Source organism: Pseudophryne corroboree, chromosome 4, assembly GCF_028390025.1.
Source record: "Pseudophryne corroboree isolate aPseCor3 chromosome 4, aPseCor3.hap2, whole genome shotgun sequence".
NCBI lineage: Eukaryota > Metazoa > Chordata > Amphibia > Anura > Myobatrachidae > Pseudophryne > Pseudophryne corroboree.
In genome coordinates this window covers 188,705,335-188,849,513 of record NC_086447.1, presented here as the reverse complement: position 1 = coordinate 188,849,513, position 144,179 = coordinate 188,705,335, and the positions used below count along the sequence as shown (strand labels likewise).

The 144,179-nt window shown below is 46.8% G+C and overlaps 1 protein-coding gene and 1 pseudogene across 2 annotated transcripts; one reads left to right on the top strand and one right to left on the bottom strand.

Moving 5' to 3' along the window:
* The first annotated feature begins 1,227 nt into the window (after positions 1 to 1,227).
* On the top strand, positions 1,228 to 1,346 carry LOC134913034 (5S ribosomal RNA; annotated as a pseudogene).
* A 36,738-nt stretch (positions 1,347 to 38,084) lies between these two features.
* On the bottom strand, positions 38,085 to 137,110 carry LOC134909153 (calcium-binding protein 39). Of its 2 annotated transcripts, XM_063915659.1 has the most exons (10): positions 136,693 to 137,109; positions 95,804 to 95,882; positions 84,900 to 85,051; positions 66,168 to 66,332; positions 65,846 to 65,964; positions 48,194 to 48,362; positions 47,995 to 48,054; positions 47,669 to 47,734; positions 46,406 to 46,549; positions 38,085 to 40,296 (listed from the first exon to the last, which is right to left on the bottom strand). In XM_063915659.1, exons 3-10 carry the CDS (start codon positions 85,011 to 85,013, stop codon positions 40,108 to 40,110), a joined length of 1,026 nt encoding a protein of 341 aa, XP_063771729.1. In that variant the 5' UTR covers positions 85,014 to 85,051; positions 95,804 to 95,882; positions 136,693 to 137,109; the 3' UTR covers positions 38,085 to 40,107. The 2 variants fall into 2 exon arrangements, with proteins under 2 accessions (XP_063771729.1, XP_063771730.1); XM_063915660.1 differs by lacking the exon at positions 95,804 to 95,882 and having other exon boundaries at positions 136,693 to 137,110.
* Positions 137,111 to 144,179: the final 7,069 nt, after the last annotated feature.

Genomic DNA, 144,179 nt, shown 5'->3' with positions numbered 1-144,179 from the left:
ACTTTCTTTACGGCTGCCTGAAGCATCCCTGTCCTCGGCCTTACACACTCATCAATGCCTGACGTCTCTCCAGCCCAGCAACATTTCATTCTCCGAACGAATCATCAACTGCACTACGGGACGCCTGCGCCCGCCCGTGTCTAGAGACTGCACAGCTTTGGTTCCAGACGCCCGCATCAGCCCGCCGGCCTGTGCACATTCACCGGACGGTGCTATACTGCTTTGTGGCCTATCAACTGTATCCCACTCTTGGACTTACTGCCTCTGGAATTTGGACTTCTCTCACCGGCTAACAACTACCACAAGCTGATCGCAACGGGAGATGTCCACACCCGCCTGTGTCCTGTACTTCTCAAGCACGACCGCCTGATCTACTTCTTACTCCGATGGTGACTCTATGTAACAGGACTCAGGATATTTCTTCTGTCAATCACCACTGGTAATATCCGTATTTCCTACCATCCTTTTTCCCACATTCTTCACTGTGACAGGATTTTCTTGTATTTCATCATTATCTGTGCAGCTTTTTTTTTTCAGCTCATGCAATATTATTACTCTCTTTTATATGCCTATGTACCTATCACCGTCTAATTATTAAGAGAAATATGTGCTGTGTGCAGCTATCTGTTCAATTAATTTTTGATCATATTCACCTATTCAGACAATTGTTTATATTGTCCTTATGCAATCTCAGCCTCTTAGTGGCATTCTGTGTATTTGCTACAATGTTCATTACTATCAGCTACATGCTACATAAGTATCATTATTGTTGAAACCTCCTAGCACAGAATACCATAGGCGTAAAGTCGGCTTTATTTAATTGCTACACTGTTATCATTTTTTCCAAATTTGGGCATATATTACTGTTTTTCACGTGCTGGACTTCTGTATCTGGTTTCAGAACCAACTGCCCCAGATAATATCAGATATCACTTTATCCAGCTCATCTAAGAATGTCATTATATTTTGCTTGATTATAGCGGCAGATAAATTGATATTGTCTAATCAGATCTGATATAGTTTCTCTATTTAGCATTATAGAGCATATTCTTCTTTCACTTTTTTCAGTCTTTTCTATCTTTCATGGACTCTCACCACTGATTCAGGGTTCGCCCCTGTCTAACATTGGCAGCAGATCCATCTTATCTCTGATACTTCTTGGATACTATGTAATTCGTGAACTCTCATCAGTGATTCCAGAAGCTTTGGATCATCATTCATTGTCGTCTCTACTATCATACCACACTGGTAACGCCCAAAACCGTTCGATCTTGGAAGCTAATCTGTGTAGGGCTGGGTCAGTACTCAAGTGGGCGACCCTTGAGGAATACTCAGTTTAGTAGAGAAAAGACTGGCCTAATATGCTCAGAGTCTAACACTGACAGCAGAATCACTCTGCCATCTCACTCCTTACTTTTCCCTTTCTTTCTCTATGATAGCTGGGTACATTACGCCATTAGGCATCTTAACCATACTAGTATTGGGCTAGTGCATTTAAGTGTCTTATCTGTCACTTAAATTGGTTGGGTTAATCCCCCATAAAGACTTTGGACACCGGCAGCCGGAATTTATTATGCTAGAATTAGCATCCAATTATCATTGATTATATTATAGTACTGCACTATCCTATTTAGTATCAGCAAACTTACTGCTACTAAGTTCACTTGTTTGATTACCATTTTGATGCCATTGACCACTGAACACATTTTATTGTTGTAATACTAATAAAAGTTAATTTTTAGATCAATTTTCCTATTTTTCATATGTTAATTCAAGTTAAGAGTGCGCCCACAAAAGAGTCTCTTTTTTCTCCTTCTGTTGTTTCAAGTTGCCATTGACTCAGGGTGCACCACCAAATCAAAAATAAGAAAACAGGGTTTTCTTTATATCTTTCTATTTTGGTTATTACATTGATTTGTGATATCTATTACACACCGGTGCTGTATTCCCCCAAAAATACTGAAGTGGACCCCAGGATCCTCTACGGACTAGGAGAAAATGATTTACCGGTAGGTATTAAAATCCTGTTTTTTCTTGTAAAAGGAAACTGTGACTGAGCAGGAAATAACCAAATGACGCTCCATCTCGAGGCCTACATAATGCTTCCCCCATATGTTAAAATAAGTAATAGTATACTATCAAAGGCATAAGCAGATTATGGTGATCATATAATCAGAAAACAAAATGTTAAATGATTTCCTTGTGGCGCACAGACCAATGGCTGGACAGCTATGTGTGTCCTAAATAGGGGATGAGGTTGCACCAGCCACGTAACCCCAACCCCTAAATAGATTGTCTTTACAGGACACTTGCAGCCTTTGGTCAGAGTTGTCACTCAGCAACTGGTGTAAAGAATATTTAAAACAAAAAAATTAGCAATTCTACAAAAAAAAAAAACAACACTATCGGATGGCATTCTGCAAATAACCTGTCTCTTTACAATGAAAGGGCACGAGGTCATGTTGGAGCAGGGTGGGTGTATTTTAATTTTCCTTTATGTGCTCTCACAGGAATTACACCTGGTATTTTTTCCATTGCTACTTAATAAAAACTTTCTGAAAATAGAATATGCTGGAAATCATTGTTTTTGCATCTCCCCTGCAGAATGCCACAATTTGGACAAAATTATACAGTATTTTAAAAGATATACAAATAGTGTTTAAAAATAAAATAAAAATCTGATAGGAAAAATAGGATTTTAATACCTACCGGTAAATTATTTTCTCGTAGTCCATAAAGGATATTGGGGACACATTAGTACGATGGGTATAGACGGGGTCCAAAGGAGCCAGTGCACTTTAAATTTCTTCCACTGGGTATGCTGGCTCCTCCCCTCTATGCCCTCTCCCACAAGCAGTTATAGGTAAAACAGTGCCCGAGGAAGAAATGACATACATGAGAGAAGTAACATAACAACAATAAGTGTGGTGAGATTTACACACCAGCACACCATAACATAACCGGGCCAGCAACGGCTGGCAACATAACAGCTGAACAGGTAACACAGAACAGAAAACCTGCAGAAAGTCACCGCACAGAGGCGGGCACCCAATATCCCTTATGGACTACGACAAAAGGATTTACCGGTAGGTATTAAAATCCTATTTTCTCTAGCATCAATAAGGGATATAGGGGACACATTAGTATGATGGGGATGTCCCAAAGCTTCCAGAATGGGCGGGAATGTGTGGAGACATCTGTAGCACAGCCTGCCCAAACTGGGTATCCTCTTTGGCCAGGGTATCAATTTTGTAGAACTTCACAAAGGTGTTCTTCCCTGACCAGGTAGCGGCTCGGCATAGTTGCAGGGCCGAGACTCCACAGGCAGCTGCCCAGGAAGAGCTCACCGACCTTGTAGAGTGGGCCATCAGAGACTTAGGAACAGATAAGACTGCCGACACATAGGCCTGTTGGATAGTAAGTCGAATCCAACGAGCAATGGACTGCTTTGAAGTAGGGCAATCCTTCTTCTGCGCCTCATAGAGCACGAACAAGGAATCTGTCTTTCTGATCTGAGCCGCCCTCTTGTCATAGATTTTCAAGGCTCGCACTGCATCCAATGCCTCCAGAAGGGCAGAAGTGCCAGAACTGGACGGAATCACAATAGGTTGATTCAAGTGAAATGCAGAGACCACCTTCGGCAGGAACTGCTGTCTAGTCCTGAGCTCCGCTCTGTCCTCATAAAAGACCAAGTATGGACTTTTACACTGTTATGTTTAAATACAGAAAGGAGGATCACAAATGATATGTGATCTAAGGTGTGGTGATTACCTGCAGGAATAATCACCAATAATGTTTTCAAGTGACTGTACATATATAAGGGGTAATTCCAAGTTGATCGCAGCAGAATTTTTGTTAGCAATTGGCCAAAATCATGTGCACTGCAGGGGAGGCAGATATAACATGTGCAGAGAGAGTTAGATTTGGGTGTGGTGTGTTCAATCTGCAATCTAATTTGCAGTGTAAAAATAAAGCAGCCAGTACTTACCTTGCACAGAAATAAAATAACCCACCCAAATCTAACTCTTTCTGCACATGTTATATCTGCCTCCCCTGCAGTGCACATGGTTTTGCCCAATTGCTATCAAAAATCCTGCTGCAATCAACTTGGAATTACCCCCCATAATTTTGTATTCTTTCAGCTTAGATGTGACAAAATGGCTGACAGGCAATGTCCTGCATTTAACCTCCATACATCCAGGCTGGGGAAGATCTGCAGACCATAAAGTTTGAGATGACATGTGAAATGACCAGACCAGAGGTTATAAATACTGATAAGAGGGAGATGGCCGGATCAATTACCTGATGGAAAGTAAAAGAAGTCCACATGTTTAGATAACTAAGCCAAAACGTCCTGGCTAGTCATAAAGCTGTCCAGAGGTGACACTCAAGGCCTGTGTGGCTCACGCCTACCTGTTGCAGTGTGTGTGTGACAGGTACAGCTAAAGACGCCTGCAACGTCCGTAATACGTTGAAAAGTCTTTGCTGGTGGCAGCTGAAGGTATTTAAGTAATACCGTGTGTCAAAAGTAACCCCGCGCGTCACATGTGGCAATTCTCAAATTGGCATATTTGTGGAATTGGCCGGCAGCGTCGTGACATACACGATAAGGCCCCCAATTCCGAGACACGTCTAGTAGAAGCCAGGGCCAGTAACATCACCATCTTCCACATGAGGTACTTGTCTTCCACTATCATCAGAGGTTCAAACCAGGAGGACTGCAGAAAACATAACACCACATTCAAATCCCAAGGTGCCGTAGGCGGCACAAACAGAGGTTGTATATGAAGCACCCCTTGCAAGAAGGTCTGAACTTCTTCTGGAAGAAGATGGAGAGAGCTGAAATCTGGACCTTAATGGATCCCAGACGTTAGCCTTTATCCACTCCAGTTTGCAGCAAATTAAGGAATCTTCTCAAGTGGAAGTCTGCAGATGGATATGTGCGTTCTTTGCACCAGGAGACATATCTCCGCCAGATATGATGATAGTGTTTTGACGTCACAGGTTTTCGGGCTTGCATCATAGTGGCAATGACCTTTTTGGAAAGCCCTTTGTGAGCTAGGATGTTCCGCTCAACCTCCATGCCGTCAAATGAAGTAATTGTAAGTCCGGGTAGACGAATGATCCTTGCTGAAGAAGATCCCTTCTTAGTGGCAGAGGCCAAGGGTCTTCTATGGACATGTCCAGGAGAGCCGCGTACCATGCTCTTTAGGGACAATCCGGGACAATCAAGATTGCTTGCACTCTTTGATGCCTGTTCCTCTTGAGCACCTTTGGGATCAACGGAATCAGGGAATAGGTAGACCAGCTGGTAAGGCCAAGGCAATGTCAGCGCATCCACTGTGCACACATGAGGGTCTCTGGTCTGAGCGCAATAGCAGCGAAGCTTCTTGTTGAGGCGAGACGCCATCATGCCGATCTGTGGGCAACCCGACCGGTTGATGATCCATTAAAACACCTGAGGGTGGAGTCCCTACTCCCCCAGGTGGAGATCATGGCGACTCAGGAAGTCCGCTTCCCAGATGTCCACTCCCAGAGTGAAGATTGCAGACAGTGCTCTTGCATTTTTTTCCGCCCAGAGGAGTATCCTTGACACTTCTCGCATGCAGGCCCTGCTTTTTGTCCCTCCTTGTCGATTGATGTATGCCACGGCCGTGGCGTTGTCCGACTGAACCTGGATTGCCAGATTCCGAAGCAGAGGGGAGGCATGAATCAGAGCATTGTAGATAGCACGAAGTTCCAGGATGTTGATCGGAAGTAGGGCCTCTTGGGCAGACCACCTGCCCTGGAACTGTGCCCCTTGGGTGACAGCACCCATCCCCTTAGACTCGCATCCATCGTGAGGAGGACCCAATCCTGAATCCCGAAGTGTCGACCTTCCATCAGATTGGAAGACTGTAGCCACCACAGGAGAGAAATCCTGGCCTGGGGTGACAGCTGAATCATCCGGTGCATCTGGTGATGGGAACTGGACCATTTGTTCAGGATGTCCAACTGGAAGGGTCTGGTATGGAACCTTCCATACTGTATCGCCTCGTACGAGGCCACCATCTTTCCCAACAATTTTAAGCAAAGATGAATGGATATTTGAGCAGGTCGGAGAATCATGCGAACCATTTCCTGGAGCGTTCACGCTTTGTCCTCTGGAACACTCATTGTACTACAGTATCCAGTAGCATACCCAGTCACTGGAGCCGCTGAGATGGTTCCAAGTGAGACGTTCTGAGATTTAGTGTAAAAAAGGATGACTCTGCACAATGAGGCTATGTAGATGAAACTGTCCAGGGCGTGCTGCTCGTTCTGGTGGGTGTCCCAACCCACCTGTATATTAAATTGAACAAGTATGTGGATAAACCACGAGTGAACTGCGCTCAGCCCCTAATGTGTGAAATGTATTAATATTGAGTGGGTAAAGATATGCACCACGGGGAGCAGGGGGCAAAAGAGGACAGACCAGTCCGGAGATCCGTTTTATCCTACTTATGCGATCACCGTTAGCTCAGGGCAGCGTGAAGACCAAAGAGGAAGTACTATCATCCACCCCCACTTTTTGCTTAATTTAAGAATAAAGGCACACGACGAGCAGATGTGTGGGATGCCGCAATCTGCATTACAGACTGTATGAACTTTTGAAGAGACTGTTCTTCCATTCTGCATCATCATTCATCTTATTTTAGCACCAATAGTACTGAAATAAACCACAGTGGTACAATAAGTACCCATTTGTACCAATTGTCAGTTTTATTTTTCTAACACATTTCTCCCCTTACATACTGGGTCTCCACATATCTACATCAATTGTGCCATCTATCTGTCATTTTTTACGACAAGCAGTGCACTTTAACTGCATATCTTTACTCTACCCACTCAATATTAATACATTACACACATTAGGGGCTGAGCGCAGTTCACTCGTGGTTTATCCACATACTTGTTCAGTCTGGAGATTTAGGATACACCCGTGGTGAGACAGAAGTTGTATCATGCGATCTATATGGAGCAAGAGAAGCTCCCGGGAATTCGCTTTTATCAGGAGATCATCCAGGTAAGGGACAACGTTGACCCCTGGACTCTGAGTTGAAACATCATTTCCGCCATCACCTTCGTGAACACCCTCGGAGCAGTAGACAGGACGAAGCATAACGCCTGGAACTGGCAGTGATTGTTCAGCAGGGCGAACCCCAGATATGCCTGATGAGGAGGCCAAATCGGGATATGGAGGTAGACGTCCTTGATATCCAGGGATAACAGGAATTCCTGTGGTTCTAGGCCTGTGATCACCGCTCTTAAAGATTCCATCTTGAATTTGAAAACCTTCAGTAAGGATTCAAGGACTTTAGATTAAAAATGGGTCTCACAGACCCGTCTGGTTTTGGTACTACGAATAGGCTGGAGTAGTAACCTTGTCTCTGTTGATGCAGGGGCACTGGAACAATGACCTGGGACTGGACCAACTTTGTGATGGCCAGTAGCAGCGTACCACGCATATTTTCCAAAGCTGGTAAGCTTGATTTGAAAAATCGTTGGGGAGGAGCACCGTCGAACTCCAGCTTGTAACCCTGAGAGATGAGGTCTCTTACCCAGACATCCTGGCAGGAACCTTCCCAAATGTGGCTGAAGTGATGTAACCGAGCCCCCACCACGAGATCCTCTCGGGGTAGGCGGGCACAGTCATGCTGAAGCTTTTGCAGAAGCTGAACTGGTGCTCTGTTCCGGAGAGCCGGCGACAGCTGGTTTCTTAGGCTTACCTCTGGTGCCTCTAGCTGCGTTGGAGGCACCCCTGGTCCTAGATCGAAATCTGGTGGACCGAAAGGACTGGATCGACAGTCCCGGGTAGGAACGTCTAGCAGGGGGAGCCCCAGAGGGAAGAAACGTGGCTTTATCAGCAGTAGCCTTGGAAATCCATGCGTCCAATTCACCTCCAAAGAGCTATTCACCTGTAAAGGGAAGAGATTCCACATTGCGTTTGGAGTCAGCGTCTGCAATCCACTGATGCAACCATATGGCTCTGCATGCAGATACAGCCATAGCAGTGGTCCTATCATTAATATTGTCAATCTCTTTTAGGGAGTCACAGAGGACTCTAGCAGTGTCCTGAATGTGTTTGAGGAAAGTAACTGTAGTAACCAAGGTCATATCCCCCGAGAGACCCTCCTGAATTTGAGTAGCCCAGGAATGAATTGCATGTGTCATCCAGCAACCTGCAATGACTGGTTTTTGAGATACACCCACAGCAGTGTAGACACATTTCAGTGTGGCCTCAATTTTCCTATCCCCTGGGTCCTTTACTTTAGAGGATCCTGGGGCAGGGAGTACCACCTTTTTGGAAAGGCGAGAGACAGAGACATCTGCAGCTGGAGATTCTTCCCAGAACTTTCTGCCTTCGGGGGCAAAGGGGAAGAAATGCAAATATCGTTTTGACACCTGATATTTTTTATCAGGAGTTTTTAAACAAATCATCTAATTCCTTGGAACCAGGAAAAGTGACTATCAGTTTGTCTTGTGGGAGGAAAAAATAGGATTTTGGTACTTACCAGATAAATCCTTTTCTTTGAATCAACAGGGGGCACTGCAGTACTCTTGGTGATATGGACGGGGCGTTAGCAGGGATAGGCACATTTAAATATTTAAATTAGTAACTCTCCACCCCCTCCATACTCCCAAAGGTACCTCAGTGTTTTTTACTGAGCCGAAAAGGAGCGATAGAGAGGATGAACAATAGAGAATTACATATAACATTACAACCTAACGGACAACAATAAGTTGACACATAATGTAACGGACAACTAAACAGTTGGCACAATAATAGATATCACCTTAACATTTGAACAAGTCAGTGAGAATGTGTTACCACAAGATCCACTGAACTTACCACCAGACAGGTAAAAACTGCTTTGGGCGGGCATCCAGTTCCCCCTATGGATTCAAAGAAAAGGATTTATCTGGTAAGTACCAAAATCCTATTTTCTTTTTCATCCACTAGGGGTCACTGGAGCACTCTTGGGACGTACCAAAGTTTCCCCCTTGGGCGGGAGAGCTGTTTGGCACCTGTAACACTAGACAGCCAAAGCTAGATGCTGATGCCGCAAACTTGTAAAAGCGCACAGAAGTGTGCACTGATGACCATGTAGACGCACGGCAAAGTTGCATCATGGAAGCTCCACGACCTGCTACCCATGAAGTTCCTACAGAACGTTTGGAATGAGCTGAAACTGATGTAGGCAATTGTAGCCTAGCATGAAGGTAAGCCTGACATATGGTCAGCTTAATCCATTTCGATAAGGTCTGCTTGGAAGCTGGCCAACCCATCTTGACTGCATCATACAGAACAAACAATGTATCCGTTTTACGTACTGTTGATGTTTCGGGTCACATAAACGCGGAGCACACGTACCACATCCAAAGTAGCTGGAGTTCCTGAACCTTCTGATAACACAGGAACTACGATTGGTTGATTGATCTGAAAAGAAGATACCACCTTTGATAGGAAAGCGGGATTCGTCCAAAGTTCCGCTCTATCACCATGAAACACCAAATACGGTGGCTTGCATGACAAGTCACCCAATTCTGAAACATGCCTTGCTGAAGCTAAGGCAAGAAGAAAAACTGTTTTCCAAGTTAGAAACTTAACATCCACTTGTTTTAAGGGTTCAAATATAGAAGACTGTAAAAAAATCTAAAACCAGATTCAAGTCCCATGGCGCTGTCGGTGATATAAATGGAGGTTGTACTCTGAGGACACCTTGCAGGAAAGTGTGCACTATTGGCAAAAGGGCCAATTGCCTTTGAAAGTAAATTTACAAGGCAGAAACCTGCACCTTTAGTGTAGATAACCGTAATCCTCCATCTAACCCAGTCTGTAAAAATAGCAAAGGACAGGATAACTTGAAAGAAGATGTCGGAAACTTTGGAGCTACACACCACCCTATATAAGCACGCCAAATCCTGTGATAATGAGCTGCTGTAACTGGTTTCCTAGCACATAATATGGTTGGTATAACCGATTCTGGAATGCCCTCTCGTCTGAAGAGGGCAGTTTCAACAGCCACCCCGTCAAATGCAGCCGCGCTAAATCGGGGTAAAGAAACGGACTCTGTTGCAGCAGGTCCGGACGTAGTGGCCACGGATCGGCTGCAATAGACCACAGAGATCCGAAAACCACGCTCTCAGAGGCCAATGAGGCGCCACTAGTATGACTCTCGTGGACTCTCTTTTGATCCGCTTTAGCAACCGAGGTAGCAGCGGAAATGGTGGAAACGGATACACGGGTCTGTACGTCCACGCGATTGTAAGAGAATCCACCACCCCTGCCTTTAGATCTCTTGTTCTGGACACATACTGGGGTGTCTGATGATTTTGGCCAGATGCCATTGGATCCACCTGTGGGTAACTACACCGCTGGACCAACATCTGGAACATTTCTGGATTCAATGCCCATTCTCCTGGATGAAAATCTTGACGGCTGAGATAATCCCCCTCCCAGTTTTCCACTGCTGGAATAAACACTGCCGACAATACCACTTGGTGATGCTTGGCCCAATTCAGTATTCGAGCAACTTCCCGCGTGGCCATGCGACTTTGAGTTCCTATTTGTTTGTTGATGTGACTGCCGTTGCGTTGTCTGACTGGACTTGGACAGTCTGAGACTGGAGAATGTGCACTGCCTGTCACAGCGCATTGTAAATTGCCCTGAGTTCTAGGACATTTATTGACAGTAATCTATCTCGGTCTTACCAGAGACCCTGAAGCTGACAATATTGGACCACTGCTCCCCAACCTCTGAGACTTGCGTCCGTTGTCAGAATTATCCAATTCCAGACTCCAAACTTTTTCCTGCGGCGATATTGTGAACTTGGAGCCACCAGAGTAGTGATACTCTGGCCCTTGGAGACAACCGCACCATCTGATGAATTTGGAAATGAAAGCCTCACCACTGTGCTAGAATATCTAGATGAAAAGGACGTGAGTCAAATCTTCCAAACTGGAGAGCTTCGAAAGGCGCCATCATCTTTCCTAACAGTCGAATGCACAAATGCACTGAGACTGTCCGTGGTCTGAGTACGTAACTGTACAAGATGATGAATACGTCATGCTTTCTGTTCTGGCAGGTAAATTCGTAGATCCGCCGTATTCAGAATCATTCCTAGAAATTGAATTCTTTGACATGGGACCAGGCTTGATATGTTGAAGTTGACAAACCAACCGTGCTGAACCAGTACACTGTACATGAGTAAGGCATGTTGAAGGAGTATTTGTGGAAACAGCGCCTTGATGAGAAGGTCATTTAATTACAGTACCATTATGACTCCCAGGGATCTGAGATGAGCTATCATCACATCACCTTTGTGAATAACAGGCGCTGATAAGAAGCCATGAAATTGATAATGGTTTTGTTGTACTGCAAACCTTAAGTATGCCTGATAGAGTGGCCAAATGTCTAAGTACGCATCCTTGAGATCCAACGAAATCATGAATTTATGTGGTTGTAAACCTGAAATCACTGACTGCTGGGATTCCATCTTGAACCCGTAATAAGTGACGTACTGATTTAGCCCTTTGAGGTTCAATGTAAGTCTGACCGAGCTGTCCGGCTTTGGTCTTACAAAAAAATTGGAATAAGAACCTTGACCCTGTTAGTGAATGAAAATTGCTGAATCCACGAGAGACTGAATCGTGGACTGCAGAACCACCTTTTTGTCTCCTGAGGCAGGCCTGTCTTGAAAACCCGCATTGATGGTAGACAATCGAACCCAATTGTGTAACCTTTGTCTACAAAATTATCGAACCACCCATCCGGGGGAAGTCTGAGACCACGCTAAGTGAAATGTGTGAAAGCGCGCTCTCACCACTTGAAAGGGTGAGATGGCTGCAAGTCCATTATACCACTTTTTTTTTTTTTTTTGTAAGTTGGTTAGTGGTTTTTGAAAACCACGTCCTCTACCACATGTACTGTATACGGTTGTTCCTTGTGCACAGCCACAAAAGACGTGAGGTCTAAAAGATCTGAACGCTGGTACAGAATACTATTCTACTTGCCCAACTAGTGACCAAAGTGTCCTATAGTCGCACTAATGGATTCTCAAATCCGATAACGGACTTGTTTAACAATCATAGATGGCGTAGCCAAATACTCAGCCGAATCACAAATGTGATCGGTAAAAAGTATAAGCTAGTCTGAGAAAAATAACTTTTTTTTTTACAGGCCTAAGCTGAGCGGTTTAGGCCAGGCTTCTACAGTATTGTTACCCAAACTCCAAATAAAGTAGGTCTAAGCAACACCCCTGCTGCTGTATAAATGGACTTTAGCATGGACTCTAGCTTATGCTCAGACGGATGTGTAAACGTTGTTGCAGCATGAACTGGAATGGTCATGTTAGCAAACTGAACACTTTAAAATGACTCTGTGTTTACTGGCCCCAGTCTCACTGTCTCTGTGAAATGTAGCACCTGGCGTATCGGCCGGCTGAGGCTATCAGTAACCTCACTAATGGACTCCAAGCCCACTTGACCTGTCACCTTCTCTTATTGAGATGCCAGGTCTGGCATGAAATCATCTGCTGTACGATGAAACAAAAGAGGACTACGGTTAGAATTATAACTGGCCCTCATTCCGAGTCGTTCGCTCGGTATTTTTCATCGCATCGCAATGAAAATCCGCTTAGTACGCATGCGCAATATTCGCACTGCGACTGCGCCAAGTAATTTAACAATGAAGATAGTATTTTTACTCACGGCTTTTTCATCGCTCCGGCGATCGTAATGTGATTGACAGGAAATGGGTGTTACTGGGCGGAAACACGGCGTTTTATGGGCGTGTGGATGAAAACGCTACCGTTTCCGGAAAAAACGCAGGAGTGGCTGGAGAAACGGGGGAGTGTCTGAGCGAACGCTGGGTGTGTTTGTGACGTCAAACCAGGAACGACAAGCACTGAACTGATCGCACAGGCAGAGTAAGGTTGAAGTTACTCAGAAACTGCAAAGTAGTTTGTAATCGCAATATTGCGATTACATCGGTCGCAATTTTAAGAAGCTAAGATACACTCCCAGTAGGCGTAGGCTTAGCGTGTGTAACTCTGCTAAATTCGCCTTGCGACCGATCAACTCGGAATGAGGGCCACTATACATAGACTTTGGAAGACCTGCAAGGTTCTTGAAATTTCCTGAGCCTAGAGGCTGCTCAGACAGCATTGAACACGGATCAGATCTTGCTGATTGACGGTCATTTCATGCCGCGGACAATTTTGTTGCGCTAATAGTTATCATGCACACCGTCAGACAGTAATACACACAGTAAGACAGTGAAACATCTGCAAGATTCAGTAAACAATATCTATTATGTATGTGATTTACTGAAGAAAAACCCACTAATACCCCTGCCCCCTTCAGTGGCAGTGAGTTGTAGGACAGACACTCAAATTCCTGTAGAAACAGGAAGTTAGTATAAAATGGTGTCCACCATGTGCTGTGTTTTGTAACATATATTGTACACTACCTATGTAAAACAGAAACACATTTCATATTATTGGCTTAATAGTCTGTTGTGTAATAGAGAAACAATTCACAGCATAGCTTAATAGTTATAACTATTGCTGAGTGAAATATATGTAATATATTGAAATATATATAATACATAAACACAGGTCTAAGTATAAGCTGAATAGCTTGCTTTTCTTTAAGCACTGCTGTTTGAACTATGGCCCTCATTCCGAGTTGTTCGCTCGCTAGCTGCTTTTAGCAGCATTGCAAACGCTAGGCCACCGCCCTCTGGGTGTGTATTTTAGCAGAATAGCGAACGAAAGATTAACAGAACTGCTACTAAATAATTCCTTGCAGTTTCTGAGTAGCTCCAGACCTACTCCTAGATTGCGATCACCTCGGTCCGTTTAGTTCCTGGTTTGACGTCACAAACACGCCCTGCGTTCGGCCAGCCACTCCCGTTTTTTCAGCCACTCCTGCGTTTTTACCTGGCACGCCTGCGTTTTTTAGCACACTCCCTGAAAACGCCAAGTTGCCGCCCAGAAACACCCACTTCCTGTCAACCACACTACGATCACTCGAGCGTTGGAAAAACGTTGCTCGAGCTTGTGTAAATATCCAAAGTTTTGGGTTAAATTACTTAGCGCATGCACGCTTCGTACCATGCACGTGCACATTTTCAACCTAATCGCTCCATTGCGAAAAACGGCAACGAGCGAACAACTCGGAATGACCACCTAATGTAATATATAGACACAGATCAAAGGAGAGGCTTAATAGGTTGCTGAGTAAAAAGAAAACCAGGGCACAGTAGAGGCTGAATAGTCTATTTACATCCCCTTCTAATCATTACTTGTGATTAAATGCTGGCTAGGGAGTGCCATTACCTTTTGTCAGGCTCAATAGCCTACAGACTGCCCAATATGTATTAGCCCTCCCCTGTCTGTAAACTCTCCCACTGCCTTCCTCCCGAGCCGCGGAGCTGTTGTATGCCTCCGTACAGAGAACAGAGCTGGCGGTCCGCGGCAGCAGCTCTCCCACTGCCTGAGAGCTGTCCACGGCCACTGAGATAGCAGTGAGGACCGAGCCGCGACAGCATGGACGCTGTGCGTGGCCGAATGCAGGGAAGAGTGTACAGCTAGCGGTTAGCGTAAGTTAACCGCGTAAGGTGTACGGGGAGCAGCGGTCACCCAGCGGCGGCAGCATGGGTGACCGCGGCTGGGCTGGGGGCTTTCACAGTGCTACAAGCCGTGTTGCTGCTGTCCTCCACCCCCGCCATGACTATAAGCAATCTCCCCCTTAGCAATGCAGGGATCAGAGCTGGCAGGCCGTGACAGCAGGATGAGGGGGCCAGTGGCGGCTGCTAGGTAGTCCGCTGCTGGCTGTGCAGCGTGCTGGGAAACGGGCGACTGGCGGTAATGGTAGGCAGCAGAACATGTAATTTACAATAAACTTTACAGACCCCACATGGCGGGCAGCCAACCCCCCCACCCCCAGCAATACACAGCAAGCAGCGGCAGTGTGAGCTGCCTGACCACTCATTACCTGGATACAGTGGAGGCTATGACGGGGTTTCTCATCACAAGCTCTGTCCAGCTCTATGGCGGTGCTCCTCTCTTGAGTGCCGACAAGCCAATAGCTGCATGTAGCAGCACCAACAATCCCAGACCCAAGCTTCTTTATAAGCTGGGAAGGGATTGTGTGTAAAAATGAAAAATAAAAAATAGAAATAAAGTGGAGAATTCTCCACGTGTGTCTATCCCGACTGAGCACAGAAAAAACACTGAGGTACCTTTGGGAGTATGGAGGGGGTGGAGAATTACTAATTTAAATATTTAAATGTGCCTATCCCTGCTAACGCCCCGTCCATATCCCCAAGAGTACTCCAGTGGCCCCTAGTGGATGAAAAAGAAATGACTGATTTGTAGCATCCTCCAGGGGGTGCTTTAGCACCTCCCTTACAGCCAAAATGAGGGGTTCAATAGCCTGTGCAGGGGTGGAATCCCCACTTATTGGATCCACATCATCCTGTATATCATCATTATCTGATAGGAGCACAGGTAAAGCACATTTATGTGCACCTGAAGTAAACAGTGGGGGATTAGCCCTGGCATCTACACTTGCTACTGCTTGTTGCAATTCTAGTGTTTTATTGGCATTAGCAGTTAATTGAGATGACATATCAGACATCATATTTTTGATAGCACCCCGCCAGGAAGGCTAGTGACTCAACCCCCCAGTCAGCATTTTGTGATGACGAACTACACTGCTCACATGATAAGGAGCCAGATGAGGGAAGATCTGGCATCACATACACTACATAATTTTTGTTTCACCATTATGGCATAACAACAACACATACAACACAGACGGAGTTACAAACAAGCCTACCCTATTGCATGTGAGAGGAGAAAAATAGGAAGAGGACACCAGCACACCAATGCTGCAGAGTCTCAATGAGGCTGTCAGCATTTTTATATAGATATATCAGTTAAAATGTTTCTAACTAGGATTCCGCTAGAGGAATATTGTACACAAATAGTGGCTCTCCCCCTACTCAAACTCCCTGTACCAGTGATCCAGCGTGTGACAAACCGGAGGAGCGGTGTGAGGCTGCTGCTGCTTATGCAGAGGAAGGCGTCAAAATGCAGCTGAGCCCGCTCTGATATAGCCCCGCCCCCTGTAATAGCACCAGAGCAACTGTTACATATTTATACTGGCTATGTCTCCTAAATGCGCTCTACGATCACATAAACGTTAAGTCCAGCTAATGTCAGCCAGTGTCACGCAGGGGATACAGCGGGTCCCCCCAGGAGGGACCCGTATGCCTCACCATGAACAGGAGGACCTCCCTAGCAGTGCCACCGGTGTGTACTCACCACCAACGATCACCTTCAGGCAGCATTAAGGGTGTGCGGCATGCTGTGACTGCGACAGCCAAGATGCAGTGCCCCGCTGAACAAACAGCCCCTTAGGACGGTGGTCCTGCAGCGGAGAAGCAGCTCTGCACCTCACGAGGCCGGTGACCACGACGACCACCACCACCCCCCCCACCCCCCAACTCCCACGGCGCAGGTATGCTGTTGCCTAATCAGCATACCGAAAAAGAAGATTTATGGTAAACTTACCATTGTTAAATCTTTCTGCGAGGTACACTGGATTCCACAGGGAATAACATTGGGGTGTAGAGTTGGCTCTTGAGCCAAGGGACCAACAGGCTAAAGCTTCGACTGTTCCCAGGATGCACTGCACCACCTCCTCTATAACCCTGCCTCCAGGCCCTGGAGCTCAATTTTTTTAACCAGTCCAATGCAGCAGAAGGTAAGACAGACGGTAGATGTTAGTCACATAGAACCACGTTCTCACGCCGGGAGAAGGGACTAGCAGCTAATGCCATACAAACCCAAAGAAGCCAAGTGCATCAGGCTGGGCGCCCTGTGGAATCCAGTGTACTTCACCGATATTTAACAATGGTAAGTCTACCATAAATCTCCTTTTCTGCAGCGGGGTACACTGGCATTCCACAGGGAATAACATTGGGGATGTCCTAAAGCAGTTCCTCATGAGAGGGGACGCACTGCAGCGGGCACAAGAACCCGGTGTCCAAAAGAAGCATCCTGGGAGGCGGAAGTATCAAAGGCATAGAACCTGATGAACATGTTCACTAAGGACCATGTAGCAGTCTTGCACAATTGTTCTAGGGATGCACCACGGCGGACTGCCCAAGAAGATCCAACAGACCGAGTAGAATGGGCTTTGATAGCAGCAGGAGCTGGGAGCCCAGCCTGAGCATAGGCTTGTGCAATCACCATTTTAATCCATTTGGCCAAGGTTTGCTTATTTGCAGGCCAGCCCCATTTTTGGTTTTCACAAAGTACAAAAAGAGAATCTGACCTGATAGAGGCAGTCCTTTCCACATCAATACGGAGAGCCCGTACCACATCTAAAGACCTTTCTTAGGAGGACAAACCAGAAGAGATGAGGGCCGGAACCATAATCTCCTGGTTAAGGTGAAAAGATGATACCACTTTAGGCAAATATCCTGGGTGAGGTCAAAGAACGGCCCGGTCATGGTAAAAAAAATCAGAAAGGGTGGACGTCGGGACAAAGTGCCTAAATCAGACACCCCCCTAGAAGAGGCAATAGCCAATAGGAACACGACCTTAAGCGTAAGGCATTTAAGGTCCACAGACTCAAGAGGTTCAAATGGAGACTCTTGTAGGGCAGATCTACAGGAGGGACATAGGGAGGCTGAATCCGTAGAAAACCCTGAGTGAAAGTTATTTTTCTCTGAAACCACACCGACAAGGCAGAAATATGAACCTTGAGGGAGACCAGACGAAGGCCCAAGTCCAGGCCTTGTTGAGGAAAAGCCAAAAGTCTGGAAGTTTTGAACGTATATGCATCATAATTCTTAGCCGCACACTATGTGAAGTAAGAATTCCAGACCATGTAATAAATCCGAGCCGAAGCTGCTTAACGGGCTTTCAACATAGTTTGAATAACCGCCTCAGAGAATCCTTTTACTCTCAGGAGTGATGCTTCAAGAGCCACGCCGTCAAAGCCAGTCTGGCCAGGTCCAGGTAGACACAAGGGCCCTGAACGAGGAGGTCTGGGCATTGAGGAAGTAGAAGAGGACGCTCGATCGATAGACTCTGCAGGTCTGAAAACCAATGCCGTCTGGGCCACGCTAGAGCGACTAGAAGTAGTATTCCTCCTTCTTGCTTGAACTTCCATAGTACCCTGGGCAGGAGTGACACTGGAGGGAAAACGTACGGCAGCCGAAAGTTCCATGGAATTGCCAGTGCGTCCACGAACACTGCATGAGGATCCCTTGTCATTGCTCTGAAGACCGGAACCTTGTGATTGCGTCGAGATGCCATCAGGTCAACATCAGGTAGGCCCCACTTGTCGACTAGGAGTTGAAAGACTTCGGGATGAAGACTCCACTCTCCCACGTGCACGTCCTGACTGAGGAAGTCCGCTTCCCAGTTGAGGACTCCCGAAATGAACACTGCCGATATGGCTGGCAGATGGCGTTCCACCCATTGGAGGATTTTTGACACTTCCATCATTGCCATGTAGCTTCGAGTGCCGCCTTGATGATGTATGTACGCCACCGTGGTGGCGTTGTCTGCTTGTACTTGTACAGGCCTGTTCTGTACCAGAGGCAGGGCCAGTGTCAACGCATTGAACACTGCCCGCAATTCCAGAATGTTTATCAGGAGAAGAGCTTCCTCCCTGGTCCACCAACCCTAAAGAGAGTGTTGCTCCAACACCGCGCCCCAACCTCGCAGACTGGCATCCGTTGTCAGGATGACCCAGTTGGAGATCCAGAAGGGACGGCCCCTGCTCAAATGTTGGTTCTGTAGCACCCAGCTCAGTGACAGACGAACCTCTGGAGTCAAGGAGATCATTTGAGATCTGATCCGATGAGGCAGGCCGTCCCATTTGGAAAGGATTAACCTCTGCAGAGGGCAAGAATGAAATTAAGCGTACTCTACCATATCGAAAGCAGACAAAATGAGGCCTAGTACTTGCATTGCAGAGTGTATCGACACTCTCTGGCGAGTGAAGAAACATCTAATTGATCTTGCCCTGAAGTTTCATGACCTTCTCCGGAGACAGAAACAGTCTTTGGCTGTGTGTGTCCAACAGCGACCCCAGGTGCACCATGCTCCGAGCAGGGACCAGCGAGGACTTCTTGCTAATGATGAGCCACCCATGGTTTTGAAGAAATTTGACCAACATCTCCAGTTGACTGAGGAGGACATCTTGGGAGTTCACCAGAATCAGAAAGTCGTCCAGATATGGCAGGATTCTGGTTCCCTGATGACGGAGAAAAGCCGTCATCACGGCCATTACCTTGGTGAAAATCCGAGGTGCCAAGGCCAGTCCAAATGGCAGAGCCTGGAATTGAAAATGAAGGTTGCCAAAAGCAAATTGCAGATATTGCTGATGCGAAATGGTAATAGGTATGTGCAGATAAGCCTCCTGTATGTCCAGGAATACCATATAGTCCTTGGGTTCCATGGCCAGCACAATAGAGCGCAGAGATTCCATACGGAATTTGGACACACTCACAAACTTGTTCAATGATTTGAGGTTGAGGATAGGCCAGAAAGACCCATTCGGTTTCAGAACTAGAAACAGAGTCAAATAGTATCTCCTGCCTCTCTGTGACAGGCACTACCACTCCTGTTTCCAGGAGGGATTGTACAATCAGGTGTAGAGCTTGCGCTTTCAACGGATCCGAAGGGATAACCGTTGAACAGAACTGGTGAGGGGGCAGTCTCTTGAAAGAGATTGCGTACCCGTGAGAGACAACTTCCCGCACCCAGGTGTCTGAAGTGGTCTTTAACCAGGCCTGGGCGAACTGCAGAAGTCGGCCTCCCAGCCTGGGGACCCCCAGGGGGAGGCCCGCCCCATCATGCAGCAGGCTTGTCTTGTTTGGAAGCAGGCTGACTGGTGGCCCAGGATCGTTTCGATTTGGGCTCAGTGGTTTTGGAAGTACGAGCCTGTCTCAGGTACGCCTGACCTGTTGCTTTACTTGGAGGTCGAAAGGAACGAAAAATGGTACTCTTAGCCTTCTGAGCAGAAGGATTAGTACTTGGGAGAAACGCAGTCTTGGCCGTCACCAAGTCGGTCACAGTCTTATTCAGATCTTCCCAAAACAGGATGCCTCCCTTGAAAGGGAGTAACTCCAAGGTCTTTTTAGAGTCCAGGTCCACTTTCCTGGACCTTAACCACAGAATTCGGCGAGCCAGGATAGACGTAGTAGAAGCCTTGGCTGCCATGACCCCTGAATCAGAGGCCGCCTCCTGAATACAGTAAGAGGCTGTGGTAATATACTACAGTTATTGTCTGGCAGTGTAAAAAAATTCTGAGGTAGCTCCTCCTCTATTGCCTGAACCCATGCTTCAATTCCTTTTTCCGCCCAAGAGGCAGCCATAGTGGGTCTATGTACAGCAACGGTAAGAGTGTAAATAGACTTCAGGCATCCCTCCACACACTTATCTGTTGGTTTCTTCATTGAGGTGACAGGCAGAGTAGAGGACACCACAAGATGGGCGACATGAGAGTCCACCGGCGGTGGAGTTCCCCACTTGTTGCTCAACTCTGCAGGGATAGTATAACGAGCTAGCATCTTTTTAGACAGGGAAAACTTATTTCCTGGAGATGACCAGGATTCCTGATGTATGTCAATTAAGAGGTGAGAATGTGGTAAAACTACTTTAGCAACCTTCTGACGTTTAAACTTATCAGGTTTCTTAGATGCAACAGGAGGCTCAATGTCATCATCAATTTGGAGAATCAGCTTGATAGCGTCCACAAGGTCAGGAACATCAACCTGGGTTACAGATTCCTCATCAGCAGCAACTGTATCAGTGTCTGACGGATCAGACTATTCCCCATCTTCATCGGAAGTATTATCGGAAATATTAGTGGATTGTGAGGAAGAAATGGCCCGCTTAGATGACCCCTTGGCCCCAGAGGGACGTGGGGTGGACTTTTGTCTAACCAAAGTCTGATTTAATTGCTGTAACTGGGTAGACAAAGTCTCTGCCCAATTTCTCCTATGTCCACAGGTATCCACAGGATAACTTTGGGATATGCCGAAGCGACGGCGGAAATGGCACCAAATAGTCACAAGCTTTCTGGCCTCCCAGGATGCATCGGGTTCCTCCATATAATCCAGCCCACCGACTCAGTCAAATCAGTTGTTTTCACAGCAATTAGGCAGGAGCATCATGTAGTAGAACCCTTTACAGGCGATAAGAACACACATGCACTCCCTTCTACGCAAGAGGGAAGAGGTTTAGAGATTGTAAAGATCCTCAAATCAGGTGTGACAGGGTGGGATCCCTGTGGATACCTGTGGACATAAGAAAAATTCCGTTATCAACAGTAAGTTCTTACCATAACGGTATATTTCTCCGGCTAGGTCCACAGGATAACATTGGGATTCCCAAAGCCATTATTAGTGGTGGGGACGCTCCTGATTAGCCAGGAGAAGCTTTTGCCCGAATTCCACGTCAGAGGCAAAAGTATCCAAGGCATAATGTCTAATGAATGTGTTAATGGAAGACCATGTGGCTGCTTTACAAATCTGTTCTGCTGAAGCACCATGTTGTGCTGCCCATGAAGGACCTACCCAACGTGTAGAGTGCGCAGAGACATTAGCCGGAGCAGGGAGATCAGCACGAGAATATGCTTCTGAAATCGTCATTCGAAGCTATCTTGCTAGGGTCTGTTTTGTAGCAGGCCATCCTCTTTTGTGAAATCCGTAGAGAATGAAGAAAATCTGTCTTTCTGATGGCACTAGTACGAGCTACATAAATTCTTAATGCACGGACTACGTCCAGCGACGCTTCTCCCGCAGAAAGTCCCGATACCTGAAAAGCCGGGACTACAATTTCTTCGTTCAGGTGAAACTTTGAAACCACCTTCGGAAGATAACCAGATTTAGTGCCGACAACTACTTTATCTGGATAAAAGATCAGAAAAGGAGACTTACATGACAGTGCTCCTAAATCTGACGCCATTGCCAGTAGAAAGAAAACTTTAGCCGTCAACCATTTAAGATCTGCTCTCTTAAGTGGTTCAAACGGAGCCCCCTGAAGGATTTTAAGAACCAGATTTAAATCCCAGGGTAATGCAGGAGGAACAAACGGTAGTTGAATGTGCAACATTCCCTGAAAAAAAGTACGCACATCCTGTAGGTTAGCAATCTTTTTCTGAAACCATACAGTTAATGCTGATACTTGAACTCTCAAGGAAGCCACCTTTAAACTAGTGATGAGCGGATTCGGTTTTACTCGGTTCTCAAAACGGCATCTTATTGGCTATCCAAAACACGTGACATCCGTGAGCCAATAAGATGCCGTTTTGAGAACAGAGTAAAACCGAATCCACTCATCACTACTTTAAACCCTCATCCATTCCTGCTTGGAGGAAATCCAAAATCCTGGATACTTTAAAAGATCTTGGATCCATACCTCTTTCGCAACACCAATGAATATAGGCCTGCCATATTCGATGATAAAATAAGAATTTACTCACCGGTAATTCTGTTTCTCGTAGTCCGTAGTGGATGCTGGGAACTCCGTAAGGACCATGGGGAATAGCGGGCTCCGAAGGAGGCTGGGCACTCTAGAAAGATCTTAGACTACCTGGTGTGCACTGGCTCCTCCCACTATGACCCTCCTCCAAGCCTCAGTTAGGTACTGTGCCCGGACGAGCGTACACAATAAGGAAGGATTTTGAATCCCGGGTAAGACTCATACCAGCCACACCAATCACACCGTACAACTCGTGATATGAAACACAGTTAACAGTATGAAACAATAGAGCCTCTCAACAGATGGCTCAACAATAACCCGATTTAGTTAACAATAACTATGTACAAGTAATGCAGATAAACCGCACTTGGGATGGGCGCCCAGCATCCACTACGGACTACGAGAAACAGAATTACCGGTGAGTAAATTCTTATTTTCTCTAACGTCCTAGTGGATGCTGGGAACTCCGTAAGGACCATGGGGATTATACCAAAGCTCCCAAACGGGCGGGAGAGTGCGGATGACTCTGTAGCACCGAATGAGAGAACTCCAGGTCCTCCTCAGCCAGGGTATCAAATTTGTAGAATTTTGCAAACGTGTTTGCCCCCGACCAAGTAGCTGCTCGGCAAAGTTGTAAAGCCGAGACCCCTCGGGCAGCCGCCCAAGATGAGCCCACCTTCCTTGTGGAATGGGCATTGACAGATTTTGGCTGTGGCAGGCCTGCCACAGTATGTGCAAGCTGAATTGTACTACAAATCCAACGAGCAATAGTCTGCTTAGAAGCAGGAGCACCCAGCTTGTTGGGTGCATACAGGATAAACAGCGAGTCAGATTTTCTGACTCCAGCCGTCCTGGAAACATATATTTTCAGGGCCCTGACAACGTCTAGCAACTTGGAGTCCTCCAAATCCTTAGTAGCCGCAGGCACCACAATAGGCTGGTTCAGGTGAAACGCTGACACCACCTTAGGGAGAAACTGTGGACGAGTCCTCAATTCTGCCCTATCCATATGGAAAATCAGATAAGGGCTTTTACATGATAAAGCCGCCAACTCTGACACTCGCCTGGCTGAAGCCAAGGCCAATAACATGACCACTTTCCACGTGAGATATTTCAGATCCACGGTTTTTAGTGGCTCAAACCAATGTGATTTTAAGAAACTCAACATCACGTTGAGATCCCAAGGTGCCACAGGAGGCACAAATGGGGGCTGAATATGCAGCACTCCTTTCACAAATGTCTGAACTTCAGGTACTGAAGCTAGTTCTTTTTGAAAGAAAATCGACAGAGCCGAGATCTGTACCTTAATGGAGCCCAGTTTTAGGCCCATATTCACTCCTGCTTGCAGGAAATGCAGAAATCGACCTAGTTGAAATTCCTCTGTTGGGGCCTTTTTGGCCTCGCACCAAGCAACATATTTCCGCCATATGCGGTGATAATGCTTTGCCGTAACATCTTTCCTGGCTTTAATAAGCGTAGGAATGACTTCCTCCGGAATGCCCTTTTCCTTCAGGATCCGGCGTTCAACCGCCATGCCGTCAAACACAGCCGCGGTAAGTCTTAGAACAGACAGGGGCCCTGCTGCAGCAGGTCCTGTCTGAGCGGCAGAGACCACGGGTCCTCTGAGATCATCTCTTGAAGTTCCGGGTACCACGCTCTTCTCGGCCAATCCGGAACCACGAGAATTGTGTTAACTCCTCGCTTTCTTATTATTCTCAATACCTTTGGTATGAGAGGTAGAGGAGGGAACACATAAACTGACCAGTACACCCACGGTGTCACTAGAGCGTCCACAGCTATCGCCTGAGGGTCTCTTGACCTGGCGCAATACTTCTCTAGTTTTTTGTTTAGGCGGGACGCCATCATGTCCACCTGTGGACGACCCCATTGATTTACAATCATTTGGAAGACTTCTGGATGAAGTCCCCACTCTCCCGGGTGGAGGTCGTGCCTGCTGAGAAAGTCTGCTTCCCAGTTGTCCACTCCCGGGATGAACATTGCTGACAGTGCTAGTACATGATTCTCCGCCCATCGGAGAATTTTTGTGGCTTCTGCCATCGCCGTCCTGCTTCTTGTGCCGCCCTGTCGATTCACATGGGCGACTGCCGTGATGTTGTCTGACTGGATCAGCACCGGCTGGTGTAGGAGCAGGGATTTTGCTTGACTTAGGGCATTGTAAATGGCCCTTAGTTCCAGAATATTTATGTGAAGGGCAGTCTCCTGACTTGACCATAGTCCTTGGAAATTTCTTCCCTTTGTGACTGCCCCCCAGCCTCGTAGGCTGGCATCCGTGGTCACCAGGACCCAGTCCTGTATGCCGAATCTGCGGCCCTCCAGAAGATGAGCACTGTGCAGCCACCACAGAAGAGACACCCTGGTTCGTGGAGACAGGGTTATTAAACGATGCATCTGAAGATGCGATCCGGACCACTTGTCCAACAGGTCCCACTGAAAAATCCTGGCATGGAACCTGCCGAATGGAATTGCTTCGTAAGAAGCTACCATCTTTCCCAGGACCCGCGTGCAGTGATGCACCGATACCTGTTTTGGTTTTAGGAGGTCTCTGACTAGAGAAGACAACTCCCTGGCTTTCTCCTCCGGGAGAAACACTTTTTTCTGGGCCGTGTCCAGAATCATTCCCAGGAACATTAGACGTGTCGTGGGGACCAGCTGTGACTTTGGGATATTCAGAATCCAGCCGTGCTGGCTCAGCACTTCCTGAGATAGTGCTACTCCCACTAACAACTGTTCCTTGGATCGTGCCTTTATTAGGAGATCGTCCAAGTATGGGATAATTAAAACTCCCTTTTTTCGAAGGAGTATCATCATTTCCGCCATAACCTTGGTAAATACCCTTGGTGCCGTGGAGAGTCCAAACGGCAGCGTCTGGAATTGGTAATGGCAGTCCTGTACCACAAATCTGAGGTACTCCTGGTGAGAATTGTAAATGGGGACATGCAGGTAAGCATCCTTGATGTCCAGGGATACCATGTAATCCCCCTCGTCCAGGCTTGCAATAACCGCCCTGAGCGATTCCATCTTGAACTTGAATTTTTTTTTTATGTATGTGTTCAAGGATTTCAAATTTAAAATGGGTCTCACCGAACCGTCCGGTTTCGGCACCACAAATAGTGTGGAATAGTAACCCCGGCCTTGTTGAAGTAGGGGTACCTTGATTATCACCTGCTGGGAATACAGCTTGTGAATCGCTGCTAGCACTGCCTCCCTGTCTGAGGGAGCAATCGGCAAGGCGGATTTTAGGAAACGGCGGGGTGGAGTCGCCTCGAATTCCAGCCTGTATCCCTGAGATACTATTTGAAGGATCCAGGGATCCACCTGTGAGCGGGCCCACTGATCGCTGAAATTCCTGAGGCGGGCCCCCACCGTACCTGGCTCCGCCTGTGAAGCCCCACCGTCATGCGGCGGACTTGGAAGAGGAAGCGGGGGAGGACTTTTGTTCCTGGGAACCTGCTGTTTGCTGCAGCCTTTTTCCCCTGCCTCTGCCTCTTGACAGAAAAGACCCTCCTTTTCCCCGCTTGTTTTTCTGGGACCGAAAGGACTGAACCTGATAAAATGGCGCCTTCTTAGGCTGTGAGGGGACATGGGGTAAAAATGCTGACTTCCCAGACGTTGCTGTGGAAACTAGGTCGGAGAGACCATCCCCAAATAATTCCTCCCCCTTATAAGGCAAGACTTCCATGTGCCTTTTGGAATCTGCATCTCCAGTCCACTGGCGAGTCCATAAGCATCTCCTAGCAGAGATAGATAATGCACTTATTTTAGATGCCAGTCGGCAGATTTCCCTCTGTGCATCTCTCATGTATAAGACTGAGTCTTTTATATGGTCAATTGTTAGCAGGATCGTGTCTCTGTCTAACGTGTCAATATTTTCTGACAGTTTATCTGACCACGCAGCGGCAGCACTGCACATCCATGCTGACGCAATAGCTGGTCTGAGTATAATGCCTGAGTGTGTATATACAGACTTCAGGATCGCCTCCTGCTTTCTATCAGCAGGTTCCTTAAGGGCGGCCGTATCCTGGGACGGTAGTGCCACCTTTTTAGACAAACGTGTGAGCGCTTTATCCACCCTCGGGGGTGTTTCACAACGTAACCTATCCTCTGGCGGGAAAGGGAACGCCATTAGTAGCTTCTTAGGAATTACCAATTTCTTATCAGGGGAAGCCCACGCTTCTTCACACACTTCATTTAATTCATCTGACGGGGGAAAAACTACAGGTAGTTTTTTCTCCCCAAACATAATACCCTTTTTTGTGGTACCTGGATGTAAATCAGAAATATTTAACACCTCTTTCATTGCCTCAATCATGCAGTGAATGGCCTTAACGGGCATTAAATTTGACTCATCGTCATCGACACTGGTGTCAGTATCCGTGTCGACATCTACTTGTGCCACCTGAGATAACGGGCGTTTCAGAGCCCCTGATGACTTTTGAGACACCTGGACAGGCACGAGCTGAAGACTCGGCTGTCCCACAGTCGGCATGTCGTCAAATTTTTTATGTAAGGAGTCTATACGTGCACTCATTTCCTGCCATAATACCATCCACTCAGGTGTCTGACCCCCAGGGGGTGACATCCCTGCTAAAGGCATCTGCTCCCCCTCCACATCATTATCCTCCTCAAACATGTCGACACAGCCGTACCGACACACTCCACACACACAGGGAATGCTTAAACAGAGGACAGGACCCACAAAAGCCCTTTGGGGGGACAGAGTAAGAGTATGCCAGCACACACCAGAGCGCTATATATATATACAGGGACTAACTGAGTTATGTCCCTAATAGCTGCTTTTTATATAATATACTGTATACAGTGCCAATTTTAATGCCCCCCCCTCTCTTTTCCCTCTTACTGTACTGTAGAATTGCAGGGAAGAGCCAGGGAGCTTCCTTCCAGCCGAGCTGTGAGGGAAAAATGGCGCCAGTGTGCTGAGGAGATAGGCTCCGCCCCTTTTTCGCGGCCTATTCTCCCGCTTTTTATGGGATTCTGGCAGGGGTATTTACCTCATATATAGCCCCAGGGGCTATATATTGAGGTATTTTAGCCAGCCAAGGTGTTTTTATTGCTGCCTCAGGGCGCCCCCCCCAGCGCCCTGCACCCTCAGTGACCGGAGTGTGAAGTGTGTATGAGGAGCAATGGCGCACAGCTGCAGTGCTGTGCGCAACCTTGGTGAAGACAGGATGTCTTCATGCCGCCGATTTTCCGGACCATCTTCTTGCTTCTGGCTCTGTAAGGGGGACGGCGGCGCGGCTCCGGGACCGAACATCAAGGCTGGGCCTGCGGTCGATCCCTCTGGAGCTAATGGTGTCCAGTAGCCTAAGAAGCCCAATCCGGCTGCAAGCAGGCGAGTTCGCTTCTTCTCCCCTTAGTCCCTCGCTGCAGTGAGCCTGTTGCCAGCAGGTCTCACTGAAAATAACAAATTCTAAGACTATAACTTTCTAAGAGCTCAGGAGAGCCCCTAGTGTGCATCCAACCTCGGCCGGGCACGAAATCTAACTGAGGCTTGGAGGAGGGTCATAGTGGGAGGAGCCAGTGCACACCAGGTAGTCTAAGATCTTTCTAGAGTGCCCAGCCTCCTTCGGAGCCCGCTATTCCCCATGGTCCTTACGGAGTTTCCAGCATCCACTAGGACGTTAGAGAAATAGGAGCTGAAGAAGGCTTTCTTGCTCTAAGCATGGTTTGAATTACCTGTGAAAATCCTCTAGATTTTAGGATAGAGGTTTCAACAGCCACGCCGTCAAAGACAGCCGTTCCAGCTGGCTGCGATAACAAGGCCCCTGCATTAGTAGATCTGGACGTTGAGGAAGCAGAATTGGAGCTTCCACGGACATCCTTAGTAGATCTATGTACCAATGCCTTCTGGGCCAGGCTGGAGCTATTAGAATTATGGCTCCCCTTACTTGCTTTATTTTCCTCACCACCCTGGGTAACAGGGAGATTGGAGGAAACAGAGATGCCAGATGAAATTCCCATTTCACTGTGCGTCTACAAGGATCGCCCCGGAATCCTTTGTTCTTGATCCGTATGCCGGAACTTTGTTGTTCAAAAGGGACGCCATGAGATCTATCTCTGGCAGACCCCATCTGTTTACTAGAGTTTGAAATACTTTCGGGTGTAACGCCCATTCGGTCTCCTGAATGGTGTGTCGACTGAGAAAGTCTGCTTCCCAGTTCAGCACTCCTGGCACAAACACTGCGGACAATGCTGGAAGATGGAGTTCTGCCCATCTTAGTATGTGAGTTACTTCCTCCATCAATCTTTTGCTGTGAGTTCCTCCCTGATGGTTGAGGTACACTACTGCTGTTGCATTGTCTGAACGGATCTGGACCGGTCTTCCTTGCAGAAAGTCCTTTGCCTGAACCAGAGCCATATATATGGCCCTTATCTCCAACAGATTTATTGGCAGGCAACTTTCCCTTGTGGTCCATTTTCCCTGGAACCAGAAATTTTCGAACACTGCTCCCCAGCTTTGAAGACTGCCATCCGTTGTCAGTATTTGCCAATCTACTATCCAAAAGGGTCTCCCCTTATCTCAGGGATGGGGAACCTTCGGTCCTCCAGCTGTTGTTGAACTACACATACCAGCATGCCTTGCTACAGTTTTGCTATTTGGCCATGCTAAAACGGTTGCAAGGCATGCTGGGATGTGTAGTTCAACAGCAGCTGGAGGGCCGAAGGTTCCCCATCCCTGCCTTATCTAGATGGTCCGTCTGTAGCCACCAGGCTAATGACCTTTTTATGTTTACTGGAAGCTTTATCATCTGTCTTTTTATTGTCTGATGTTTTCCATTCCATCTGGTCAGAATGAGGTGTTGTAGAGGTCTGGAGTGGAATTGTGCATATTCCACCATGTCGAATGTTGACACCATCATACCCATCAATCGCATTGCTGCATCAACTGATATTGTCTGACTGTGTAACAACTTGCACCTTGGATATCTTTTTCCAAGGTAAAACTATTCTTTGTAGACTTGAATCCAATATGGCCCCCAAATGAACCATCCGTTGTGACTGATTCAGAGACGATTTTTCCCAATTTATGAGCCATCCATGTCCTTGTAGACAGACTATCGTCTGTTGGAGATGGCTTAAGAGTAATTCCTGGGCTTGTGCCAGGATTAAAAGATCGTCGAGGTATGGAAAAATTCTTATCCCCTGTTTACGGAGATAAGCTGCCATAACCACCATCATTTTGGTAAATACCCTGGGGTTGCCGCTAGCCCAAAGGGCAAAGCCTGGAACTGAAAATGTTGCTGGAGGATGGCAAACCTGAGGTAACATTGATGGGATCGTGCTATGGGCACATGTATGTAAGCATCCTGTATATCCAAAGATGATATGCAATCTGCTGGTTCCACAGCCAAAACTATGGAACGTAACGTTTCCATGTGGAACCATGGAACCCAAATGTATTTGTTTAGCATTTTGAGGTTGAGATTGAGAATTGGTCGGAATTACCTATTTGGCTTCTGAATCAAAAATAGATTGGAGTAAAAACCCTGTCCCCGTTGTGTGTGGGGAACTGGGATAATTACCCCAGACTGAAGCAATTTCTGAACTGCATCTTGCAGGGTGTTGGCCTTCGACTCTATACGAGACGGGCTGGTGCAAAAAAAATAAAATAAGATTTTACTCACCGGTAAATCTATTTCTCGTAGTCCGTAGTGGATGCTGGGGACTCCGTAAGGACCATGGGGAATAGCGGCTCCGCAGGAGACTGGGCACAGCTAAGAAAGAATTAGGACTACCTGGTGTGCACTGGCTCCTCCCACTATGACCCTCTTCCAGACTTCAGTAAGGATACTGTGCCCGGAAGAGCTGACACAATAAGGAAAGGATTTTGAATCCCGGGTAAGACTCATACCAGCCACACCGTATAACTCGTGATATTAAACCCAGTTAACAGTATGAACATAACTAAAAGGGCCATCTGTTGAGAGGCTCTGTTAACAATAACTATATACAAGTATTGCAGACAGTCCGCACTTGGGACTACGAGAAATAGATTTACCGCTGAGTAAAATCTTATTTTCTCTAACGTCCTAGTGGATGCTGGGGACTCCGTAAGGACCATGGGGATTATACCAAAGCTCCCAAACGGGCGGGAGAGTGCGGATGACTCTGCAGCACCGAATGAGAGAACTCAAGGTCCTCCTCAGCCAGGGTATCAAATTTTTAGAATTTTGCAAACGTGTTTTCCCCTGACCAAGTAGCAGCTCGGCAAAGTTGTAAAGCAGAGACCCCTCGGGCAGCCGCCCAAGAAGAGCCCACTTTCCTCGTGGAATGGGCTTTTACAGATTTAGGCTGCAGCAGGCCAGCCACAGAATGCGCAAGCTGAATTGTGCTACAAATCCAGCGAGCAATAGTCTGCTTTGAAGCAGGAGCACCCATCTTGTTTGGTGCATACAGGATAAATAGCGAGTCAGTCTTCCTGACTCCAGCCGTCCTGGAAACATAAATTTTCAAGGCCCTGACTACGTCCAGTAACTTGGAGTCCTCCAAGTCCCTAGTAGCCGCAGGCACCACGATAAGGTGGTATTAGCTTTTCACTTGAACCAACCTAGGAAGAAACTGGGGACTAGTCCTCAATTCTGCCCTATCCATATGGAAAATCAAATAGGGGCTTTTGCATGACAAAGCCGCCAATTCTGCCACCCGCCTTGCCGAAGCCAAGGCCAAAAGCATGACCACTTTCCACGTGAGATATTTTAAATCCACGGTTTTGAGTGGCTCAAACCAATGTGACTTTAGGAAACCCAACACCACGTTGAGGTCCCACGGTGCCACTGGGGGCACAAAAGGAGGCTGAATATGCAGAACTCCCTTGACAAATGTCTGAACTTCAGGCAGTGAAGCCAGTTCCATTTTGGAAGAAAATCGATAGAGCCGAAATCTGGACCTTAATGGAACCCAATTGTAGGCCCATAGTCACCTCTGACTGTAGGAAGTGCAGAAATCGACCTAGCTGAAATTTCTCCTTTGGGGCCTTCCTGGCCTCACAGTACGCAACATATTTCCGCCATATGCGGTGATAATGGTTAGCGTTCACTTCTTTCCTAGCTTTAAATAGCGTAGGGATAACTTCCTCCGGAATTCCCTTTTCCTTCAGGATCCAGCGTTCAACCGCCATGCCGTCAACGCAGCCGCGGTACGTTTTGAAACAGACAGGCCCCCTGCTGCAGCAGGTCCTGTCTGAGCGGCAGAGGCCATAGGTCCTCTGAGATCATTTCTTGGAGTTCTGGTTACCAAGCTATTCTTGGCCAACCCGGAACAATGAGTATAGTTCTTACTCCTCTCCTTCTTATTATTCTCATTACCCTGGGTAAGAGAGGCAGAGAAGGGAACACTTACACCGACTGGTACACCCACGGTGTTACCAGAGTGTCCACAGCTATCGCCTGAGGGTCCTTGACCTGGCGCAATATCTTTGTAACTTTTAGTTGAGGCGGGACGCCATCATGTCCACCTGTGGCCTTTCCCAACGGTGTACAATCATTTGGAAGACTTCTGGATGAAGTCCCCACTCTCCCGGGTGGAGGTCGCTCCGGGAATGAACACTGCTGACAGTGCTAACACATGATTTTCCGCCCATCGGAGAATCCTTGTGGCTTCTGCCATCGCCATCCTGCTTCTTGTGCCGCCCTGTCGTGTACATGAGCGACCGCCGTGATGTTGTCTGACTGGATCAGCACCGGCCGGTGTTGAAGCAGGGGTCTAGCCTGACTTAGGGCATTGTAAATGGCCCTTAGTTCCAGAATATTTATGTGTAGGGAAGTCTCCTGACTTTTCCATAGCCTTGGAAGTTTCTTCCCTGTGTGACTGCCCCCCAGCCTCGAAGGCTGGCATCCGTGGTCACCAGGACCCAGTCCTGTATGCCGAATCTGCGGCCCCCTAGAAGATGAGCACTCTGCAGCCACCACAACAACGACACCCTGGCCCTTGGAGACAGGGTTATCCGCCGATGCATCTGAAGATGCGACCCGGACCACATGTCCAACAGATCCCACTGGAAAATCCTTGAATGGGACCTGGCGAATGGAATTTCTTCGTAAGAAGCTACCATCCTTCCCAGGGCTCGCGTGCATTGATGCACAGACACCTGTATACGTATTAGGAGGTCTCTGTCTAGAGACGACAACTCCTTGGACTTCTCCTCCGGGAGAAACCCTTTTTATCCTGTTCTGTGTCCAGAACCATACTCAGGAACAGTAGACGCGTCGTAGGAACCAGCTGCGACTTTGGAATATTCAGAATTCAGCCGTGCTGTTGTAGCACTTCCCGAGTTAGTGCTACTCCGCCGAACTGCTCCCTGGACCTCGCCTTTATAAGGAGATCGTCCAAGTACGGGATAATTATTTCGGCCATTACCTTGGTAAATACCTCGGTGCCGGGGACAGACCAACGGCAACGTCTGGAATTGGTAATGACAATCCTGTACCACAATTATGAGGTACTCCTGGTGAAAAGGGTAAATAGGGACATGCAGGTAAGCATCCTTGATGTCCAGTGATACCATCCAGGCTTGCAATAATCGCCCTGAGCGATTCCATTTCGAACTTGAACCTTCGTATATAAGTGTTCAAGGCTTTTAATTTTAGAATGGGTCTCACCGAACCGTCTGGTTTCGGTACCACAACATTTTGGAATAGAAACCCCGGCCTTGTTGAAGGAGGGGTACCTAGATTTCACCTGCTGGAAGTGCAGCTTGTGAATTGCCGCCAGTACTACCTTTCTCCGAGGGCAGCAGGCAAGGCTGAGGTGAGGTAACGGCAAGGGGGAGTCGCCTCGAACTCCAGCCTGTATCCCTGTGATACTATTTGCAGAACCTAGGGATCCACCTGTGGGCAAACGAGGATACGAGGTCCCAGAGACCATCCCCAACAATTCCTCACCCTTATAAGGCAGAATCTCCATGTGCCTTTTATAGGCAGCATCACCTGTCCACTGCCGGGTTTCTAATACCCTCCTGGCAGAATGGACATTGCATTAATTCTGGATGCCAGCCGGCAAATATCCCTCTGTGCATCCTTATATATAAGACAACGTCTTTAATATGCTCTATGTTAGCAAACTATTTTCCCTGTCGTAGAGTATTAATATTATCTGACAGGGTATCAGACCACGCTGCAGCAGCACTATTTATGCTGAGGCGATTGCAGGTCTCAGTATATAACCTGAGTGTGTATATACAGACTTCAGGATAGTCTCCTGCTTTTTATCAGCAGGCTCCTTCAAGGTGGCCGTATCCTAAGACGGCAGTGCCACCTTTTTTGACAAACGTGTGAGCGCCTTATCCACCCTAAGGGATATCTCCCAACGTGACCTATCCTCTGGCGGGAAAGGGTACGCCATCAGTAACTTTTTAGAAATTACCAGTTTCTTATTGGGGGAACCCACGCTACTTTACACACTTCATTCATTCATCTGATGGGGGAACAAAACACTGGCTGCTTTTTCTCCCCAAAAATAAAACCCCTTTTATGTGGTACTTTGGTTCATGTCAGAAATGCGTAACACATTTTTTATTGCCGAGATCATGTAACGGATGTTCCTAGTGGATTGTGTATATGTCTCAATCTCGTTGATACTGGAGTCAGACTCCGTGTCGACATCTGTGTCTGCCATCTGAGGTAATGGGCGCTTTTTTGAGCCCCTGATGGCCTTTGAGACGCCTGGGCAGGCGCGGGCTGAGAAGCCGGCTGTCCCACAGCTGTTTTACGTCATCCAGCCTTGTAAGGAGTTGACATTGTCGTTTAATACCTTCCACCTATCCATCCACTCTGGTGTCAGCCCCACAGGGGACGACATCCCATTTATCGGCCTCTGCTCCACCTCCACGTAACCTTCCTCATCCCACATGTCGACACAGCCGTACCGACACACAGCACACACACAGGGAATGCTCTGACTGAGGACAGGACCCCACAAAGTCCTTTGGAGAGAGAGAATGCCAGCACACACCAGAGCGCTATATAATGCAGAGATTAACACTATAACTGAGTGATTTTTCCCCCAATAGCTGCTTGTATAAACAATATTGCACCTAAATTTAGTGCCCCCCCCCCCTCTCTTTTTTACCCTTTGAGCCTGAAAACTACAGGGGAGAGCCTGGGGAGCTGTCTTCCAGTCTGCACTGTGAAGAGAAAATGGCGCCAGTGTGCTGAGGGAGATAGCTCCGCCCCTTTTCCGCTGACTTTTCTCCCGCTTTTTTATGGATTCTGGCAGGGGTATTTATCACATATATAGCCTCTGGGGCTATATATTGTGATATATTTGCCAGCCTAGTAAGTGGAACCGATTCCTTACCTTCTCCCCATGCTCCGGCCACAGCCTGGTAACGTCTGCTGGACCTGCTAGAACATCCGTCACAGACGCCCGCCGAGACAGCACTAATACCTGAAGGTAAGCGTTGTTGCGACCCGTGGAGAGTTGTTGGAGCGACTTTCTAGCATGCATTTAAGACGCTGTTAAGAAAGATCCCTCAAAACATAGTAAGACTATAAAAATAAAATAATAAAAGCTTAGGGCTGCTTTAACAGCAGCTCTGTGACCATGGTCCGGCTCCTGATGCACCAAACAAAAAACTGGTTTGACTGAGTCGGTGGACGGGATTATATGGAGGAGCCCGATGCATCCTGGGAGGCCAGAAAGCTTGTGACTATTTGGTGACATCTCCGCTGTCGCTCTGGCATATCCCAATGTTATCATGTGGATAACCTGTGGACCCAGCCGGAGAAAGCTGCCCAAGGTGGGTCTTGATTGACCACAGGTGCCACAGACTGACTGGAAGATGTATGACCCCCCAGCGCCTGAACCAGCAGCTAACACTTCCTCCACTGGTGAATCCGTGACGACAGCACTGCATGATGCAGGAGCGTCCGCGGATTTCCCACCCTGTGTAGCAGACATCATGTGGGATGTAGCCTTAGGATGTAATCGTACAATATAGCCAGACAAACAGAAAAAAACACAGCAAGTAATCCCGTTTTGTGACAGTTAAAACAGCACAAACCGAGGATATAAGTGGTGTGGGGTGACTTAAAAACACAGTGAGAAATATAAACAGTATACCCTGTGTAGCACTATATATTATGAGACTCTGACGCACCTAGTTCCCCAGGGTACAGAATATAGTGATAGCAAACGTGTGATACACAAGAGTGTAATCCACACAGCAGCTATAGGCACACTCAGTCACAGGTACAATGCAGGAATTATCACATATAACAATAAAACTGCACTGGACTAGTAATTACATATAGATATGCATGTATACAGATATAACAATGCACAGTAAACACTGGCTGTATATCACAGAATACTTGCACTAAATATTTAGATAGCAGTACACTTGTTCTTAACGAACACTTTCTAAAATGACATGTAGAATTTAAAGTGTCTGTAAATGCACAGCGCTGATGATACAGGCGGATTTTCAGAGGAGACCGTGCCCAGCAGTCCGGGAGATCAGCCCAGTTATGTAATGGTGCCAAAATCTCTTCAGGGAGTGAGGGAGGGAGAGATGCAGCTCCAGGGCAGGTACACCAGCAGCAGATGACGCCCAGAGCTGAGGGAGGGGCTACAGGTCAGCACCTTATCCCCTCTGCTGGACTTCACCACCGGGTACTGTGGAGCCTTTTGCAAATGGAGTCTAATAAATCCAACCTGTGCTCCTTGCCCTGGTGGATATAGTGGGGTCCCTGTGCGACAGTGTCCACGCCAGCGGCGAGGTCCGTCTGCTGGGGCCATGACCGGATCCCAATTTACCTTACCTCCCCCCTTCAAGTGCAGCCACGCGATCCTGGAGAATAACAGCAGCGGTGTTTCTGAATAAAACCGGTGTCTCTCCGCTGCAAGCACCCGGGAACCAGGCCGCGGGAGTATGCAGCATCACTGAGAGAGGTGATGAAGCCAGAGCACAGCATACCATAAAGACATAGAAATTGCTGAAGACCTTGAAGTCTAAAAAGCTCTTTTCAGGGCTGCCTAGCGCAGACCCACCTGTTAGTGACCTGCACTGCTGGCACCAATTTACAAACTGAGCTCCAGTGCCTGGAGGCGGGGCTATAGAGGAGGCGGTGCAGTGCATCCTGGGAACAGTCAAAGCTTTAGCCTGTTGGTGCCTCGGATCAAGATCCAACTCTACACCCCGATGTTATTCCCTGTGGAATACCAGTGTACCCCGCTGCAGAAATAATGAAGTTTTAAAATAAATTGAAGAAATCTCTCTGGAGCTCCAGAGTGTGCATCCTCTCCTGAGGGCACTTTTTTCTAAACTGCCTGTGGGAGTGGGTATAGAGGGGAGGAACCAGCACACCCAATGGAAGAAATGTAAAGTGCACTGGCTCCTTTGGACCCCGTCTATACCCATCGTACTATTGTGTCCCCAATATCCCTTATGGATGCTAGAGAAACAAGAACAACATGCTCCAACTGAATGTGGCACACATAAAATGTCTGAGGACATCCACATACAGTGCCGTGCATTGCTTCTTTCCATATAATGCCAGTAACTGACCGGAAATGATCATCTTTCATAAGGAACCAGGAACACTAATCACAAGAGGACAAAGTACAGGATTTGCTACGTTCACATTTATAAGCATTAGCGCTGTTATAAGTAACTGAAATGATCTGCTGACACAAGTCATTTAAATATTATAGAAAGTAGCATCCCGGTTTTGTTTCAGAGCACTCAGTGAAATTTTGGGGAACAGAAACTGAATCATGAAGAACGGCTACTTATTTACTGGTGAGTAATCCGCTCTACTTGTGCAACTCAAAGGAGTAAACAGATGTTATTGTGTAATCATTTAAAATAATTGTTATCAAGATGAGTATGTGTAACTACAGTAACTACAGGACAATTCATGTTGTTAGTAGACAAGTACCGTGGCAGTTCCGATTCATACTAACAGATGCCAATGTGATTTACTACAAAGGAGTAGACAAAGTGAAAACTGGTACTCGCACATAAGGCATTGGTGGCATTTAAGATCCGATTCAGAGCTGATCTCTGACATGCGGGTGGGAAGGAAGGGACGCCTAGCACAGGGCTAGTCCGCCCCGCATGTCAAGTCGCCCCCGGTCACAGAGGTGCGAAAGCTATGCACGGCGGCAATGCTCGCACCTGGAGAGTAGCTCCCTGCCTACGCAGTCTAGCTACCCGCCATGTTTTCGGTTGCAGCGGCTGCGTGTGACATCACGCGGCCGCCACGGCCCTTTGCAATGGTCCGGACAAGCATGCATTGTCCGGACCGAGCTCCCCCAACAGCGTTTTAACGCTGCTGGCATGCCCCCTCCAGCCTCTGCCTGTCAATCAGGCAGAGGCGATCTAAGCAGTGAGATGCCATTGCAGAGATCGGGTCTGAATTAGGCCCTTAGTGTGTAAGTGCTGATGTAGCTGTAACAAGTACACAGTCTGCATATTTGCCTTGCATGTATAGACTGTTAAACCAATGCCCTCATGCAACAACACCCCAACAGTCAGTACGGTTACAAGAAACATCACTACACTCCTTTGCTGTACAGTTTATTTATTTTCTTTATGAATAAGAGGCCAAAAACGTATGTACACAGAGAATCCAAAGAAACCCAAAGCAAATCTGCATGAAGTGCAGCGTTTCCCCTTTACCTGAGGCTTTGGTTTCAGCATTCTCCAGAGGAGATCTGGGGGAGGGGGGGGCATCAAGACAATCACAGCGACAGTGATTACTTGGTGTGCACAGTCCCAGCTACATGCACCTGGCATCGAATTCCTCATTTTATGCAGGAACAACTGATGTTTTGTCAAGTCTCCTATTTAAAGCGGTTCTAGAACTTGGCGTGTTCTTTGTCCAGGTGGCTTAATACTTTGATTACAATAACACGTATTGCAAGCTTAGGAGATAGACAGGAATATTAGAATACTCGGCTGCACTCCACACCCAGACACTCTGCATTAAAACTCTTTGCTGTAGACACCCATACCCATGCATCATTCCCCATGGCACACGTCCACCATAACCTACATCTGCAAACCTATGGCCACATTAAACCACTCAAGACCAAGTGACTTCTCATAAATGCACAAACTCTCCAACACTATGTGCACAGCTTTGGCAGACCAGACATTGGCAGTCATGCAGGGCCAACTACACACTCCTAGTTGCAGTGTGTCCTATAGTGAAAGAGGGATGTGTGCCATACTGAGTTTGTGTGCTCAAGGTGAATCAATAAGTCACACATGGCCTTCCAGCCAGCTGCCTGAGGATCTCTCAGAACTGAGTGTTAGAGAAGCAAAGCCCATGTTAAAGCAGCATGTTATGTTCAAACGTGAAAGTGTGACAAACCAAGCCTGTCCGAGCATGGCCACACTAAGCTTCACATCAGTGAGCAACACCAAACCACAACTGGTGACTTCCAGTCTAAATCCCCCCTAGGTTATGTACAAATTGGGATTGTAGCATGTGTTTTGATATGGTATGTTCCAAAACAGGCACACAATAAAAGATATTTAGAACAGTGTTTCAATCATGCGTTCTGCACCAAGTCATTAGTACATAGCACTGGTTACGATCTGATAAATGCATCGAGCCAAGGACATAAGATGCTGCTAGTCCTCTAAACCTCCTTATACGTCTACTAAACTAAACACTCTGCCGAGGAAAGCAATAAAAAAAGCAACTGAAAGGCATATATAATGAATGTACACTCATCTTTACATATAAAGCCCTCTGCAGTAAGCTCATCCCAAGCCATACTTTTAAAATACACATTGACTGCATACCCAACCATCCATTCCTCTCAATCCCCTACGGAGCAATCCACACCGTTCCCCAGCATTACACATAAAAGCACTGCACTGTTGCATTTTATTGGTTGTTTCGGTTTGAAATCAAGGCATATTGTTGTTTTAAAACTAAGGTACCAGGCTATGCACAGATCAAATTTTGTGCTCAATTTTTTTTTTTTTCCAACAAGTTTATGTGCAAATATGCTGATGGGTACCAGATTTTCCTGTTGACAATTTTGTTTTCCCTGCAAGCATGCAATGCGTTGCGATGCAATAACAAAAAATAAAAAATAATTAAAAATAAAAAAAGGAGAGAAAATATTAACTACATATATGCCATCTTATCCAAAACCCAGATTAGTAACTATACACTCGCTCGAGATTTTTAAGACCTTTCTTCTGTTTCGATTAACTTTTCTGCCCTGACACTGTGATAATGAGCGAGTCTCAATCCCGTGTTGATGCAACATGGAGGAAAGAAGGGGGAGACAAATCCATCTCTATAAAGGTGCAAGGGAGAAAAGAAAGAACATAAGGTAGTTATGCATTTTATCTTTTAGCCTCTGAGCTGCAAAATGATAGAGCAGCACCCAGGTTCTTCCATTCAGGGAATCTGTTACACTCAGACTAAAAATTCAAATGCAATGGAATAAGGTGAAACTGTTCGGGGTAGAAGTGAGCACGTTGCTTGCAAAGTCCACGGGATGCTGAATACTCTCGCAGCAAATGCTGGGTTTGGGCTCCTTCCTCCCCCTCCCCCCTTCCACTTCAGGCCTCTTGCTGTGCGGGTCTCTTCAGGTCCCGAATCTGTTTCACTAGGTAGGTTTTCTCATCGTTAAATTGCTCGTCCTCAGTGCGGTCATTCTGGAACTTGCTGAGGAATTCAATGAGTTTGCTCTGGTTCTTGAGAAGGATATCCAGTACAGGCTGCGTTTTGTTCGGGTTGGCTACAAATACCTGTAGATTAAAGGATGGTAGAAGAAAAACATGAGATCTCATTCCAGTAAAATGGAAACAATGTGACAAAGATCTGAACTGTTTTGCTGACCCAGTTATTTACTTTGTAATAGAAAAATCATTGGTCAGATTAAGAAGAGGAACCACTTCTGAAAATGTTCATAAAAGTAGGGACAAAGGCCAGTATTCAATTCTATTCACCCCCTTCCATACCCGTTGTGGTTCTGCTGATGGGCGTGGTATCATCATTTCAGCTGGGTTAGCGAGACACACAACCCTTTATGCAGCTAAACTGGATAACTATGGGCGCGATAACTGGGATCACTTTAGAAAGGAGATTGGCTGGTATTCAAATGATATATCATGCCCAAAGTGTTTTACATTACTACGTCCTCTCATCTGACATATTAAAATAACAATATAGTGGATGTGTAGAATTACTATTTGTCCATATTACCCGTACAGATCAAAAATGTTGTCCCTCCTGTCATACATAAATTATATTCCAGTTCCGTCTGGTAACACATCATCACATCTCAGTTCCATCTCTCTGGTAAAGCACCATCACACCCCAGTTCCATCCATTCAGTAACGCACCGTGACATCCCACTTCCATCCATCCAATAACGCACCATCGCAACCCAGTTCCACCCCTCTGGTCGTAAATATACGTTATGGTAAGAACTTACCGTTGATAACGGTATTTCTCCTAGGTCCACAGGATAACATTGGGATATGATGGAGCGACAGCGGATTGGTACCAAACGATCACAATTTTTCAGGCCTCCCAGGATGCAACGGGCTCGTCCATATATCCCCGCCCACTGGCTCAGTCAAATCAGTTGTATTCCAAAGCATTTAGGCAGGAGCATTATGTAGAACCCTATTCAGGCGAGAAGACCACACATGCACACCCTTCCACGCAAGAGGAAAGAGGTTAGTGAGTATAAAGATTCTCAAATCAGGTGCGTCAGGGTGGGATGATCCCTGTGGAAACCTGTGGACATAGGAGAAATACCGTTATCAACGGTGAGTTCTTACCATAACGTATATTTCTTCGGCAGGGTCCACAGGTTATCCACAGGATAACATTGGGACTTCCCAAAGCAATTTCTAGTGGTGGGGACGCTCCTGATTAGACAGGAGAACCTTTCGCCCAAATTCAGCATCATGAGAGGCAAAAGTGTCCAAGGCATAATGTCTAATGAATGTGTTAATGGAAGACCATGTGGCTGCCTTACATATCTGTTCTGCTGAAGCACCATATTGTGCTGCCCATGAAGGACCTACCTTACGTGTAGAGTGAGCAGAGACATTAGCCAGAACAGGGAGATCAGCTCGAGAATATGCTTCTGAAATAGTCATTCGAAGCCATCTTGCTAGCGTCTATTTAGTCGCAGGCCATCCCCTCTTGTGAAATCCATAGAGAACGGAGAGAGAATCTGTCTTTCTGATGGCACTGGTAGGACCCACGTATAATCTTAATGCACGGACTACCGCCAGCGACGCTTCTCCCGCAGAAAGTCCCGATACCTGAAAAGCCGGAACTACAATTTCTTTGTTAAGGTGAAACTTAGAGACCACCTTAGGAAGATAACCAGACTTAGTTCTGAGAACTGCTTTATCTGGATAAAAAACAAAAATCAGAAAAGGAGACTTACATGACAGCGCGACAGCGAACCTAAATCTGACACTCTTCTAGCTGATGTCATAGTCAGTAGAAAGAGTACTTTAGCTGTCAACCATTTAAGATCCACTTTTTTTAAGTGGTTCAAACTGAGCCCCTTGAAGGGCTTTGAGGACCAGACTTAAATCCCAAGGTACTGCAGGAGAAACAAAGGGTGGTTGAATGTGCAGCATTCTCTGGAAAAAAGTACGCACATCCTGTAAAGTGGCAATTTTCTTTTGAAACCATACAGTCAATGCTGATACTTGAAATCTCAAGGAGGCCACCTTCAACCCCTTATCCATTCCTGCCTGAAGGATTTTGGATCCATACTTCTTTAACTGCACCAATGAATATAGGCTTGCCATATTCGGTGATAAATGCGAGCTGAGGAGGGTTTCCATGCTCTGAGCATAGTTTGAATTACCTGTTGTGAAAAACCTCTTGACTTCAGGATAGAGGTTTCAACCACCACGCCGTCAAAGACAGACGATCCAGATGCCTATGATAACAAGGACCCTGAATCAGTAGATCTGGACGTTGAGGGAGCAGAATTGGAGCATCCAATGACATCCTCTTCAGATCTATGTACCAATGCCTTCTGGGCCAAGCCGGTGCTATTAGCATCACGGCACCCTTTGCTTGCTTTATTTTTCTCATCACCCTGGGTAGCAGGGAGATTGGAGGAAACAGATATGCCAGGTGAAAATCCCATTTCACCGATAATGCGTCCACAAGGATCGCTCCGGGATCCTTTGTTCTTAACCCGTATGAACTTTGTTGTTCAGACGGGATGCCATGAGATCCATCTCTGGCAACCCCCACTTGTCTATCAGAGTCTGAAAGACTTCCGGGTGTAGAGACCATTTGCCTGCTTGAATGGTGTGTCGACTCAGAAAATCCGCTTCCCAGTTTAGGACTCCTGGAACAAACACTGCGGACAATGCTGGAAGATGGAGTTCTGCCCACTTTAGTATGTGACTTACCGCCTTCATTGCTTTTTTGCTGCGAGTTCCTCCCTGATGGTTGAGGTACGCTACTGCTGTTGCATTGTCCTAGCGGATCTGGACTGGTTTTCCTTGCAGAATGTCCTTTGCCTGAACCAGTGCCATGTATATGGCCCGGAGCTCCAATAAGTTTATTGGCGGGCGACTTTCTTCTGTGGTCCATTGTCCCTGGAACCATAATCTTTAGGACACTGCTCCCCAGCCCTGTAGACTGGCATCCGTTGTCAGGATCTCATAATCTGATATCCAAAAGGGTCTCCCAATGTCTAGATGGGATGTCTGTAGCCACCAGGCTAATTACCTTTTTACCTTTACTGGAAGTATCATTCTTTGTTTCTTTATTATTTCTGTACTGCTTCTTGCAGAGCTCTTGCCTTCGCCTCTATATGAGATGGGCTGGTGCAAAAAAACCTTCGAGGAGGCTGCTTCTTGAAAGGAAAAACATAACCCAGAGATACCACTTCTTGTACCCAAGCATCTGTTGTCAATTGCTGCCATATTTGTGCAAACTGAAGAAGTCGGCCCCATACCTTGGGGTCCCCCAGGTGGAGGCCTGCACCATCAGGCTGATGGTTTCTGTTCTGGTTTGAAAGCTGGCCCTCTGGTGGCCCATTGCTTCTTTGCTTTACCAGACTTATTGTACTGGGTCTGTTTAGAATCATTTTTGCCTTTCGTTTTACCTTGCCACCGAAATGGACGAAACCCTGAACCTCTAGGCCTAGGGTTATAGCTGGCAGGAAACCTGACCTTCTTGGATTCGGCTTCCGACTCCAGAATATCTGTCAATTCCTTACCAAACAGGATATTCCCAACAAAAGGCAAAGCTTCCAGAACCTTCTTGGATTCTGAATCAGTTTTCCATGTACGTAGCCAAATTGCTCTGCAAGCAGCTACCGTTAAGGCTGACACTTTGGAAACAATTGTACCCATATCCATTGCTACTTCTTCTAGGAATAGTGCAGCCTGTTTCATATGAACTATATGGGTTTCCTGCTCCCTAGTAGGTGCTGAAAGCCCGTTTTCCAGTTCATCAGCCCATTCAACTACCGCTTTTGCCATCCAGGCTGAGGCCATAGCTGGCCTTATGACTGCCCCTGACAGAGAAAAAATGTTTTTCAAAAAACCATCCACTCTTCTGTCTGTGACATCATTTAATGATGTTGATGGTAACGGCAAAATAGATTTTCGCACTAATCGAATGACGTGCGTATCTACCTTAGGAGGCACTTCTCTTTTTAAACAGTCCCCAGTTGGAAAAGGGTATGGGAATCCCATTTTTTTAGAATTCTATATTTTTTTTTGGGTGTAGCCCAAGCTTCCTCCATAATTTCCGTCATTTCTTCTGAACCTGGAAACTCAACCCTAACTGTTTTGGGACGTTTAAACACAGGTGCTTTAGTTTTTATTATTGGCTCTGCTGAATCCTCTAGAGACAGAATAGCCTTCATTGCTCCAATTAACTCAGCTATATCCTCTGAGCTGAAACCTTCTACCTGTTCTTCATATGGTGAAGTAGAGTAAATGGAGTTATCCTCATCTGATGTATCATCCTGTGTGGCCTGTGAATTTAATGATATATTTACCCTTGGTTTTTCAGCTTGTTGATTTGTAGAAGCTGTTGGGGCTATACCATAAGACGGGAGCTGCATGTATGGGTTAATAGTATACCCTATTCCTGAGGTTGAAGCTGTAGGGACCAACCTGTCAGCTATACTGGCTAGAGTTTGTGCAAACATAGACCAAGGTTGATCTATTTGTCGTTGAACAGGGATCTGCCTTGCAATCTGCTGAAACGCAAAACAATTTGCACATAACCCATCATGTGCCAGATGCTGAGCTGATAACCCCACAGGATAAACATGTTATAAGTGTTGGCGTTACTGTTAATGTAACCTCATCACCTTTGCCGCTCTTAGACATGATAAATAATCAGCTTTACACAGTATACTACACAATCTGTTACTGTGATCACTTTACTTGTATTGAAGTGATCTCAATCTGAGCCCAACCCAAGCACCAGCATTGAGGCTCAGAACGGACACTGACAAACATATATAAAGTCAGCAATAACACTAGCAGTCAGTCACATGTTATATATTAGTCATTTGAGCATATTTATCAACTACGAACACGTTTCAAGTATGTAGGAGTACATTTACTGAATTCTGTTCTATACAGTTTATTTAGCGTATTTAGACGCATTTGCGAATAAAACCACAGTAATGTACACAGAATCATATGCAATAGGCACTAAAGTTAACTATTCATACTAACAAAAAGTAGATAGAATTTTAGTGCTGTAAAACCCTTACTCCGTAGAGCGGGATACAGGGAGACTCACACCACTTCCACGATCGATCAATACGTTTGCGAACGCTGAGTGGATCCAGACGCTACTAGTGTACACTGCCGCTCCGGCACTTTTTAGTGAACATAGACGCTCAGCGACCCTCTCTCTAGCGGTAACACTTAGTGTACACGGACGCAGCGGCCTATGCTGCGACAGAGTCACCTCGTGGCAGCGTCTGAGACGGAAGTGAGGCAATCAGCTCATGGCGGGAGACCGACGGAAACTGGTCGTGAACTGGACCAACCCTAGGGATCGCAGCCTTAAACTAATCCTGGTGCTTACTGATTTCTAAGGCCTAGCGCTGGAGCACCCGTGGTGGCGGCGCACCAGCTACTGTTTGGTAGTCTCCTCCCAAACAGTGCGGCTGTGTCCGTATTCCCCTTCTAAGCGGAACTGATGCCTTACCTTCTCCCCGTGCTCCGGCCACAGCCTGGTGACGTCTGCTTGGACCTGCTAGTATATCAGACACAGACCCCCGTCGAGACAGCACTACCGTGGGTAAGCGTTGTTGCGACCCGGCGGAGAGTTGTTGGAGCGACTCTTTCCAATATGCGTGTAAGACGCTGTTAGTAAAGATCACTCAAAACAATGTCGTAAGTCTATAAAAATAAAATAAAAAAGCTTAGGCCTGCCAAACACAGCAGCCCTGTGACCATGGTCCGACTCCTGCCGTACCAAACAAAAAACTGATTTGACTGAGCCAGTGGGTGGGTATATGTGGACGAGCCCGTTGCATCCTGGGAGGCCTGAAAGCTTGTGATCGTTTGGTACCAATCCGCTGTCGCTCCATCATTTCCCAATGTTATCCTGTGGATAACCTGTGGACCCTGCCGGAGAAATACAAATTCAGAATGGGTTCTAGCTCTGCATTCGCACATTTGAGCTCATTTTCTCAGTATATGGAGAGCAAATTCACAGAAGTGCTGCACAAAGGGGGATATTGTTGAACTCTACATCTGCCCCAAAGTGTTTTACATTACAAAGCCATTTCACCGTACATAATAAAATAACAGAATACAGAGGAATGTGCAAAATAACTATCTGAATCTCCCATATAGATCAATAATATTGTCCCTACTTCAGCACCTTAAATACATGGAAAGCTTCAAATTGAATGTTGCGGCTCTTATCTCGCAGCAGATTCATCATCAGCTTGAGGTTCTCGGGTTTACTGATATACTTTGTCATGATGGTAAAGTTGTGTCGGTCCAACAAAAGTTCGCCAAGTAGCTGCAGAGAGAAACAAAGGAGAGAAAGTGGAAGAAGTGAAAAGAGAGCGAGGAGGGTGAGAGATGTTAAATGATTATAAGTACAGCAGAGAAATGGAAGAAGAAATAAGATATTTTAAATAAGGGTTATTTTACCATACTGCATAAATTCTACACAGGAACTTAAGAAAAACTAAATGAAAATAAAAATAAACACCAAAAATGTTGTATATTGTTTATCAGTGGTAGGAAACATAACCACCATAGGGGGTATATTCAATTAAGGTCAAAACTGCCGCCTTGTCGAAAAGACAGCAGTTTTTGACTTTTTCAGGTCAGAAGGGGTTCCGACCTATTCAGTCCCCAGCTTTTTTATTCGACAAGTCGGGGAATTCGACTTGTCGAATAGTACGTGAATCGGCGGTATAGCTGCCGATTCAAGTGCTTCTGAGGGAAACGGGGGCCAAATTCGACAGGTTTTGGCCCCGTTTACAACCATCTCAGTCAGACTTTAAAAAAAAATGTTGGACTGAGATGAGGGACCCGAGGAGGAGGAGAGGGGGAAGAGCCGCAGGCAAACGGGGGACAACAGCACTGCAGGACGATGTGGCACAGCCGCCACTCATGGCAGCGTCCACCCGGCTCCAGCAAGTGAGGTCCCGCTTGCTGAAGCCGGGTGGACGCTACCGTGAGGTCTGGCGGCTGTGCCACGTCCTGCAGCGCTGCTGTTCCCCGTCTCCCCCCTCTCCGGTCCCTCATCTTAATTCGACTTTTTTAAAGTCGAATTGAGATGGGCATTGAAAAGCCCTTGTCGGATCCAATCCGACTAATGCATGTCGGAATGGATCCGACCTCAATTGAATATACCCCATAGCCTCCTAAATGGCCTTGGTGTCACAGAAGTATCTGATCACTGATCAGACCAACAGCAAGAAATGTTCATTCAGCCCAGATAAAGGAAAACTACAACTGGCCAATCATGTTACGGAGCAGATTATACAATCTAGAAACAGACTAACATGCTACATATACTTTGGATATGTAATGGCCCTACCTATTGCTCCCCACCCCACATCGTCATCTACATTGTTTAGTAATCTAACAAAACTGCTTCACTTGTGAACAGAACATTTAAAATTACCTTCAATGACTGTCTCTTTGTAACATAGTTTTCGGAATGCAGCAACTTCTCGTATTCACTAAAGAACTGAAACAAAAGGTAAGATTTTTAGCAACTCTCCGTGGGGTGCAGTACATATATAAAGAACATGCTTTGGAGGTCCCCAACATTATGCAGTAAGTGGAAGTGTGCAGCAAACAACATACAGAGTTGGTACAAAGCACAAAGACAGAATATATATGTGTGCAGAATAAAACTGAAGTATAATATAAGCAAGGAGAGTACCACAGAGTTTGGTATACATCTGCAAAATAAAGCAAAGCGCGATTACTCTCTGTGCGTCTTACCCGGTCATAATGCTGCTCAAGAAATTCAGCACTTAGGAGCTTGTGTCTAGTCAACAGGTCCTGGCAGAAAACAAAACACAGTAAATCAGAGTGAAAAGCAGAAATCAGCATGGTGACCGCCATATATGTGCAGCAAGACTTCAAGTTTGATCAAGAATGTCATTTCATTTAACTACTTGTAATCCATGGTTGCTTTTACCTTAAATGTAGCAAAGGCATCTGATGCAATATCGAACGTTGACATCTCCACATATCGGAAGAAGTCATAAAACTGCTCGGACCACAAAATAATCTTGGCAAGTGGCTCGTGCCTGATACATTCTCGCAGCATGATCCCACAGTTCAAAGCGATTTCTGGGGACTCATACCTGGGGATGCCATAACATCTATTTAGAAATTTGATAGCCAGAAAAACAGAACTCAGACTCAAGTACTATATGAGATAATAAGATTTTACTCACCGGTAAATCTATTTCTCGTAGTCCGTAGTGGATGCTGGGACTCCGTAAGGACCATGGGGAATAGCGGCTCCGCAGGAGACTGGGCACAACTAAAGAAAGCTTTAGGACTACCTGGTGTGCACTGGCTCCTCTCAGTAAGACCCTCCTCCAGACCTCAGTTAGGATACTGTGCCCGGAAGAGCTGACACAAATAGGAAGGATTTTGAATCCCGGGTAAGACTCATACCAGCCACACCAATCACACCATATTACTCGTGATACTATACCCAGTTAACAGTATGAAATATAACTGAGCCTCTCAACAGATGGCTCAACAATAACCCTTTAGTTAGGCAATAACTATAAACAAGTATTGCAGACAATCCGCACTTGGGATGGGCGCCCAGCATCCACTACGGACTACGAGAAATAGATTTACCGGTGAGTAAAATCTTATTTTCTCTGACGTCCTAAGTGGATGCTGGGACTCCGTAAGGACCATGGGGATTATACCAAAGCTCCCAAACGGGCGGGAGAGTGCGGATGACTCTGCAGCACCGAATGAGCAAACTCTAGGTCCTCCTCAGCCAGGGTATCAAACTTGTAGACTGTTGCAAAAATGTTTGAACCCGACCAAGTAACAGCTCGGCAAAGTTGTAAAGCCGAGACCCCTCGGGCAGCCGCCCAAGCAGAGCCCACTTTCCTCGTGGAATGGGCTTTTACAGATTTAGGGTGCGGCAGTCCAGCCGCAGCATGTGCAAGTTGAATCGTGCTACAGATCCAGCGAGCAATAGTCTGCTTAGAAGCAGGAGCACCCAGCTTGTTGGGTGCATACAGGATAAATAGCGAGTCAGTTTTCCTGACTCCAGCCGTCCTGGAAACATACTTTTCAGGGCCCTGACTACGTCCAGTAACTTGGAATCCTCCAAGTCCCAAGTAGCCGCAGGCACCACAATAGGTTGGTTCACATGAAAAACTGATACCACCTTAGGAAGGAATTGGGAACGAGTCCTCAATTCCGCCTTATCCATATAAAATACAGATAAGGGCTTTTGTATGACAATGCGGCAAATTCTGATACACGCCTGGCCGACGCCACGGCCCACAGCATGACCACTTTCCACGTGAGGTATTGTAGCTCCACGGATTTAAGTGGCTCAACCCAATGCGGCTTCAGGAAATCCAACACCACGTTGAGATCCCACGGTGCCACTTGAGGCACAAACGGGGGCTGACTATGCAGCACTCCCTTAACAAAAGTCTGAACTTCAGGCAGTGAAGCCAGTTCTATTTTGGAAGAAAATCGATAGAGCCGAAATCTGGACCTTCATGGAACCCAATTTTAGGCCCATAGTCACCTCTGACTGTAGGAAGTGCAGAAATCGACCTAGCTGAAATTTCTCCTTTGGGGCCTTCCTGGCCTCACAGCACGCAACATATTTCCACCATGTGCGGTGATAATGGTTTGCGTTCACTTCTTTCCTAGCTTTAAATAGCGTAGGGATAACTTCCTCCGGAATGCCCTTTTCCTTCAGGATCCGGCGTTCAACCGCCATGCCGTCAAACGCAGCCGCGGTACGTCTTGGAACAGACAGGCCCCCTGCTGCAGCAGGTCCTGTCTGAGCGGCAGAGGCCATGGGTCCTCTGAGATCATTTCTTGGAGTTCTGGTTACCAAGCTCTTATTGGCCAACCCGGAACAATGAGTATAGTTCTTACTCCTCTCCTTCTTATTATTCTCATTACCCTGGGTAAGAGAGGCAGAGAAGGGAACACATACACCGACTGGTACACCCACGGTGTTACCAGAGCGTCCACAGCTATCGCCTGAGGGTCCCTTGACCTGGCGCAATCTCTTTGTAGCTTTTTGTTGAGGCGGGACGCCATCATGTCCACCTGTGGCCTTTCCCAACGGTGTACAATCATTTGGAAAACTTCTGGATGAAGTCCCCACTCTCCCGGGTGGAGGTCGTGTCTTCTGAGAAAGTCTGCTTCTCAGTTGTCCACTCCGGGAATGAACACTGCTGACAGTGCTAACACATGATTTTCCGCCCATCGGAGAATCCTTGTGGCTTCTGCCATCGCCATCCTGCTTCTTGTGCCGCCCTGTCGGTTTACATGAGCGACCGCCGTGATGTTGTCTGACTGGATCAGCACCGGCCGGTGTTGAAGCAGGGGTCTAGCCTGACTTAGGGCATTGTAAATGGCCCTTAGTTCCAGAATATTTATGTGTAGGGAAGTCTCCTGACTTGTCCATAGCCTTGGAAGTTTCTTCCTTGTGTGACTGCCCCCCAGCCTCGAAGGCTGGCATCCGTGGTCACCAGGACCCAGTCCTGTATGCCGAATCTGCGGCCCCCTAGAAGATGAGCACTCTGCAGCCACCACAACAGCGACACCCTGGCCCTTGGAGACAGGGTTATCCGCCGATGCATCTGAAGATGCGACCCGGACCACTTGTCCAACAGATCTCACTGGAAAATCCTTGCATGGGACCTGGCGAATGGAATTTCTTCGTAAGAAGCTACCATCCTTCCCAGGGCTCGCATGCATTGATGCACCGACACCTGTATACGTATTAGGAGGTCTCTGTCTAGAGACGACAACTCCTTGGACTTCTCCTCCGGGAGAAACCCTTTTTATCCTGTTCTGTGTCCAGAACCCTACCCAGGAACAGTAGACGCGTCGTAGGAACCAGCTGCGACTTTGGAATATTCAGAATCCAGCCGTGCTGTTGTAGCACTTCCCGAGATAGTGCTACTCCGCCGAACAACTGCTCCCTGGACCTCGCCTTTATAAGGAGATCGTCCAAGTACGGGATAATTATTTCGGCCATTAACTTGGTAAATACCTCGGTGCCGGGGACAGACCAACGACGTCTGGAATTGATAATGACAATCCTGTACCACAATTTTGAGGTACTCCTGGTGAAGAGGGTAAATAGGGACATGCAGGTAAGCATCCTTGATGTCCAGTGATACCCTGAAATTCTCCAGGCTTGCAATAATCGCGCTGAGCGATTCCATTTTGAACTTGAACCTTCGTATATAAGTGTTCAAGGCTTTCAATTTTAGAATGGGTCTCACCGAACAGTCTGGTTTCGGTACCACAACATTTTGAAATAGTAACCCCGGCCTTGTTGAAGGAGGGGTACCTTGATTTCACCTGCTGGAAGTACAGCTTGTGAATTGCCGCCAGTACTACCTTTCTCCGAGGGAAGCAGGCAAGGCTGATGTGAGGTAACGGCGAGGGGGAGTCGCCTCGAACTCCAGCCTGTATCCCTGTGATACTATTTGCAGAACCTATGGATCCACCTGTGGGCAAGCCCACTGGTCCCTGAAGTTCCCGAGACGCGCCCTTACCGCACCTGTCTCCACCTGTGGAGCCCCAACGTCATGCGGTGGACTCAGAGGAAGCGGGGGAAGATTTTTGATCCTGGGAACTGGCTGCTGGTGCAGCTTTTTCCTTCTTCCCTTGTCTCTGTGCAGAAAGGAAGCGCCTTTGACCCGCTTGCTTTTCTGAAGCCGAAAGGACTGTACCTGAAAATACAGTGCTTTCTTAGGCTGTGAGGAAACCTGAGGTAAAAAATTTTCTTCCCAGCTGTTGCTGTGGATACGAGGTCCCAGAGACCATCCCCAAACAATTCCTCACCCTTATAAGGCAGAATCTCCATGTGCCTTTTATAGGCAGCATCACCTGTCCACTGCCGGGTTTCTAATACCCTCCTGGCAGAATGGACATTGCATTAATTCTGGATGCCAGCCGGCAAATATCCCTCTGTGCATACTTTATATCTAAGACGACGTCTTTAATATGCTCTATGTTAGCAAACTATTATCCCTGTCTTAGAGTATTAATATTATCTGACTGGGTATCAGACCACGCTGCAGCAGCACTATTTATGCTGAGGCAATTGCAGGTCTCAGTATATAACCTGAGTGTGTATATACAGACTTCAGGATAGCCTCCTGCTTTTTATCAGCAGGCTCCTTCAAGGTGGGCGTATCCTAAGACGGCAGTGCCACCTTTTTTGACAAACGTGTGAGCGCCTTATCCACCCTAAGGGATATCTCCCAACGTGACCCATCCTCTGGCGGGAAAGGGTACGCCATCAGTAACTTTTTAGAAATTACCAGTTTCTTATCGGGGGAACCCACGCTACTTTACACACTTCATTCATCTGATGGGGGAACAAAACACTGGCTGCTTTTTCTCCCCAAAAATAAAACCCCTTTTATGTGGTACTTGGGTTCATGTCAGAAATGCGTAACACATTTTTCATTGCCGAGATCATGTAACAGATGCTCCTAGTGGATTGTGTATATGTCTCAACCTCGTCGACACTGGAGTCAGACTCCGTGTCGACATCTGTGTCTGCCATCTGAGGTAACGGGCGCTTTTTTGAGCCCCTGATGGCCTTTGAGACGCCTGGGCAGGCGCTGGCTGAGAAGCCGGCTGTCCCACAGCTGTTTTACGTCATCCAGCCTTCTATGTAAGGAGTTGACATTGTCGGTTAATACCTTCCACCTATCCATCCACTCTGGTGTCGGCCCCACAGGGGGCGACATCCCATTTATCGGCCTCTGCTCCACCTCCACGTAACCTTCCTCATCCCACATGTCGACACAGCCGTACCGACACACAGCACACACACAGGGAATGCTCTGACTGAGGACAGGACCCCACAAAGTCCTTTGGGGAGACAGAGAGAGAGTATGCCAGCACACACCAGAGCGCTATATAATGCAGGGATTAACACTATAACTGAGTGATTTTTCCCCCAATAGCTGCTTGTATAAACAATATTGCGCCTAAATTTAGTGCCCCCCCCCTCTCTTTTTAACCCTTTGAGCCTGAAAACTACAGGGGAGAGCCTGGGGAGCTGTCTTCCAGCTGCACTGTGAAGAGAAAATGGCGCCAGTGTGCTGAGGGAGATAGCTCCGCCCCTTTTTCGCTGACTTTTCTCCCGCTTTTTTATGGATTCTGGCAGGGGTATTTATCACATATATAGCCTCTGGGGCTATATATTGTGATGATTTTGCCAGGCAAGGTGTTTATATTGCTGCTCAGGGCGCCCCCCCCCCCAGCGCCCTGCACCCATCAGTGACCGGAGTGTGAGGTGTGCATGAGGAGCAATGGCGCACAGCTGCAGTGCTGTGCGCTACCTTGGTGAAGACTGAAGTCTTCTGCTGCCGATTTTCCGGAACACTTCTTGCTTCTGGCTCTGTAAGGGGGCCGGCGGCGCGGCTCCGGGACCGAACATCAATGGCCGGTTCCATGCGGTCGATCCCTCTGGAGCTAATGGTGTCCAGTAGCCTAAGAAGCCCAAGCTACCACCAGTTAGGTAGGTTCGCTTCTTCTCCCCTTAGTCCCTCGCTGCAGTGAGTCTGTTGCCAGCAGATCTCACTGTAAAAATAAGAATTTACTTACCGATAATTCTATTTCTCGTAGTCCGTAGTGGATGCTGGGGACTCCGTCAGGACCATGGGGATTAGCGGCTCCGCAGGAGACAGGGCACAAAAGTAAAAGCTTTAGGATCAGGTGGTGTGCACTGGCTCCTCCCCCTATGACCCTCCTCCAAGCCTCAGTTAGGATACTGTGCCCGGACGAGCGTACACAATAAGGAAGGATTTTGAATCCCGGGTAAGACTCATACCAGCCACACCAATCACACTGTACAACCTGTGATCTGAACCCAGTTAACAGCATGATAACAGCGGAGCCTCTGAAAAGATGGCTCACAACAATAATAACCCGATTTTGTAACAATAACTATGTACAAGTATTGCAGACAATCCGTACTTGGGATGGGCGCCCAGCATCCACTACGGACTACGAGAAATAGAATTATCGGTAAGTAAATTCTTATTTTCTCTGACGTCCTAAGTGGATGCTGGGGACTCCGTCAGGACCATGGGGATTATACCAAAGCTCCCAAACGGGCGGGAGAGTGCGGATGACTCTGCAGCACCGAATGAGAGAACTCCAGGTCCTCCTCAGTCAGGGTGTGCCCCTGACCAAGTATCAGCTCGGCAAAGTTGTAAAGCCGAGACCCCTCGGGCAGCCGCCCAAGATGAGCCCACCTTCCTTGTGGAATGGGCATTTACATATTTTGGCTGTGGCAGTCCTGCCACAGAATGTGCAAGCTGAATTGTACTACACATCCAACTAGCAATCGTCTGCTTAGAAGCAAGAGCACCCAGTTTGTTGGGTGCATACAGGATAACAGCAAGTCAGTTTTCCTCCAGCCGTCCTGGAAACTATATTTTCAGGGCCCTGACAACATCTAGCAACTTGGAGTCCTCCAAGTCCCTAGTAGCCGCAGGTACCACAATAAGCTGGTTCGGGTGAAACACTGACACCACCTTAGGGAGAAACTGGGGATGAGTCCGCAGCTCTGCCCTGTCCGAATGGACAATCAGATATGGGCTTTTTTGAGACAAACGCCGCCAATTCTGACACTCGCCTGGCCGAGGCCAGGGCCAACAGCATGGTCACTTTCCCTGTGAGATATTTCAAATATACAGATTTGAGCGGTTTAAACCAATGTGATTTTAGGAATCCCAGAACTACGTTGAGATCCCACAGTGCCACTGGAGGCACAAAAGGGGGTTGTATATGCAGTACTCCCTTGACAAACTTCTGGACTTCAGGAACTGAAGCCAATTCTTTCTGGAAGAAAATCGACAGGGCCGAAATTTGAACCTTAATGGACCCCAATTTGAGGCCCATAGACACTCCTGTTTGCAGGAAATGCAGGAAACGACCGAGTTGAAATTTCTTCATGGGGCCTTCCTGGCCTTACACCACGCAACATATTTTCGCCACATGTGGTGATAATGTTGTGCGGTCACCTCCTTCCTGGCTTTGACCAGGGTAGGAATGACCTCTTCCGGAATGCCTTTTTCCCTTAGGATCCGGCGTTCAACCGCCATGGCGTCAAACGCAGCCGCGGTAAGTCTTGGAACAGACATGGTACTTGCTGAAGCAAGTCCCTTCTTAGCGGCAGAGGCCATGAGTCCTCTGTGAGCATCTCTTGAAGTTCCGGGTACCAAGTCCTTCTTGGCCAATCCGGAGCCACGAGTATAGTTCTTACTCCTCTACGTCTTATAATTCTCAATACCTTGGGTATGAGAAGCAGAGGAGGGAAGACATACACCGACTGGTACACCCACGGTGTTACCAGAACGTCCACAGCTATTGCCTGAGGGTCTTTTGACCTGGCGCAATACTTGTCCAGTTTTTTGTTCAGGCTGGACGCCATCATGTCCACCTTTGGTCTTTTCCAACGGTTCACAATCATGTGGAAGACTTCCCGATGAAGTCCCCACTCTACCGGGTGGAGGTTGTGCCTGCTGAGGAAGTCTGCTTTCCAGTTGTCCACTCCCGGAATGAACACTGCTGACAGTGCTATCACATGATTTTCCGCCCAGCGAAAAATCCTTGCAGTTTCTGCCATTGCCCTCCTGCTTCTTGTGCCGCCCTGTCTGTTTACGTGGGCGACTGCCGTGATGTTGTCCCACTGGATCAATACCGGCTGACCTTGAAGCAGAGGTCTTGCTAAGCTTAGAGCATTGTAAATTGCCCTTAGCTCCAGTATATTTATGTGGAGAAAAATCTCCAGACTTGATCACACTCCCTGGAAATTTTTTCCCTGTGTGACTGCTCCCCAGCCTCTCAGGCTGGCCTCCGTGGTCACCAGCATCCAATCCTGAATGCCGAATCTGCGGCCCTCTAGAAGATGAGCACTCTGTAACCACCACAGGAGAGACACCCTTGTCCTTGGAGATAGGGTTATCCGCTGATGCATCTGAAAATGCGATCCGGACCATTTGTCCAGCAGATCCCACTGAAAAGTTCTTGCGTGGAATCTGCCGAATGGAATCGCTTCGTAATAAGCCACCATTTTTCCCAGGACTCTTGTGCAATGATGCACTGACACTTCCTGGTTTTAGGAGGTTCCTGACTAGCTCGGATAACTCCCTGGCTTTCTTCTCCGGGAGAAACACCTTTTTCTGGACTGTGTCCAGAACCATCCCTAGGAACAGCAGACGTGTCGTCGGAAACGGCTGCGATTTTGGATATTTAGAATCCACCCGTGCTGTCGTAGAACTACTTGAGATAGTGCTACTCCGACTTCCAACTGTTCTCTGGACCTTGCCCTTATCAGGAGATCGTCCAAGTAAGGGATAATTAAGACGCCTTTTCTTTGAAGAAGAATCATCATTTCGGCCATTACTTTGGTAAAGACCCGGGGTGCCGTGGACAATCCAAACGGCAGCGTCTGAAACTGATAGTGACAGTTCCGTACCACGAACCTGAGGTACCCTTGGTGAGAAGGGCAATTTGGGACATGGAGGTAAGCATCCTTGATGTCCAGGGACACCATATAGTCCCCTTCTTCCTGGTTCGCTATCACTGCTCTGAGTGACTCCATCTTGATTTGAACCTTTGTATGTAAGTGTTCAAAGATTTCCCATTTAGAATAGGTCTCACCGAGCCGTCTGGCTTCAGTATCACAATATAGTGTGGAATAATACCCCTTTCCTTGTTGTAGGAGGGGTACTTTGATTATCACCTGCTGGGAATACAGCTTGTGAATTGTTTCCAATACTGCCTCCCTGTCGGAGGAAGACGTTGGTAAAGCAGACATCAGGAGCCTGCGAGGGGGAGACGTCTCGAATCTCCAGTCTGTACCCCTGGGATACTACTTGTAGGATCCAGGGGTCCACTTGCGATTGAGCCCACTACGCGCTGAAACTCTTGAGACGACCCCCCACCGCACTTGAGTCCGCTTGTACGGCCCCAGCGTCATGCTGAGGACTTGGCAGAAGCGGTGGAGGGCTTCTGTTCCTGGGAATGGGCTGCCTGCTGCAGTCTTCTTCCCTTTCCTCTATCCCTGGGCAGATATGACTGGCCTTTTGCCCGCTTGCCCTTATGGGGAAGAAAGGACTGAGGCTGAAAAGACGGTGTCTTTTTCGGCTGAGATGTGATTTGGGGTAAAAAGGGTGGATTTTCCAGCTGTTGCCGAGGCCACCAGGTCCGATGGACCGACCCCAAATAACTCCTCCCCTTTATACGGCAATACTTCCATGTGCCGTTTGGAATCTGCATCACCTGACCACTGTCGTGTCCATAAACATCTTCTGGCAGATATGGACATCGCACTTACTCTTGATGCCAGAGTGCAAATATCCCTCTGTGCATCTCGCATATATAGAAATGCATCCTTTAAATGCTCTATAGTCAATAAAATACTGTCCCTGTCAAGGGTATCAATATTTTCAGTCAGGGAATCCGACCAAGCCACCCCAGCGCTGCACATCCAGGCTGAGGCGATCGCTGGTCGCAGTATAACACCAGTATGTGTGTATATACCTTTTTAGGATATTTTCCAGCCTCTCAGCTGGCTCCTTGAGGGCGGCCCTATCTGTAGACGGTACCGCCACTTGTTTTGATAAGCGTGTGAGCGCCTTATCCACCCTAAAGGGTGTTTCCCAACGCGCCCTAACTTCTGGCGGGAAAGGGTATACCGCCAATAATTTTCTATCGGGGGAAACCCACGCATCATCACACACTTCATTTAATTTATCTGATTCAGGAAAAACTACAGGTAGTTTTTTCACACCCCACATAATACCCTTCTTGTGGTACTTGTAGTATCAGAAATATGTAACACCTCCTTCATTGCCCTTAACATGTAACGTGTGGCCCTAAAGGAAAATACGTTTGTTTCTTCACCGTCGACACTGGAGTCAGTGTCCGTGTCTGTGTCGACCGACTGAGGTAAATGAGCGTTTTACAGCCCCTGACGGTGTTTGAGACGCCTGGACAGGTACTAATTTGTTTGCCGGCCGTCTCATGTCGTCAACCGACCTTGCAGCGTGTTGACATTATCACGTAATTCCTTAAATAAGCCATCCATTCCGGTGTCGACTCCCTAGAGAGTGACATCACCATTTCAGGCAATTGCTCCGCCTCCTCACCAACATCGTCCTCATACATGTCGACACACACGTACCGACACACAGCACACACACAGGGAATGCTCTGATAGAGGACAGGACCCCACTAGCCCTTTGGGGAGACAGAGGGAGAGTTTGCCAGCACACACCAAAAACGCTATAATTATACAGGGACAACCTTTATATAAGTGTTTTTCCCTTATAGCATTTTAATATATATATATACATATCGCCAAATAAGTGCCCCCCCTCTCTGTTTTAACCCTGTTTCTGTAGTGCAGTGCAGGAGAGAGCCTGGGAGCCTTCCCACCAGCATTTCTGTGAGGGAAAATGGCGCTGTGTGCTGAGGAGAATAGGCCCCGCCCCCTTTTCGGCGGGCTTCTTCTCCCGTTTTTCTGAGACCTGGCAGGGGTTAAATACATCCATATAGCCCCCAGGGGCTATATGTGATGTATTTTTAGCCAGAATAAGGTACTATCATTGCTGCCCAGGGCGCCCCCCCCAGCGCCCTGCACCCTCAGTGACCGCTGCTATGAAGTGTGCTGACAACAATGGCGCACAGCTGCAGTGCTGTGCGCTACCTTATGAAGACTGAAGAGTCTTCTGCCGCCGTTTCTGGACCTCTTCACTTTTCGGCATCTGCAAGGGGGGTCGGCGGCGCGGCTCCGGGTCGAACCCCAGGGTGAGACCTGTGTTCCGACTCCCTCTGGAGCTAATGGTGTCCAGTAGCCTAAGAAGCCAATCCATCCTGCACGCAGGTGAGTTCACTTCTCTCCCCTAAGTCCCTCGTAGCAGTGAGCCTGTTGCCAGCAGGACTCACTGAAAATAAAAAACCTAACAAACTTTTACTCTAAGCAGCTCTTTAGGAGAGCCACCTAGATTGCACCCTTCTCGGCCGGGCACAAAAATCTAACTGAGGCTTGGAGGAGGGTCATAGGGGGAGGAGCCAGTGCACACCACCTGATCCTAAAGCTTTTACTTTTGTGCCCTGTCTCCTGCGGAGCCGCTAATCCCCATGGTCCTGACGGAGTCCCCAGCATCCACTTAGGACGTCAGAGAAATAAAATACCTAAAAATAAGATTTTACTTACCGATAAATCTATTTCTCGGAGTCCGTAGTGGATGCTGGGGTTCCTGAAAGGACCATGGGGAATAGCGGCTCCGCAGGAGACAGGGCACAAAAAGTAAAGCTTTTCCAGATCAGGTGGTGTGCACTGGCTCCTCCCCCTATGACCCTCCTCCAGACTCCAGTTAGGTACTGTGCCCGGACGAGCGTACACAATAAGGGAGGATTTTGAATCCCGGGTAAGACTCATACCAGCCACACCAATCACACCGTACAACTTGTGATCTAAACCCAGTTAACAGTATGATAACAGCGGAGCCTCTGAAAGATGGCTTCCTTCAACAATAACCCGAATTAGTTAACAATAACTATGTACAATTATTGCAGATAATCCGCACTTGGGATGGGCGCCCAGCATCCACTACGGACTCCGAGAAATAGATTTATCGGTAAGTAAAATCTTATTTTCTCTATCGTCCTAGTGGATGCTGGGGTTCCTGAAAGGACCATGGGGATTATACCAAAGCTCCCAAACGGGCGGGAGAGTGCGGATGACTCTGCAGCACCGAATGAGAGAACTCCAGGTCCTCCTTAGCCAGAGTATCAAATTTGTAAAATTTTACAAACGTGTTCTCCCCTGACCACGTAGCTGCTCGGCAAAGTTGTAATGCCGAGACCCCTCGGGCAGCCGCCCAAGATGAGCCCACCTTCCTTGTGGAGTGGGCCTTTACAGATTTAGGCTGTGGCAGGCCTGCCACAGAATGTGCAAGTTGGATTGTGCTACAGATCCAACGAGCAATCGTCTCCTTAGACGCAGGAGCACCCATCTTGTTGGGTGCATACAATATAAACAACGAGTCAGATTTTCTGACTCCAGCTGTCCTTGCAATATATATTTTTAATGCTCTGACAACGTCCAGTAACTTGGAGTCCTCCAAGTCACTTGTAGCCGCAGGCACTACAATAGGCTGGTTCAGATGAAATGCTGACACCACCTTAGGGAGAAAATGCGGACGAGTCCGCAGTTCTGCCCTGTCCGAATGGAAAATCAGATATGGGCTTTTGTAAGATAAAGCTGCCAGTTCTGACACTCTCCTGGCCGAAGCCAGGGCTAGAAGCATGGTCACTTTCCATGTGAGATATTTCAAATCCACCTTCTTTAGTGGTTCAAACCAATGAGATTTTAGAAAGTCCAAAACCACATTGAGATCCCACGGTGCCACTGGAGGCACCACAGGAGGCTGTATATGTAGCACTCCCTTAACAAAGGTCTGGACTTCAGGGACTGAAGCCAATTCTTTTTGAAAGAAAATCGACAGGGCCGAAATTTGAACCTTAATAGATCCCAATTTGAGACCCATAGACAATCCTGATTGCAGGAAATGTAGGAATCGACCCAGTTGAAATTCCTCCGTCGGAGCACTCCGATCTTCGCACCACGCAACATATTTTCGCCAAATTCGGTGATAATGTTGCACGGTTACTTCCTTCCTTGCTTTAATCAAAGTAGGAATGACTTCTTCCGGCATGCCTTTTTCCTTTAGGATCCGGCGTTCAACCGCCATGCCGTCAAACGCAGCCGCGGTAAGTCTTGAAACAGACAGGGACCCTGCTGAAGCAAGTCCCTCCTTAGAGGTAGAGGCCACGGATCTTCCGTGATCATCTCTTGAAGTTCCGGGTACCAAGTCCTTCTTGGCCAATCCGGAACCACTAGTATCGTCCTTACGCCTCTTTGCCGTATAATTCTCAATACTTTTGGTATGAGAGGCAGAGGAGGAAACACATACACCGACTGGTACACCCAAGGCGTTACCAGCGCGTCCACAGCTATTGCCTGCGGATCTCTTGACCTGGCGCAATACCTGTCCAGTTTTTTGTTGAGGCGAGACGCCATCATGTCCACCATTGGTCTTTCCCAACGGGTTACCAGCAAGTGGAAGACTTCTGGATGAAGTCCCCACTCTCCCGGGTGAAGATCGTGTCTGCTGAGGAAGTCTGCTTCCCAGTTGTCCACTCCCGGGATGAACACTGCTGACAGTGCTATCACATGATTCTCTGCCCAGCGAAGAATCCTTGCAGCTTCTGCCATTGCACTCCTGCTTCTTGTGCCGCCCTGTCTGTTCACATGGGCGACTGCCGTGATGTTGTCCGACTGGATCAACACCGGTTTTCCCTGAAGCAGAGGTTCTGCCTGGCTTAGAGCATTGTATATTGCTCTTAGTTCCAGAATGTTTATGTGAAGAGACGTTTCCAGGCTCGTCCATACTCCCTGGAAGTTTCTTCCTTGTGTGACTGCTCCCCAGCCTCTCAGGCTGGCGTCCGTGGTCACCAGGATCCAATCCTGTATGCCGAATCTGCGGCCCTCCAATAGATGAGCACTCTGCAACCACCACAGAAGAGACACCCTTGTCCTTGGAGACAGGGTTATCCGCAGGTGCATCTGAAGATGCGACCCTGACCATTTGTCCAACAGATCCCTTTGGAAAATTCTTGCGTGGAATCTGCCGAATGGAATTGCTTCGTAAGAAGCCACCATTTTTCCCAGGACTCTTGTGCATTGATGTACAGACCCTTTTCCTGGTTTTAGGAGGTTCCTGACAAGCTCGGATAACTCCTTGGCTTTTTCCTCCGGGAGAAAAACCTTTTTCTGAACCGTGTCCAGAATCATCCCTAGGAACAGCAGACGAGTTGTCGGCATTAACTGGGATTTTGGAATACTCAGAATCCACCCGTGCTGTTTTAGCACTTCTTGAGACAGTGCTAATCCCATCTCTAGCTGTTCTCTGGACCTTGCCCTTATTAGGAGATCGTCCAAGTATGGGATAATTAATATGCCTTTTCTTCGAAGAAGAATCATCATCTCGGCCATTACCTTTGTAAAGACCCGAGGTGCCGTGGACAATCCGAACGGCAGCGTCTGAAACTGATAGTGACAGTTTTGTACAACGAACCTGAGGTACCCCTGGTGTGAGGGGTAAATTGGAACGTGGAGATACGCATCCTTGATGTCCAAGGATACCATAAAGTCCCCCTCTTCCAGGTTCGCTATCACTGCTCTGAGTGACTCCATCTTGAACTTGAACATCTTTATGTACAGGTTCAAGGACTTCAGATTTAGAATAGGCCTTACCGAGCCATCCGGCTTCGGTACCACAAAAAGAGTGGAATAATACCCCTTCCCTTGTTGTAGAAGAGGTACCTTGACTATCACCTGCTGAGAGTACAGCTTGTGAATGGCTTCCAAAACCGTCTCCCTTTCGGAGGGGGACGTTGGTAAAGCAGACTTCAGGAAACGGCGAGGTGGATCTGTCTCTAATTCCAACCTGTACCCCTGAGATATTATCTGCAGGATCCAGGGATCTACCTGCGAGTGAGCCCACTGCGCGCTGTAATTTTTGAGACGACCACCCACCGTCCCCGAGTCCGCTTGAGAAGCCCCAGCGTCATGCTGAGGCTTTTGTAGAAGCCGGGGAAGGCTTCTGTTCCTGGGAAGGAGCTGCCTGTTGCTGTCTCTTCCCTCGACCTCTGCCTCGTGGCAGATATGAATAGCCCTTTGCTCTCTTATTTTTAAAGGAACGAAAGGGCTGCGGTTGAAAAGTCGGTGCCTTTTTCTGTTGGGGAGTGACTTGAGGTAGAAAGGTGGATTTCCCGGCTGTAGCCGTGGCCACCAAATCTGATAGACCGACTCCAAATAACTCCTCCCCTTTATACGGCAAAACTTCCATATGTCGTTTTGAATCCGCATCGCCTGTCCACTGTCGCGTCCATAAAGCTCTTCTGGCCGAAATGGACATAGCACTTACCCGTGATGCCAGTGTGCAGATATCCCTCTGTGCATCACGCATATAAAGAAATGCATCCTTTATTTGTTCTAACGACAGTAAAATATTGTCCCTGTCCAGGGTATCAATATTTTCAATCAGGGACTCTGACCAAACTACCCCAGCACTGCACATCCAGGCAGTCGCTATAGCTGGTCGTAGTATAACACCTGCATGTGTGTATATACTTTTTTGGATATTTTCCATCCTCCTATCTGATGGATCTTTAAGTGCGGCCGTCTCAGGAGAGGGTAACGCCACTTGTTTAGATAAGCGTGTTAGCGCCTTGTCCACCCTAGGAGGTGTTTCCCAGCGCTCCCTAACCTCTGGCGGGAAAGGGTATAATGCCAATAATTTCTTTGAAATTATCAGCTTTTTATCAGGGGCAACCCACGCTTCATTACACACGTCATTTAATTCTTCTGATTCAGGAAAAACTATAGGTAGTTTTTTCACACCCCACATAATACCCTGTTTAGTGGTACCTGTAGTATCAGCTAAATGTAACGCCTCCTTCATTGCCAAAATCATATAACGTGTGGCCCTACTGGAAAATACGGTTGATTCGTCACCGTCACCACTGGAGTCAGTGCCTGTGTCTGGGTCTGTGTCGACCGACTGAGGCAAAGGGCGTTTCACAGCCCCTGACGGTGTTTGAGTCGCCTGGACAGGCACTAATTGATTGTCCGGCCGTCTCATGTCGTCAAACGACTGCTTTAGCGTGTTGACACTATCCCGTAGTTCCATAAATAAAGGCATCCATTCTGGTGTCGACTCCCTAGGGGGTGACATCCTCATATTTGGCAATTGCTCCGCCTCCACACCAATATCGTCCTCATACATGTCGACACACACGTACCGACACACAGCAGACACACAGGGAATGCTCCTAACGAAGACAGGACCCACTAGCCCTTTGGGGAGACAGAGGGAGAGTTTGCCAGCACACACCAAAAGCGCTATATATAACAGGGATAGCCTTATAATAAGTGCTCCCTTATAGCTGCTTTATATATATCAAAATATCGCCATAAATTTGCCCCCCCTCTCTGTTTTACCCTGTTTCTGTAGTGCAGTGCAGGGGAGAGACCTGGGAGCCGTCCTGACCAGCGGAGCTGTGAGAGGAAATGGCGCCGTGTGCTGAGGAGATAGGCCCCGCCCCTTTTCCGGCGGGCTCGTCTCCCGCTATTTAGTGAATCCAGGCAGGGGTTAAATATCTCCATATAGCCTCTGGGGGCTATATGTGAGGTATTTTTAGCCTTTATATAGGTTACATTTGCCTCCCAGGGCGCCCCCCCCCAGCGCCCTGCACCCTCAGTGACTGCGTGTGAAGTGTGCTGAGAGGAAAATGGCGCACAGCTGCAGTGCTGTGCGCTACCTTTAGAAGACTGCAGGAGTCTTCAGCCGCCGATTCTGGACCTCTTCTGACTTCAGCATCTGCACGGGGGCCGGCGGCGCGGCTCCGGTGACCATCCAGGCTGTACCTGTGATCGTCCCTCTGGAGCTGATGTCCAGTAGCCAAGAAGCCAATCCATCCTGCACGCAGGTGAGTTCACTTCTTCTCCCCTCAGTCCCTCGTTGCAGTGATCCTGTTGCCAGCAGGACTCACTGTAAAATAAAAAACCTAAGCTAAACTTTTTCTAAGCAGCTCTTTAGGAGAGCCACCTAGATTGCACCCTTCTCGGCCGGGCACAAAAATCTAACTGGAGTCTGGAGGAGGGTCATAGGGGGAGGAGCCAGTGCACACCACCTGATCTGGAAAAGCTTTACTTTTTGTGCCCTGTCTCCTGCGGAGCCGCTATTCCCCATGGTCCTTTCAGGAACCCCAGCATCCACTAGGACGATAGAGAAATATACTTTCTTTCTAGGAGCTCAGGAGAGCCCCTAGTGTGCATCCAGCTCAGCCGGGCACAAGAATCTAACTGAGGTCTGGAGGAGGGTCTTAGTGGGAGGAGCCAGTGCACACCAGGTAGTCCTAAAGCTTTCTTTAGTTGTGCCCAGTCTCCTGCGGAGCCGCTAATCCCCATGGTCCTTACGGAGTCCCAGCATCCACTTAGGACGTCAGAGAAAGTGGGAAAAAAACTATAAAAAAAAGAAAAAAAAAAGAAGGACAATAGGCGTAAAATGCTACAAACCCAGTACAGAAATAATGAGGATATTTAATTCTAGAGAACATGAATGCAATATCAAAAATCACTGGGAATTATATTTCAATGTCTAATGTACAGTAGGCAGAAGCAAGTTGCTCTAGACCAGTGATTCTCAAACTCGGTCCCCAGGACCCTACACAGTTCACGTTTTCCAGGTAACCCAGCAGGTACACAGGTGTATTTATTACACACTGACATATTTTAAAAGGTCTACAGGTGGTGCTAATTATTTCAATTGTGACTGTGAGGAGACCAGCAAAACGTGCACTGTGTGGGGTCCTGAGGACAGAGTTTGAGAACCTGTGCTCTAGACTGCAGCAAAACATCCCCCTTTAGTAATCAACCTGCCATATACTACAATGACTCCCTTCTATCTAGGCTACAAAGGCCAATACTGTATTACTCAGTCCATACCCTTTCAATAGCATGAAGAGAATATTCTGCTGGGTGCATATATACTCCACTGTTGGGGTTCGTGTTCCAATCTGCCTTCGTAAAATATTGTTGAAGATCTGAGCCACGTCTTTCTTTCCCTGGAAGGAATGCACTGTAAGTCTTGGGCAGGTAAGTGAAATTGTAATGTGCATTATACTGTTGTCCCTACACACCACCCATGGGAGATGTACAGTAAATGTCTCAGCAAGCAATTTCCAACACAGCCATTTGTGAAGATGAAAAAGATGTCACTGCTTCAATGTTTGTGGTAAAACACTGTAGATCACTATTTGTCTAATACCTCAAAGTCTATGAGCTGCAGATCAGCCACAAGAGTCCCCAGGAGGCCACTGTTGTACAATTCCTGAGCTAGCTGGGCTACAGCTTCCGTCTGAGGTTCCTTCTCGTTTGTTCCATACAGGATCTCCTTCATGGCCACCAGGTTTTTAGACACTTCTTCAGTTGCCTGTGAAAGAGAGGAGGCAGTGAGCGATGGCACATTTGGTGACATGCAGGGGAGATCAGAGCCTTCTTCATGTTACAGAACGTTACACAGATACATTCAGAATTTCCCCAGCACCACAGATTCCACCTAAACAGTCATTCTAGAGACAATCCATGCAAACAGAGACATACGTCTATGAATAGGACAACTTCAATGCTAACATACTATGGAATACTGTAGGTTAAAGAGGAACCTGTTAAAAAGTAGGATCTATAATATCTGAAGAGAGTTAGTATCCAGACAGACAATATTACTACATTTATGTGACTAAGAACACAAATGGAAACACAAGCAATAAACTGCCTTATTATACAAAAGTAAATGTGGATGACTTGGGTGCCATAATCCATAGATATATATGAGAGAACACCATAAGTCTGCTGAATGGATAGAACTTTATATTATATAACATCTTTAAATGGTATTAATCTGTTGCCAATATGGTTAAAAGTGCATGCACTAGTATCCATGTGGATTCTGATTTGCAAGTGCAGAAATAAAACATGACAGCAGTCATGTATTTGACAAACAATTTTACACTGCTGGGAGAACCACGACTGCTATGGGGCCGGCGCACTTCATGGCGGGATAAGCAGCTGCACATCCTGCACCCATTTCTTCAGAAGCTTTTCACACTGGCCGATATATGGGCTACATTATTGCTACATTAGTAAAACAGTTATTAGGCGCTAGTACTGGTGTCTGGGCACACACATCTAAGGACTTGGTAAACATTACCCTGTTAATACAACTGAGGTGAAGCAATATACCCCTCTGTGTTCTTAGTCACATTACAGAGCGTTGCAATGTGGGGCTGCTTAAACACAGGCAGATGCCCACATGCACACTATACATCTTCACGGGAGACCAGGTTGAAGGTCTCCTGATACGTCGATGTGGCATTAGAGGATTGTCCATTGGAAGGTTAGTATCTCCATCATTGTGAGGATCGTCCTCCACCAAAAAACCCTACTAATAAAACTTTGCGACAGTGCAAATATATTAACCGATAAAATTGCAGTTCTGTCCATCTTCTGCTTCCCAAACGAGTTCCTTTTGGCTTTAGGCCAAGCCACTTTCTTTGGATCCTTGCTTCTGCTGCTAATGTGCAAGTCATCGGAAACATGGGTGGAAAGCGAGATGTTTGAACCAGGAGTGGGACGGGTAAGAGAATTGGTATGGAAGGTGGGGGAAGTTGTGTGAGGTGATAGCAGCTGTGAAATGAAACAGCACAATAAAGCAATGTATAAAATGTGCACAGGAATAGCCACAATAGCACGAATGTAAAGGTGACACTTCATTCATGTGTCATGTGAAACTTCATTCCTAAACATGCATCATCCTAAACATACAGTGTCACATGCATAGCAAAACATGATTTGTGTAAGACAAGAAGATTCAGGTCCTTTCTGCTGGAATGTCCCTTATACCTCTATCACACAGCACCAATAACCCTGTATCGACCCAGTATATTGCCAGGTCGACGCGGGTCGCTGTGCGGTGTGAAAGGGTCAGTCCCGAATTCCCAGATTGGCTGACCCGGTAATTCAACCCGGGAATAAAGAAGGGTTATTTCCCAGGTTTATACCGGGTCAGGTGCAATGTGAACAGGTTTCCCAGGTCGTGGCGACCAGATACCCGTCCACAGCATATATTATCTCATCTCCTAGCGCCGCCTCCACACCCGCCCCTGATGACGCCACTGTCCCCACCCCCGATGGCAACCTGACACGGCAATATGCCGGGTTGTGAAGCCAGTTTTCAGGGTCCAATGCTGGGTCGCACCCGGGAAGGACCAGTTTCTAATTCCCGGGTACGCCCTGGCATTTGCAATCTGAAAGCGGTACGAGATGCCTACAATGGTCAAAACGGTTATATGGCTGTAAACGTACATACATTCAGCTGCGAACTGCAATGTTTCTCCCAGGCTGCATGTGCGCTACGAACGGAGCAACAATTGAATTGCTCTGCTGGACGCCATCTAGTGGCAGCTGGGGAGACCGACAACTGAATTCTCCCTAAGAGTTCATGTTCTAAGATAAAAGTAAAGTCAAATAAATGTAGAGTTAAGGAGAAACAGGTATACTAATATCTATGAAAGAATTGGTGATATACATAATAATGCTACCCTAAACTCTAATGAGATTTATAAACATCAGTGTGTCATGTATAATTAAAAACAATACATATATGTTCTGCATAGTAGTTCAATGTGAGACACGTACTCTGTGAGCACCTAATCAGACACAGACTTCTAGCAACAAAAGGAAAACAGGCAGTGTCTGCTGCCGACTATATGACAGGACCATGGTATAGGTGCCTGTGACCCGGGTGTGTGGGTAGTTACAAGGCAGTCACCTACTATAAAACAGGCTGTAACGAGAGGTGTGAGACAGCAACAGAAGAAGGAGGGAACTATTTGGGATACAACAAGGAGCTTCTGGAATTAGATGTGAATCACTTCCTGAGCTCTCACACCCACTGTGCAGGGACAGTACAGATCTATGCTATAGACTGCAAGCTTGGGAGCAGGGCCTTCCTACCTCTGTCTGTTATTACCCATTATCATTAATGTTTCCAAATCGCAACAGAAATTGCTGCGCTGTATCAGAAACTTAAGAACTAAATGACCACGACTTCCGACTAGCTATCTGCATGGGTCGGAATTTGGGTTACAAAGTGTATCTGAAATAATTTTTGATACGGTCTGGACTTGCCTAGAGATCTGTGCGGTCAGCACCAAAACCCCACCCAGACTACCAACTAATAATATACATACCGGAGAGATCAGATTGTATATTTATTTTCTTAAGTGACATGAGATTTACCACTATTAACAAATGTGCTCATTTCCAGATGATAATATCCCGGTGACTTGAAAATCACCAAACCTTATGCAGATCTAACAGTGGGCCTGAATAATGTGGATTCCACTAGATATGTGACATCAGTACAACATCCTGCTACCTCAGGAGCGCCCATGCTACTGATGAACTGACAATACTGAAGGGTGCAAACAATGGGGCAGATGTATTAACCTGGAGAAGGCATAAGGAAGTGATAAACCAGTGATATGTGCAAGGTGATACAGGCATCAGCCAATCAGATTCTAACTGTTAATTTACATATTAGAGCTGATTGGCTGGTGCCTTTATCACCTTGCACATATCACTGGTTTATCACTTCCTTATGCCTTCTCCAGGTTAATACATCTGCCCCTTTATTCCTAACATACTCTAATTAGGTACCACAGGAGTGTAATCAAAACAAATGTATTTCAGTAATTTGTTCATCACTGCATGCGTGCCTGAGGAAGAGGAAGACTGCACAGAATCACATCTCCAAACCACAAGAAAGTCCCAAGATGGAAGCAACCCACACATGGTTAAGTGGAAAAAACACATCCCTTCTATTACACAATGAATTACATCATACGCTTGTTTATTAATATACGCCATATAAAAGCAGAAGCTGAACTTTTCTATTAAATATAGATCACTAAAAGAAGGCTGTTAGAACGCTAAATGCAATTTATAAACTAATTAAACCTTCAAACTTAGGAGTCAAGTACACCTTGAAATATTTAGAAGGCTCTTATAACAAAGTACAGTCATTAAGACTGTAAAATCCTCACTGTAGAAGGAAGAACAAGTTTCTTAAGTGTTCAGTTAAAATAGCAAATAAAAAGGCACGTCTAATGACTGCATAGAAAAAGGCATTGGGTAGAGTGTAACAAAATTGTGTGATCTTCAATAGCCTGTTAAGATCTCCTATAAAAAAGGGAACACCAGCTCACCACCCCCAAGCACTGCTTTCTGATCACCGTTATCATGCCCTCTTTCCCATTCCATAATTCGGCCCAATATACTGTTGCCTTTCCAAGCACTCCCGCATTGCAACAAGCAACGAGAGCAGTGGAGTATTGGAGAGTGGATGCAGAGACTGATTAAACACATGCATAGAAAAACTGGGCCGGATTCGGATTTGGAAGCAAAGTAAAAAAAAAAAAAAAAGTAACAAATGGGCAAAACCATGTTGCACTGCAAGTGGGGCAGATGTAACATGTGCAGAGAGAGTTAGATTTGGGTGGGTTGTGTTTAAACAAATATGAATAGCAGTGTAAAAATAAAGCTGTGAAACATTTGTGCACTACATGCAAAAGCAGCCAGTATTTACTAGGGTGCATCAAACGCCCCAACACTCGGAATGCTTGCTGTCCCTATTCTTAAAATGTTCCTTTTTAGCATAGAAACAACTGTGCAAATTTTTTTTGATGCACGATTTGACTAGGGTGGTCCACCTCCACACCCAAAAATGGTCTGTATCTTGGTACTAAAGCACGTGTATTGTATTATACAAAACTACTAACTTTAGAAAAACGAAGCCAACTTTTGTATGTGTGCCATGAATGCGTGTCTTACATTGATTTACGAACATAAGAACATAACAAAGAAAGGGAACAGCATGAAGCCTCATGGGCCTATCGTGGCTGTTCCCATCCAAATCACAAAACATTAATCAAATCATTATTTCTTTTTCAGATTGGTCACATCAGAAATAGATTCATGGTTCATGTTTAACATTCTTCAGTTAAACAGTGATTTTCTTACGAAAGACATTGGTGAATGGAAAGAATCTGATGCTTATCAGAATTCACAAAACAATATTCAAGCATTGAATGTTGTCAATGATTGTGCTGAACGTGGTGTCAAGCTTAGTTCAGACTTCTTATCGGCTAAGAAGCAAGAGCACTATCAAAATGTACTCCAAGTAGTTGCAGATGATCGCAGAGAGACCAAACTTACGTAAGCCCAGCGGCCAGCAATAAGAGTTTCAACTTTGTAATAAGCCAACTGTAACATGTTGTTCACTGTTCCGTCACTAATTCTGCTTATATCTCTTTGTTTAGTTGTTAACAATGAATAAATCACTTTATCATTAACCTACTAAATTGTTTTAAGTCCTTATATCAGAGAAGTTAAAACAAGTGTTATTGAATTTAAAATAAATATAAATCTTTAATCTTCAGGGGCATGGTGGGCCACATAAATATCATCTCAGATTCTTCAAAATTTGCATGCAATATATCCTTAACAATTCTAAAAAATGTAGCATGGGGACAAATAATTTTTCTTACTTTTAAAAATTCATGGGGCGTTTGATGCACCCTAGTATTTACCCTGCAAAGAAAAAATATAAATGTATTTGCTCCTCTTGCATTGCAACATGGTTTGTTCCAGATAATGGGGCAGATGTATTAACCTGGAGAAGGCATAAGGAAGTGATAAACCAGTGATAAATGCAAGGTGATAAACGCACCAGCCAAGCAGCTCTTAACTGTTAATTTACATATTGGAACTGATTGGCTGGTGCGTATATCACCTTGCACTTATCACTGGTTTATCACTTCCTTATGCCTTCTCCAGGTTAATACATCTGCCCCAAAGTTACTTGCTCTTTCTGCCTTGCTACCAAATCCGAATCAGGCCCACTGAAGCTTAGGCTGGCATTGAGGTCTCCATATACTATTCACACAACACACGTCTGAACCACAGAGATGACATACAAATGGAACAGAAAGGAAAGCTGGACAACTTCTTTCCATGTGAGATCACATACAAATGGAACAGAAAGGAAAGCTGAACAACTTCTTTCCATGTGAGATCACATACAAATGGAACAGAAAGGATAACTGGACAACTGCTTTCCATGTTAGTTTGCTCTTTTATTGGTGTGGTGGTCTTTAGCAATATTTTACCTATTAAACCAAGAGCAATAAAGACTAAATTATGCATGCTGAAATGACGGCTCTAACAGCCCAGTCATCTGAATGTAGTACAGGTGTGGGGTCTCTTACAGAGCTGGTACAAATCACTCCTTCCCAAATAACTCTGGAAACCGTCACCACAGCAGGATAAGACTTGCTACTTTATCCTAGCCCTCTATCAGTGAGCTGTATTAATTATAGCATGGGGAAATAGGCTCACTGTAGTCTGTTTCCCTATGCTATAATTAATTCAGCCTTAAATACTACTGTATAATTATTCTAAGCTTTGAGACAGTTGATGTGTGAAGCTGGTTCCACTGTAGCTGACACAAATTGTAAACAAACGGATAATTAATGCTTCCATTTATACGCCCATGTGTATATTTGTATATATGTATGTTTTTATTATATCAGCTCAGCTGGCTTTATACGTAAGATTGCAGCCACTGGAAGGAGAATGTTCTATTTTGAGAATAGTAATGTCACATACAGGAAGAAGTGTTAACTTGTAATCTATCAGCAACTATAAATCATTACAAAAATGGTGACTTCACACGTGCAGCAAATACTGATGAGTCATAAAAATCTACCATAAAGTAATGATTTTATATACAGGTTGAGTATCCCTTATCCAAAATGCTTGGGACCAGAGGTATTTTGTATATGGGATTTTTCCGTATTTTGGAATAATTGCATACCATAATGAGATATCATGGTGATGGGACCTAAATCTAAGCACATAATGCATTTATGTTACATATACACCTTATACACACAGCCTGAAGGTAATTTTAGTCAATATTTTTTATAAATTTGTGCATTAAACAAAGTGTATGTACATTCACACAATTCATTTATGTTTCATATACACCTTATACACACAGCCTGAAGGTCATTTAATACAATATTTGTAATAATTTTGTGTATTAAACAAAGTTTGTGTACATTGAGCCATCAAAAAACAAAGGTTTCACTATCTCACTCTCACACAAAAAAGTCCGTATTTCGGAATAATCCGTATTTCGGAATATTTGGATATGGGATACTCAACCTGTATTACAATACACTAACAAAGTAAGAAAACCAGTCATGATAGAACCACCCTTTCCAAATATTCTACTTATGGGGTCACATGAATTTAGGGGCAATAAAGCACACTTATCAGATTTGGAGTTTAAGAGAAGAGATAGTATCTGGATCAGTGACCAAAACTATGCAACCTCAAAGTCAAACAAATATTTCAAGTCCTTTCCCAAAAATTTTAAGAAAATGAAAAGCAAATGGATTACATTTATAAAAGGTTCATACGCTTTGTAATTGCAAGCACACTTCAAAAAGGTAACTAATTGTGGCTCCACTTAAGTAAGAAAACGAGTTTTATGGTAAGAACTTACCTTTGTTAAAACTCTTTCTGCGAGGTACACTGGGCTCCACAAGGATAGACATAGGGGTGTAGAGTAGGATCTTGATCCGAAGCACCAACAGGCTCAAAAGCTTTGACCTTCTTCCCAAGATGCATAGCGCCGCCTCCTATATCACCCCGCCTCCGTGCACAGGAGCTCAGTTTTGTTAACCAGCCCAATGCAGTAGCAAGTAAAAGAGACGACAACTGCCAGTTGCCACAAACACCACACTCTACCGACAGGAGAAGTGTCAGCGGCTAATGCCATAGCAACCCAAAGAAGCTAAGTCCGTCAGGGTGGGCGCCTTGTGGAGCCCAGTGTACCTCGCAGAAAGAGTTTTAACAAAGGTAAGTTCTTACCATAAAACTCGTTTTCTGCTGCGGGGTACACTGGGCTCCACAAGGATAGACATAGGGGATGTCCTAAAGCAGTTCCTTATGGGAGGGGACGCACTGTAACGGGCACAAGAACCCTGCATCCAAAGGAAGCATCCTGGGAAGCGGTAGTATCGAAGGCTTAGAGCCTTCTGAACGTGTTCACAGAGGACCACGTAGCCGCCTTGCACAATTGTTCAAGGGTCGCACCACGATGGGCCGCCCAAGAAGGTCCAACAGGCCGAGTAGAATGGACCTTAATGTGATCAGGAGCAGAGAGACCAGCCTTCACATAAGCATGTGCAATCACCATTCTAATCCATCTGGCCAGAGTTTGCTTGTGAGCAGGCCAGCCCCGTTTGAGAAACCCAAACACAACAAAAAGAGAATCAGATTTCCTATTTGGAGCCGTTCTCTTCACATAGATACGGAGAGCCAGTACCATCCAAAGACCGCTCTTTGGGAGACAGATCAGGAGAAACAAGTGCCGGAACTACAATCTCCTGATTAAGGTGGAACGAAGAAACCACCTTAGGTAGATAGCCGGGACGAGTCCTAAGAACCGCCCGGTCACGGTGAAATATCAGATATGGGGAACTACAGGACAAGGCACCCAAATCCGACACTCTTATAGCTGAAGCAATAGCCAGCATAAACACCACCTTAAGGGAAAGCCACTTAAGGTCAGCTGAACCAAGAGGTTCAAACGGAGACTCTTGTAACACCCCCAAAACCACCGACAAGTCCCAAGGAGCCACAGGTGGGACATAGGGAGGTTGGATACGCAACACGCCCTGAGTAAAGGTATGCACATCAGGTAAGGTCGCAATTTTTCTCTGAAACCACACCGACAAGGCAGATATTTGAACCTTGAGGGAGGCCAGACCAGTGGCGGATTTAGCGGGGGGGCGATTAGGGCGAACGCCCCCCCTACACATACCGGCACCGGGATGGAGGCCGGGTCCCGCCGCGGTGTTGGGAACGGGGTGGAGAGCGGTGCAGCGCGGCGGGGGAAGGGGAGAGAGAGCGTCCTGACGCGCATACAGCGGCCTCTGTTCTGACCACGCCCCCTCCTCCCTGTACGCGCGTTAGGACGGGCGCGCTCTCTCCCGGCCTCGATCCGACTCCTCATGCTGCTGGCTGCTGCGGACAAAATATGAGTAGGTGGCCAGGAGGACATCAGAGAATGTAATAATTGTTTCCTTATGGTTTCTATATACAAACTATCCAGCTATTCATATGCACATCATTTTCTAGGCATGCACTGTAGAGATCACTCGCTGCACCAGTGTAAGTTAATTAGGGGGTAGGATTCCCCTTGCCCCCAGTGCCTGCATTATTTTGGCTCATTCAGTGTACTGTAATGTGAATTTCGTGTGATTGCCAATCAATGTTGCTAGGATTTGTAGTATTGTTCTCTTCTGCAAACGCAGGAAACATGAAAGCTCTTTCCTGGCTCATTCAGTGTACTGTAATGTGAATTTCGGCTCATTCTACGTGCTGTAATGTGAATTTCGACTCATACAGTGTGCTATGATGTGAATTTCGTCTCATTCTGCGTGCTATAACATGAATTTTGGCTCATTCAGTGTGCTATGATGTGAATTTCGTCTCATTCTGCGTGCTATAATGTGAATTTTGGCTCATTCTGCGTGCTATAATGTGAATTTCGGCTCATTCAGTGTGCTATAATGTGAATTTCGGCTCATTCAGTGTGCTATAATGTGAATTTCGGATCATACAGTGTGCTGTAATGTGAATTTCGGATCATACAGTGAGCTATAATGTGAATTTCGGATCATACAGTGTGCTGTAGAAACAGAATTTGTCGGCAGATAAGAACCACTTGGCCCATCTAGTCTGCCCCTTTTTTTTTTTTTTACATTATTTTTATCTGTAACCTTATCTGATCCTTATTTCTTTGTAAGAATATCCTTATGTCTATCCCATGCATGTTTAAATTGCCCTACTGTCTTATCCTCTACCACCCCTGATGGAAGGAATGGCGATTCGCCAGTCTGTATCACCAGTGCGCAGGGTTCTCTCCACTAACTGGCAACATTTTATTAGTAATGGCAACAATAGGAAATTTTAGAAGCGAACGGGAAGGGCATTACTAAGTGGGAGGGGCTATGATTAGGGGGAGGAGTCATAATTCTTAAACCGCCCCCCCTAAAAGTTAAGTCTAGATCCGCCACTGGGCCAGACGCAGGCCTAAGTCCAGGCCCTGCTGAAAAAAAGCCAACAACTTGGCTATACTAAACTTGGAAGCGCCATAATCGTTAGATGCGCACCAAACAAAGTAAGAATGCCAGACCCTATAGCAAATCCGAGCAGAAGCCGGTTTCCGGGCCCGCAACATAGTTTGAATGACCGCCTCAGAAAACCCTTTAGCCCTTAAGACAGAAGCTTCAAGAGCCACGCCGTCAAAGACAGCCAGGCTAGGTCCTGGTAGACAAAGGGGCCCTGAACGAGGAGGTCTGGGCGTTGCAGAAGTAAAATTGGACGCTCTGACGATAGGCCTTGCAGGTCTGAGAACCAGTGCCGTCTGGGCCACGCTGGAGCTATGAGAAGCAGAATTCCTTTTTCTTGCTTGAACTTCCGAATTACCCTGGGCAGGAGTGACACCGGAGGGAACACGTACGGCAGCCGAAACCTCAACGGTACCGCCAGCGCATCCACGAATGCTGCTTGAGGATCCCTTGTCCTTGCTCCGAAGACCGGAACCTTGTGATTGTGTCGAGACGCCATCAGATCTATGTCTGGAAGGCCCCACCTTTCCACTAGGAGTTGAAACACTTCTGGATGGAGGCCCCACTCGCCGGCATGTACGTCCTGACGACTGAGAAAGTCCGCTTCCCAATTCAAGACTCCCGGAATGAATACTGCCGATATGGCCGGTAGATGGCGTTCTGCCCACTGTAGAATTCGTGAGGCTTCCTTCATTGCTAGGCGGCTTCGAGTGCCGCCTTGACGATTTATGTAAGCCACTGTGGTGGCGTTGTCCGACTGTACTTGAACAGGACGGTTATGAATTAAATGCTGGGCTAGGTTCAAGGCATTGAAGACCGCCCGCAACTCCAGAATATTGATCGAGAGGAGGGACTCCTCCTTAGTCCACTGCCCCTGAAGGGAGTGTTGCTCCAGCACTGCGCCCCAACCTCTTAGACTGGCATCTGTCGTCAACAGGACCCAGTCGGATATCCAGAACGGACGGCCCCTGCACCGTTGCTGGTCCCGGAGCAGCGACAGACGGACCTCCGGAGTCAATGAGATCATGAGACCTGATCCGGTGAGGCAGGCCGTCCCATTTGGCTAGAATCAGCCTCTGGAGAGGGCGAGAGCAAAATTGAGAGTACTCCACCATGTCGAATGCCGACACCATGAGACCCAGCACCTGCATCGCAGAATGTATCGACACTTGCGAACGAGATAGGAAGCAACGAATCCTCTCCTGAAGTTTCAGGACTTTCTCCTGAGACAGGAACAACCGCTGGTTGTGAGTGTCCAATAGTGCTCCCAGATGCACCATGCTCTGAGCAGGGATCAGGGATGACTTCTTCCAGTTGATGAGCCACCCGTGGGCTTGCAGAAACCGGACCGTCACATCTAGCTGACGCAGGAGAAGTTCTGGGGAATTTGCCAGGATTAACAAGTCGTCCAAATACGGTAGTATCCTGACCCCTTGACGGCGGAGTACCACCGTCATCACCGCCATGACTTTTGTAAAGACTCGCGGAGCCATTGTTAAACCAAAAGGTAACGCCCGAAACTGGTAATGGCAGTTGCCAATCCCAAATCTCAGGTATTGCTGATGAGACACTGCTATAGGAATATGCAGGTAAGCATCCTGTATATCCAGGGAGACCATGAAGTCCCCAGGTTCCAAGGCCAGAACTATAGAGCGAAGGGTTTCCACCCGGAACTTGGAAACCTTCACAAACCTGTTCAATGTCTTGAGGTTGAGAATGGGCCGGGAGGACCCATTCGGTTTCGGGACTAGAAACAGCGGAGAATAGTACCCCCGGCCCCTCTGCGCAGGAGGCACCTGTACTACGACTCCTGTATCCAGGAGGGTCTGTACCACCGAATGTAGAGTGTTTGCCTTTGTCTTGTCCAACGGGACATCTGTCTGGCAAAATCGATGAGGGGGTCGGTTTTTGAAGGCTATGGCGTAACCTCGTGTGACGACTTCCCGTACCCACGCATCTGAAGTGGTCTTCAACCATTCCTGGGTATACCCTAGAAACCGGCCCCCCACCCTGGGATCCCCCAGAGGGAGGCCCGCCCCGTCATACGGCAGGCTTATCTGTCTTGGAAGCTGGTTGACGGGCCGCCCAGGCTCTTTTGGGCTTAGGCTCACCAGGTTTGGAAGTGCGGGCCTGCTTGTTGTACGCCTGACCTTTTGCTTTACCTGAAGGACAAAAGGGGCGAAAGGAAGTACCTTTAGCCTTCGACACAGAAGGAGCAGTACTTGGCAGACAGGCAGTTTTGGCAGTAGCCAAGTCAGCCACAATCTTATTTAAATCCTCCCCAAACAGAATATCTCCCTTAAAAGGGAGTACCTCCAGGGTTTTTCTAGAGTCCAGATCCACAGACCAGGATCGCAGCCACAATATCCGGCGAGCCAGGACTGACGTAGTAGAGGCCTTGGCTGCCAGGATACCGGCATCAGAAGCCGCCTCTTTAATACAACGAGAAGCTGTGACAATATAAGACAAGCATTGTCTAGCATGGTCAGAGGAGATTTCAGCATCTAACTCCAAGGCCCATGCTTCAATGGCCTCTGCAGCCCAAGTAGCTGCAATAGTGGGCCTTTGTGCAGCACCCGTGAGGGTGTAAATCGCTTTCAGACAACCCTCCACACGTTTATCCGTAGGCTCTTTTAGAGACGTGACGGTGGTGACCGGCAGAGCTGGGGAAACCACCATCCTAGCCACATGTGAGTCCACTGGAGGAGGCGTTTCCCAATTCTTAGACAGCTCCGGTGCGAGGGGATAGCGAGCCAGCATCTTCTTTTGAGGCACAAACTTTGTACCCGGGTTTTCCCAGGGTTCCTGACGTATGTCAATTAGGTGGTCAGAGTGAGGTAAAATAAGATTTTACACTTACCGGTAAATCTATTTCTCGTAGTCCGTAGAGGATGCTGGGACTCCGTAAGGACCATGGGGAATAGATGGGCTCCGCAGGAGGCCTGGGCACTTTAAGAAAGACTTTGGACTCTGGGTGTGCACTGGCTCCTCCCTCTATGCCCCTCCTCCAGACCCCAGTTAGAGAAACTGTGCCAAGAGGAGATGGACAGTACGAGGAAAGGATTTTTGGGAATCCCAGGGCAAGATTCATACCAGCCACACCGTATAACTTTTGATAACTACCCAGTTAATAGTATGAACAAACAACATAGTCTCGGTCTAAACCGATGAAACTATAACATAACCCTTATGTAAGCAAAAACTATATACAAGTCTTGCAGAAGAAGTCCGCACTTGGGACGGGCGCCCAGCATCCTCTACGGACTACGAGAAATAGATTTACCGGTAAGTGTAAAATCGTATTTTCTCTAACGTCCTAGAGGATGCTGGGGCTCCGTAAGGACCATGGGGATTATACCAAAGCTCCCAAACGGGCGGGAGAGTGCGGATGACTCTGCAGCACCGAATGAGCAAAGGCAAGTTCCTCCTCAGCCAGGGTATCAAACTTGTAGAACTTAGCAAATGTGTTTGAACCCGACCAAGTAGCAGCTCGGCAAAGCTGTAAAGCAGAGACCCCTCGGGCAGCCGCCCAAGAAGAGCCCACCTTCCTTGTGGAATGGGCTTTTACCGATTTAGGATGCGGTAACCCTGCCGCAGAATGAGCTTGCTGAATCGTGTTACAGATCCAGCGCGCAATAGTTTGCTTTGAAGCAGGAGCACCCAGCTTGTTGGGTGCATGCAGGATAAACAGCGAGTCCGTTTTCCTGACTCCAGCCGTCCTGGCTACATAGATTTTCAAAGCCCTGACTACATCCAGTAACTTGGAGTCCTCCAAGTCCCGAGTAGCCGCAGCACCACAATAGGTTGGTTCAAATGAAACGCTGATACCACCTTAGGGAGAAATTGGGGACTAGTCCTCAATTCTGCCCTGTCCATATGGAAGATCAGATAAGGGCTTTTACATGACAAAGCCGCCAATTCTGACACACGCCTAGCCGAAGCTAAGGCCAATAGCATGACCACTTTCCACGTGAGATATTTTAGCTCCACGGTCTTAAGTGGCTCAAACCAGTGGGATTTCAGGAAATCCAACACAACGTTAAGATCCCAAGGTGCCACTGGAGGCACAAAAGGGGGCTGAATATGCAGCACTCCCTTAACAAACGTCTGAACTTCAGGCAGTGAAGCCAGTTCTTTTTGAAAGAAAATAGATAGGGCCGAAATCTGGACCTTTATGGACCCCAATTATAGGCCCATAGTCACTCCTGACTGTAGGAAGTGCAGAAATCGCCCCAGCTGGAATTCCTCTGTTGGGTCCTTCCTGGCCTCACACCAAGCAACATATTTCCGCCATATGCGGTGATAATGATTTGCGGTCACATCCTTCCTAGCTTTTATCAGCGTAGGAATCACGTCATCTGGAATGCCCTTTTCCGTTAGGATACGGCGTTCAACCGCCATGCCGTCAAACGCAGCCGCGGTAAGTCTTGGAACAGACAGGGCCCCTGCTGTAACAGGTCCTGTCTGAGAGGCAGAGGTCATGGGTCCTCTGAGATCATTTCTTGTAGTTCTGGGTACCAAGTTCTTCTTGGCCAATCCGGAACGATGAGTATAGTTCTTACTCCTCTCTTTCTTACTATCCTCAGTACCTTGGGTATGAGAGGAAGAGGAGGGAACACATAAACCGACTGGTACACTCACGGTGTCACTAGTGTGTCCACAGCTATCGCCTGAGGGTCCCTTGACCTGGCGCAATATTTTTTTTAGCTTTTTTTTGAGGCGGGACGCCATCATGTCCACCTGTGGCCGTTCCCAACGGTTTACAATCTGCGTGAAGACTTCTGGATGAAGTGCCCACTCTCCCGGGTGGAGGTCGTGCCTGCTGAGGAAATTTGCTTCCCAGTTGTCCACTCCCGGAATGAACACTGCTGACAGTGCGAGCACGTGATTCTCCGCCCATCGAAGAATCCTTGTGGCTTCTGCCATCGCCATCCTGCTTCTTGTGCCGCCCTGGCGGTTTACATGGGCGACCGCCGTGATGTTGTCTGATTGAATCAGCACTGGTTGGTTTTGAAGCAGGGGCTCTGCTTGACTCAGGGCGTTGTAAATGGCCCTTAGTTCCAGTATATTTATGTGTAGTGAAGTCTCCTGACTTGACCACTGTCCTTAGAAGTTCCTTCCCTGAGTGACTGCCCCCCATCCTCGGAGGCTTGCATCCGTGGTCACCAGGACCCAGTCCTGTATGCCGAATCTGCGGCCCTCGAGAAGATGAGCACTCTGCAGCCACCACAGCAGAGACACCCTGGCCCTTGGGGACAGGGTGATCAACCGATGCATCTGAAGATGCGATCCGGGCCATTTGTCTAACAGATCCCACTGAAAGATCCTTGCATGGAACCTGCCGAAGGGAATTGCTTCGTAAGAAGCCACCATCTATCCCAGGACTCGCGTGCAGTGATGCACCGACACCTGTTTTGGCTTCAGGAGGTCCCTGACCAGAGATGACAATTCATGGGCCTTCTCCACCGGGAGAAACACCTTCTTCTGTTCTGTGTCCAGAATCATGCCCAGGAAAAGCAGACGCATCGCAGGAATCAGCTGCGACTTTGGGATATTCAGAATCCAGCCGTGCTGTTGCAACACTTCCCGAGAAAGTGCTACGCTGACTAACAACTGCTCTCTGGACCTCGCCTTTATAAGGAGATCGTCCAAGTACGGGATAATCATAACTCCCTTCTTTCGAAGGAGTATCATTTCGGCCATTACCTTGGTAAATACTCTCGGTGCCGTGGACAAACCAAACGGCAACATCTGGAATTGGTAATGACAATCCTGTACCACAAACCTGAGGTACTCCTGGTGAGGTGGGTAAATGGGGACATGCAAGTAAGCATCCTTGATGTCCAGCGACACCATAAAATCCCCCTCTTCCAGGCTTGCAATAACCGCCCTGAGCGATTCCATTTTGAACTTGAACTTCCTTATATAAGTGTTCAAGGATTTTAAATTCAGAATAGGTCTCACCGAACCGTCTGGTTTCGGTACCACAAACATTGTGGAATAGTAACCCCGTCCCTGTTGAAGGAGGGGAACCTTGATTATCAACTGCTGGAGGTACAGCTTGTGAATTGCCGCCAGTACTACCTCCCTTTCCCTGGGAGCAGCTGGCAAGGCTGATTTGAGGTAACGGCGAGGGGGAGTCGCCTCTAACTCCAGCTTGTATCCCTGAGATACAATTTGTACAGCCCAGAGATCCACCTGTGAGCGAACCCACTGGTTGCTGAAGTTTCGGAGACGTGCCCCCACCGTCATGCGGTGGACTTAGAGGAAGCGGGGGAGGATTTTTGTTCCTGGGAACTGGCTGCCTGGTGCAGCTTCTTTCCTCTACCCCTGCCTCTGGGCAGAAAGGATGCGCCTCTGACCCGCTTGCCTTTCTGAGGCCGAAAGGACTGTACATGATAATACGGTGCTTTCTTAGGCTGTGAGGGAACCTGAGGTAAAAAAGTTGACTTCCCAGCTGTTGCTGTGGACACGAGGTCCGAGAGACCGTCCCCAAACAATTCCTCACCCTTATAAGGCAAAACCTCCATGTGTCTTTTAGAATCAGCATCACCTGTCCACTGCCGAGTCCATAATACTCTCCTGGCAGAAATGGACATTGCATTAATTCTAGATGCCAGCAGGCAAATGTCCCTCTGTGCATCCCGCATATATAAGACAACGTCTTTTATATGTTCTATGGTTAGCAAAATAGTATCAATGTCGAGGGAATCAATGTTGTCTGACAGGGTATCAGACCATGCTGCTGCAGCACTACACATCCATGCTGAAGCAATAGCAGGTCTCAGTATAGTACCCGAGTGTGTATACACAGACATCAGGATAACTTCCTGCTTTCTATCCGCAGGCTCCTTTAGGGCGGCCGTATCCTGAGACGGTAGTGCCACCTTTTTTTGATAAGCGTGTGAGCGCCTTGTCCACCCTAGGGGATGTTTCCCAACGTTTCCTGTCCGTTGGCGGGAAAGGGTACGCCATCAGTAACCTCTTAGAAATCACTAGTTTCTTATCGGGGGAACTCCACGCTTCCTCATACAATTCATTTAATTCATCAGATGGGGGAAAAGTCACTGGCTGCTTTTTCTCCCCAAACATAATACCCTTCTTGGTAGTAACCGGGTTAACATCAGAAATGTGCAATACATTTTTCATTGCAGTAATTATGCATCGGATGGCTTTTGTAGACTGTGCATTTGTCTCATCCTCATCTACACTGGAGTCAGACTCCGTGTCGACATCTGTGTCTACCATCTGAGCTAGCAGGCGTTTATGAGCCCCTGATGGCCTCTGAGACGCCTGGGCAGGCGCGGGCTGAGATCCCGGCTGTCCCAAGGCTGCTGCGTCATCGAACCTTTTATGTAAGGAGTTGACACTGTCGGTTAAGACCTTCCACATATCCATCCAATCCGGTGTCGGCCCCGTCGGGGGCGACACCACACTTATCTGCCCCTGCTCCGCCTCCACGTAACCCTCCTCATCAAACATGTCGACACAGCCGTACCGACACACCGCAAACACACAGGGAATGCTCTGACTGAGGACAGGACCCCACAAAGTCCTTTGGGGAGACAGAGAGAGAGTATGCCAGCACACACCACAGCGCTATATAACACCGGGATTTACACTATAATGAGTGATTTTTCCCAATAGCTGCTTATTATCCTATTTGCGCCTAAATTTATGTGCCCCCCCCTCTCTTTTTTACCCTTCTTGTACAGGATACTGCAGGGGAGAGCCTGGGGAGCGTCCTTCCAGCGGAGCTGTGAAGAGAAAATGGCGCTGGTGTGCTGAGGAAGAAGGCCCCGCCCCCTCAGCGGTGGGCTTCTCCCGCGTTTTGTATAGCTTAATGGCGGGGGGTTTTACACATATACAGTTTTCCAGACTGTATTATGTGTATATAGTGCCAAAAGGTATTCTTATTGCTGCCCAGGGTTGAAAGGATGCAGCCCTTGCAAAGCAAAATCTGGAAGCTATTGCAGATATACAGTATGATAGAAAGTCTTGTGATTTGATGAGGATGAAGTGGAACCTTTTGGTCTGAATGCAGAGAAACATGTATGGCTCAAATCAAACACTGCATTTAAGCCAGTGAACCCCATTCTCATCACGCAGTACAGTGGTAGCAACATGTTATGGGGATGCATTCAAGCTGGCAATTTAATTATCGACTAAAACTGCTACACAATGCAACAAAACCTCAAATGCTGGAAATGTTTAGTTTCAACAGTACAATGACCAAAAGCACACTGCAATAGGAACACATACTTTCATTTGTATTCTATTTTTTGCAGGGTAATATAATTCTGATCTGCTGAATCTCAGTCATACATTCAGTCATTGTACCTTTGTTTCTTGACATACATGTTCCTGGGATTGGAACCTATGTTTTACCTCCTGATGTAGGGACTTCCTACATATCACCATAGTAGGCATGTTATCTAGCACTGTGTGCATACACTCACAGTAGAACGTGAAAAACTGCCAAGGACATAAGAGAAATTAGGGCTGCAAAAGAAAAAAGCTTATAGAGGCGAAATGTCATTTTCTTTCACTATTACCCGTTTTATTTCTGGTCCCAGCTCCATGTACATAAACTACCAATTCACTTATTAATGGCCATCCCTATAAATTTGCATTCGTTCTGTACTGAATTAGTTGAAATAAACTATATAAAATACTTTATCTGGAAACATTTAATTTGATAGTATCATGCAAAAAGGGCAATGGCATTTTACCTTCTCTGCTTTCTTGTCCGATATGTCCTGTTTCTCCAGTACTGCTATACTTTCCTTCAGATTCTTCACTATGTCTGCAGGAGACTTGTGGGACTTCCCAAAGGGAAATGGCATGTTTGCTAGGATAACACTGCTTTACAATCCTGCACCTCCTGCGGGACAAAACACAGAGACAAGGACATCAGCGGTTTCATGGCATACAGAGACTAGGACATCAGCGGCTGCGTGGCATACAGAGACTAGGACATCAGCGGCTGCATGGCATACAGAGGCTAGGACATCAGCGGCTGCATGGCATACAGAGACTAGGACATCAGCGGCTGCTTGGCATACAGAGACTAGGACATCAGCGGCTGCTTGGCATACAGAGACTAGGACATCAGCGGCTGCTTGGCATACAGAGACTAGGACATCAGCGGCTGCTTGGCATACAGAGACTAGGACATCAGCGGCTTCATGGCATACAGAGACTAGGACATCAGCGGCTGCATGGCATACAGAGCCGGGACATCAGCGGCTGCATGGCATACAGAGCCAGTCCATCAGCGACTGCATGGCATACAGAGCCAGTCCATCAGCGACTGCATGGCATACAGAGCCAGTCCATCAGCGGTTGCATGGCATACAGAGCCAGTCCATCAGCGGTTGCATGGCATACAGAGCCAGTCCATCAGTGGTTGCATGGCATACAGAACCAGTACATCAGTGGATGGAATGGCATACAGAGCCAGTCCATCAGCGGATGGAATGGCATACAGAACCAGTACATCAGTGGATGGAATGGCATACAGAACCAGTACATCAGTGGATGGAATGGCATACAGAACCAGTACATCAGTGGATGGAATGGCATACAGAACCAGTACATCAGTGGATGGAATGGCATACAGAACCAGTACATCAGTGGATGGAATGGCATACAGAGCCAGTACATCAGCATTTGCATGGTATACAGAGCCAGTACACTAACATCTTGTGGCCTTAACGACCATGCTGATTAATGAGGCTAATTTCAAGGTGGGAGTAAAAGCAAGAAAAGCAACTTTATATCTGGAACAAACCATGTTGCAATACGAGGGGTACAAATCTATTTGATTTACATGCAGGGTAAATACTGGCTGCTGTTGCATGTGGCCAAAAATATTAGGCTGCTGTATTTTTACACCTTGATTTAGATTTTAGTTGGGACACACCTCACCCAAATCTCTCTGCACATTTTACCCCCCAGCAGTGCAACAGGGTTTTGCCCATGTGCATAATTACTTTGCTTCCAAATCAAACAGCACCAGAGTTTATTTTATATGTTTATAAGAAATGTAATCCACATCTGCTGCATACCGCAGATTCATACACTGGCTCCCCAGGTCCTCTAGGAATCTAATTCAAGCTACTGGCCATTACCTACAAAGACTGCAAGCACACCTCCTCATACATGTGAAGGCTTGCTACACATGTATGCATTTGTGGCTTTTAAATCTACAGATCCTAGTACGATAGGCTGTACAGATAATGTAGGACACTTCAGCTCTCTGTAAGGGAATGGGACTTTAGTAAGAGTTGCGCTGGATTACCAAGAGAACAATGAATTCTATTGTGGTCTGACTGGTCAACCTTCTAGTGTGTTATGAAAGGATTTTTTTTTATTTTACATTCTAATAGTGATGTCTGTCTCATCCACCCCTGTACTGTAGGACTACCCAACACAACCAATGGGAGATACATCACAATGTGTTAGGTTACCTTCCAGTCTTATCAGCTCCAATTTCATGGTGTGTCCCTTGTTCTAAATCACCTTGTTATTTTAAAACTTGGTCTCCATGAGCTCTACGTACCGTATACCTTTTATATAGTATAGTGTTTTTATATCCTATTTCTATTTTCTTCTCTAAGCTATACATGAAGTGTTTTCTAACAGTAGGCATTCCTAGAACACTGACCCGGATTGTGGAATAAATAAAAGTTTGACAAAAGGACTAGGATTTATTATGGAATAGCATATTAAATTAATTCCTATAATCTAAATAAGCCCTCTACACTGATCTGCTCAGATTTGTCATTTTAGTTGCAAATTTAAAGCAAAACCGCTACATTTGTTTAACATGATCTTCCAAACATCACATCTATGTTGCCTTGGAAACTGTAAGTTGTTTGTAGCAAAAATTCCAAATTTCTTTTTAAATGATCCTGCTGGTTTACACACCACTGAAGCAACACCAGCAAGTATTTGTGTACTACAGTCTACAGTGGTTCTCAAACTCTGTCTTCAAGGCACCCCAACAGTCCAGGTTTTAAGGCTATCCATGGGTAAGCTCAGGTGACTTAATTAGTACCTCAGTCAGTTTGATTATACCAACTGTGCACAAGCACTGTTAGCCTTAAAACCTGGACTGCCAGGGTGCCTTGAGTACCGAAATTTGGGAAAACCTGGTGCAATATTAATACCTTCTCCAATCACCTGGGTTCTACCCACCAGCAGTAATTGGTTAGAAAGTTTAGTTTAACGCCACTGCAAGGGCTACTTTTGGTAATTTTAATACTCTCTAGGATGTGTGTATCTGTACCCATTCACTTGTCTACTTTAAATATGAGAGGTCAGTAACATCTATCCTATAATATTTGCCTATACCATACAATAGTGTATAACTTCAGTCTAATGTAGGCAACCTCTTTGAATTTTCAACAGTAAATACAAAGCAACGACTGTTTTGCAATTTCTCCATTTACTTCAATTTACCCCTTCAGATTTAACCTTATTACTCTGCATCTTGATGGTTTTTTTTACCTTCCTTACTAATGTGTATATATAGGGGGAATTCAATTGTTTTTTGTTGCTCCGTTCAGGCGCATATGCCCCGAGGGCCCACTATCTCTACTCGCCCCCTCCTGAGGGGGCAAGCAGAAACATGTGAAAAGTCAGGCTTTTGCACAATTTCCCTTTCTCGCACAATAGTTTAGACGAGTTTGGTAGCAGCTTTCAAGGCTAATCTCGGTCTATTTAGGTGCGACCAGCATGAAAAATGAGTGGGCGCCAGCACAATTGCACATAACCCGAAGCGAAAGGCGATGTGGCACTCTAAAATAATTTAATCTCCCCCGAAGAACATTTGTAAAGCTGTTATACCATATGTGCAGTTTATTTGAATAATTACATATTTTCTGCACAGACCCATTATATAAATCTAAATTAACAATCACCTAAATCATTTCTAATTCTACTACGACCTATTTTTTTTACCAATATACAATGGTGAAACACTATTAGGTGGACATTAATAAATCTACTACAAACTCTCATTTGTAAGAGAGAAAAATAAGAATTTACTTACCGAAAATTCTATTTCTCGGAGTCCGTAGTGGATGCTGGGGTTCCTGAAAGGACCATGGGGAATAGCGGCTCCGCAGGAGACAGGGCACAAAAGTAAAGCTTTCCGATCAGGTGGTGTGCACTGGCTCCTCCCCCTATGACCCTCCTCCAAGCCAGTTAGGTACTGTGCCCGGACGAGCGTACACAATAAGGGAGGAATTTTGAATCCCGGGTAAGACTCATACCAGCCACACCAATCACACCGTACAACTTGTGATCTAAACCCAGTTAACAGTATGATAACAGCGGAGCCTCTGAAAAGATGGCTCACAACAATAATAACCCGATTTTTGTAACTATGTACAAGTATTGCAGATAATCCGCACTTGGGATGGGCGCCCAGCATCCACTACGGACTCCGAGAAATAGAATTATCGGTAAGTAAATTCTTATTTTCTCTATCGTCCTAGTGGATGCTGGGGTTCCTGAAAGGACCATGGGGATTATACCAAAGCTCCCAAACGGGCGGGAGAGTGCGGATGACTCTGCAGCACCGAATGAGAGAACTCCAGGTCCTCCTTAGCCAGGGTATCAAATTTGTAGGATTTTACAAACGTGTTTGCCCCTGACTAAATAACCGCTCGGCAAAGTTGTAAAGCCGAGACCCCTCGGGCAGCCGCCCAAGATGAGCCCACCTTCCTTGTGGAATGGGCATTTACATATTTTGGCTGTGGCAGGCCTGCCACAGAATGTGCAAGCTGAATTGTATTATACATCCAACTAGCAATAGTCTGCTTAAAAGCAAGAGCACCCAGTTTGTTGGGTGCATACAGGATAATAGCAAGTCAGTTTTCCTGACTCCAGCCGTCCTGGAACCTATATTTTCAGGGCCCTGACAACATCTAGCAACTTGGAGTCCTCCAAGTCCCTAGTAGGTGCAAGGCACCACAATAAGCTGGTTCAGGTGAAACACTGACACCACCTTAGGGAGAGAACTGGGGACGAGTCCGCAGCTCTGCCCTGTCCGAATAGACAAACAAATATGGGCTTTTTTGAGAAAAAAACCACCAATTTGACACTCGCCTGGTCCAGGCCAGGGCCAAGAACATGGTCACTTTTCATGTGAGATGCTTCAAATCCACAGATTTGACTGGTTTTAAACCAATGTGATTTGAAGAATCCCAGAACTACGTTGAGATCCCACAGTGCCACTGGAGGCACAAAAGAGGGTTGTATATGCAATACTCCCTTGACAAAGTTCTGGACTTCAGGAACTGAAGCCAATTCTTTCTGGAAGAAAATTGACAGGGCCGAAATTTGAACCTTAATGGACCCCAATTTGAGGCCCATAGACACTCCTGTTTGCAGGAAATGCAGGAATCGACCGAGTTGAAATTTCTTTGTGGGGCCTTCCTGGCCTCACACCACGCAACATATTTTCGCCACATGTGGTGATAATGTTGTGCGGTCACCTCCTTTCTGGCTTTGACCAGGGTAGGAATGACCTCTTCCGGAATGCCTTTTTCCCTTAGGATCCGGCGTTCCACCGCCATGCCAACAAACGCAGCTGCGGTAAGTCTTGGAACAGACATGGTACTTGCTGAAGCAAGTCCCTTCTTAGCGGCAGAGGCCATAAGACCTCTGTAAACATCTCTTGAAGTTCCGGGTACCAAGTCCTTCTTGGCCAATCCGGAGCCATGAGTATAGTTCTTACTCCTCTACGTCTTATAATTCTCAGCACCTTAGGTATGAGAAGCAGAGGAGGGAACACATACACCTACTGGTACACCCACGGTGTTACCAGAACGTCCACAGCTATTGCCTGAGGGTCTCTTGACCTGGCGCAATGCCTGTCCCGTTTTTTGTTCAGACGGGACGCCATCATGTCCACCTTTGGTATTTCCCAACGGTTTACAATCATGTGGAAAAAACTTCCCGATGAAGTTTCCACTCTCCCGGGTGGAGGTCGTGCCTGCTGAGGAAGTCTGCTTCCCAGTTTCCATTCCCGGGATGAAACACTGCTGACAGTGCTATCACATGATTTTCCGCCCAGCGAAAAGTCCTTGCAGTTTTTGCCATTGCCCTCCTGCTTCTTGTGTCGCCCTGTCTGTTTACGTGGGCGACTGCCGTGATGTTTTTCCCACTGGATCAATACCGGCTGACCTTGAAGCAGAGGTCTTGCTAAGCTTAGAGCATTATAAATTTACCCTTAGCTCCAGTATATTTATGTGGAGAAAAGTCTCCAGACTTGATCACACTCCCTGGAAATTTTTTCCTTGTGTGACTGCTCCCCAGCCTCTCGGGCTGGGCTCCGTGGTCACCAGCATCCAATCCTGAATGCCGAATCTGCGGCCCTCTAGAAGATGAGCACTCTATAACCACCACAGGAGAGACACCCTTGTCCTTGGATATAGGGTTATCCGCTGATGCATCTGAAGATGCGATCCGGACCATTTGTCCAGCAGATCCCACTGAAAAGTTCTTGCGTGAAATCTGCCGAATGGAATTGCTTCGTAGGAAGCCACCATTTTCTACCAGGACCCTTGTGCAATGATGCACTGTTTTTAGGAGGTTCCTGACTAGCTCGGATAACTCCCTGGCTTTCTCTTTCGGGAGAAACACCTTTTTCTGGACTGTGTCCAGAATCATCCCTAGGCACAGCAGACGTGTCGTCGGGATCAGCTGCGATTTTGGAATATTTAGAATCCACCCGTGCTGTTGTAGCAGTATCCGAGATAGTGCTACTCCTACCTCCAACTGTTCCCTGGACTATGCCCTTATCAGGAGATCGTCCAAGTAAGGGATAATTAAAACGCCTTTTCTTCGAAGAAGAATCATCATTTCGGCCATTACCTTAGTAAAGACCCGGGGTGCCGTGGACAATCCAAACGGCAGCGTCTGAAACTGATAGTGACAGTTCTGCACCACGAACCTGAGGTACCCTTAGTGAGAAGGGCAAATTTGGGACATAGAGGTAAGCATCCCTGATGTCCCGGGACACTATATAGTCCCCTTCTTCCTGTTCGTTATCACTGCTCTGAGTGACTCCATCTTGATTTGAACCTTTGTAAGTGTTCAAAATTTTTTTTTTTTTTTAGATTTAGAATAAGTCTCACCTAGCCTTCTGGCTTCAGTACCACAATATAGTGTGGAATAATACCCCTTTTCTTGTAGTAGGAGGGGTAATTTAATTATCACCTGCTGGGAATACAGCTTGTGAATTTTTTCCCATACTGCCTCCTTGTCGGAGGGAGACCTTGGTAAAGCAGACTTCAGGAGCCTGCGAAGTGGAAACGTCTCGACATTCCAATCTGTACCCCTGGGATACTACTTGTAGGATCCAGGGGTCCTGTACGGTCTCAGCGCCATGCTGAGAACTTGTCAGAAGCGGTGGAACGCTTCTGTTCCTGGGAATGGGCTGCCTGCTGCAGTCTTCTTCCCTTTCCTCTATCCCTGGGCAGATATGATCTTATAGGGACGAAAGGACTGAGGCTGAAAAGACGGTGTCTTTTTCTGCAGAGATGTGACTTAGGGTAAAAACGGTGGATTTTCCAGCAGTTGCCGTGGCCACCAGGTCCGATGGACCGACCCCAAATAACTCCTCTTCCTTTATACGGCAATACACCTTTGTGCCGTTTGGAATCTGCATCACCTGACCCCTGTCGTGTCCATAACATCTTCTGGCAGTTATGGACATCGCATTTACTCTTGATGCCAGAGTGCAAATATCCCTCTGTGCATCTCGCATATATAGAAATGCATCCTTTAAATGCTCTATAGTCAATAAAATACTGTCCCTGTCAAGGGTATCAATATTTTTAGTCAGGGAATCCGACCAAGCCACCCCAGCTCTGCACATCCAGGCTGAGGCGATCGCTGGTCGCAGTATAACACCAGTATGTGTGTATATACTTTTTATGATATTTTCCAGCCTCCTGTCAGCTGGTCCTTGAGGACGGCCCTATCTATAGACGGTACCGCCACTTGTTTTGATAAGCGTGTGAGCGCCTTATCCACCCTAAGGGGTGTTTCCCAACGCGCCCTAACTTCTGGCGGGAAAGGGTATACCGCCCATAATTTTCTATCGGGGGGAACCCACGCATCATCACACACTTTATTTAATTTATCCGATTCAGGAAAAACTATGGTAGTTTTTTCACATCCCACATAATACCCTCTTTTGTGGTACTTGTAGTATCAGAAATATGTAACACCTCCTTCATTGCCTTTAACGTGTGGCCCTAATAAGGAATACGTTTGTTTATTCACCGTCGACACTGGATTCAGTGTCCCTGTCTGTGTCTGTGTCGACCGACTAAAGTAAACGGGCGTTTTAAAACCCCTGACGGTGTTTTTGAGACGTCTGGACCGGTACTAATTTCGGCCGTCTCATGTCGTCAACCGACCTTGCAGCGTGTTGACATTATCACGTAATTCCCTAAATAAGCCATCCATTCCGGTGTCGACTCCCTAGAGAGTGACATCACCATTACAGGCAATTTGCTCCGCCTCCTCACCAACATCGTCCTCCTACATGTCGACACACACGTACCGACACACAGCACACACACAGGGAATGCTCTGATAGAGGACAGGACCCACTAGCCCTTTGGAGAGACAGAGGGAGAGTTTGCCAGCACACACCAAAAACGCTATAATTATATAGGGACAACCTTATATAAGTGTTTTCCCTTATAGCATCTTTTTTATATATTTCTAACGCCAAATTAGTGCCCCCCCTCTCTGTTTTAACCCTGTTTCTGTAGTGCAGTGCAGGGGAGAGCCTGGGAGCCTTCCCTCCAGCCTTTCTGTGAGGGAAAATGGCGCTGTGTGCTGAGGAGATAGGCCCCGCCCCTTTTTCGGCGGCCTCGTCTCCCGCTCTTAACGGATTCTGGCAGGGGTTAAATATCTCCATATAGCCTCCGGAGGCTATATGTGAGGTATTTTTAGCCAAAATAGGTTTTCATTTGCCTCCCAGGGCGCCCCCCTCCCAGCGCCCTGCACCCTCAGTGACTGCCGTGTGAAGTGTGCTGAGAGGAAAATGGCGCACAGCTGCAGTGCTGTGCGCTACCTTTAGAAGACTGAGGAGTCTTCTGCCGCCGATTCTGGACCTCTTCTTATTTCAGCATCTGCAAGGGGGCCGGCGGCAAGGCTCCGGTGACCATCCAGGCTGTACCTGTGATCGTCCCTCTGGAGCTGATGTCCAGTAGCCAAGAAGCCAATCCATCCTGCACGCAGGTGAGTTCACTTCTTCTCCCCTAAGTCCCTCGTTGCAGTGATCCTGTTGCCAGCAGGACTCACTGTAAAATAAAAAACCTAAGCTAAACTTTTCTAAGCAGCTCTTTAGGAGAGCCACCTAGATTGCACCCTTCTCGGCCGGGCACAAAAATCTAACTGGCTTGGAGGAGGGTCATAGGGGGAGGAGCCAGTGCACACCACCTGATCGGAAAGCTTTACTTTTGTGCCCTGTCTCCTGCGGAGCCGCTATTCCCCATGGTCCTTTCAGGAACCCCAGCATCCACTAGGACGATAGAGAAATTAGGATTCTACCATGTGTGTTTGTTTCCCTAATTAACTGCTTGAGAGCAGCCCCACGAAAGGCAACACTCAGCTGACAACCAAAGAGATTCCAGTCTACTAAGGCATACTGACATAACCAGTAATTACCGGCGTACGTCATTGGTATCTGGGGTATTTAGTTATTTTGTCATCCTATCCCCCCCTTCCCCCCCCCCCCCCCCCAGAGTTGTCCATATAATTACAATCCTCTGTGCAGTGCCTTATGTTAAAGTTTCCACTTTCTATTCTGTACATATAAAGCAACGGCAACTGCCTTTTCTTCCTACCGTCTCTTACAGGATATAACAAAGAATAAACATGAGCTAGACATGGTTCTCAGTATAGCATGACTCAGTTAAAAGCTACGAGATGTACAGTAACTGGGCATAGTTTGTTTTCAAGACTAAATATGTGTACAGATAAGATTCACACCTTGTCCCTCACTTGTCAATACAAGTACAAATTTCCTTGTCTCTAAGGAGGAATGGGGATAACTTTTTCAGCTGTCTAAATGACCTCTAATGAATATAATTAGGAATGAATATTCCTTAGAATACATTTTTCCTCTAGTAAATGGCACGTTGATAGTAGTGTACTATGCAAGTCACATTAAAGGACATTAAACAGTGCCTGCATATTGTGCATTGTATACATCACTATGGCCAAGACCCACATTAAAGGAACGCACGATCAGCACCTGAGAGTAGATAACAGTCAGTCACTTGCTGAAAGAATACACATGGCTGAAAAGCAGAGAGCTGCAAGAGACTAGTAGTTGCTGCCGCTCAGCCATAGGCAGTAACCAAAGGATCCCCACAGTAATAAGATATAATGTTAATACGGCACACTTCTTAATAACCATTTGGTAGGATATAAATATATCTCAGGTCTTCAATTAAAATAAAGTAAACTCCTTAACCAATAATCCTGTACTGACTGGAGCTGGTTCTAACGGAACCCAGATCACTGATCAGCTGACAATTTGAGGAAAGAAGGGTAGGGATATACATTATAACTATTATTATTATTACTACGGTGCAGCAACCGCAGTCTGAAAGGAAACAAGGTTCAATTCCAGTTTTCTGCTGTAAAATTTTACACAAGTCACTCAGACCACCGTTGCTACCAATTTAATATAAAATGAAACTCAATACGCACCCGCGTACCATTCACTTCTATGGAAAAGCCGCAGCTGCAAATGGATTGCAGCCTCCTCGCGGGAGCAGCCGCAGCTTCCCCATATTGCGAATGGATCACGGGTGCAATCATACGCTCGCACCCGCGAATCTCATAAATCGGCAGTTGCGCTGAGTACACTACACAGCAAGGTTGTAACAGGACACATCTGTATATATGAATTACATATGAAAACTACTCATTCCACAGTAAATTTATATAGTTTAAATTAAGTTACAAAATTAGGTTTATTTAGGTTTTAACAGTCAAAATAGGTAATTTTAGGTACTAACACACAGATTAAGTAACTTTAGGTCCTGTAGACATTAAAGGGGGTATTCAATTAGCACTGGAAAGCTCGGAGCAGTTGAATTCGCCCCCCCTGCCTATTCAATTGCAGGCCGTTTTCGCCCATTTTTAACCAATGCCGTTTCACCTTTTTTTTTTTGTGTGTGAAAAGGCATTGGTGAAAAATGCCTCAAAATCGGTGAAAACGGCACTCGTTTTCGCTGGCGCAGGTGAGAAAACATGTGGATTCGGCACATGTTTTTCATTACTGCTGAATTTTCACCTAGGCGAAAAAACAGCCCTGTTATTGAATAGGGTGAATCCCCATTCACCCTAAAAATAGCAAAGAGTCCTGTTTCTTCACAAAGGCGAAAAAAACGTACCCAATTGAATACCCTAAGTATGTTATTCTAATCCTTTTCCATTACAAGGAGTAAGTTAGAACCTAAGAATACAGGGCTTACTCATTAATGTATAGAATTAGGGAGTACAAGAATTGAAAATAAATGGATTACCTTTGGATTTAAGATGACATTATTGGGCATAATATTGAAGGCTAAATTACATGCATGTTTACCTGTAGGGATACTTAATGTCTCCCAATTTTTGAGTGGGCAGCCAGTCTCGGCAAATCTCAAAATAAGGGTGTTGAAAATCTGCAAAACACAAAACAAAAATAATTTACAGGCAGTTCCTAATTTTATTCGATTTAGCAGATTTACACGGCTAAACTCAGTGCTTTTGAGCGAGTCAAAAGTAATGTGTGCCCGATCGGAGTAACAAATGAATGGCTTGACGGGCACCCGATAAAACGATTTAATTTCCCCCTATATTATCAGCCACATGGACTGGAGTCAGTTTTGACAGAAAACCCACAAAAAATCTATGGGAAGCAGGGAAAATTCTACAGAGTTGTTGGCAGGCGGCTAGAACGTGGCAACACGCAGCCATCGCTCAAAACTGAATCTCCAGAAAAACACAACAAATGAATCACTAATGCCACCAATACGCAGACCCAGAGCTGGCACAGATGAAATAAGAAAACATTCAGCATATTTAGAAATGAGGCAACAACCTAGTTCAGGTCACAAAGAGGAATACAAGTGCCTGTCCTTTACCAAAGCCATTTATATGAGATAAACCCACTTTAACAAACATAGGAGGGTTGTGCAACTTCAATTGCTTACTCTGCCACCAGATACATCCATCTATAGATTGTAGAGCACAGCTAAACGTTAATGGCAAGTTACTCTGGTATACGTTTAATGTGCCGGCTGTCGGGATCCTGGTGGTCAGAATACAGCTGGAATACCGGCGCTACAGTACTATTCCGACTCGTATATAAAAAACCATCAGCCCAAAACACCTGGAACCATGACTCATCGGACCACACCACATGTTGCCAGCACTCCAGGGTCCAATTAGTCACAAGCCCAGGTGAGGTGCTGTGTCTGGTGTTGTAGATTTAACAGGGGCACTCTGGTGGATCTTCTGCTACCAGATCTCATGGAAGCTAAAGAACGCTGCACTGATCTGCTGGATAAGAGACTTGTAAAATTGTGCTACAGTAGCTCTTATCTGGGATTGGACCAGATGAGCTAGCCATCACTCCACACATGCATCAATGAGCCTTGGGTGTCCATGATCCGGTCGCAGGTTCACCAGTTGACCTTCCTTGGACCATTTTTGGTATGTACTAACCACTGCATACTGGGTACACCCCACAAGACCTGGCAATTTGAAGATAGTCTGACTCAATCGAGCCATCACAATTTGGTACTTGTCAAAGTTGCTCAGATCCTTATTCTTGCCCATTTTTCCTGCTTCCAACACATCAACTTCAAGAACTGAGCTGCTCACTTGCTGCCTAATATATCCCACCCCTTGACAGGTACCATTGTAATGAGATACTCACTTCACTTATCAGTGGTTTTAATGTTATGCATTCATAGATAGACATCACATTTTTTTACATATATCAGGTCTACGTCTGGTAGGTCCCACTTGTCCCCTAGGAGTTGAAACACCTCCATATGAAGGCTCCACTCTCCGGCGTGTACGTCCTGACGATTGAGGAAATCCGCTTCCCAGTTGAGGACACCCGGAATGAACACTGCCGATATTGCTGGCAGATGGCGTTCCGCCAACTGAAGAATTCTGGAAACTTCCATCATTGCTTTTTGCTTCAAGTGCCGCCTTTGACGATTTATGTACGCCACCACGCTGGTGTTGTCCGACTGTACTTGAAAAAGGCCTGTTCCTTAACAGAGGCAGGGCTAGTGTTAAGGCACTGAACACTGCCCGCAGTTCCAGAATGTTGATGGGGAGGAGAGACTCCTCCTTGGTCCAGCGACCCTGGATAGTGTGTTGCTCGAACACCGCGCCCCATCCCCGCAGACTGGCGTCTGTCGTCAGGAGGACCCAGTGGGGATTCCAGAAGGGATGGCCCCTGCTCAACTGTTGATCCTGGAGCCACCAGGACAGGGATAAGCAGACCTCCGAAGTCAGGACCATCATTTGAGACCTGAGCCGCTGAGGCAGACCATCCCCCTTGGATAGGATTAACCGTTGGAGAGGGCGAGAATGGAACTGAGCATACTCCACCATGTCGAAAGTCGACACCATCAGGCCTAGTACTTACATCGCCGAGTGAATAGACACTTTTTGGCGAGAGAGGAAGTATCTGATCCTGTCCTGAAGCCTCAGGACCTTCTCTGGAGACAGAAACAGCCTCTGGCTGTGCGTATCCAGCAGGGCCCCCAGGTGCACCATGCGCCGCGCAGAGACTAGGGAGGACTTTTTCCAATTGATAAGCCATCCGTGGGCTGTGAGGAATTGCACCGTCAGCTGGAGATGACTCGTCCAGATACGGCAGGATCCTGATTCCCTGTTGACGGAGATAAGCTGTCATCACGGCCATCACCTTGTTGAAAATCCGAGGGGCCGTAGTCAGTCCAAATGGCAGAGCCCTGAATTGATCATGCAGGTTGCCAATAGCAAACTGCAGATATTGCTGATGCGAAATGGCAATAGGTATATGCAGGTAAGAATCCTGTATATCCAGGAATACCATGTAGTCCCCAGGTTCCATGGCCAGTGCAATGGAGCGCAGTGTTTCCATACGGAACTTGGAAACTCTCACAAACTTGTTCAGTGACTTGAGGTTGAGAATAGGCCGGAAAGACCCATTGGGTTTCGGTACTAAAAACAGGGTCGAGTAGCAGCCCCTCCCTGTTTGGGAGATCGGCATCGGCACCACCACTCCTGTCTCCAGGAGGGATTGGACAACCAAGTGTAGAGCTTGCGCCTTCAAGGGGTCCGAAGGGATGACCGTTGCGCAGAACTGGCGAGGGGGACGGCTCTTGAAAGAGACCGCGTACCCGTGAGAGACAACTTCCTGCACCCACGCGTCTGAAGTGGTTCTTAACCAGACCTGGGTGAACTGCCCGCCCCTTCATGCTGCAGGCTTTTCCGGCTTGGAAGCAGGTTGATGGGCAGCCAAGGATTGTTTAGATTTGGGCTTACCGGTCTTGGAAGTATGAGGCTTGCTCGAGTACTCCTGACCCTTTGATTTACCTGAGGTCCGAAAGGAACGAAAAGTAGTACTTTTAGCTTTCGGAGCAGAAGGAGCAGTATTAGGAAGGCACGCAGTCTTAGCATAGGCTAAGTCAGTCACGATCTTATTAAGATCTTCTCCAAAAAGGATGTGTCCCTTAAAAGGGAGCACCTCCAGATTCTTCTTAGAATCTAGGTCCACCTTCCAGGGCCGCAACCATAGAATCCGGCGAGCCAAAATAGACGTAGTGGACGCTAGAATACCTGACTCAGAGGACGCCTCTTCAATAAATGGGAGGCGGTGGTAATATGAGACAGACACTGTTTGACAATGTCAGAAATATCCTGAGGTAGCTATTCCTCCAGTACCTGGACCCATGCATCAATAGCTTTTGCAGCCCAGGAGGCCGCAATAGTGGGCCTGTGAACTGCCCCAGTTAGATGAGCGTGTGGAGGGATGCCTGAAGTGTATTTATTCCCTGTCGACTCCTTCAGGGAGGTGACAGTGGTGACAGGCAGAGAAGAGGATACATGCGACATGCAAGTCGACCGGCGGTGGAGTTTCCCACTTGTTAGTTAACTCCGCAGGGATAGGAAAACGAGCCAATATTTTCTTGGATAGGGCAAACTTCTTTCCTGGAGAGACCCAAGCCTCTTGACGTATGTCAATTAAAAGGTCAGAGTGAGGAAAAACTACCTTTGCCACCTTCTGACGCTTGAATTTATCAGGCTTTTTTGATGCTGTAGTGGGATCAGCTTCATCATAAAATCTGGAGAACCATTTTGATAGCTTCCACTAATTCAGGGACATCAACCTGAGGTACACGCTCCCCATCAGAGTCCGCTAAGTCAGAATCAGTCGGATCAGTATAGGCCCCATCTTCATCAAAAGAAGTATCTGAAACATGAGTGGATTGAGATGAGTTAATCACATGTTTAGAGGACCCTTTAGCCCCAGAGGGCTGAGATGTAGACTTCTGTTTAACCAAGGATTTATTCAAAACCTGTATCTGGTTAGATAGTGTGTCCGCCCAAGGCAGGTTAGCTACAGGGACAATTTGTGGCTGCAATGGCACAGGCAGTCCCACAGGGGGTGTAAGACGTGTTACCAAAGTATTTAACATACAAGAAAAGGTGGCCCACGGTGGCTCTTGGTTGGCCACGGGGGCCACAGGTGGAGTGGGAAATGTAAGGGACCCAGTACCCACATACCCAGCAGCAGGTTCCCCTCTCTGTAAATCTGTGGAAGCAGCACTACCTGATGCAGGAGCGTCCACGGAATTCACGCCCTGTGTGGCAGACATTATGAGGAATGTAGCCGTGGAGCACAGAGTACAATATAGCCAAACAATAGTAATACCGCAATCCCCTGATTTATGTGCTAATAAAAGCAGGACACAAACATAGAAATGAATCGGTATGGGGTGACTGAAAATACACTGAGATGTATAGACTGTGTAGCACTGTCAAAGTCAGAAAAATATCTCTATGCACACTACCATATTTGCACCTCACACAGGTCCGTGCTGCGCATGCGTACGCTCTCCCGTACGTGCGCATACTCACAGTCGCGGGCACCCGCAGGCGCATGGTATGCGTATTTACGGTAGAGTTTATGCGATCGTAGCGTGTGGACTCAATCATTACATATTTTCACTAATAATGTATTTTGTAGATCATGGTCCCTTTGATAGATTCTGAAAGTTTGGTTAATATAGAATGTTCATGAACAGAGAAATCCCTCTTTGTTTGATACGAAGGGTCAGACAGGAGTAATACAGTTGTGTTTAGTATCCATCGGAAGAATATTTAATTAGAAATATTCCGGTGTTGGTTTGAAGCAGATCAATCGCTCGTGCGAATAGTTATGGACATAAGAAGTTTATGAACATTTACTTTATTTGCACTTTATTACCCATGCGGCGGGAAACCCAGTTTCCCTCCCACCTGAGCAGTTGGAAATAGTCACAGCCCACCTGTATAGCCAACCTATGACCTTTTGTTATAATGCGAAGCCGAATTCCTGTGTCCAATGAACAATGAGATTGTAGGGACCATTGAATTGTATTGTGTGTGGGGCATAAATAGGCAGGCCGACCGTATCCAGTTCACTCTCTTCAACGGTTCTCATTGCTGATAATCGGGAGCTGGATATCGAGGCGCATGCGATCGTTCCCCTTATGCGTAAGTTTTCTCCGTAATCATATTGTCTTACTGTGAGCCATCTCTCTCTCTCTATCTCTCACTCTCTCTCTATCTCTCTCGTATTTTCCTTTAAATTGTATTGTATTGTATTTCCTGTGTAGTTATCTGGTTAGTTGGTTTATGTTATATTGTAGTGTATCATTTGTACTGTGATTCCTTTTGCAAGTATAATAGTTATAATACATATAATAGGTTTTGGACCCTAAGCCCAGGTATCTGTGTATTCTTTATAGTGTTAAGTATTCTCTGAGCGTCGGTGACGCTCAAGCAGCTTTGTAGTTAATCAGGTTACACCAGGTTGCACTTACACTCTGTCTCCACACTAAGGTATACTGTGTATCTCATTGTTAAAGGTATAGATATAAAGGTTTTAACGTTGTAAGCGTCTGCACCACTGGTGATCTCCTCGTGGTCCCGAGCGTACGCTACGCTATAGCGAATCATTACGTTAGTCGGCAGCCAATAGCGTGCCTGCCTGTGATCACTGGGCCGTAAGCGAACGTGACGCTTGAGCGACTCGACTACGGTTGAGCGATCGCTACACAACTTGCGTACCCTTACGGTACTTCTTACGTAGATAGCGTACAGTGTTCTTAGACCTCTTAAAGTGTTTTATATACGATAAATATTTAGCTTTATCAATTGGCGGCTCGCCCGTCCTTCACATATCTGCACTAGGTAGATCAGCAGACATTATCCCTCAGCAAAGGGCGGGAGGTTGTATCCCTCGTAGTGCTGACAGGATAAGCGTCTGCTTCGCTTAAGTAAAGAGTGCTGAAGGAATCCGGGAACCGGAGGTAAGAACAAAACGCTAGTGTCTTTTAAAACTGTTTATTTTTCTGTCTTGCGTACACACGCACGCACACATATATATCTGCATTTCTTTTTCTTTTTCATTTTCGTATATCACTCTCCTGTCTGCCAGTTTTATAGTTGATAGAAGTGCTAAAAGAGAGTTGCCGTTATTTCATAGTTTAAGAATAGATAACATAGTTAAAGGATAGACAAACACACAGTTTTGCCTGGGAGATAAGGCGAAGTCAGTGTGTTGTGTGGTAGATGATCAAGGATCATCTACATTGATAAAAGTATAAATTGTGTTACGGTGGATCTTTGCTTTGCGTATACGTGTCTATAACAAAGACTTGCGTACGCAATCCAAAGGCCGACGCACGCAGCGTACGTTACGCAACGGAGCGTCCGGTTACGCCCACGTAGCTCAAGTCACGATAAGTTGATAAATAACGCAAAGCGATAAATAACGCGAGGCGAGAAATAACGCAAGTCTATTTTTGGGTGTCCGAAATTTTAATTAACAGATCCTGCTCCTAATTGGTAACACACCTGATCTGAAGAAAAATTTCTGCGCAGAAATAGAAATAGAAACAAAAGTGTACATGTGATGAGTGAGTGTTTTTACAATTTTTAAAGGTTGAACCACAAGAAAAGTCGAGTCCTCGTGAGGTACATGCGTGTAAGTGACGTGCACGGTGGCTAGGGAGGCATCCCTGGTTAAATATACAATTTTGAGCATTAGAGTATAGCAGACCAGGAGGTCGTACTGTAACAAGACCAGGAGGTCATAACAGACCAGGAGGTCCAGGTACAGCCGACAAGGAAGTCCGCTATACAGTTCACAGGCACAACACCGAAAAGGGTTGGTGCAACACCCATATAGGCCATATAAGCTCTGGCTGAAGGAATTCGCAGTCGTAAGTTTCGATTCCATTGGTCTTTCCGTACATAAGCTTAGTTGTTTGTGTACTGAACGACTGGACCGCACGTAAGTGTGTGCAGTAGTTAGTAATCTGACCTAATACCATTAGAGTAAAGGGGTCACAAACGCTATTTGTACACTCTAACGTGATTTGTGTAATTTTTTTATTTTAAGGGAAGTTTGCTGCTCACTCAGGAACTATCCAGCAACCAATAGTTACTGGAAAGAGTAAGTGTTCTTCGGATAACCCTCGCAGGTTCCAGTAAATAGAGGTTCAGGTCGCAGGGGCCCTAGGTCGAGTACGCCAGCACCATATCGGTGTGATCAGGTCGTATTGGTCGGCGTGGGCGAGTGAGTGGGGTACTCGGTAAACCGCCACCGTCAGCCTATTGTTGACATTTGGTTTTGCGTAAAGGGTTGGCTAAATAAAGCAACACTTTCGAACTATGGGGGCCACTTGTTCAGGTAGGGGGCGATCAACCTCGGTTCGGGTTGATTCAGTGGTCCGACCAATTGGGTCGGCCAGGTATATAATGTGTGAGAAATAGGGAAGTCACACAGAAACTTTATGTGATGAATGGGAGAGAATGACTGTACATGACGGGGAGAAATTCCCAAGAGTAGGGAGCTTCAGCTCAGAAGTGTTACAAAATTTAAGGAGGAGGATATGTCTCATAAAATCAACAAAGAGACGAATCCAGCATTATGATTATTTACAGTTGTGGCAACAGGAAGGTGAGATACAGAGAGGTTTGGCTCAGGCGGCGGGATCTGGCTCTAACAGAAAACTGATTGCCACGGCCCCACCGCCACCATATATATCAGGAGAGAAGTTGATTGCGGAGAAAGACGCACTAAGGTGTAACACAAAATCACTTAGTAACTGTGTAAATGTTAATGATAATGTTAACCCATTAACCCATGCAAGTATTAACCCGTGCAAGTTGTACCCTGTTTTGAACTTTCCTCAGGAGTGTGATCAAGAGGACGAATCGGCAACGATTTCAGCGCTCTCTCTAGCAGCCACCATAGCAGAGACCACAGTAGGCACAGCTCCACCCACGAGATTAGTAAAGGCCCCTAGCGGAGGGATAGGTGAGGTCGTATCAACTGGTAAGTACGGCACCATGCATTATGCTGAGACTATTTCACCACAGCCTGTAGAATCTACACAGAATGAGGTTGTTAGAATTACACCTGTTAGAGTAATAGCAGTGCCAAATGGGAAAACATCAGGAGCCACTCCCATTAGGAACATTGCCATGTACACCCCATTTTCCCGAATGGAATTAAGGACCATAGTGTCTGAATTTCCTGACCCTAGAAAAGACTTAGTTGCCAGTCAAAAATACATCAGAGACTTAGGTAACACTGTAGAGCCCAACAATAAAGACTGGCAGATATTGCTGAGAGCATGTTTACCCTCAAATGTCGACGCAACTCAATTTTTAGCTGATTGCGGACTAGATCATGATGTACCTCTTACAGATGTGTACAACCAAGATAATGTGAAAAGAATAAACTTGCAGCTAAAAGAGTATTTCCCAGCAGTAGCTAAATGGAATAAGATATTCTCCATTAAACAGAAGGAGTCAGAGACAGCTGCAGAGTATTTTCACAGAGCATTATTAGAAATGGCAAAATACACAGGCATAGAGGACATTAAAACAGACACAAACCATCGGGAAGTAGCAGTATCGGTACTGATGGATGGTTTAAAAGAGTCATTGAAGACTAGGGTACAGACCACACAACCATGTTGGCGAGGTCTGTCTGTGGCTACTTTGAGAGAGGCTGCTATTGATCACGATAGAAACATCACCAGACACAGGGAGCAACAAGGTGATAAATTAATGTCAGTAAGTATACAGGCTCTGACCACAAGGCAGCCTTTGTTTGTATCACCAAATCCTGTGGGTAAGTCAAGTATGGTTACTTGTTATTCTTGTCACAAACAGGGACACATGGCACGAGATTGTAGAGTAAAGAATCCACGAAACTCATACCAACCCCCTAGACAACGACACGACACCCGACATTGGGATCGGGGTCCACAGAAACGGAGTTATGAGCCACATACAGGGGAAACAAAAAGATATCCCCCGAACAGAGACTGGCATGCCTCTGGTAGTTCCCAGCTAACTCCCTCACAAGTAGTTGCTGCCAGCGGGATTCAGGAAGGTCACCATACCCAATAGGGGTGTGGCCATACCTGTAATCTGCAGCCAGTAAAATTGATTGCCAACCTTGGAAGTGAACCCGAGATCGCAATTAATGTAGCTGGTAAAACTTTAAACTTTCTTGTAGACACAGGGGCGGCCAAGTCAGTGATAAATTCGACAGTGGGCATGAGAACCACTGGTAGGACAATTCCAGCCATGGGAGTAACAGGAGTAGTCCAGCACTACCCTGTTAGCAAACCAGCCGAGATTACAATAGGGCCTTTGCATACCAAGCATTCGTTTTTGCTGGCTGCATCGGCACCAACCAATCTCCTGGGAAGAGACTTACTGTGTAAAATGGGGTGCGTCATTTATTGTACTCCTGAAGGTGTATTCTTGGACATACCTGAGAAACACGCTCAGGAAGTGCGAGACATGTTAGACTCCCCATCAAAATTAATGTCACATACCATTATGACAAATAGGAATCCATCCCAAATAGAAGAGATGACATCTCAGATACCAGAGTCACTTTGGACAAAAGACGGACAAGACACTGGATTAATGGCAAACGTAGCTCCAGTAGTTGTACAAGTAAAAGATGGTAGGATAGCTCCAAAAATCCCACAGTACCCTCTGAAGCCAGAGGTGGAGTTAGGAGTTTACCCAGTAATAGAGCGCTTGCTACAACAGGGCATTCTGGTAAGAACGTCCAGCACTGCTAATAGTCCCATCTTCCCCGTGAAAAAGAGTGGGGGGAGGGGTTACAGACTAGTGCAGGATCTAAGGGGGATTAACAAAATAGTTGAGAGTCAGTTCCCCGTAGTGCCAAATCCAGCTGTCATCCTAATGCAAATCCCTCCCACTGCCAAATTTTTCACTGTTATTGACCTCTGCTCCGCTTTCTTTTCGGTACCTCTGCACCCTGACAGCCAATATTTGTTTGCATTCACATACAGAGGAGTCCAATACACGTGGACTCGATTACCCCAAGGTTTCATAGATAGTCCAAGTATATTTTCTCAGGCTTTGCATGATTGTTTACAGTCTTTCCAACTAGACAGTGGATCAGTATTGATACAGTATGTGGACGATTTATTACTGTGTTCAGATTCACTGGAAGCATCTCTGAAGGATACGAAACAGCTCCTGTTTCATCTTTCAGACACAGGACACAAGGTGTCCAAAGACAAGTTACAATTATGCCAAACTAAGGTAAAATATTTGGGACACTGTCTAACACAAGGACTGAGACACCTGACCGCTGATAGAATCCAAGCAATTAGAGACATGACTCTGCCACAAACCCAGCAACAGATCAGAACGTTTTTAGGAATGTGTGGGTATTGCCGTAATTGGATCCCAGGGTTTTCCATTTTGGCGTTACCTTTGCAGGAAATGGTCTCCTCAAACAAACCTGATAGGATTTCGCATACAGACGAGTCCGAAACAGCATTTGAGAGACTCAAACAGTGCCTAACGCAGGCACCAGCACTAGGTATGCCAGACTATGGGAAACCCTTTGAACTATACGGAACAGAAAGTGCTGGTTGCGCGGCAGGTGTACTAACCCAAAAACACGGTGATGCCAGTAGGCCAGTTGCATACTACAGCGCTCAGCTAGACACGGTAGCGCGATCCCTCCCCACATGCTTGCGAAGCGTTGCTGCGATAGCATTGCTAGTGACAAAAAGCGAAGATGTCGTGCTAGGCCACAACCTCACAATCCATACGCCACATGCAGTATCAGCCTTATTGAATTCTGCCCAAACCAGAAACGTCTCATCAGCGAGGTTTACAAGATGGGAATTGGCACTAATGGCCCCCGTAAACATCACCATAAGGAGATGCAGTGCATTAAATCCTGCAACGTATCTCCCAGGTGTGCCTGGTCAGGCACAAAGGGTGGAAGGTGAGAGTGATGGGGAAGGAGGATTTAATATAAAGGAAGATACACATGATTGTATGGAATATTTGACCCAAAATTTTACCGCAAGGCCTGACATCAGTGACAACCCACTGGAAGATGCAGAACTCACGTTCTACACGGACGGTAGTTGCCATAGACAGTCAGACTCGGGAGACTTGTGTACTGGATACGCAGTCGTAGATGACCAAGACACCATAGAAGCGGAACCGCTAGGCCCACCTCACTCAGCCCAGGTTGCTGAACTGGTCGCCCAAACCAGAGCATGTGAATTGGCTAAGGGTAAGTCAGCCAATATCTACACCGATTCTAGATACGCATTCGGGGTAGTCCATGATTTCGGAGCTCTATGGCGTCTCAGAAATTTCATGACGGCCGCTGGTACACCGGTAGCGCATGCAGCTCACATAAAAAGGCTTCTAACAGCGATACAGGAACCCGACAGAGTGGCTGTTATCAAATCTAAAGCACCCACCTATAGCCAAGACCCGGTATCACTTGGTAACAGCCGAGCAGACGAAGCTGCTAAGTTAGCAGCTGCTACCCCCATACAGACAGACACCACACAATTGATGGTATTTAATACCATTAACACACAGAAGTTGTGTGAAATGCAAAATTTGTGTTCCACACAGGAAAAGGCAGTCTGGAAGGCAAAGGGATGTGGCCAGGAGTCCTCAGGACTCTGGACGGATGGACATGGTAAACCAGTGGCCCCCAGAGCATATCTTCCATGTCTGGCTGAAGCAGCTCACGGGCTGACTCATCTAGGCAAGGAAGGGATGTGCAAATTGGTGAGAGCATATTGGTGCGCCCCAGGATTCTCCTCTCATGCGAGTAAAAGAGCAATGTCATGCCTTACTTGTTTGAGAAAGAATGTTGGAAAGGCAATACCTACAGAACCATCCCATATCCCACCTGCCGGCGGCCCTTTCCAGGTAATACAAATTGACTTTATACAATTACCCCCTTGTCGGAATTTGAAATATGTACTTGTTTGTATAGATGTTTTCTCAAATTGGGTCGAAGCATTTCCTGCGGCTACAAATACCGCTATGTTTACTGCTAAGAAAATTGTGCAGGAATTTGTATGTAGATATGGTATCCCTAGAATAATCGAAAGTGATAGGGGTACCCATTTTACAGGTGATGTCTTTCAAGGAATGTGTAAGTTGATGGGAATTGATAGCAAGCTGCACACTCCGTACCGTCCACAGGCGAGTGCGAAGGTCGAAAGAGTGAACAGCACTATTAAAAATAAATTGAGTAAAGTGATGGCAGAGACAGGATTGACATGGCCAGAAGCTTTACCCATTGTATTGTACAGTATCAGAACCACTCCCAGGTCCCCTCTTAATCTGTCTCCCTTTGAACTCTTGTTTGGTCGACAACCGCATGTTATGATTAACCCTCAGGATGATTTGAAATGTAACAATGAAGTAACTGTAAAGTACTTGATTAACATGAGTAAACAGTTAAGGAATCAAAATGATAATCTGAAGTTGGTGATTCCTGATCTACCTGATAGTAATTGTCATGACATTGAACCTGGGGATTATGTAATGATACGGAATTTTCTACGCTCAGGTTGCCTTATTGACAGATGGGAAGGACCATACCAGGTCTTATTGACTAGCACTACAGCATTGAAGGTTGCTGAGAGAGAGACTTGGGTCCATTCATCCCACTGCAAGAAGGTTGCTGATCCAGAGAAGTCCCGTGATAAGGAACAGACGGTAGAGGTTGTATCACTGGAGTGTCTGTTCCAGGAGGACTGAGGCGGCACCTGAGCCTTGAAGACCGAGAGCTGTTGTCGACTCCCCACTCCCTTTTATTATTTTCCTCCACTTCCCATCCCCTCTCCCTCAAATTTCTTTTTCCTCCTTCTCATTCTTCTCCGTTTCCTCCTATAAGATGGACTTGCCCCAAGAGACTGTGATCCGGATTTTCCTGTTGACCATGATGTTGACCAGAGCAGTCTGTTCCGGCGAGAGTACCATGGAGGTCGATAGAGGTTCTGGAATGGGTTCTGATGATAAAGATGGAGGCGTAGTTTTCCAAGATCAACCTAACCAACAAGCAAAGGCGAGTATCAGAAAACGATCCGATAGCATTGACCATAGAAGAAATTGTGACGGATTGTTAGCTGAGGAAAACTGTATCTGTAGGCTCTGTAACAATGTCATTGAAGATGGGTGCATTAAGAAATGCCAATCCAGTTTTAATATCCATATGGACCGGCATCCATTGAGTGACTATCACTCCTTAGTGGGTAATGTGTTAAACAAAACAGATTGTTGGGTATGCTCTCAAGTACCTCAAGGTCATAGCAAATCAGGGCTAGTACCATTTCCTTTAACGATAGGGGAGGTACTTGAGTTAAATGGTGGGAGACCGGTGGACAGGAGGTTTAATATCTCCAGCCCTCCTAGTTTGAAGCTCCACCAATACCATGTGGATAGGTCCCTATTATGTTTCAACATCTCCAATCCCAGAAAGCCGGGAAATTGTGAAGTGTCATGGAGTAACCACACCATGACCTTTTCGCATAGAGCAGATAGAATGCCTACAGATACAGAGCTTGTACGCCACATAGCCAGTAGAGGAAAATCTTTCCGGTATAGGTACACCTTAGGAAATAGGATTACGAGAGTTGGAGAAGTATCACCAGGATACTGTGCACATATCATACAACCTGATACGTGTATTAAGCAGATGGAAGAATTAGGATTAGGAGAGTTCACCTGGAAGGTGTGTAATATGGTTATGTCCTTCTCCGTCCCATATGTTCTCCCCGATGATGCATATTTCATATGCGGGAGAAAGGCGTACAAGTGGCTTGCCCCAAACTCTGAAGGATTGTGTTATATTGGAAAAGTATTGCCTGAAGTGATGACTGTAACACATGATAAAATGAAAGACATACATCGTGGTGCCCAAGCTCCTTATACTCACACCCATTACGAGCACGTTGTTAAAAGGCACCTGATAGAGAAGACAGAGCATCCGGCCTCTGATCTGATAAGTGAATCCACCGGGATTCAATTCTTAATCGCGTTAGATTTCACCCGCACCGCTAGAGGAGTGCTAAATTATAAATACATATCGGCGCTCGCCAATTTGTTAGATAATATCACTGAAATGTATGATGACACGTTTAGATATACTGGAAGGGAACTTCAAGCTTATAAAACAGAACTGGTGCAGCATAGAATGGTTCTTAATTACCTCACAGCAGTGACAGGCGGATATTGTGTTACATTAGCAACACAGTACGGCGTGAAGTGTTGCACGTATATCACGAATAGCACCGAGGATCCGGTCGAGGTCATAGACCAAAAGATGGACGATATTCTCCAATTGAAGTGGGAATTTCGCCGAAAACACAATCTCACTCTTGCTGCTGTAGGTAATGAGCTGACTGGTTGGGTGTCATGGTTGAACCCGCGAAATTGGTTCTCCGGTTTGGGAGACTGGGCTCAAGGAGTCATAATGGATGTTGGGAAGTTTCTCCTATGTATCTTAGGTGTTGTCATATCGATTGGATTGATATTTAGATGCGGTCAGGCTTTAATGAAGTGCAAACATCGTACCAGGGTAATGAGTTTGAGGAGTGAGGAAACTGTAATTAACCTGGATTTGATTTATGACCCAATGATAGAAACAATGATGTGATGAAAATGCGATTTCTACGGTCCGTTTCTTTCACCTGTTTTTCTGCTTTTCTCCAAGATAAAAAGACCCACTTGGACGAGGAAGTTGACGAGACGCTATACAGACAACGGATAGACCAAAGAAGAAGTTTTGACCACTTGAGATACGGACATTTGATGAACTTTGCCATGGATCCCCAGTTTCCCTAGAATTCTTAAACTTACGCTAGCCCAACATTTTTTGTAAATCTAATGGCATTGACAAAGCTTTTTGCTCACACCTAATGGGCAACACAGCGCAAAGAAGACGACTTTCAACTGATACCGAACAAAACTTCAACCGACAGATGTACATTAACCTGACATAGAATACCACCGCATTTACCGTAATTATGTCTTTTCTTCATTTCTACAACCCTCAGGTAATGACACACATAGTATAGGGAATACAGGCACAGATATCAGCAATCACATATTCCCCCATTCATGTATCATCAACTAAAATGTGCTCCCCATTTTGTTCAAAATCCGAAAAGAGCTCGGTAAAGTTTGACAGCCCATCCACAGACCCGTACCACGGGATAAGAAGGAATTCAAATGTATACTTAGCAATACCTCGAAGCTTGATTTACAACACGTACGGCACGATGATACATGACCCCCCAAACATGGACTCATACACACATGCTTCTGCTATCTCACTAGGTCATACCCTCTTCCCACCTACTCCTCTCTCCTCCCTTACCCAACCATGGAAATGAATTAACCCCTGACATATATTTTTCTCCTTTTGAAATGTTTTAGAAGGTGGCAGTTATTATTGACTGCCAAAGGGTGGACTGTCAAAGTGAGAAAAATATCTCTATGCACACTACCATATTTGCACCTCACACAGGTCCGTGCTGCGCATGCGTACGCTCTCCCGTACGTGCGCATACTCACAGTCGCGGGCACCCGCAGGCGCATGGTATGCGTATTTACGGTAGAGTTTATGCGATCGTAGCGTGCGACTCAATCATTACATATTTTCACTAATAATGTATTTTGTAGATCATGGTCCCTTTGATAGATTCTGAAAGTTTGGTTAATATAGAATGTTCATGAACAGAGAAATCCCTCTTTGTTTGATACGAAGGGTCAGACAGGAGTAATACAGTTGTGTTTAGTATCCATCGGAAGAATATTTAATTAGAAATATTCCGGTGTTGGTTTGAAGCAGATCAATCGCTCGTGCGAATAGTTATGGACATAAGAAGTTTATGAACATTTACTTTATTTGCACTTTATTACCCATGCGGCGGGAAACCCAGTTTCCCTCCCACCTGAGCAGTTGGAAATAGTCACAGCCCACCTGTATGAATCAACCTATGACCTTTTGTTATAATGCGAAGCCGAATTCCTGTGTCCAATGAACAATGAGATTGTAGGGACCATTGAATTGTATTGTGTGTGGGGCATAAATAGGCAGGCCGACCGTATCCAGTTCACTCTCTTCAACGGTTCTCATTGCTGATAATCGGGAGCTGGATATCGAGGCGCATGCGATCGTTCCCCTTATGCGTAAGTTTTCTCCGTAATCATATTGTCTTACTGTGAGCCATCTCTCTCTATCTCTCACTCTCTCTCTATCTCTCTCGTATTTTCCTTTAAATTGTATTGTATTGTATTTCCTGTGTAGTTATCTGGTTAGTTGGTTTATGTTATATTGTAGTGTATCATTTGTACTGTGATTCCTTTTGCAAGTATAATAGTTATAATACATATAATAGGTTTTGGACCCTAAGCCCAGGTATCTGTGTATTCTTTATAGTGTTAAGTATTCTCTGAGCGTCGGTGACGCTCAAGCAGCTTTGTAGTTAATCAGGTTACACCAGGTTGCACTTACACTCTGTCTCCACACTAAGGTATACTGTGTATCTCATTGTTAAAGGTATAGATATAAAGGTTTTAACGTTGTAAGCGTCTGCACCGCTGGTGATCTCCTCGTGGTCCCGAGCGTACGCTACGCTATAGCGAATCATTACGTTAGTCGGCAGCCAATAGCGTGCCTGCCTGTGATCACTGGGCCGTAAGCGAACGTGACGCTTGAGCGTCTCGACTACGGTTGAGCGATCGCTACACAACTTGCGTACCCTTACGGTACTTCTTACGTAGATAGCGTACAGTGTTCTTAGACCTCTTAAAGTGTTTTATATACGATAAATATTTAGCTTTATCAGCACTATATATGTATATTTATATTCAAATAAATGTGGACCCTGACGCACTTATCCTCACAGGGTTCAGAATATAGTAATAGCAAGGGTGTGATACACTGGAGAAGGAGAGCACACTCAGTCACAAACACAATGCAGGAATAATGTACACAACAATAATACTGCATTGGACAGGCAATTTACATACAATAGCAGATATGTATATGCAGAGAGATAATAAGATTTTACTCACCGGTAAATCTATTTCTCGTAGTCCGTAGTGGATGCTGGGACTCCGTAAGGACCATGGGGATTAGCGGCTCCGCAGGAGACTGGGCACAACTAAAGACAGCTTTAGGACTACCTGGTGTGCACTGGCTCCTCCCACTAAGACCCTCCTCCAGACCTCAGTTAGGATACTGTGCCCGGAAGAGCTGACACAATAAGGAAGGATTTTTGAATCCCGGGTAAGACTCATACCAGCCACACCAATCACACCGTATAACTCGTGATACTATACCCAGTTAACAGTATGAAATATAACTGAGCCTCTCAATAGATGGCTCAACAATAACCCTTTAGTTAAGCAATAACTATAAACAAGTATTGCAGACAATCCGCACTTGGGATGGGCGCCCAGCATCCACTACGGACTACGAGAAAAATAAGAATTTACTTGGGACGAAATTTGAACCTTAATGGACCCCAATTTGAGGCCCATAGACACTCCTGTTTGCAGGAAATGCAGGAATCGACCGAGTTGAAATTTCTTCGTGGGGCCTTCCTGGCCTCACACCACGCAACATATTTTCGCCACATGTGGTGATAATGTTGTGCGGTCACCTCCTTCCTGGCTTTGACCAGGGTAGGAATGACCTCTTCCGGAATGCCTTTTTCCCTTAGGATCCGGCGTTCAACCGCCATGCCGTCAAACGCAGCCGCGGTAAGTCTTGGAACAGACAAGGTCCTTGCTGGAGCAGGTCCCTTCTTAGAGGTAGAGGCTACGGATCCTCCGTGAGCATCTCTTGAAGTTCCGGTTACCAATTCCTTCTTGGCCAATCCGGAGCCACTAATATAGTGCTTACTCCTCTCTATCTTATCAATCTCAGTACCTTGGGTATGAGAGGCAGAGGAGGGAACCCATACACTGATTGGTACACCCACGGTGTTACCAGAGCATCTACAGCTATTGCCTGAGGGTCCCTTGACGTGGCGCAATACCTGTCGAGTTTTTCCCAACGGTTTATAATCATGTGGAAGACTTCTGGGTGAAGTCCTTACTCTCCCGGGTGGAGGTCGTGCTGAGGAAAACTGCTTCCCAGTTGTCCACTCCCGGAATGAAAACTGCTGACAGTGCTATCACATGGTTTTTCGCCCCGCGAAGAATCCTTGCAGCTTCTGCCATTGCCCTCCTGCTTCTTGTGGCACCCTGTCTGTTTACGTGGGTGACTGCCGTAATGTTGTCCGACTGGATCAACACCGGCTGACCTTGAAGCAGAGGTCTTGCTAAGCTTAGAGCATTGTAAATGGCCCTTAGCTTCAGGACATTTATGTGAAGTGATGTCTCCAGGCTTGACCATAAGCCCTGGATATTCCTTCCCTGTGTGACTGCTCCCCAGCCTCGCAGGCTGGCATCCGTGGCCACCAGGACCCAGTCCCGAATGCCGAATCTGCGGCCCTCTAGAAGATGAGCACTCTGCAACCACCACAGGAGGGATACCCTTGTCCCTGGTGACAGGGTTATCCGCTGAAGCATCTGAAGATGCGACCCGGACCATCTGTCCAGTAGGTTCCACTGGAAAGTCTTGCGTGGAATCTGCCGAATGGGATTGCTTCGTAGGAAGCCACCATTTTTACCCAGAACCCTTGTGCATTGATGCACTGAGACTTGGTTCGGTTTTAGGAGGTTCCTGACTAGCTCGGATAACTCCCTGGCTTTCTCCTCCGGGAGAAACACCTTCTTTCTGGACTGTGTCCAGGATCATCCCTAGGAACAGAAGACAAGTCGTCGGAACCAGCTGCGATTTTGGAATATTGAGAATCCAATCGTGCCGCCGCAACACTACCTGAGATAGTGCTACACCGATCTCCAACTGTTCCCTGGATCTCACCCTTATCAGGGAATCGTCCCAGTAAAGGATAACTAAAATTCCCTTCCTTCGAAGGAATATCATCATTACTTCAGTAAAGACCCGGGGTGCCGTGGACCATCCCTACGGCAGCGTCTGAACTGATAGTGACAGTTCTGTACCATAACCTGAGATACCCTTGGTGAGAAGGGTAAATTTTGACATGAAGGTAAGCATCCTTGATGTCCCGAGACATCATGTAGTCCCCTTCTTCCAGGTTTGCAATCACTGCTCTGAGTGACTCAATTTTGAATTTGAACCTCTGTATGTAAGTGTTCAAAGATTTTAAAATCGGTCTCACCGAGCCGTCTGGCTTCGGTACCACAATAGTGTGGAATAATACCCCGTTCCCTGTTGCAGGAGGGGTACCTAAATTATCACCTGCTGGGAATACAGCTTGTGAATGGCTTCCAAAACTGCCTCCCTGTCAGCGGGAGACGTCGGTAAAACAGACTTTTGGAAACGGCGAGGGGAATACGTCTCGAATTCCAATTTGTACCCCTGAAATATTACCTGAAGGATCCAGGGGTCTACTTGCGAGTGAGCCCACTGCGCACTGAAATTCATTGAGAACGGGCCCCCACCGTGCCTGAACCTGTAAAGCCCTAGCGTCATACTGAGAGCTTGGCAGAGGCGGAAAAGGGTTTCTGTTCCGGGGAACTGGCTGATCTCTGCAGCCATTTTCCTCTCCCTCTGTCACGAGCAGAAAAGAGGAACCCTTTTGTCCGCTTGCCAACCAGGACTGCGCCTGATAATACGGCGTCTTATTTTGAGAGGCGACCTGGGGTACATCCCCTTTTTTAAGGCAATACTTCCAAATGCCGTTTGGAATCCGCATCACCTGACCACTTTACTGGTATAATTGGACAACGCACTTATACTTGATGCCAGTCGGCAAACATTCCGCTGTGCATCATGCATATATAGAAATGCATCTTTTAATTGCTCTATAGGCAATAATATACTGTCCTTATCTAGGATATCAAATTTCCAGTCAGGGAATCCGACCACGCCAACCCAGCACTGCACATCCAGGCTGAGGCGATTGCTGGTCGCAGTATAACACCAGTATGTGTGTAAATACATTTTAGGATACCCTCCTGCTTTCTATCAGCAGGATCCCTAAGGGCGGCCATCTCAAGAGAGGGTAGAGCCCTTGTTCTTACAAGCGTGTGAGCGCCTTATCCCCCCTAGGGGGTGTTTCCCAACGCACCCTAACCTCTGGCGGGAAAAGGTATACTGCCAATAACTTTTTAGAAATTATCAATTGTTATCGGGGGGAAACCCACGCATCATCACACACCTCATTTTATTTCTCAGATTCAGGAAAACTACAGGAAGTTTTTCCTCACCAAACATAATACCCCCTTTTGGTGGTATTTATATTATCAGAAGAGTGTAAACTTTTTCCATTGCCTCAATCATGCAATGTGTGGCCCTATTGGAAATCACGGTTGTCTCTTCACCGTCGACACAGGAGTCAGTATCCGTGTCGGCGTCTGTATCTGAGGTAACGGGCGCTTTAGAGCCCCTGTATGAGACGTCTGGACATGCACAAGCTGAGTAGCCGGCTGTCTCATGTCAACCACTGTCTTTTATACAAAGCTGACACTGTCACGCAATTTCAACAGTACATCCACTCAGGTGTCGACCCCCCAGGGGGTGACAACACTATTACAGACACTCTACTCGGTCTCCTCATCATTTTTCTCCTCGTACATGTCGACACAAACGTACCGACACACAGCACACACACAGGGAATGCTCTGATAGAGGACAGGACCCCACTAGCCCTTTGGGGAGACAGAGGGAGAGTTTGCCAGCACACACCAGAGCGCTATATATATACAGGGATAACCGTATATAAGTGTTTTTCCCTTTATAGCTGCTGTATTGTTTATACTGCGCCTAATTTGTGCCCCCCTCTCTTTTTTAACCCCTTTCTGTAGTGTAGTGACTGCAGGGGAGAGCCAGGGAGCTTCCCTCCAACTGAGCTGTGAGGGAAAATGGCGCCAGTGTGCTGAGGAGATAAGGACGCCGAGAAAGGGGCGGAGCCTATCATCCGTTTTCTTGTATGTTTTGGCAGGGGTTAAATGCATCCATATAGCCCAGGAGTTATATGTGATGCATTTATTTTAGCCATAAAAGGTTTTCTATCGATTTATTGCGTCTCAGGGCGCTGCCCCCCCAGCGCCCTGCACCCTCAGTGACCGGAGTGTGAAGTGTGCTGAGAGCAATGGCGCACAGCTGCGGTGCTGTGCGCCTACCTTTATCTGAAGACAGGAAAGTCTTCTGCCGCCGATTTTTCCGGACCTCTTCGCTCTTCTGGCTCTGTAAGGGGGCCGGCGGCGCGGCTCCGGTGACCCATCCAGGCTGAACCTGTGATCGTCCCTCTGGAGCTAATGTCCAGTAGCCTAAGAAGCCCAATCCACTCTGCACGCAGGTGAGTTCGCTTCTTCTCCCCTTAGTCCCTCGATGCAGTGAGCCTGTTGCCAGCAGGTCTCACTGAAAATAATAAACCTAAACTAAAACTTTCACAAAGAGCTCAGGAGAGCCCCTAGTGTGCACCCTTCTCGTCGGGCACAGAAAATCTAACTGAGGCTTGGAGGAGGGTCATAGGGGGAGGAGCCAGTGCACACCAGGTGATCCTAAAGCTTTCTTTAGATGTGCCATGTCTCCTGCGGAGCCGCTATTCCCCATGGTCCTTACGGAGTTCCCAGTATCCACTAGGACGTCAGAGAAATACAGATAAGGGCTTTTGTATGACAAAGCCGCCAATTCTGATACACGCCTGGCCAAGGCCCACAGCATGACCACTTTCCACGTGAGGTATTGTAGCTCCACGGATTTAAGTGGCTCAACCCAATGCGACTTCAGGAAATCCAACACCACGTTGAGATCCCACGGTGCCACTTGAGGCACAAACGGGGGCTGACTATGCAGCACTCCTTTAACAAAAGTCTGAACTTCAGGCAGTGAAGCCAGTTCTATTTTGGAAGAAAATCGATAGAGCCGAAATCTGGACCTTAATGGAACCCAATTTTAGGCCCATAGTCACCTCTGACTGTAGGAAGTGCAGAAATCGACCTAGCTGAAATTTCTCCTTTGGGGCCTTCCTGGCCTCACAGCACGCAACATATTTCCGCCATATGCGGTGATAATGGTTTGCGTTCAATTCTGTCCTAGCTTTAAATAGCGTAGGGATAACTTCCTCCGGAATGCCCTTTTCCTTCAGGATCCGGCGTTCAACCGCCAGGCCGTCAAACGCAGCCGCGGTACGTCTTGGAACAGACAGGCCCCCTGCTGCAGCAGGTCCTGTCTGAGCGGCAGAGGCCATGGGTCCTCTGAGATCATTTCTTGGAGTTCTGGGTACCAAGCTCTTTTTGGCCAACCCGGAACAGTGAGTATAGTTCTTACTCCTCTCCTTCTTATTATTCTCATTACCCTGGGTAAGAGAGGCAGAGAAGGGAACACATACACCGACTGGTACACCCACGGTGTTACCAGAGCGTCCACAGCTATCGCCTGAGGGTCCCTTGACCTGGCGCAATATCTTTGTAGCTGTTTGTTGAGGCGGAACGCCATTATGTCCACCTGTGGCCTTTCCCAACGGTGTACAATCATTTGGAAGACTTCTGGATGAAGTCCCCACTCTCCCGGGTGGAGGTCGTGTCTTCTGAGAAAGTCTGCTTCTCAGTTGTCCACTCCGGGAATGAACACTGCTGACAGTGCTAACACATGATTTTCCGCCCATCGGAGAATCCTTGTGGCTTCTGCCATCGCCATCCTGCTTCTTGTGCCGCCCTGTCGGTTTACATGAGCGACCGCCGTGATGTTGTCTGACTGGATCAGCACCGGCCGGTGTTGAAGCAGGGGTCTAGCCTGACTTAGGGCATTGTAAATGGCCCTTAGTTCCAGAATATTTATGTGTAGGGAAGTCTCCTGACTTTTCCATAGCCTTGGAAGTTTCTTCCCTGTGTGACTGCCCCCCAGCCTCGAAGGCTGGCATCCGTGGTCACCAGCACCCAGTCCTGTATGCCGAATCTGCGGCCCCCTAGAAGATGAGCACTCTGCAGCCACCACAACAGCGACACCCTGGCCCTTGGAGACAGGGTTATCCGCCGATGCATCTGAAGATGCGACCCGGACCACTTGTCCCACAGATCCCACTGGAAGATCCTTGCATGGAACCTGGCGAATGGAATTTCTTCGTAAGAAGCTACCATCTTTCCCAGGGCTCGCGTGCATTGATGCACCGACACCTGTATCTGTATTAGGAGGTCTCTGTCTAGAGACGACAACTCCTTGGACTTCTCCTCCGGGAGAAACCCTTTTTATCCTGTTCTGTGTCCAGAACCATACCCAGGAACAGTAGACGCATCGTAGGAACCAGCTGCGACTTTGGAATATTCAGAAACCAGCCGTGCTGTTGTAGCACTTCCCGAGATAGTGCTACTCAGACGAACAACTGCTCCCTGGACCTCGCCTTTATAAGGAGATCGTCCAAGTACGGGATAATTATTTCGGCCATTACCTTGGTAAATACCCTCGGTGCCGGGGACAGACCAACGGCAACGTCTGGAATTGGTAATGACAATCCTGTACCACACTTTTGAGGTACTCCTGGTGAAGAGGGTCAATAGGGACATGCAGGTAAGCATCCTTGATGTCCAGTGATACCCTGAAATTCTCCAGGCTTGCAATAATCGCGCTGAGCGATTCCATTTTGAACTTGAACCTTCGTATATAAGTGTTCAAGGCTTTCAATTTTAGAATGGGTCTCACCGAACCGTCTGGTTTCGGTACCACAACATTTTGGAATAGTAACCCCCGCCTTGTTGAAGGAGGGGTACCTTGATTTCACCTGCTGGAAGTACAGCTTGTGAATTGCCGCCAGTACTACCTTTCTCCGAGGCAGCAGGCAAGTCTGATGTGAGGTAACGGCGAGGGGGAGTCGCCTCGAACTCCAGCCTGTATCCCTGTGATACTATTTGCAGAACCTAGGGATCCACCTGTGGGCAAGCCCACTGGTCCCTGAAGTTCCCGAGACGCGCCCCTACCGCACCTGTCTCCACCTGTGGAGCCCCAGCGTCATGCGGTGGACTCAGAGGAAGCGGGGGAAGATTTTTGATCCTGGGAACTGGCTGCTGGTGCAGCTTTTTCCTTCTTCCCTTGTCTCTGTGCAGAAAGGAAGCGCCTTTGACCCGCTTGCTTTTCTGCAGCCGAAAGGACTGTACCTGAAAATACGGTGCTTTCTTAGGCTGTGAGGAAACCTGAGGTAAAATTCTTTTCTTCCCAGCTGTTGCTGTGGATACGAGGTCCCAGAGACCATCCCCAAACAATTCCTCACCCTTATAAGGCAGAATCTCCATGTGCCTTTTACAGGCAGCATCACCTGTCCACTGCCGGGTTTCTAATACCCTCCTGGCAGAATGGACATTACATTAATTCTGGATGCCAGCCGGCAAATATCCCTCTGTGCATCCTTTATATGTAAGACGACGTCTTTAATATGCTCTATGTTAGCAAAATATTATCCCTGTCTTAGAGTATTAATATTATCTGACAGGGTATCAGACCACTCTGCAGCAGCACTATTTATGCTGAGGCAATTGCAGGTCTCAGTATATAACCTGAGTGTGTATATACAGACTTCAGGATAGCCTCCTGCGTTTCATCAGCAGGCTCCTTCAAGGTGGCCGTATCCTAAGACGGCAGTGCCACCTTTTTTGACAAACGTGTGAGCGCCTCATCCACCCTAAGGGATATCTCCCAACGTGACCTATCCTCTGGCGGGAAAGGGTACGCCATCAGTAACTTTTTAGAAATGACCAGTTTCTTATCGGGGGAACCCACGCTTCTTTACACACTTCATTCATTCATCTGATGGGGGAACAAAACACTGGCTGCTTTTTCTCCCCAAAAATAAAACCCCTTTTATGTGGTACTTGGGTTCATGTCAGAAATGCGTAACACATTTTTCATTGCCGAGATCATGTAACGGATGTTCCTAGTGGATTGTGTATATGTCTCAACCTCGTCGACACTGGAGTCAGACTCCGTGTCGACATCTGTGTCTGCCATCTGAGGTAACGGGCGTTTTTCTGAGCCCCTGATGGCCTTTGAGACGCCTGGGCAGGCGCGGGCCGAGAAGCCGCCTGTCCCACAGCTGTTACGTCATCCAGCCTTTTATGTAAGGAGTTGACACTGTCGGTTAATACCTTCCACCTATCCATCCACTCAGGTGTCGGCCCCACAGGGGGCGACATCCCATTATCGGCCTCTGCTCCGCCTCCACGTAACCTTCCTCATCCAACATGTCGACACAGCCGTACCGACACACCTCACACACACAGGGAATGCTCTGACTGAGGACAGGACCCCACAAAGTCCTTTGGGGAGACAGAGAGAGAGTATGCCAGCACACACCAGAGCGCTATATAATGCAGGGATTAACACTATAACTGAGTGATTTTTTCCCCAATAGCTGCTTGTATACATATATTGCGCCTAAATTTAGTGCCCCCCCCTCTCTTTTTAACCCTTTGAGCCTGAAAACTACAGGGAAGAGCCTGGGGAGCTTTCTTCCAGCTGCACTGTGAAGAGAAAATGGCGCCAGTGTGCTGAGGGAGATAGCTCCGCCCCTTTTTCGCAGACTTTTCTCCCGCTTTTTTTATGGAATCTGGCAGGGGTATTTATCACATATATAGCCTCTGGGGCTATATATTGTGATTATTTGCCAGCCAAGGTGTCTTATATTGCCCTCAGGGCGCCCCCCCCCCAGCGCCCTGCACCCATCAGTGACCGGAGTGTGAGGTGTACATGAGGAGCAATGGCGCACAGCTGCAGTGCTGTGCGCTACCTTGGTGAAGACCGAAGTCTTCTGCCGCCGATTTTCCGGACTCTTCATGCTTCTGGCTCTGTAAGGGGGACGGCGGCGCGGCTCCGGGAACGAACACCAAGGTCGGGTCCAGCGGTCGATCCCTCTGGAGCTAATGGTGTCCAGTAGCCTAAGAAGCCCAAACTACCACCTGTTAGGTAGGTTCGCTTCTTCTCCCCTTAGTCCCTCGCTGCAGTGAGTCTGTTGCCAGCAGATCTCACTGTAAAATAAAAAACCTAAAATATACTTTCTTTCTAGGAGCTCAGGAGAGCCCCTAGTGTGCATCCAGCTCAGCCGGGCACAAGAATCTAACTGAGGTCTGGAGGAGGGTCTTAGTGGGAGGAGCCAGTGCACACCAGGTAGTCCTAAAGCTTTCTTTAGTTGTGCCCAGTCTCCTGCGGAGCCGCTAATCCCCATGGTCCTTACGGAGTCCCAGCATCCACTTAGGACGTCAGAGAAATAACAATGCACAGCAGTACTGGATGTATATCACATAATAATTGTTCCAACTATTCTGTCAGCAACACACTTATTTCTTAACTAACACAGTCAAAATGACAGGTAGAATACTCAAGTGTCCTGTATAAGCACAGCGCTGGAACAGGCAGCTATACAGAGGAGACAGCACACAGCAATCCCATAGAGAGCGGCCCTTAGCTAAAAATGGCGCCAGGTCTCAGCAGGGAGTGAGGGGAAAGTGAAAGCAGCTACAGGGCAGGAACATCTGCAGTAGATGGCGCCCGGAGCTGGGGGGAGGGGCTACAGGCAGCACTCTATCCCCACAGTGCTGGACTTCACCACCGGTACTTAGTGGAGCCTAAAATATATGCCTGTGCTCAGTTTATTGCAAGCCGCACGGTCCGTCTTCCATGGGCCGCGCGAGAATCGCGATTTGTACCCGGCGGGTCCCCCCGGGACACCTCTTACCTCCTCACCAAGCCCTGCAGCCACGCGATCCTGGAGTTGATGCAGCGGCGGTGTGCAAAAAAATCCGGTGCGTCTCCACTGTAAGTACCCGGGAACCAGGCCGCGGGAATATACAGCGCCGCAAAGGGGAGGTGATGGAGCTGCAGCACGGCATGTCTCCCAGACATAGAAGTGCTGCGGCTCAGTCAGCATAGTAAAATCTTTCTTCATTTTTCAAAGTCTTCAGGGCTGCCTGAGGCAGCCCTCTCCGTTAGTGACGTGCACTGCAGGTGTCAGGAATCGACTCACCACAGTTACATCTGTCCGTCGGTGCGGACTCCGTCCGGGGTCCCTACGTTTTGCTGTCACCCGACTCCCTGTCGCCGGACGTCATCCTAGGCCTGGGAGCACTCCTGTTGTCAGCAGGCGTGAGAGCACGGCGCGTTCCCGCTGGGCCGCGGCATGTGCGCCGCCATGACAGTCTCCATCAGTCTGAGTGCGGCGGCCAATCCGGAGCTTGGCCGCACCTCCTCGTTCCACTCCAGCCAATGCCTGCACACCAGGGGGTATATCAGGAGCTGCAGGATGAGTCTGTAGTGGTCCTGAACTTTGTGTCACTCCTGCGACCCATGTGCCTGGATCCTCCGTGTTCCTGGTTACCTTCCTGGATCCTCCGTGTTCCTGGTTACCTTCCTGTTCCTCCGTGTTCCTGGTTACCTTCCTGCATCTCCGTGGAACTACAAGCATCAGCAATCCATGTGTTTACTATCTGGCTTCACACCTATCTACATCCACAGTGTGCTTCAGCCTCAGCAGTAGAGACTCTCTCGCTCCAGGTGCATTCCATCACCTCACCTGTGAAGCAGCTTGCTAGCTGCCTGTGCCTCATCAACTGCACTGTGAACTGTTACCAAGTCTCCTGCATCTGCTACCAGGTTTGCTACCCATATATCACCATCTCTGCTGGCTCCACGTTTTAAACAACTCTGGTTTCCATACCAGTGAACTCATTCATCATACTGTCATATTACATTTGCTATAGACTCTCAGCTTTTACGCTGCACCATTATCATTGCATTCCTTACTGTTTATTTCTGCTGCCTTATTGTGTGAACTTTTCAGTTAATAAAACATCATTGCGCCCATGCGCAGAAACCCAATCCAGCCTCCTCACTTCTTCCCTCCAACCTCCACTGACCCACTAGCGCCCCCTCCGGGGACACAGACAAAACCGAACCCGACAGTAAGTTCAGGACCGATGGACTTGGACGGTGGTCAGAGTGTGGGGTCAGGGGCCTTACAAAATCTGGTCTCCCGCTTGGATGGTCAAGAGGCTGTGCAGCAGCAGATGTTTCAGTTCCTGCAAGGAATGTCCTCCCGGATTGATACACTGCAACAATCCCTGCCTAGTGTACCTGCTTCTCCAGTTCCAGTTACCCCAGCACCTGCAAGTGCTGTGAGTTCTTCTATGTCGGCTGCATCAGCTCCAGTGTCACGCTTGCACCTGTCCGTGCCCAGCAAATATGGTGGCAGTCCGAAGCTATGTCGCGGGTTCCTTAACCAATGTGAAATCCAGTTTGAATTATTATCACACAATTTCCCCACGCCAAGATCCAAGTTTGCCTACATTATCTCACTGCTCTCTGGTTCTGCCTTGAGTTGGGTGTCTCTTCTGTGGGAACGTGCTGACCCTCTGATGAACAACTACGCTGAATTTGTGTCAACCTTCAGACGCATCTTTGACGAACCGGGTCGTGCAACATCAGCCTCTGCAGATCTTATTCAGATTCGTCAAGGTACCCGGAGTATGGGCCAATATGTCATCCAGTTCCAGACGTTAGCCGCAGAGATCCAGTGGAATAACCAAGCCCTGGTAGCAGCCTTCTGGCATGGACTTTCGGATCGGATCAAGGATGAACTGGCAACCCGTGATATCCCTGAGCAATTGTCTGAACTAATCTCTCTGTGCATCAAGTTGGACTCTCGCATTCGCGAACGCAACAGTGAGCGTGCTCGTAGTGAGCCTCGCAAGTCAAGAATGGTACCTTCAGTACAATTTCAGCCTCCACCTTCTGATGAGCCTATGCAAATTAATAGGTCCCGCTTAACTCCTGAGGAGCGGTCAAGAAGACTCCGTGAGAGACTGTCTTTATTGTGCGGCTACAAGTCACCAGATTAATTCTTGTACAGTGCGTTCGGGAAACGCCAGATCCTGACTTGTAAAGGAGGAATCAAGTTGGGATCTTCTAGACAAGCTCCTTCAAACCAAGACCTTATTCTTCCTGTGACTTTAGAGACTACGGCTGGACTCCAATCTGCAACTGCGTTGGTGGACTGTGGAGCCGCGGGAAACTTCATCACTCAAGCTGCAGTAGATAAGTTTCATTTGCCTGTCTGCGAACTCTCATATCCAGTCTACATTACTGCAGTGGATGGTAGCCGAATTTCCAAGGGCTATATCTCTCACCAGACCAAGCCAGTGGTACTGGGAGTCGGGTTCCTGCATTCTGAATTAATAAAGTTTTTAGTTATTCCTCAGGCAACCCAGGAGATTGTGTTGGGTATGCCCTGGCTCCAACTACATAATCCGCGGATTGATTGGTCCACGTTACAACTCACTTCCTGGGGTTCACATTGCCGTCAGTCCTGCTTAGCTCAAGTTTACCCTATAAGGTCTTCTGAAGTCAAGTCCCAGTCAAGTCTTCCTGTGGCCTACCAAGATTTCTCTGACGTCTTCAGTGAAAAGGCTGCTGATGTTCTGCCGCCCCATAGAGAGTGGGATTGCCCCATTGACCTCATTCCCGGCAAAAAACCACCTAGGGGGCGTACGTATCCGTTATCTGTTCCTGAAACCGAGGCGATGAGCGATTACATCAGGGAGAATTTACAGAAGGGATTCATCCGCCCCTCATCTTCACCCGCTGGTGCGGGCTTTTTCTTTGTTAAAAAGAAGGATGGAGGATTACGTCCATGCATCGACTACCGGGGTCTCAATGACATTACCATCAAAAATAGCTATCCATTACCCCTCATCACTGAGTTGTTTGATAGAGTCAAGGGAGCCCGCATCTTCACCAAGTTAGATCTCCGCGGTGCCTATAATCTCATCAGAATCCGTAGTGGTGACGAATGGAAGACAGCTTTTAATACTCGAGATGGTCATTACGAGTACCTGGTAATGCCCTTCGGGTTGAGCAATGCCCCAGCAGTATTCCAGCACTTCGTTAACGAAATCTTCCGTGACGTTCTGTATAAGTATCTTGTAGTTTACCTGGATGATATCCTCATCTTCTCCCAAGATATCTCTTCTCATCGTCTACAAGTCCGTGAGGTCCTCCGACGTCTTCGTGAGAACCGTCTCTACGGCAAGTTGTCCAAGTGTACTTTTGAAGTTTCTTCCATACCCTTCCTGGGGTATATAATTTCCGGATCGGATCTCCAGATGGACCCGACAAAGTTGGAAGCTATTGCCAATTGGTCCATTCCGAATACTCTCAAGTCCATTCAGCGATTCCTGGGATTCGCTAATTATTATAGGAAGTTCATCCGAGGATTCTCAACTCTCATCGCTCCTATTACCAGCTTAACTCGGAAGAGGGCAGATCATTCCAACTGGTCAGAAGAAGCTTTAGCTGCATTTCAAAAAATCAAGCTGGCTTTTATGTCTGCTCCAGTTCTGTCTCAACCAAATGTTAACAAGCCATTCGAGTTGGAGGTGGATGCTTCCACAGTAGGAGTTGGAGCTGTTCTCTCCCAGAAGGGAACTGATGGGAAGATTCACCCTTGAGGATTTTATTCTCGTAAATTCCTTCCTGCAGAAGTTAACTATTCCATTGGTGACCAAGAACTACTGGCGATCAAGCTGGCCCTTGAGGAATGGAGGTATCTCCTGGAAGGGGCCAAATTTCCGTTCAACATCTATACGGATCATAAAAATCTGCTTTACTTAAAGGCAGCCCAGTGTCTTAATCCTCGCCAGTCCCGGTGGGCTATGTTCTTCTCTCGTTTTAACTTTAAGCTTCATTTCCGCCCAGGTTCCCAGAATATCAAAGCAGACGCTTTGTCCCGATCTATGGAGTCCGAAGAAGGGACGTCCGATCCAGTTCCGCATTCCATCCTGAATCCAGTCGTATTTGCTTCATCTCAAGTTTCTCCTGCTCCGCCTCCTGGTAAGACTTTTGTTTCCCCAGAACTTCGTCCCAAGTTGCTGTATTGGGCTCATCAGTCCAAATTCACTGGGCATCCTGGTGTCCTAAAGACCTTCAAGTTCCTCTCCGAGACATACTGGTGGCCGAAGATGAAAGTCGACATCAAAGACTTTGTGGCATCCTGTCCTAAGTGTGCGCAGCACAAGACTCCTCGTCAGTCTCCAGCAGGTCAGTTACAGCCATTATCTATTCCCAGCCGTCCCTGGTCACACCTGTCCATGGATTTCATCTCCGACCTTCCCTCTTCTCAAGGATATAATACCATCTGGGTTGTGGTTGACAGGTTTACCAAAATGGCTCATTTTGTTCCTCTCCAGGGTCTCCCATCTGCCCCAAAACTTGCTCAAATCTTCCTACAGGAGATTTTCCGTTTACATGGACTGCCCACTGAAATTATATCCGACCGTGGAGTTCAGTTCGTGGCAAGGTTTTGGAGAGCCCTTTGTTCTGCCATGCAAGTCAGCCTCAAGTTTTCATCGGCTTACCACCCTCAGACAAATGGGCAGACAGAGAGGGTAAACCAAGAGTTGGAAACCTTTTTAAGACTTTATGTTTCATCTTCTCAGGATGACTGGTTGGATCTGCTTCCGTGGGCCGAATTTGCCCACAACTTCCGCTACCATACTGCTACAGAAACAACTCCATTCTTTGCTGTATATGGACAACATCCTCGTGTTCCAGATTTTCAAGATCTTCCTAACATTGATGTTCCTGCCGCCACTGCTGTTTTGGGTCAGTTCTCTTCAACCTGGAAGAAGATTCATGCTTCCCTCAAGAAAGCTTCCAGTCGATATAAGTTCTTTGCTGACCGTAAAAGACGCGCAGTTCCCAGTCTGAAGCCTGGTGACAAGGTTTGGCTCTCCACTCGGAACCTCCGTCTTAGAGTGCCATCGATGAAGTTCGCACCGCGCTTCATCGGTCCCTTCACCATCGAAAGAGTCATCAGTCCTGTGGCTTACAAACTCAAATTGCCTCCTTCGTTACGAATTCCTAATGCCTTTCATATCTCTCTCCTCAGACCGTTAGTCCTGAATCGCTTCCAAAAAGCTCTTCCAGTTGGTCCCAGAATACGAACCCAGCGGGGCGTAGAGTTTGAGATAGAGAAGATTCTGGATTCTCGTTGCCAGTACGGTCGTCTGCAATACCTCATCGACTGGTCCGGTTATGGTCCTGAGGAAAGAAGCTGGGTGAATTCTTCAGACGTCCATGCTCCAAGGTTGGTCCGTGTCTTCCACAGAACTCACCCCTCCAAGCCACGTGGGTGTTCGGTGCCCACCCATAAAGGAGGGGGTACTGTCAGGAATCGACTCACCACAGTTACATCTGTCCGTCGGTGCGGACTCCGTCCGGGGTCCCTACGTTTTGCTGTCACCCGACTCCCTGTCGCCGGACGTCATCCTAGGCCTGGGAGCACTCCTGTTGTCAGCAGGCGTGAGAGCACGCCGCGTTCCCGCCGGGCCGCGGCATGTGCGCCGCCATGACAGTCTCCATCAGTCTGAGTGCGGCGGCCAATCCGGAGCTTGGCCGCACCTCCTCGTTCCACTCCAGCCAATGCCTGCACACCAGGGGGTATATCAGGAGCTGCAGGATGAGCCTGTAGTGGTCCTGAACTTTGTGTCACTCCTGCGACCCATGTGCCTGGATCCTCCGTGTTCCTGGTTACCTTCCTGGATCCTCCGTGTTCCTGGTTACCTTCCTGTTCCTCCGTGTTCCTGGTTACCTTCCTGCATCTCCGTGGAACTACAAGCATCAGCAATCCCTGTGTTTACTATCTGGCTTCACACCTATCTACATCCACAGTGTGCTTCAGCCTCAGCAGTAGAGACTCTCTCGCTCCAGGTGCATTCCATCACCTCACCTGTGAAGCAGCTTGCTAGCTGCCTGTGCCTCATCAACTGCACTGTGAACTGTTACCAAGTCTCCTGCATCTGCTACCAGGTTTGCTACCCATATATCACCATCTCTGCTGGCTCCACGTTTTAAACAACTCTGGTTTCCATACCAGTGAACTCATTCATCATATTGTCATATTACATTTGCCATAGACTTTCAGCTTTTACGCTGCACCATTATCATTGCATTCCTTACTGTTTATTTCTGCTGCCTTATTGTGTGAACTTTTCAGTTAATAAAACATCATTGCGCCCATGCGCAGAAACCCAATCCAGCCTCCTCACTTCTTCCCTCCAACCTCCACTGACCCACTAGTGCCCCCTCCGGGGACACAGACAAAACCGAACCTGACAGTAGGCACCAACTTTAAAACTGAACTCCTGTGTACGGAGGAGGAGTTATATAGAGGAGGCAGTGCCGTGCATCCTGGGAACAGTCAAAGTTTTTAGCCTGTTGGTGCCTCGGATCAAGATACAACTCTACACCCCGATGTTATTCCCTGTGGAATACCAGTGTACCGCGCTGCAGAATGAACTGCTTATACTACCGGAGACAGCCAAAGACAATTAATGGTGTAAAAACAACATAGCAAGTTAATGTTTTTCTAAGTGAAGGCCAATTATGTTTCTACAAGAAACTTGCAGAACAGTTAAGCGCCACTTGACAGTATGAAAGCTATAGATAACTGCATCAGTTAAGCAGTGAATACAAAGCTACCATTTGTTATGCAACAGAGAAAAGTGATTGAATGAGTAAAACTAGATAAGAAACGCAGCCCTACCAGGTAAGTACATTAAATCCAACAGTAATACAGTGAACATGTTACCTTTTATAGGTGACATGATTAGGAGCAGTATTGACACATGCACACTGTATAAAAGGGAGCAGTACAGACATACATCATACATACACACATTATAATAGTGTTCCTGCGGGTCTAGTACGGTATGGCAGCGCTCGGGATCCCGGCGCACAGCACACCGGCACCCCGACCGCCAGCATGCCGACAGCGGGGTGAGCGCAAAAGAGCCACTTTCGGGTTCCCTGCACAGGCGCGCCACGCCCTTTATTCTCCCTCCAGGGGTGTTGTGGACCCCCCAGGAGGGAGAATGGTTGCCGGTATGCTAAGCATCAAATGCCTCCCGTTCCTGCTGGGATGTGGGCAGGGCGCAGAAGTGCCTGAAGCAGCACGTACGCACGCACGCTCGAAAAGGGTGCACGGCCAGCTGGGGACTGGTGTGACCACCACCGGCGTCACTATTGGGGGTGGTGTGGCCCCCTTAATATCACTAATGGAGGCATTCCCAAGCCGTTGGCGTCATTAATGGGAGCGTACCCAGCACTTACAAAGGTGCTGGGCTTCCCCCAAGCTCTCCCTTTAATGTGAATAGATGCTGTGCATGCATCGGGCAGGCTGTTTTAGCAGGGCCGCACTAAAGATTCAGAGAGCATTTTTTCCTTTAAAAACAGTCTAGCGTGAACACTATACAACACGAAGTAGTATAGACACGCACATTGAGTAACGGAAAAGTATAGACACACTGTATAACGTTGTAGTATAGACAAACACACTGTATAACGGAGTTGTATAAACAGACACAAACTGTATAACGAAGTAGTAAAGACATACACTATATAATGGAGTAGTAAAGACACACATACTGTATAAAGTTGTAGTATAGACATACATACACACTGTATAACTAGTGTTCATTCTAGTATCCTGCCCCTGTCACAACCCATGCAGTTTCTTTTTCATGCCTGAGGTGTCAATACTTGCTCTGGTGCTTCTAGAACACTCTGGTCTGTATCTGAGATACAGACCACAGTGTGCTAAAAACACCAGAGCGACACCCCAGGCAGGAAAGAGGAACGGCACGGGTTGAATGAACACTAATAACGCGTAGTACAGTCATATACACACACTTTATAACTGAGTAGTATCGACATGCACACACTGTGGAACAGGGATCAGTATAGACATACACACACTGTATATCAAGGCGCAATATAGATTTATGCAGAATGTATGACAGGGAGGAGTATAGACCCAATGTATAAAGGAGTAGAATACACTACTGTATAACAGTAGTATAACAGGCAGTAGAACAAACATACTCACTGTATAACAGGGAGCAGTATAGACAGACAGACACACACACTGTAACAGGGAGCAGTATAGACACACACACTGTATAACAGGGAGCAGTATAGACACACACACACACACTGTATAACAGGGAGCAGTACAGACACACACACTGTATAACAGGGAGCAGTACAGACACACACACACTGTATAACAGGGCGCAGTATAGACACACACACACACACTGTATAACAGGGCGCAGTATAGACACACACATACTGTATAACAGGGAGCAGTATAGACACACACATACTGTATAACAGGGCGCAGTATAGACACACACATACTGTATAACAGGGAGCAGTGTAGACACACACACACTGTATAACAGGGAGCAGTATAGACACACACACACACTGTATAACAGGGAGCAGTATAGACACACACACACACTGTATAACAGGGAGCAGTATAGACACACACACACACTGTATAACAGGGAGCAGTATAGACACACACACACTGTACAACAGGGAGCAGTATAGACACACACACACTGTACAACAGGGAGCAGTATAGACACACACACACTGTATAACAGGGAGCAGTATAGACACACACACACTGTATAACAGGGAGCAGTATACACACACACTGTATAACAGGGAGCAGTATACACACACACTGTATAACAGGGAGCAGTATACACACACACTGTATAACAGGGAGCAGTATAAAAACACACACGCTGTATAACAGGGAGCAGTATAAACACACACGCTGTATAACAGGGAGCAGTATAGACACACACGCTGTATAACAGGGAGCAGTATACACACACACACACACACACACACTGTATAACAGGGAGCAGTATAGACACACACACACACTGTATAACAGGGAGCAGTATAGACACACACACACTGTATAACAGGGAGCAGTATAGACACACACACTGTATAACAGGGAGCAGTATACACACACACACACACACTGTATAACAGGGAGCAGTATACACACACACTGTATAACAGGGAGCAGTATAGACACACACACTGTATAACAGGGAGCAGTATAAACACACACACTGTATAACAGGTAGCAGTATAGACACACTGTATAACAGGGAGCAGTATAGACACACACTGTATAACAGGGAGCAGTATAGACACACACTGTATAACAGGGAGCAGTATAAAAACACACACACACTGTATAACAGGGAGCAGTATAAACACACACGCTGTATAACAGGGAGCAGTATAGACACACACGCTGTATAACAGGGAGCAGTATAGACACACACGCTGTATAACAGGGAGCAGTATAGACACACACGCTGTATAACAGGGAGCAGTATAGACACACACGCTGTATAACAGGGAGCAGTATAGACACACACGCTGTATAACAGGGAGCAGTATAGACACACACTGTATAACAGGGAGGAGTATAGACACACACACTGTATAACAGGGAGCAGTATAGACACACACACACACACACACTGTATAACAGGGAGCAGTATAGACACACACGCTGTATAACAGGGAGCAGTATAGACACACACGCTGTATAACAGGGAGCAGTATAGACACACACGCTGTATAACAGGGAGCAGTATAGACACACACGCTGTATAACAGGGAGCAGTATAGACACACACGCTGTATAACAGGGAGCAGTATAGACACACACGCTGTATAACAGGGAGCAGTATAGACACACACGCTGTATAACAGGGAGCAGTATAGACACACACACTGTATAACAGGGAGCAGTATAGACACACACACTGTATAACAGGGAGCAGTATAGACACACACACTGTATAACAGGGAGCAGTATAGACACACACACTGTATAACAGGGAGCAGTATAGACACACACACTGTATAACAGGGAGCAGTATAGACACACACACTGTATAACAGGGAGCAGTATAGACACACACACTGTATAACAGGGAGCAGTATAGACACACACACTGTATAACAGGGAGCAGTATAGACACACACACTGTATAACAGGGAGCAGTATAGACACACACACTGTATAACAGGGAGCAGTATAGACACACACACTGTATAACAGGGAGCAGTATAGACACACACACTGTATAACAGGGAGCAGTATAGACACACACACTGTATAACAGGGAGCAGTATAGACACACACACTGTATAACAGGGAGCAGTATAGACACACACACTGTATAACAGGGAGCAGTATAGACACACACACTGTATAACAGGGAGCAGTATAGACACACACACTGTATAACAGGGAGCAGTATAGACACACACACTGTATAACAGGGAGCAGTATAGACACACACACTGTATAACAGGGAGCAGTATAGACACACACACTGTATAACAGGGAGCAGTATAGACACACACACTGTATAACAGGGAGCAGTATAGACACACACACTGTATAACAGGGAGCAGTATAGACACACACACTGTATAACAGGGAGCAGTATAGACACACACACTGTATAACAGGGAGCAGTATAGACACACACACTGTATAACAGGGAGCAGTATAGACACACACACTGTATAACAGGGAGCAGTATAGACACACACACTGTATAACAGGGAGCAGTATAGACACACACACTGTATAACAGGGAGCAGTATAGACACACACACTGTATAACAGGGAGCAGTATAGACACACACACTGTATAACAGGGAGCAGTATAGACACACACACTGTATAACAGGGAGCAGTATAGACACACACACTGTATAACAGGGAGCAGTATAGACACACACACTGTATAACAGGGAGCAGTATAGACACACACACTGTATAACAGGGAGCAGTATAGACACACACACTGTATAACAGGGAGCAGTATAGACACACACACTGTATAACAGGGAGCAGTATAGACACACACTGTATAACAGGGAGCAGTATAGACACACACACTGTATAACAGGGAGCAGTATAGACACACACACTGTATAACAGGGAGCAGTATAGACACACACACTGTATAACAGGGAGCAGTATAGACACACACTGTATAACAGGGAGGAGTATAGACACACACACTGTATAACAGGGAGCAGTATAGACACACACACACACACACACACTGTATAACAGGGAGCAGTATAAACACACGCTGTATAACAGGGAGCAGTATAGACACACACGCTGTATAACAGGGAGCAGTATAGACACACACGCTGTATAACAGGGAGCAGTATACACACACACACACACTGTATAACAGGGAGCAGTATACACACACACTGTATAACAGGGAGCAGTATAGACACACCCACTATATAACAGGGAGCAGTATAGACACACACGCTGTATAACAGGGAGCAGTATAGACACACACACTGTATAACAGGGAGCAGTATAGACACACACACTGTATAACAGGGAGCAGTATAGACACACACACTGTATAACAGGGAGCAGTATAGACACACACACTGTATAACAGGGAGCAGTATAGACACACACACTGTATAACAGGGAGCAGTATAGACACACACTGTATAACAGGGAGCAGTATAGACACACACACTGTATAACAGGGAGCAGTATAGACACACACACTGTATAACAGGGAGCAGTATAGACACACACACACTGTATAACAGGGAGCAGTATAGACACGCACACTGTATAACAGGGAGCAGTATAGACACGCACACTGTATAACAGGGAGCAGTATAGACACGCACACTGTATAACAGGGAGCAGTATAGACACACACACTGTATAACAGGGAGCAGTATAGACACACACACTGTATAACAGGGAGCAGTATAGACACGCACACTGTATAACAGGGAGCAGTATAGACACGCACACTGTATAACAGGGAGCAGTATAGACACACACACTGTATAACAGGGAGCAGTATAGACACACACACTGTATAACAGGGAGCAGTATAGACACACACACTGTATAACAGGGAGCAGTATAGACACACACACTGTATAACAGGGAGCAGTATAGACACACACACTGTATAACAGGGAGCAGTATAGACACACACACTGTATAACAGGGAGCAGTATAGACACGCACACTGTATAACAGGGAGCAGTATAGACACGCACACTGTATAACAGGGAGCAGTATAGACACGCACACTGTATAACAGGGAGCAGTATAGACACGCACACTGTATAACAGGGAGCAGTATAGACACGCACACTGTATAACAGGGAGCAGTATAGACACACACACTGTATAACAGGGAGCAGTATAGACACACACACTGTATAACAGGGAGCAGTATAGACACACACACTGTATAACAGGGAGCAGTATAGACACACACACTGTATAACAGGGAGCAGTATAGACACACACACTGTATAACAGGGAGCAGTATAGACACACACACTGTATAACAGGGAGCAGTATAGACACACACACTGTATAACAGGGAGCAGTATAGACACACACACTGTATAACAGGGAGCAGTATAGACACGCACACTGTATAACAGGGAGCAGTATAGACACACACACTGTATAACAGGGAGCAGTATAGACACACACACTGTATAACAGGGAGCAGTATAGACACACACTGTATAACAGGGAGCAGTATAGACACACTGTATAACAGGGAGCAGTATAGACACACTGTATAACAGGGAGCAGTATAGACACACACACTGTATAACAGGGAGCAGTATAGACACACACACTGTATAACAGGGAGCAGTATAGACACACACACTGTATAACAGGGAGCAGTATAGACACACACTGTATAACAGGGAGGAGTATAGACACACACACTGTATAACAGGGAGGAGTATAGACACACACACTGTATAACAGGGAGCAGTATAGACACACACACTGTATAACAGGGAGCAGTATAGACACACACACTGTATAACTGGGAGCAGTATAGACACAAATACACTGTACAACAGGGTGCAGTATAGACACAAATACACTATATAACAGGGTGCAGTATAGACACACACACTGCATAACAGGGTGCAGTAAAGACAAACACACTGTATAACAGTGTGCAGTATAGACACACACACACACACACTGTATAACAGGGAGCAGTATAGACACACATACTGTATAACAGGGAGAAGTATAGACACACACATTGTATTATAAACCCACCCACACACAATGAATATAACAGGGAGTAGTAGACATATACTATGTATAACTGGGAAAATTACAGACACATACTTTATATAGCGGGGAGTAGGACAGTCACAGTGTATACCAGTGCCATACACAGGCAGTTTATTATGTGTACAAAGGGTATGCCGGGTATGTGGGGGAGAATAGGTGGTATTATATACACAGGGGAGGTTAAGACTGGATGATGAGAGCAAACAGGCCATATATTATGAATACACAGGGTAGGCTGGGGATGGCAGATGAGGGCACAAAGGTGATATATAATGTACACAGCTAGGGATGGCAGATGAGGTCACATAGGCAGTATATTATGTCTGTACTGGGTAGGCTGGGTGTAAGGGCACACAGGCAGTATATTATGCATACACAGGATAGGCTGGGGATGTAAGATGAGGGCAAACAGGCAGTATACACACAAGCAGTATAGTATGTGTACACTGGCAGTAGGCTGGGGGGTGAGGACACACAGGCAGTATATTGTGTACGCACAGAGAGGCTGGGGATATGGGGTGAGGACACACAGGCAGTATATTCTATGTACACAGGCAGCAAGATGGGGATGGCGGTGAGAGCACACAGGTAGTATAGTATGTACACACACACAGGCAGTAGGCTAGGGATGGGGGGGGGTGAGAACACACAAGCAGTATAGTATGTACACACAGACAGCAGGCTAGGGGTGTGAGGGCACACTGGCAGTATAGTATGTGTACACAGGAGGCTGAGGGGTGAGAGCACATTGGGCACACTGGCCGTACGGAATACTCACAAGTGACCTATTGAGCTCCAGACACAGGGGCACGCCCTCTGCCGGGCTCTGTGGTGTCAGTTTGCGGGGTCTCCCTGGTTGGGGGTCACTCAGCTTGGGGCTCACTATACGGCTGTACAAGGGTCCTTTCTTCTCCGGTCGGTTACAGGACAATCTCTATAGCTACTTCCGGGGTGTCTGGGATCCCGTAGCGCGGCTGGGGCGCCCCTCCAGTGTCCTTTCGCTCCCGGGTGTCTCTGCTGAAGGGCCACTCCGGGGGTCTCTCTTCTCTCGGGTCACTCCGGGCGGCTCCTCCCGTCTCTATGGTGCTAAGACTACCGCTTCCGGCGCCTCTACCATGACGTCACTTTGGCGGCGACATCCGTGAGAAACGAGCCGGAGGACTGGCTTAGATTGGACTCTATGACAGTAGTGGGTAGAGCGGTCGCTATGGTTTGTAGCTCTCTTAGGAGCGCCTCCGTGCGGTCCGTATATGTAATAATGTTATGTACACGGCCACGCTGGGAATTGTATATGGATAGACCATTAATTGTGAACTTGTCCATAATATGTAGAGTGACGTCATTGAGGAACCTCTTTTGTGATGTCAGGAGCCTACGTTTCCACTTCTACGTTAGTTTATGAAACATTGTGACAGTGCAAACTGGTTTTGCCTTCAACATTTTTTGTCACATTTAAATCTAACAGTTAAATCGCTGACATCTCGCCGCTTGCCGCTTCTTGCAGGTTATTGGGCTTTTGTCTGGTTGAAGGCAGGATGAGATGGGTGTAAGGTGGTCACATTCACAAGGGTTGCTCTAGTATGGGTGCAGAGTTCCATGCAAAATTATTAGTTATTTACTCCATACTTGCCTACTTTTGAAAAAGCATTTCAGGGAGATTGTGAAAGTAAAGGCCCATACACACTGGGCGATTTTGAGCTGAAAGCAGCTCGCTTTTGGTGTTTTGAGCTGCTTTCAGCTCAAAACCGCCCAGTGTGTATGCCCAAACGATGAGCGGTGAGCGCGCCCCCGCTTCATCGCCAGCGGCCGCCGTTCATATGCTGATGAACGGAGAGGTGAGCCGCTGTCCATAGCGTCCTGCTATGGAAAGTTGTTCACCCCCCGCTGACATCGCTGGGCAGGGGGGAAAAGCGCTCAGTGTGTATGCACTGAGTGCTTTTCAGCCCAGCAATGTCAGCGATCATCGCTATGCATACACGCTGGGCAAAAACGCTCAGTGTGTATGCACCTTAACACCTATCAGTGTGGACATAGGGGGTCATTCCGAGTTGTTCGCTCGTTGCCGATTTTCGCAACGGAGCGATTAAGGCGAAAATGCGCATGCGCATGGTACGCAGTGCGCATGCGCTAAGTATTTTAGCACAAAACTTAGTAGATTTACTCACGTCCGAACAAAGAATTTCCATCGTTGAAGTGATCGGAGTGTGATTGACAGGAAGTGGGTGTTTCTGGGCGGAAACTGACCGTTTTCTGGGAGTGTGCGGAAAAACGCAGGCGTGTCAGGGGAAAACGCGGGAGTGTCTGGAGAAACGAGGGAGTGGCTGGCCGAACGTAGGGCGTGTTTGTGACGTCAAACCACTGTCCTTTGTTCCACACATTCAATCTGTCTCTAAATCATGTTACATGCACCTTAAAAACATATCCAAAATACGCCCTTATCTTACACAAGACACTGCAAAAACTCTAATCCATGCACTCATCATCTCCCGCATTGATTATTGTAATAGTCTCCTTACTGGTCTTCCCAAACATAGGCTCTCACCACTTCAATCCATTTTAAATGCAGCTGCGAGGCTAATCTTCCTCGCCATACGTTCTTCATCTGCTGATCCGCTCTGTCAGTCCCTCCATTGGTTACCGGTATTCTACCATGCCAAATATAAAATACTTTTACTTACATACAAGGCTATTAACCAAACTGCACCATCATACATCTCCTCACTCATCTCAAAATATCTCCCTACCAGACCTCTCCGCTCTGCACAAGATCTACGTCTCTCATCCACACGCATTACTTGTTCACACTCAAAATTACAGGACTTTACCTGGGCTTCACCCACTCTGTGGAATGCACTCCCACGCACAATAAGACTCTCCTCTAGTCTCCAAACCTTTAAACGTTCCCTGAAAACTCATCTCTTCAGACAAGCCTACCAAATTTCAGACCCACACACATAACCTTCAATGCTTCCCTATCCAGTTACATCCCCTCTGTACAGTCCACATAACCTCACATTTTGTCTTCCAACATTGCTGGGTGATCATATCATACAGCCCATTAAGAACCTAGCAATCTGGGTGACCATTATGTAATAGGTAGCATCTATCCTTGTGTATCAATGCCTATTTCCCTATAGATTGTAAGCTTGCGAGCAGGGCCTTCCTACCTCTGTCTGTCTGTCTGTCTGTCTGTCTGTCTGTCTTTGCCCAGTTTTGTTCTATAACTGTTGTTCTAATTGTAAAGCGCAACGGAATATGCTGCGCTATATTAGAAACTGCTAATAAATATATAAATAAACCAGGAATGAAACGGGCTGAGCTGATCGCAGTGTAGGAGTAAGTCTCGAGCTACTCAGAAACTGTTATGAAATTTCTATTCGCAATTCTGCTAATCTTTCGTTCGCAATTCTGCTAAGCTAAGATACACTCCCAGAGGGCGGCGGCCTAGCGTGTGCAATGCTGCTAAAAGCAGCTAGTAAGCGAACAACTCGGAATGAGGGCCATAGACTGCTACATCTGAGAGACGTGTCATAAAAACGACTTACATTTAAATGTAAATGAGCTCCAAAGTTAGTAAGATCTACTTGATGAAAAGACACTGATAATTTTCAGGGCTTGCTTGTGTATTGTGTTTTACAAGAGGTTTCATATAAGTGGCCATGAGAAACCTTATTTAAAAATGCATGTAGTTATAGGGATCATTGTGCCTTATAACCAAAGCAGGGAAGTGGCACTGATGAGCCCATTTGAATGTATGTATCTCTGATCTCTCTTTTTCCCCAAGAATGTAACAACTACATAATGGGGGTAAGGTGCAATCAGGGAGATTGCTGGTCTATTCTGGGAGTCAGGGAGATTGCTGCTATTTCAGGGAGTCTCCTGCAGAATGCGGAAGGGCAGGCAACTATGATTTACTCCCAAAAAAGGGCTACCCAAAATAAACAGCCTAGTATTATTATACTGTACTTCAATACATACTTGCCTACTTTTGAAAAAGCATTTCAGGGAGATTATGAAAGTAACACCTATCAGCACGGACGTGTACTCAAGGGCGTAGCTACCATAGATGCAGAAAGTGCAGCTGCTATAGGGGCCCAGAGCTGAGAGGGGCCCATCTTCCCTGTCAAAGTTACGTGTGTTATATACAATTTTCACCAATTGGTGGTACATAGGGGCCCTTACAAACTTTTGTCTTCAGGCCTACAATATATCTAGTTTACTTAGTTATGTCCCTGGCCTGCTTATTGCAATGTGGTATAAAATGAACTGAACGGCATTATAATGTATCATACTACTGTGTGATCTGGAGCACTGTAATGTGGCACAATATGAAGTGGAGGCACTATAGTGTGGCATAATATGAACTGGGCCACTGTAATATGTCATCATTTGAATGGGGGGTGGGTACTATGTAAATTAGGGAACTACTTCGGTTCATAAAATAGACTAGGCAATGCTATGGGGATTACATTATCTAAGGCACTACTATGGGTCAGAAAATGAACTAGAGCACTATTATGGGGCATAAAATGAACAAATGCTGCAGAAAAGTGTGTCTCTAGAAGCATTGGGACAGGGGCCCCTTCAAAATGTTGCTATGGGGCCCACAAAGTTCTGGCTACGCCCCTGCGTGTACTGCTATATTTAAGAGGCTTGTCATAAAAATGACATATCCAAATGTAAATGAACCCCATAGTTAGTAAGATCTACTTGTGAAAAAAAGACACGGATATCTTGCAGGATTTGTTTGTGTATTGTGTTTTTAAATAAGGTTTCTCGTGGCCATGTACTGTAAGTGGCCACGAGAAACCTTATTTAAAATGCGTGCAGTCATAGAGATCATTGGGGCAGATGTATTATGCCTGGAGAAGTGATAAAGCAGTGATAAAGAAGTGAAAGGTGATAACGCACCAGCAAATCAGTTCCTATCATTTTCAAACCTGTAATGATTGTCTGGTGCGTTATCACCTTTCAATTATTACTGCTTTATCACTTCTCCAGGCTTAATACATCTGCCCCATTGTGCCTTATAACTAGAGATGTGCGGCGGGCACTTTTTGTGTTTTGGTTTTGGTTCTGATTCCCCGCTCATGTTTTGGTTCTGGGTTGGTTTTGCCAAAACTACCCTTTCGTGTTTTGGTTTTGGTTTTGGATCTGGATGATTTTTGAAAAAAACATAAAAACACAGAATTTTGGGGTAATTTTGATCCTACTGTATTATTAACCTCAATAACATTCATTTCCACTCATTTCCAGTCTATTCTGAACATCTCACATCTCACAATATTGTTTTTAGGCCAAAAGGTTGCACCGAGGTGGCTGTATGACTAAGCTAAGCGACACAAGTGTGCGGCACAAACACCTGGCCCATCTAGGAGTGGCACTGCAGTGGCAGACAGGTTGTCAGATTTAAAAAATAGGCCCCCAAACAGCACATGATGCAAAGAAGAAAAAGAGGTGCACCGAGGTTGCTGTATAACTAAGCTAAGCGACACAACCACCTGGCCTATCTAGTAGTGGCGTGCAGTGTCTGAATGTCGAAAGTGGCCCGCAATTTTTCAGTCCACTGACAGCATCTCCTGCACGCCCCTGTCATTTTTTTAAATTCTGCAATTGGTGGATTTATACGGCAGTACCCCTGTACTAATACAGCAGTAGCCCTGGACGTATACGGCAGTGTCAGACAGGATGGCACTTTAAAAAACCATGCCCCAAACAGCACATGATGCAAAGATGAAAAAGAGGTGCACCATTGTTTCTGTATGACTAAGCTAAACGACACAAACACCTGGCTAATCTAGGAGTGGCACTGCAGTGTCAGACAGGAGGGCAGATATAAAAAAAAAAAGTCCCCAAACAGCACATCATGCAAAGATGTAAAAGAGGTGCAATGAGGTAGCTGTATGAGTAAGCTAAGCGACACAAGTGTGCGGCACAAACACCTGGCCCACCTAGGGTTGGCACTGCAGTCCCACTGCACTAGTGGGGGATACCGGACGCACGTCTAACACCAGCATAGTTGTTATGGCCTCAGTAATCCGCTTTGCAACAGGGTATATATATATATATATATATATATATACGGCAGTATCACTGGACTGGACTTATACGCCAGTACCACTGTAATTATACGGCAGCATCACTGGACTTATACGGCAGTACCGCTGGACATATATACGGCAGTATCAATGGACATATACGGCAGTATCACTGGACTGGACTTATACGCCAGTACCACTGTAATTATACGGCAGGATCACTGGATTTATACGGCAGGATCACTGGATTTATACGACAGAATCACTGTAATTATACGGCAGGATCACTGGATTTATACTGCAGTACCGCTGGACATATACGGCAGTATCAATGGACATATACGGCAGTATCACTGGACATATACGGCAGTATCACTGGACTGGACTTATACGCCAGTACCCCTGGAATTATACGGCAGGATCACTGGACTTTTACAGCAGGATCACTGGATTTATACGGCAGGATCACTAGACTTATACGCCAGTACCACTGGATTTATATGGCAGTACCTTTGGACATATACGGCAGTATCAATGGACACATAAGGCAGTCTCACTGGACATATATACGGCAGTATCACTGGACTGGATTTATATGCCAGTAACACTGTAATTATTCAGCAGCATCACAGGAATTATATAGTTACATAGTATCTAAGGTTGAAAAACGACAATTGTCCATCGAGTTCAACCTATTTGTGGTCTCCTATGCAGGATTATTTTATATAAAAAAATAAAAATAAAATACATTTTTTTTTACTGATACTGAAGTCTGCCGTTGCGTTATATCCCTTGCACCATAACCCTGAATATCCTTATCCATTAGGAATTTATCTAACCCATTCTTAAAGGTGTTGACAGAGTCCGACATTACAACTCCCTCAGGCAGGGAATTCCATATACGTACTGTCCTTACCGTGAAAAAGCCTTTACGCCTTATTGTGCGGAATCTCCTCTCTAGCCTGAGCGAGTGTCCACGAGTCCTCTGTGTTGATCTAACCAAAAACAGGTCTGTGTATTGTCCCCTTATATATTTGTAGATGTTGATCATGTCCCCTCTTAGTGTCCTCTTTTCCAGTGTAAACATGCCTAGTCTTTCAAGCCTTTCCTCGTATTCCAGCGTCTCCATGCCCTTAATTAATTTGGTCGGCCGCCTCTGAACCTTTTCTAGCTCCAGGATATCCTTTTTGTAGTAGGGTGCCCAGACTTGTACACAGTATTCAAGGTGTGGCCTCACCAGTGATTTATATAACGGGAGTATAACATCCTCGTCCCTTGCATCAATTCCCCGTTTTATGCATGCTAATATCTTATTAGCCTTCTTTGCTGCAATCCTACTTTGGGTACTGCTGCCTAGCTTGCTATCAATGAGAACACCTAAGTCCTTTTCCAGTACAGTATCCCCTAATTTTACCCCATTCAGTATGTAGGTGTTATTTTTGTTCCTGCTACCACAGTGCATTACCTTACACTTGTCTATGTTGAAACGCATTCGCCATTTGGCTGCCCATGCTTCTAATTTAACTAAGTCGTTCTGAAGAGACTCAGCATCCTCCTCTGTATTTATAGCCTTACACAATTTGGTATCATCTGCAAAAATTGACACCATGCTCTCTAGACAGAAAAAGATATATATGGGCACCAATGCGCTAATCACAAATGTTCATATAAAAGTCCAGATATCTTACATCAGAGATGTATCAGAAGTATTTAGTCTCTGTTCCAAACTTCCTCCCAGAATGGCCGGTGCACCGTGTGGAAAAAGAGCCATAAATGGGAATTTATCCTCTTGTCCTCACATATGCATCCTCACCACAGAGATAGATGTCACCTTTAAATTGTCCAGAGATAAACTAAAAATAGTGCAAGTACAGCCGAATGCAAAGTTAAAAATGATATTTTAATATAAATGCACTCACAATAAACAGAATAACAAAAGCATGTAACCACTATTGTGGGTTAGGACATTTGCCAGGCATTCGTGCAGTTACCCTCCCAGATCTTAGATAGGATGATGCGAATCAGCGGTCCGGATACACTGAACCCCACTCTCAGGAAACTGTCACCGCCAGGAATTGTCCTCAGAACACCAGTCACCACGAGGGTAACTGCACGAATGCCTGGCAAATGTCCTAACCCACAATAGTGGTTACATGCTTTTGTTATTCTGTTTATTGTGAGTGCATTTATATTAAAATATAATTTTTAACTTTGCATTCGGCTGTAC

Excerpts from the sequence above, each read along its gene's own strand:
- LOC134909153 (XM_063915660.1), bottom strand. The coding sequence starts at position 85,013 with ATGCCATTTCCCTTTGGGAAGTCCCACAAGTCTCCTGCAGACATAGTG. Across the intron at positions 65,965-66,167 it reads TGCAGCTCATAGACTTTGAG|GGAAAGAAAGACGTGGCTCA; the intron begins GTATTAGACAAA and ends CATTCCTTCCAG. Across the intron at positions 46,550-47,668 it reads CAAAGAGACAGTCATTGAAG|CTACTTGGCGAACTTTTGTT; the intron begins GTAATTTTAAAT and ends TTCTCTCTGCAG.